Source organism: Microcebus murinus, chromosome 7 (assembly GCF_040939455.1).
Source record: "Microcebus murinus isolate Inina chromosome 7, M.murinus_Inina_mat1.0, whole genome shotgun sequence".
In the NCBI taxonomy this organism is placed as follows: Eukaryota; Metazoa; Chordata; class Mammalia; order Primates; family Cheirogaleidae; genus Microcebus; species Microcebus murinus.
In genome coordinates this window covers 4,620,231-4,748,349 of record NC_134110.1, presented here as the reverse complement: position 1 = coordinate 4,748,349, position 128,119 = coordinate 4,620,231, and the positions used below count along the sequence as shown (strand labels likewise).

The 128,119-nt window shown below is 43.0% G+C and overlaps 2 protein-coding genes across 4 annotated transcripts; both read right to left on the bottom strand.

The window, feature by feature from the left end:
• Positions 1–33,262: 33,262 nt before the first annotated feature.
• BLM (BLM RecQ like helicase) lies at positions 33,263–122,179 on the bottom strand. Of its 3 annotated transcripts, XM_076004728.1 has the most exons (24): positions 122,077–122,161; positions 115,279–115,503; positions 102,342–102,443; positions 100,861–101,296; positions 100,599–100,749; positions 98,094–98,256; positions 93,366–93,493; positions 89,977–90,109; positions 89,032–89,696; positions 87,156–87,347; positions 84,712–84,830; positions 83,697–83,810; positions 81,873–81,971; positions 81,514–81,662; positions 70,381–70,487; positions 68,923–69,083; positions 61,574–61,769; positions 58,514–58,704; positions 54,149–54,296; positions 46,086–46,285; positions 45,424–45,616; positions 41,417–41,539; positions 37,387–37,588; positions 33,263–34,018 (listed from the first exon to the last, which is right to left on the bottom strand). In XM_076004728.1, exons 2-24 carry the CDS (start codon positions 115,323–115,325, stop codon positions 33,841–33,843), a joined length of 4,197 nt encoding a protein of 1,398 aa, XP_075860843.1. In that variant the 5' UTR covers positions 115,326–115,503; positions 122,077–122,161; the 3' UTR covers positions 33,263–33,840. The 3 variants fall into 3 exon arrangements, with proteins under 3 accessions (XP_075860843.1, XP_012618730.2, XP_012618731.2); XM_012763276.3 differs by lacking the exon at positions 115,279–115,503 and having other exon boundaries at positions 100,599–101,296; positions 122,077–122,179; XM_012763277.3 differs by lacking the exon at positions 115,279–115,503 and having other exon boundaries at positions 100,599–101,296; positions 122,104–122,170.
• LOC142871895 (small ribosomal subunit protein eS4, X isoform) lies at positions 51,260–52,200 on the bottom strand. The gene has a single exon (XM_076004729.1). It carries the CDS (start codon positions 52,145–52,147, stop codon positions 51,356–51,358), a length of 792 nt encoding a protein of 263 aa, XP_075860844.1. The 5' UTR covers positions 52,148–52,200; the 3' UTR covers positions 51,260–51,355.
• Positions 122,180–128,119: the final 5,940 nt, after the last annotated feature.

Sequence of the window (128,119 nt, the reverse complement as noted above, 5' to 3'; positions counted from 1 at the left end):
CGGGGCTGGGCAGGGTATATGGGGCCTGGGGCAGAGAGTGGAAGGGGAACGTGGTGGTCACAGTCCCTGTTGGGGACCGAGGGGCCCTCTCCCTGGAGTTGTGGGCCAAAGTGCGCCAAACCTGGCCAGGTGACCCTGATTCCTCTCGCCCAATATCAAAGTGAATAAACACGCACCTGCCAACAATACCATTTGGAAGATAGTGATCTGTGTCCGTGACTGTAACAATGACACTCTGTCAGGTCCTGGCAAACAACTAAGAGTTCTGTGTGTTCCCGGCCCTGGCTGGCCACGCTGGGCTGGGGCTGGGCCGTGCTCCAGATGAAAGCGCACACTTGTGGCCCTTGTCCCCCTGCGGCCTTCCACCCTGCTCCCGCCCGCCCTGCCTCGCTTCGGCCCCCGCCTCCTCTCCTGGCACTGCCGTTTGCTCACTCCCTGTCCAGGGCCTGTCTTTACTCCTTGTTGGAGCCTGAACCTGTAGCTCCAAGTCCAGGAGTGAGACAGGGCGGTCAGGCCGGCCTGGAGCCGGAGGCCTCAGCTCAAGGTAGTTACCGAGTCCCGGAGCACGTCTGGGCTTCACCTGGTTCCCGGGCGCAGACGTGTTAATACTTCCAGTCTGAAGAGGAGGACCTGCTGGTGCCCTGTGGGAGCTGGCTGCCACCCTCCTTAACGGCCGCCCCCATGCTGGGGTTTGGCCTTCAAGCATCAGGACAGTGAGGCCCACCAGGCTGCTGGGGGCCAACTCACACCGAGGTTTATGTGATAAAGGCCGGGCGCTCTCCCACGCCCGCCACAGCCCCCTCCTGGTGAAGAGCCCCAGGGGAGGCACACACAGTCCTAAGCCAGCAGCAGGGGTGGCCCCATTCTGTCCCTGCCCCTTCCTCAGGTCCAGGCCTGAGAACAGGAGCACCTTTCCCCATCCCCACCAGGCCCCAGGCAGCCAGGCCCTGTCTGTCGAGCCTCTCACCCCACACGGCAATTTGGGTTCCATTTTCCTAGATCAATACACTTGGTTGTAAAAGCTAACAGCTCTGGCCCTTTGGTTGCAGGTGCCGAGCCAGGTACTATCTGGGCCCAGCTATGGGTTCCGCCGTGCGGTTCCCAGTACAGCCCTCACTCAGCTCACGTGATGGGACTTGGGTGTTCCCAATCTTTCTTCTGGGTTTGAGTTTCTACTAGAATTCATCCGTTTCCTATTTTAAAAATGTGGTTTCATGCATCACAAAAGACACACATACGTAAGCTCCACCGGCCCCACCCCTGTGCCTGCCTCCTCTCCTGACATAATCCATCACCCGGCTCTTCTGCCTGGCCACACTGGCCTCTCCGTGTTATTCCATCCCTCACTGCACTCCCTCCACAGGGGCCTGGCACAGCCGCATGGCCGGGACCACTCCACCATGACACCCACTTGCCTTTTGGGGACTGTTCTTTTTTTTTTTTTCTTTTTTTGAAACAGAGTCTCGCTTTGTTGCCCAGGCTAGAGTGAGTGCTGTGGCGTCAGCCTAGCTCACAGCAATCTCAAACTCCTGGGCTCAAGCAATCCTCCTGCCTCAGTCTCCCAAGTAGCTGGGACTACAGGCCTGCGCCACCATGGCTGGCTAATTTTTTTCTATATATATTAGTTGTCCAATTAATTTCTTTCTATTTTTAGTAGAGACAGGGTCTTGCTCAGGCTGGTTTTGAACTCCTGACCTCGAGCTATCTGCCCGCCTCAGCCTCCCAGAGTGCTAGGATTACAAGCATGAGCCACCGCGCCTGGCCTGGGACTGTTCTTGAATGTCACCTTTGCTGACTACGACATGTTAAAATGCAAACCACATTCCCCACCCCCTTCCTTGCTTCATTTTTCACCGCTGCACTTTTCGCCGTTGGACGTACTCCGTATTCTTGCTTGCTTGCCTTCTTTCCCCCCGGAATGTCAGGGCTGTGCAGTGGGCCGGGGTTTCTGTCTGGTTTGCTCACTGCTGTGTCTCCAATGGCTAGAAAAGTGCCTGGCGCCTAGTAGGTGCTACGTCAGTGTTTGTTGAATGAATGATTTCACTATAGAAAACTTGAATATACGTAAAAACACAAAAAGGAGATAAAAGACGCCTAGAACCTCTATCCCTTCAACTGAGCTCCCTGTCTCTGGAGGCATTCAAGCGGAAGCTGAGCGGCCACGTGGGGAGGGGTTGTAGAAAGGGCCTGTGCACCAGGCAGAGGGAGGATTATGGGGCCTCCAGTGTTCCTGCTCTCAGGGACATTCAGGATCCTGCAAAATACTTCCTTTCCTCCCCCGAGACTTTAGGAGCCCCTGACTCTTCCCAGCACCGGGCTTTTCCTCGGCCCCCAGCCCTGGTCGGAGCCCCCAGCCCAGGAGGCCTGGGAAACAGGGCGGGGTGGAATCACCTACCGGCCACACAGGACTCTCCGGGAGGAAACGCAGCAGAGACCGGCTCAGGGTTAGCAAACAGTGACAAAGGTCGGGTGAAGCCAGTCTGGACACCCACTGGCCCGGGCTGATCTGAGGAATGTCAGGCAGTCCCCATATCCTCAAATGTGTCCCATCCACCTGCCACAATGTCTGGAATGCCACCCCTACAGGGACTTCCGTTCCTGCTTTTAAGATGCAGTCTTTTTAATTTTTTTTAGAGAAAAGTTCTTGCTGTGTCACCCAGGCTGGAGAAGACGCTCTCTTCAGAGGGTCAGGTGATTCATCATTGCAGCCCCATGAACCAGGTCAGAATTTGCATGTCATCCTGGGCAACGGGGGCATTTCCAGGGCCGCTGCCGGGAACGGAGGCAGACCGAGACCGCTGCGCTCCACGACCCACCGGAGTACCCAGAACTGAAGGCCTCAGGAAGACAGTCGTGACCTCATGCATGCACCCCCGTGCAGGAGTGCGGCCAGGTATCTGGGGCAGGAAGTGGCTATGAGAAGGAAGAACCAATGCAAAAATCGTCTTATAACAGCTGCATGCTTTCTCCAAGGGCTCAGTCTTCACAGAAATGGGTTATTAGGACACGTCACCTATGGGTAGCATTTGGGGAACTCCTTGAGGGTCACTTGGGGGTTCATGGTTATGGGAAACACACAGCACACGAGCCACCACTGATTTGCCCTCGGCCCTGGCAGACATTGGTAATCCATCTTCCCACAGCGTTCCAAATAGTCACTGCTAATCTATCAGAATTTTTTTTTTTTGAGACAGAGTCTCGCTTTGCTGCCCAGGCTAGAGTGAGTGCCGGGCGTCAGCCTAACTCACAGCAACCTCAAACTCCTGGGCTCAAGCGATCCTTTTGCCTCAGCCTTCCAAGTAGCTGGGACTACAGGCATGCGCCACCGTGCCCGGCTAATTTTTTCTGTATATATTCGTTGGCCAATTAATTTATTTCTATTTATAGTAGAGATGGGGTCTTGCTCTTGCTCAGGCTGGTCTCGAACTCCTGACCTTGAGTGATCCTCCTGCCTTGGCCTCCCAGAGTGCTAGGATTGCAGGCACTAATCTATTAGAGTTCGCACATATGGTAAACCTCATGCTATTAAGAGCCATCCCTGAGGGTGGGGCAAAAGAAATGTGTCTTCACCATCCTGGCCCTTCAGGAATCACAGGGTTAGGATTTCACGGAAGAGAAGACTGACTGGCACTCAGGGAGGGAAGGAGGCCTGGCCAAGGTCACACAGGGCATTAGGGGAAAGGCAGGTATAGACCTCTGGTCATCCCACCTCTGGCCCAGAAGACAGTCTGGCAATGTCACCTGTGACTGGACAGTTGGTCCAACAGACAGAGCACACGTCTCTGCCGCCATGCCCACATGCCCACATGCCCAGTGGAAGAAGCCATTCTAGCCCCACATGTCAACAAGTATAAAGTGTTCGGTCCCAGGGTGCTTGGAATGACTTTATAAAACTTAGACTTTCTGGGCTCCACGGGTCAGCTGGGAAGCTGTGGGCAGACGTTGGGGAGGCCCCGTGCCTGGGACGTGGCTGCTGATCTGATGGGTCCATTTGAGCCTTTGCCCCTGGCCCATGTCCAGGGCAAACTCTGTGGTGCCCTGAGACAGAGGCAGCTGGGCCTGGCCCAGCAGGACAAGCCTTGCCTTAGGACGGGCCCTACTCTGGACAGGTCACCTCTACTCTCTCGGCCTCAGATGCCTGAACCCTCAATAAGGAAGTTGACGTGTGGCTTAACTTCGCAGTGGCTCGGTTTCTTCATCCATTAAATGGGGATAATGATACCTCCCCTGCTGAGGTGTCGCAAGAATGGGATGAACTAATGCTATGAAATGCTTGGCATGGTGCCCTGCACACAGCAGGTGCTCAGGGAGGACAGCTGGGATTCTGACCTGGCCTGGGGACTTTTCCAGCTCTTAGAGCCCAGCCTGTGACCCAAACCTTCCTGTGGGAACCGCCCACCCCATGTCAATTTTATTGTTTTCAAAGCTGAGATACCTTAGGGTGGGTGCAGTGGCTCACCCAGCACTTTGGGAGGCCAAGGCAGGAGGATCGCTTGAGGCCAGGAGGTCGAGAGCAGCCTGGGCAACATAGCAAGATCCTATCTCTACAAAAAATAAAAAAATTAGCTGGGCATGGAGGCACATATTTATAGTCCCAGCTACTAAGCAGGCTGAGGCAGGAGGATTGCTTGAGCCCAGGAGTCTGAGGATGCAGTGAGCTGTGATGATGCCACAACACCACACGCCAGCCTGGATGACAGAGCAAGATCCCATCTCTGAAAAGAGAAAAGGAAGGAAGGAAGAAGGGGAGGGAGGCAGTGAGGGAGGAAGATGCCTTGGGGAAGGTCAGAGGGTTAGAAATTTGGTTTCTGCTGAATTTGGAGGAGAAGGGCAAGAGAGATGAGGTGTTCTCTTTTTCTGAGAAGCAGCCCAGAAATTGCCAGACAGTTGCCCACTGGTGCCATGTTCTGCTGTGTGCATGTTACTGTGTGTGCGTGAGACAGACGGACAGACAGGGCCCCTCCCCTTCACGGAGGGGATTCCCAGTGTGGTTGGGGACCATGGTGGGTGGATCAGGAGAGGCGCGTACCTGCCCGGCTCTGCCTTCCTGGGGCGGTTCCCTGAGTCCACGGCCCCTGGCGCGCCCCACGTCACACAGGTGGCACTGGTAAGAGGACAGAGCGGGCACTGGGTAGGAGGAGGAAGAGTAGGTTTGCTTGGTTACTCGTATTTTGAAACAAGAAAACGGCCCATTATGCAGAATTAAAAGCAGCAGCTGGTTATAAAATGGTGTGATAAATGAAGTTTATACACACCCCGAAGCAAAGACCGGCTGGAAACACCCCTCGACTGAGAGCCGTGTTGTGAGGCGCTAGGCTTGGGGCTGCACGTTTATTTTCTTCTTTGTGCCTTTCAAACTCGGACAGTGAACAGGATCTGCTTTCATTGTCAGAACAGCAGCGACGACAAACACGTTTACACAGGGCAAATGAATCCCAGGGTTCGGGCAGCCATGGGTGGTGACCCTGAAGCAGGGGTGGGCCAGGCCCACCTCTCAGGAAGGGCGAGAGCCGGGTCTCTGTCCCTCAGGCTGGGGACTCCTCCTCTCTCTTGCCTGGGGGTTGGGTCCAGACCCCTCCTGTCGCCCCGGACAGAGGCCGTGAGCCGCCTCGCTGGCCCCCAGAGGAGCCCTGACCTGGGCACACGCCCACGGGGCGGCTGGCTCCCTGCTGGGAACTGGGCCAGGCAGCCGCAGGACGACTTGTCCCCACATCCTTTCACCTGCCCGCACAGCACAGCGTGCACTGCTGAGTCAGGATCCCCCTGCGCAGCCGCAGCGGGTGTGGTGTGACTCGCCGGGCAGCCCCCAAGGGCCAGGCCGGCTTCAAAGAGAGGCAGGGAGCACAGAGGAGAGCAGGGCGGCAGCAGGGACATTCTGTCCACGCCTGTGTCCCCCCTCGGAACTGTGGGTCACTCTTTGTGGTCTCCTCTCAGACCTTGCCTCGGTTCTCTGGCCCACGGATGCTCTGGTCTCGGAGCGACCCTTAGGGCACCCTTCGGGGCTCCAACGCGCCCTCCAGCCAGGCCCTGGCCTGAGCCCTCCCCCAGCTCTCTGGCAGCCCCCTGCGAGGGGGACGGGCAGGAGCGAAGGGCTGGTGCAGACCCGCGTCCCGGCCCTTCCTTACTCACAGCCTCCGTTTATAGAGGCTGGAAGAGCTTTGGGGTTTTCCACGGGGGACAGATGCCCCTGGCATTTTGGGCAGGACAATTCCTCAAGTGGCCCTACTCCACGCATTGCAGCAGCCCCTCCCACTAAATCACGTGGCAACTCAAAATGACACCACACATTTCCAAACAGCTCTCGAGCTGCGGGTCCACCCCTGGGTGAGACCCCCTGAGCTACTGCTCCATCGGGCTCAGGACAGGCTGGCCACATGGCCGCTCCTGAGAGGCAGGTGACACTGAGGGGACGTCTCTGGGGAACAGACTGAGAGAAGAGACAAGGAGGATGGGTCCTCCCCAAGTCCCTGGGCCAACACCAGCACCATACACACCTGGGCTTTTCAAGATGAGATCAACGGAGCTGCCATCTCGCCCAGGGTTGGGGTTCCACAGTCACCTGCAGCCACACGCGTCCCGGCCGTTGCAGGTGAGGAAACAGGCGCAGAGAAGTCAGGTCACTTGCCTGAGGTCCCTTCCCTGGACAGGAGTGAAGCCAGGATTCACACCCAGACTGTCTACACTCTGACCCACTCCAGGTTAAAGCACGAATTTTTCCTATGTCTACTGTCTAAAAAGGACCACAGAAATATTTCCAGTCTCACGTGTTCTTCTAGAACCTCACACTCCCCTACAGGAGACAGAGAGTCTGTTTCCCCTTTCCTTTGTGGCTGCCTCGATGAATAAAATGGGGTGGAATGACGCTGTTTGGCTTCCAAGTCCAGGTCATCGAAGGTGATGAGGTCTCTCTCTGTCCCTTGGGATGGCTGACCACGGAACCATCCAGCACGCTGGGAGGAAGGCCGGGCCACACAGCGGGGCCGCGTGCAGACGTTCCGGCCGAGGCCCAGGATCTCTGCGGCCCAGTCTGCAGCGTGCACAGCTGGCCGAGTGACCGAGGGAGCCTTCAGGATTCCAGCGGAGGCCACGCACTGGGTCCTGTCTAAATTCTTGACCCATAGAATCTGTAAACAGTTGTTTTCCTCCCTGGAATAGGAGGCTACTGAGAGTCTGGCCTTTGATCTGGGAGCTGCGGGATGCTTTTGACGAAGGGAGCTGTGTGGCCAGGCGCTGGCCTGAGACCCTTTGCAGAGCAGAGGACCAAAAGGCAGGGAGGCCAAGGAGGAGGCTCCTGCCCCAGCCCAGGCCCGGTGAGGGGGCCTTAGGGCAGCGAGCAGGGATGGGGTGGGGGGAGGGCACAGGATGGCCCAGTTGTCCTGTTATCATCTCGCCGTGGTCCCCAACTTGGCAAGCCATTTTCCTTTTGGAGCTTCACATTTTTACCCATAAAATGAGTGAGAGTGAAAAAAAAGTTTTCTTCCTGCATACATTCTCCCCAGCGGCTAAGGCCCAGCCTGGGCCCCACTTCCCCAGGTCAGCCCCTTTGGGGCAGGGGCTCTCTCTCCTCCCAAAGGCTCTGATCTTGCTCCCACCCTTTAAACAGAGCCCCTTTGCACGCATGTCCTGCTTGGTGCATCTTGTTGATAATTCACTTTTATTTTACTTGCCAGGCCGTTCCGTCATACAACCGTATCATATGTGTGTATCTCCTTGATCATGCTGCCAGTTCCTCCCTCCTGGTGCACACGTATGAGCGCTTCTGTCGCGTCTCCACCTGGGGCAGGAAGTGCCAGATCACAGGTGTGCTCACCCTTGACCTGACCAGCTGCTGCCTTGGGCCCCTTCCAGGTGTCCTTACCAACCTTCTCCAGAGCCAGTGGTTAAGGGGTCCCATTGGGGTCCACATTTGGTAATAAAAGCATTTTTTGTCTTCAGTTTTTAATAATCTGATGGATGAGACATACTGTGTCCTTGCTGTTTTAGTTTACATTTCTCTCTTTTTTTTTTTTTCTTGGAGACAGAGTCTCGCTTTGTTGCCCAGGCTAGAGTGAGTGCCGTGGCTCACGGCAACCTCAAACTCCTGGGCTCAGGCAATCCTGCTGCCTCAGTCTCCCGAGTAGCTGGGACTACAGGCACGCGCCACCATGCCCGGCTAATTTTTTCTATATATATTTGTTGGCCAATTAATTTCTTTCTATTTATAGAGACGGGTCTCCCTCTTGCTCAGGCTGGTTTGGAACTCCTGACCTTGAGCAATCCGCCTGCCTCGGCCTCCCAGAGTGCTGGGATCACAGGCGTGAGCCACCGCGCCTGGCAGTTTACATTTCTCTGATACCAGTGAGGTAGGGCCTCTTTTTCCTACGATTATTAGCCATATTGTTTTTTTTTTTTCCCATGAGATGCTTGCTCATAACTCTTGCCAAATTTTCTGTTGGTTTGGTTGTCTTTCTTCTTGGTTTGCAGAAGTCCTTTACGCATCCTGGACACTAATTTCCTGCTGGTTACATGTGTTGCAAATATTTTGTGGCATATCTTTTCATCTTACTTGCGGCATTTTCTCCCATCCAAGTACTAACCAGGCCCCACCCTGTTTAGCCTCCAAGGTCAGACGAGATGAGCGTGTTCGGGGTGGTGTGGCGTCGAGCTACATGCCGGGTGCACAGCTGGGCTCCCTTTGTGAAATTTTATCAGCCTGCACAGGTATGACTTGCATACTTTCCTTTATGCACGTTATAAACACAAAAGAAGTTTGCTTAGAAAAGAAATGGTTCCTTACCCTGAGGTCATAAAAATATTCTTCTATGTTTTCTTTTAGACGTGTTAAAATTTTGCTATTTGCATGGAAGCCCTGAGTGCACCTGGAGCCGTGAGCGGCGCTAGGTGGGGATCTAATTTTACTTCCGCCATATGGATCGCCACTTGTCTCCACGCCGTTTATAACAGCCTCCCTTCTCCCCTCCGGTTGGCGGCCGCTCTGACGGCGAAGTCTCGTCTGCGCATGCTCTGTCTCCGGGCTCCGTCCGTTTCTTTTCTTTTCAGCCTGATGCCAAAGCCATTCTGTGTTTTTGTTTGTTTGTTTGTTTGTTTTGAGACAGAGTCTCACTTTGTTGCCCAGGCTGGAGTGAGTGCCGTGGTGTCAGCCTAGCTCACAGCAACCTCCAACTCCTGGGCTCAAGCGATCCTCCTGCCTCAGCCTCCCGAGTAGCTGGGACTACAGGCATGCGCCACCATGCCCGGCTAATTTTTTCTCTATATATTAGTTGGCCAATTAATTTCTTTCTATTTATAGTAGAGATGGGGTCTCGCTCTTGCTCAGGCTGGTTTCGAACTCCTGACCTCGAGCAATCCGCCTGCCTCGGCCTCCCAGAGAGCTAGGATTACAGGCGTGAGCCACTGCGCCCGGCCATTCTGTCTTCATTTCTTAAAAAACTTTTAATGTCTCTAGGACCCACTGGAGGCCTGTAAGAGGAGGAATGGTTGGGATGGAGCTGGGACGAGGTCCCTGTGATGGGGGAGAATGGGTGGCTGAAGGGCCAGGCGTGCAGGCTGGCCGGCCGCGAGGCCAGGCGGAAAGCGAGCGCCGCCCGGGGAGGCCGGGCTGGGCTGCAGCACACGGGCCTAGCGGAGGGTCTGACGGACGTGGAGCAAACAATGGCTCCTGCCAACGTGGCTGGGGGGTGGCAGGGCCATTGCTGCGACGGGCAGGCCCGACAGGTGTGCGCCCAGTGCCGGCTGGGCCGAAGGTCTGCATGAATGAGGGGGAGTGGTGAGCCGCCCACCGCCTGCGGCCCTTACGTCCGGGTGCTCCGGGAGGATTAAGCAAGCCCCTCCTTGTTTTTGCACAGTCGGTTGTTTCAGTGGGTCTATGTCATGTCCCCCAGCGGGACTGTCATTGCTAGGGGGCATCTTCCCTGTCTGTGTGGCAGTACTGTTTCACCCCCAGCCAGGTGCATCACTGGGCCCCCAGGTCCTTTTTTTTTTTTTTTTGAGTCAGAGTCTCACTCTGTTGGCCGGGCTAGAGTGCCGTGGTGTCAGCCTCGCTCACAGCAACCTCACACTCCTGGGCTCAAGCAATCCTCCTGCCTCAGCCTCCCGAGTAGCTGGGACTACAGGCATGAGCCACCACGCCTGGCTAATTTTTTCTATATATTTTTAGTTGGCCAATTAATTTCTTTCTATTTATAGTAGGGACGGGGTCTCGCTCTTGCTCAGGCTGGTTTCGAACTCCTGACCTTGAGTAATCATCACCTTGGCCTCCCAGGGTGCTAAGATTACAGGCGTGAGCCACTGTGCTGTGGGCCCCCAGGTCCGTGGTCCCAGGCCACAGGCTCATGAAAGGCCTCCAGTCCCCCAGCGTCCAGAGAAGGTGGGGCCAGGCCCCTAGGCGGCAGGTCTGGCTCTGTCACCGTTGATGGCCTCAGTTAAGGAGGTGGCCTGGGTGAGCCGCCAGGGCCTCCCAGGGGAGAGGGAGGCCCCGCTGCGGAGACGCTCACAGCCGCAGCGGTGGGTGCTGCCGACTGGATCCGAGCCGTGTTCACAGCCCGCCTCGGCTCACTGTCTCCAGCTGTTAGGAGAACACCTTTAGTCCATAAAGCGTTCGGCTGCGTCTGCAGGCAGGCTGAGTCATTGCTCTGAGCAAGCCCTCAGCCGGCTGTTTTTGGCCAGGCCCAGGGCGGGGCTCTCTGTGGTCGGTGTTTACCCTGTGGGCAGCCCCAGGTGGCCAGGCAGGCCGCTCAGGCCTGGGGGGACGGGCTTCTTCCAGTTACTCACTGACTCAGGAACTATTTTTAAGCCCCTTCTGTGTGTGACAGCCACACCCGGCCCCCGGGATGGCTGAGGGGAAGACAGAAGGGAGGGACCGTGGGGTCTCAGACCCCCACATAACGGAAGCGGTGTGCAGAGGGGACAGGAGGGGGAAGGGGCGTGGCCTGGCGCTGCGGGGCACCCCCCTGGGAGTCCCTGGCCCTAAGCTCTCCAGCCTGCCTCACCTTGGCCAGAGGTGACCTTCGGCCGGGCCCAGCACAGCTCTAGGCTGCACGGGAAGGTGGGAGGAGGGAGGGGTGGAAGAAACCGGTTTTTTTTTTTTTTTCTTAAGTCCCCAGGTCATGCCACGCCCTCGGCTAGCCTGTTCTCTTAGGGCCTTCAGCCCGGTCCAACCGTCCTGGCCAATGCCGGCCGTGACACGTTGGGTTAGTGACATCACCTCTTAAATGTTATTCCCTCGTCTGCCTCATCTTCCTCGTCTGGCCTTACGGTGGCTGTCATGGGGGCCGAACAAAACGATGCAAACAAACACAGGCCCGTAACCAGTGGCCGCTCGTTCTCGTGGATAGCGACGCGGTTAGCGTCGAGCCCGTTCTGTTCTGGGCACTGTGCTAGATGTTTTTCTCCCAGCGTCTGAGTTTCCTCCCAGCACTTCATTTAATCCACCCGGCAACTTTGCAGTGATTTCTCTTTTTAGTCCCATTTCATAGACCAAGGAATTGTCTATACTTAAAGTACTTAACGAGCGCAGACGTTAAGTTTGCCCGGGGCCACGGGAACAGTACCGGTGGAACCAGAATTCCGATCCAGGCAATAATAATAATTTATGTATTATTAACTAAATCAGGCAGGTTGGATTAAATTGGTGTTTCTCAGTGTGAATTCCCCACACTCTCGCCTCTGGTCCATTAAAAAAAAATTGTTTCAGGCCGGGCGCTGTGGCTCACGCCTGTAATCCTAGCTCTTGGGAGGCCGAGGCGGGCGGATTGCTCAAGGTCAGGAGTTCAAAACCAGCCTGAGCAAGAGCGAGACCCCGTCTCTACTATAAATAGAAAGAAATTAATTGGCCAACTGATATATATATATAAAAAATTAGCCGGGCATGGTGGCGCATGCCTGTAGTCCCAGCTACCCGGGAGGCTGAGGCAGAAGGATCGCTCGAGCCCAGGAGTTTGAGGTTGCTGTGAGCTAGGCTGACGCCACGGCACTCACTCTAGCCTGGACAACAAAGCGAGACTCTGTCTCAAAAAAAAAAAAAAAAAAAAAAATTGTTTCATAGTCAGATAAGCACGGAAAACACTGGAACATTGCATTCTCCTTCTGGGAGAGTCCTAGGGTACTTTATTATATTAAAGACTCTCAGGAGCCCTGTGTTTAAAAGGAAAAAAAGCAAAGCCCACCTGTTTGTGTTCAACGCAGCATTTCCCAAGCTGAGCCTCAGCTCTGAGGAGCCCAAGGTGGAGCGGGAACCGCGCAGGCTCAGGAGGGCGGTGAGCCTCCGCCGCGGCCTCCCCGGTCTTTTACTGTCTGGGGGGCCCCATGCACCACCTGGGTTTTAGGACCCTGTATTGTTCCTTTGTTCATTCATTCATTCATTCATTCATTTATTCATTCATTCATTCTTTCTTTCAAACAAATGTCCCTCAATCTCTCTAAGTCACAGTGAGAGGAGGGTAAGACACAGCTTCTATTTTAAGAATCTCATAGGTCAAGCGCCATGTGTACTCACCGTCAACTTGGTATTAAGTGATCAAGACTTAAGTGCATATATAGTAATAACATTCATTGGGTGTCGGGCAGGTGGGAGGGGGAGGAGGGGATGGGCATATACACACATAATGGGTGCGGTGCACACCGTCTGGGAGATGGACACGCTTGCAGCTCTGACTCGGGTGGGGCAAGGGCAATATACCTAACCTAAACATTTGTGCCCCTGTAATATGCTGAAATAAAAAAAAAGTAGGAGATGACGATATATAGATTTACTTGTACCCCAAATTTAATTATTTGGGAGAGAAATGGGAAAAATATAGAAAAATCTTAAGATGAAAACAACAGGCCGGGCACAGTGGCTCACGGCTGTAATCCTAGCACTATGGGAGGCAGAAGCAGGCAGATTGCTCAAGGTCAGGAGTTCGAAACGTGCCTGAGCAAGAGTGAGACCCCGTCTCTACTATAAATAGAAAGAAATTAATTGGCCAATTAATATATAGAGAAAAAATTAGCCAGGCATAGTGGCAAATGCCTGTAGTCCCAGCTACTCAGGAGGCTGAGGCAGGAGGATTGCTGGCGCCCAGGAGTGTGAGGTTGCTGTGAGCTAGGCTGACGCCACAGCACTCACTCTAGCCTGGGCAACAGAGTGAGACTCTGTCTCAAAAAAAAAAAAAAAAAAATTAAAAAACAAAAAGAAAATGAAAACAACAAACAGCCATGTTTTATAAACATGAAGGCATATTTTCCCAGCCTTTTCTCTTATCATAAAAATGTGTCAAATGATATAGGAATGCATTCTCTTTTAGTAAATAAAATAAATTAGAATGGCAAAAAATAAAAAGAGGAGTCTGGCCGGGCGCGGTGGCTCACGCCTGTAATCCTAGCTCTCTGGGAGGCCGAGGCAGGCGGATTGCTCGAGGTCAGGAGTTCGAAACCAGCCTGAGCAAGAGCGAGACCCCGTCTCTACTCTAAATAGAAAGAAATTAATTGGCCAACTAATATATATAGAAAAAATTAGCCAGGCATGGTTGTGCATGCCTGTAGTCCCAGCTACTCGGGAGGCTGAGGCAGGAGGATCACTTGGGTCCAGGAGTTTGAGGTTGCTGTGAGCTAGGCTGACGCCACGGCACTCACTCTAGCCTGGGCAACAAAGCGAGACTCTGTCTCAAAAAAAAAAAAAAAAAAAAAAAAAAGGAGTCTCAGAGATCTGAGCAGGGAGACAGAACAGTGTGATCAGGAGTTCAAGGGGCCAGGGAGCCCAGTGGACGGCACCAAACCCAATCTGGGAGTCAGGGAGGCCTGCCTAGGGGAGGTGAGGGCTAAGTTGCTCAGGTGAGGGGCTTTGGCTGGTCAGGATTACAGGAAAATATTCGCATGTCTGTGGGAAACCATGCATTAGCTAGACTCTAGGACAGCCCTTGGATTTTCCGATTCCATTCTATGAAGGCTACGTCCAACTCCGTGGCTGCAGGTGACTGGCAGCCTGGTGACTGAAAGCCACTCCTGCCTGCAGACCTGTCGGTGCGAACCCCCCGTGGACGACCGCTGACCGCCCTCCCAGCCTCGCCTCCGTTCGCTCACCCATTCCCACACCCCTGACCGGTGAGTGCGTCTGCTCTTCGGGTTTCACCTGAACCAGTCGTAGCATTTACCTGTTTCTCCTAAATTGATTTAAGAGTAGAATAAAATCTTTAGCACATTCTTTTAAAAAAAATCTATGAATGACAGTCATGATTTTTAAAGAAATAAACCAAATAGAAGACAGTCATGATTTTGCCTCTGTTTTTTTTTTTTTGAGACAGAGTCTCACTCTGTTGCCCGGGCTAGAGTGCCATGGCGTCAGCCTAGCTCACAGCAACCTCAAACTCCTGGACCCAAGTGATCCTCCTGCCTCAGCCTCCCGAGTAGCTGGGACTACAGGCATGCGCCACCATGCCTGGCTAATTTTTTCTATGTATATTTTTAGTTGTCCAGCTAATTTCTATTTTTCTAATTTTCTAAATTTCTAATTTTCTATTTTTTTTTTTTTAGTAGTGACGGGGTCTCCCTCTTGCTCAGGCTGGTCTCAAACTCCTGAGCTCAAAGGATCCTCCCGCCTCGGCCTCCCAGAGCGCTAGGATTACAGGCGTGAGCCACCGCACCTGGCTGATTTTGCCTCTTTCTGAAAAGTATTTTTTAAAAGAATGGCAGTGAGAGACTCACCAGGCGGAAGGCATGCACGTTCCCAGCGTGGCCGCAGAGCGACAAGTAGCCGGACGCGGATCCCTAGGGGAGTGGACCCCTGCGAGCTGCTGAGAGGGGCGGACTCCTGAGCCCCCACCCAGGAAGCACGGAGGCAGCTGGAGGATATTGAAGAACTGCTCAGAGGCGATGGCCGGGTGTCGGCACAACTGGGGATTTCATGGCGAGGTATCACCTTCCGGCTGGTATGTTTGCAGAGGAGCTAAATGCATCTTCTGACCGTGCGATCGACGTGGTCCCTCCCCACCCGTTAGGGGGCCCGCCATGGGGCAGGGGCCACCTTTTTGATGAGTTAACCCCACTCACAGACACAGGTACAGCTCGCCAAGAACAGAATGAGCGCGGACATTCACGGCCATGTGTCCACAAGTGCTTATTAGAATTGCTAGTCCTAGGCACAAGAACACTTAAATCAATTAGCTAAAGGATTCCTGAAATGCTTAAAAAAAAAAAAAAAAAAAAAGCAACAGCAACAGGACTCTCCATCTAACAGGGACCGGTGCGGCACGGGAAGGACCTGGCTTTGGGTGCCTGCAACCCAGCTGAGGGTGGGTGGCCTGGGCCGGCCTTGAGCTCTGGCGGGATCTCACTTCTCTTCCTCTTCCTTCTTGTCCCTTTGCTGCTTGGGGCTCCAGCAGAGGACTAACGGTGAAACACCCCCCCCCCTTTTTTTTTTTTTTTGAGACACAGTCTCACTTTGTTGGCCAGGCTAGAGTGAGTTCCGTGGCGTCAGCCTAGCTCACAGCAACCTCTATCTCCTGGGCTCCAGCAATCCTGCTGCCTCAGCCTCCCAAGTAGCTGGGACTACAGGCATGCGCCACCATGCCCGGCTAATTTTTTCTCTATATATTAGTTGGCCAATTAATTTCTTTCTATTTATAGTAGAGACGGGGGTCTCACTCTTGCTCAGGCTGGTTTTGAACTCCTGACCTTGAGCAATCCGCCCGCCTCGGCCTCCCAGAGTGCTAGGATTACAGGCGTGAGCCACCTCGATGGCCGAAACCCCCTTTCTTGTCCTCTCCGGGCACAGGCCCTGCTTGGGCGTCCCTCAGCCAGGCACCACTTTGTCCCTTGAGGTGGCGGCTCCCCGAGGGTGTGGTGCCGCCAGGGGTGTTCATGGGTGCTCAGCTCTGGGCACGTGTGATGTGCCGGGCGCTGGGGTCACGGCGGTGACCCAGACGCGCTCTGTTCTCATGGAGCTCCCGGGTGGTTGGGGGAGTCAGGGCTGGAATGAGGCGCCCAAGGGGAAGCCCCAGGGGACGTCCCTGCAGCTGAGGGGCCAGAAAGGGGAAGAAGGCGGCCATCCCATGCCAGCACATGCTCCAGAGGATGCCTGGGAGGCAGGGGCAGTGTGGGCGGAGGGGCACACACGAGAACTGGACCCATTTCCCCAGGACTGGGGGTGAGCGGGCTGTTCCTGAACACCAGGCCTCCTGCGGGGCAGGGTGGGGGCTCGTACCCAGCTTCTGCCCTGGCCCGGGGCCCAGCAGGGACCCCTCTGCTCCCCCAGCTCTGCTTCCTCTTTGACTTGCACAACTACATGCCTGTAGTCCCAGCTACTCGGGAGGCTGAGGCAGGAGGATTGCCTGAGCCCAGGAGTCTGAGGTTGCTGTGAGCTAGGCTGATGCCACGGCACTCACTCTAGCCTGGGCAACAAAGTGAGACTCTGTCTCAAAAAAACCCAAAAAAAACAAGAAAGCTCACTGGCGGCTCCTGGGCAGTCTTCACGAGAGTCAGCTCCCGGGGACCTGCTGGCTCTGCTGTGAGCTTGGGTGAGTCCCAGGTGAGGAGCCCTCTTCGAAACAGCCCCTCCTGGCTTAAGGCCCGGAGTCCTGTCCGTGGAGCCTGGTCCCCAGGGAGTTTCTCCTGCACACACCCACGTGCGCGGGGATGGAGGCAGGGTGGCCACCACGGCACTGCTTGTCTTAGCAAAGGACTAGACATAACCTGAGTGTCCAACAGGAGGGGACTGGTAATTCCGCATGTCCGTTCAGTAGCATGCTGGGAGCTCTTAAAAAGAATGAGACTCGCTGGAGTGTGCTCGCATGTGGGGGGACAGCTCCTGAGCCCCACGTGGGCGCTTGGCCTATTTTGTGCCCTTAGAAGCTGCCACAGGCCTCAGAGATCAGCCGCCTGCTCTGCGCAGCCGCAGTCCTCGCCAGGTGATGGGCAGAGGAGTAAGATGGAGGATGGAAAGTTCCAGGGCCCCAGGGGTCTGCCAGTCCCAACCGTGTGGCCTTCAGTGACCCACTCTGCACTCTTTGCCTCCCCTATAAGACGGGGACAATCTACCTGCCTTGCAGGTGCGATGGGCGCCTGGCATGCAGCGCAGGTGTGCGGTGCGGGTGAGCGCCACCGAAACTCTCCCCAGTGCGGCCTGCAGGGCGGGGTCCAGGGAGACGTCCCCATCTCTCTGCAGGGAGGAGCAGGGGCTCCGTGCTCGGGCCCCGCCTGTCACCTGCTCTGTGTGTCGGGACGCTCAGCCGCCCTCGCAGCCAGCCAGCGGGGAGGGGAAGAGTTCCCGCCACTGTCTCCTGAGATGGAACATACAGGAGACACACGGGCCTTGCCCGACGCTACAGCGGCAGCCTGCTGTGCCGGGTGTTCGGAAGGTGCGGTGTGGGGTGTTCAGAGGGTGGGGTGTGGGGGAGAGTGGGGTGTTCAGAGGGTGGGGTGTGGGGGGAGTGGGGTGTTCAGAGGGTGGGGTGTGGGGGAGAGTGGGGTGTTCAGAGGGTGGGGTGTGGGGGGAGTGGGGTGTTCAGAGGGTGGGGTGTGGGGGAGAGTGGGGTGTTCAGAGGGTGGGGTGTGGGGGAGAGTGGGGTGTTCAGAGGGTGGGGTGTGGGGGGAGTGGGGTGTTCAGAGGGTGGGGTGTGGGGGAGAGTGGGGTGTTCAGAGGGTGGGGTGTGGGGGGAGTGGGGTGTTCAGAGGGTGGGGTGTGGGGGAGAGTGGGGTGTTCAGAGGGTGGGGTGTGGGGGAGAGTGGGGTGTTCAGAGGGTGGGGTGTGGGGGAGAGTGGGGTGTTCAGAGGGTGGGGTGTGGGGGGAGTGGGGTGTTCAGAGGGTGGGGTGTGGGGGAGAGTGGGGTGTTCAGAGGATGGGGTGTGGGGGAGAGTGGGGTGTTCAGAGGGTGGGGTGTGGGGGGAGTGGGGTGTTCAGAGGGTGGGGTGTGGGGGAGAGTGGGGTGTTCAGAGGATGGGGTGTGGGGGGAGTGGGGTGTTCAGAGGGTGGGGTGTGGGGGAGAGTGGGGTGTTCAGAGGGTGGGGTGTGGGGGGAGTGGGGTGTTCAGAGGGTGGGGTGTGGGGGAGAGTGGGGTGTTCAGAGGATGGGGTGTGGGGGAGAGTGGGGTGTTCAGAGGGTGGGGTGTGGGGGAGAGTGGGGTGTTCAGAGGGTGGGGTGTGGGGGAGAGTGGGGTGTTCAGAGGGTGGGGTGTGGGGGGAGTGGGGTGTTCAGAGGGTGGGGTGTGGGGGAGAGTGGGGTGTTCAGAGGATGGGGTGTGGGGGAGAGTGGGGCTGCTGGAGACGCTGTGGGTGACGTTTCCCACGGACTTGCAGGCACGTGGGGGACCGGGCTGGAAGAGATGGCGCCTGGGGAGGGCGTCCCTCTGGACCTTGAGGCTGGGGTCCAGCACTGTCCAGAATCTTCCGTGGTGTCCGGCTTGCCCTGTGGCCCCCAGACCCCCAGCTGGCTGCACAGGGGCACCATCCCAGGCGCCTCTATTTCCCTTTCTTCCCTTATGGACTTGATTTCCCCTTTTGCGTCTCTCCTCCTCCTCCAAGCCCTTTCTCGCCATTCTTCCCAACAAAGCTCACCCTAAAAATAGCTAACGTTTCACACGTCATCTGCGTGAGTCCCGTCACGGAGCTCACCGTGTCCCTGCCGTGCAGACGAGGACACGGAGTCACGCAGGGCGAGGGGCTCGGCTGAGGCCACCCAGCGTGAGCGCCCAGGAGGCCGGGCGGGCTTAGGGAGGAGTGAAGGGACAGCCAGGCGGCGGGGCCCACAGGGCGGCGGGGCCCACAGGGCGGCGGGGGCCCACAGGGCGGCGGGGGGCCTGCCGTGGGGGCAGGGATGTCGGGGAAGCTTCTGGCTCAGGGAACTTGGGGGCGAGGAAGGAGGGTGGGAAGGGGACTCTGGGGGGAGAGGAAGGCAGGTGCAGAGGCCAGGCCAGGAGGGGCGGGAAGGGCGCTTGGGCCGGTGTGGCGGGGTGAGGCTGTGGCGGGCAGGGCAGGCGTCGGCCGCTCGGGCGGTGGCTGGGTGATGAGGGTGATGAAAGCAGGTGGGCCTCAGGGAGCCCGAGTGCCAGCTAGCATGGCACCTGCCTCAGGGGTCAGGATCCCAAGACTGGGCCGGGCAGCTCTGGGACTCGGGGCTCAGGTGACAAGCTCTGTGGCTCTTCCTCCCAACAGGGGCTGAACACCCTGGGGACCAGCAGTCAGCTTCCCTTTTCCAGCCCTCCCAGCACTCGGCTGCTCAGACAGGGAATCGCGTCTCTAGCTGGGGCCTCCGGAACTCCGGGTCCTCCAGCCGTCTTCCTGAAAACCGCATGTATATGCAAGTGTCAGTGACTCACGCAGCTTAAATGCAGCTTCGCCACTCCGGCTGCTCAGGAGAATCTTCCGAGGGGTGTGTGTGTGAAGGTGATGACCATTGTTTTTTTAAGAATGATACAAAGCTCATGCTCAAACGAAACAACAAACAATATGGCAAAGTACAAAGAAGGAAGTAACAAAAAGTAACAAGATTCCTCCCATCAGGCCAGCTTCATGACTGCAGAATTTTTTTTTTTTTGGAGACACAGTCGCGCTCTGCTGCCCAGGCTGGAGTGCAGTGGTGCGATCACAGCTCACTGCAGCCTCCAACTCCTCTGATCCTCCCCCCCAGCCTCCCAAGCATCTGGGACTACAGGTGTGCACCACCACGCCTGGCTAATCTTTTAAATTTCTTTGTAGAGATGGGGCCTTGCTATGTTGCCCAGGCTAGTCTCACCTCAACATCCCAAAGTGCCAAGATTACAGACGTGGGCCACCGTGCCTGGCCTAGGGCAGGATTCTAACTGCTCTGTTCTCTGCTGTATTCCTAGCACCTAGAACTTCCTGGCACATTTAATAAAGCCCACTCTCCGGTGTTAACATTTTGCAAATGTCCTATGTACACAAAGAAGTTTGGAGAGATAAAGAGGGTTAGGTGGTGTTGGGCTCAGAAAGCCGTACCCCAGAGACTGGCGCTCAGATGTGCTGAGAGGCCTTAGAAGCTGCCTCAGAATCAGGGTCCTTTAGCTTTCTTTTTTTTGAGACAGATTCTCACTCTGTCACCTGAGCTAGTGTGCCGTGGTGTCAGCTCAGCTCACAGCAACCTCAAACTCCTGGGTTCAAGCGATCCTCCTGCCTCAGCCTCCCGAGTAGCTGGGACTATAGGCATGCGCCACCATGCCCGGCTTTTTTTTTTTTTCTATTTTCAGTTGCCAGCTAATTTCTTTCTATTTTTAGTAGAGACGGGGTCTCGCTCTTCCTCAGGCTGGTTTCGAACTCCTGACCTCAAGGGATCCTCTCACCTCGGCACTCTGGGAGGCCGAGGGACTACAGTGGGATTACAGGCATGAGCCACCCCACCCCGCCCCTTCAGCCTAGTCTTGTTCCCTCCCTGCCCCCAAGTAAAGGGAGGGACTGTCTCTGGAATTTCCTTATCTGACTAAGAAAGCTTCTTCGTGGGAAGGAAAAAAACCCCACACAATTACTTAAGATCCCCTCCCTAGGAATTCCACCAAATAACCAGGAAAGATCAACCACCCAGAAGAGAGTGGGTGTTGGCCCAGACAGACTTTCCATCTCTTCTTCTGAAGCTGCTCCAAGATTACCTGGGGGCCGTCAGCTGCTTAATAAGAGGAGCTTTGTTCCCCAGCCGTTCTGCCCCTCACCTTCCTGTCACTGGCCCAAGCTAGCCCCCACAGAGAACCCCGCTACCCACTGTGTGAGCACTGGGCCTGTCTGCCTCCTCCACCCCCGCTCCCCTCTGCCCAGTGAAGAGGGAAACAAACAGCCCCTCTGGGGGGTCATCTTTTGTATGACTCCCATGCACGAGTGCACATAATAAACCTGCCATGCTTTTCTCTTGTCAACCTGGTTTTTGTGATAGGGGCGAGGGGAGGAAAGGGATCACCCCATTTCTGCCCCTACAGTTCAGAAAAGGGAAATAGGCCCAAATAATTTTACATTGCCCAGGCTGGTCTCGAACATGTGGCTTCAAGCAATCATCCCGCCTCAACCTCTAAAAGCAGTGGGATTACTGGCCAGAGCCATCCTTCCTGGCCCCAAATAACTTTAAAAGATGGGAATGTACCATATGTGTTCTATTTCAAACTAAAAGTATTTAATTTTACTTGAGTTTAATAGAAAAAAAAGACAGAAAAATGGCTGAATCTTAGATAAATATTTATTTTCCACAGGAGATATTAGTTCATAAATGGATTTCTCTAAGCTTAAGAAAAAAGATAATGAGGCCCGGCGCGGTGGCTCACGCCTGTAATCCTAGCACTCTGGGAAGCCAAGGCGGGAGGATTGTTCCAAGTCAAGAGTTCAAAACCAGCCTGGGCAAGAGCGAGACCCCGTCTCTACTATAAATAGAAAGAAATTAATTGGCCAACTAATATATATAGAAAAAATTAGCCGGGCATGGTGGCGCATGCCTGTAGTCGCAGCTACTCGGGAGGCTGAGGCAGGAGGATCACTTGAGCCCAGGAGTTTGAGGTTGCTGTGAGCTAGGCTGACGCCACGGCACTCACTCTAGCCTGGGCAACAAAGCGAGACTCTGTTGCTTTTTGCTTCAAAAAGAAAAGAAAAGAAAGAAAAAAGATAATAAAGTTCATTAAAAGACTGGAGTCTTAGGGGAAAAAACAAATGTTTCCCTCACAGCAGGATCAATCACTTCTTGGTGTGACAGGTGATCACCTCCCCTCACCCACCCAGCTCCTGATTTGTATTTTTTTTTTTTTTTTGAGACAGTCTTACTCTGTTGCCCAGGCTAGAGTGAGTGTCGTGGTGTCAGCCTTGCTCACAGCAACCTCACACTCCTGGGATCAAGCAATCCTCCTGCCTCAGCCTCCCGAGTAGCTGGGACTACAGGCATGCGCCACCATGCCCGGCTAATTTTTTCTATATACATTAGTTGGCCAATTAATTTCTTTCTATTTATAGTAGAGATGGGGTCTCGCTCTTGCTCAGGCTAATTTTGAACTCCTGACCTGGAGCGATCCGCCCGCCTCGGCCTCCCAGAGTGCTAGCATTATAGGCGTGAGCCACCGTGCCCGGCATGATTTGGATGTTAATATTTTTACTTTGTCAAGGTTTCTAACACTTATACTCTGTTTTGCAACCGTCCTTCTCCCAGTATTTAGTCTTAGTCCTGTTTTTTAATAGATTCTGTTCTTTTTTTTTTTTTTTTCCATTCTGGTTTTTAACCACATTTTGTCCCTGAGTTTTCCGTTTTGAGTCATCTAATGATTGTATCAGAAAAATCTGGGAAACACTTTGAAATGGACCCCCCTCCAAAATGTTACCGGAGCGTCCTGTGGCACATGGAGCTGGCTCATCTGATTCTGTAGGGTGCCCGCGTCTTCCACCGTCTCTCAGCACATCTAAGCTGCAGAAAACACAGCAATGCAGACGACGCGTGTCCACAGGAAGGCTGAAGACTTGTGTCCACGGGGCGCAATTGATTTTTGCCCTGTGGTTATTGATCAGTTTTGTGAGTCTGTGTGATTCCATCTCAGCGTTCCTTGTTTGCCTATATAGTGTCTGTGTGTGTTGTTCCAATTTCCCTTTGAGTTATTGTAACATATTGCTTATTCCCTATTTAATGAGTTAAATAAAATTTTTGATGCATGTTCATTTTATATTTCTATGAGAGTAGCGATTTTGCCTTTTAAAAAAGTGTACCCTTTTAAATGCTTACCTGGATTTCACTGCCGAACAGTTTTGGCCTTTTTCCCATAAAGGGCTCATGGGTGCTATTTTCTCTGACCTCTTCCATGTTCTCTGTAAATGTGAACAGCTTCAATGGGCGTAATACTCTTGGATTTCCCTTTTCCATACAACGTTGAAGACTCAGTTGTCTTGTCTTCTGGCATTGAATGTTGCTGAGGAAAAATCTCAGGCCAGATCGATTTTTTCCTCCCCTTGTTGGTGACATGATTCTCTCTCCTCTGTGCCTGGAGGGTTTTTTTCTTTATCCTCAAAGTTCAGCAGCTTAGCCGGCATGTTCTGAGGTCCATCATGCTGAACCCGTGTCCCTGGTATGTATTTATGTCCCTTCCGTCCGCAGAGTTGGTTCTTTGTTTTTGGCTGTTGGATAACCGACTTCAGGGAATCCAGTCCAGCAGATTTAATTTATTTGTCCTTTTTCTCTGAATTCATTATGATTATTTCAAGTTTCTGTCCCACGCTGTTCACTTGCCTCTCAGGCGTGTCCTGTGTGGGAAGTGAGTTTTCAGACGTGTGACGGTGCTGATTTGGGCTTCAGCGTGCTTCCTCCCCTCTGCAAACTTGCTCTGCCTTCCTGTCATCGTGTGTCATCTCTCCTTTGTGCTCTTCACGTCCAGTTCATATTCCCTTCTCTCGAGCACGAAGCTGCTAGCTCAAGAAAGCGGCCCTTGGTCCTCGGGCCCTGCCCCCCTCCCCTGGCGCCCTCACGTGACTTCCTTCCCTTTCCTGGCCGTGGCAAGCTCCTTTCAGCTCGCTCTGTCCCTAACTCGAGCGGCTTCTCCAGACGCTCCGCCCGTTCTAGCACAGGAGCCAGCTGCCTTCCCCTCCGAGGACAGCTTTGCGGGCTGTGTCCTTTCCAGTCGGCTTTTCGCAGCCCGAGTGTACAGAGGTGGGTGGGAAGAGCCACGACAGAGGCCACCCTTGCTGGGGACCTTCTCTTTCTTTCGATCCCTTAAACGCCCTGTCACCCAGCCCGTCTGCCCGGCCAGCACTGTGCCCTTCCCCTCCACCCCAGCAGCTGAACTCGGGTGGCCCTGGCAGCCATTTCCCTGGAGGTTGCCTGGCTTCTTGGTTTGTCGGCTCATTCTTTTTATTGACAGTTTGTCATTGTTGCTAGGCATGGTGGCTCACACCTGTGATCCCAGCACTTTGGGGGATCGAGATGGGAGGATCACTTGAGGCCAGGAGTTTGAGACCAGCCTGGGCAACATAGCAAGACCCTGTCTCTAAAAAAAATTTAAAAATTAGCTGGGCCTGGTGGTGTGCACCCAGCTACACGGGAGGCTGAGGTTGGAGGATGGTGTAAGTCCAGGAATTTGAGGTTACAGTTGTAAGGCTGGTGGCAGGGGCCCCCTCCCCTCCCTAGATGGAAAAAGAAAACGCTTAGTGACCTGACCTGCCAAGGACAAACTGCCAGGCCCCACTGAGAGGAACCACACCCAGATCTCCACCTGGATTCGCTCCTGGATTCCACAATACCTCCAGCCCCTCCTATTTCTCAATGACCATCCAAGGTCACAATAGAGAATCCCAGCTCTTCCCGCCACAAGTCCCTAGCCCCGCCCAAAGGGTATAAAAGGCCTCAGCCCCTTCAAACTGCGGCGACTTCCGGGGCCCCAGAACCTCGTCCACGAGTGTATAATAAAGCCACGTGGTTTGGCCCCAACTCTCTCCCTCTCTGTCTGTCTTTTCTTCCCACCGCCGCCAAAAAACCTTACACCAGTGAGCTATGATCACACCACTGCACTCCAGCCTGGGCAACACAGCAAGACCCTATCTCTAAAAAGACAAAACAATTGTCATTACTCATTTTGTCAGGTACTAGGGTGGGGAAAGTCTGTGCTCTCCCCTTGTCCTTCCTAAAGTCTGGACTCCGCTCCTCAGCAGTCTCTGCAAAATGCAAATCCCCCCCAGCCTGCCCACCCCGGAGTGGTATTCTGTGGGCCTGGGTGGGACCGCTCCCTGCCCACCCTGTGCAGGCCTGGGGCTGAGAACTGCTGAGTCAATTTGCGTTTTAGTCAAATTAAAGGAATGCAGCTCTGCCTAATGTAAATCCACGTGCATGTGGCCTGTTGGCGTTGAACATGGAACAGCCTCCATTCTATTGGTGAGGCCTCTGAGGCCCAGAGAGGGGAAGTGACTTGCCCAAGGTCACACAGCAAGTCAGCAACAGGCAGGTCTGAAGCATTGGAAGTGCTGGCTCCAGACCCGGCATGTGGGATCAGCGTGGCCCGCGCCGTCCATGGTGTGAGGAGCCCCGTTCCCACTTCCTGGGAAGCAAAGGTTGTGGCCTTCCCCCGGGGAACTCTGGTCACGAGCTTCACTGAGGGTGGGTGGCCAGACCACGAGGCCCGCTGCCAATCCCAGCCTGCCCGGGAGCAGTGACCCTTCCCCTCATCGCGGGCCCCAAGCCAGGCACCCTCCCCCCGGCGGCAGGGCCTGCGGGAGCTGGGGCCGCGCGGCTGGAAGCAGCTTGAGGAAAGCTGGGAACCTGGGCCTGGGCCGGAAAGGGGCCTGGGCCAGTCCCAGAGCAGTTGGGGCCATGGCCGGGCTGCAGAGCCTCACCCCTGACCGGGATCCTGGGCCGACCCTCAGGGACGGCTGGGCCGAGGCGTCCTGCTCCGGGCCCCCCGGGCATGGTCAGCCCCTGGCTCTGCTCTCCTGCCCCACCGTGGCGTGGCGACGCGTGGTGAGGCATGGCGTGGCATGGCGGGGCCAGCCTGGCGACCCCGCAGCCCGAGTGGAGTCAAGGGTCCGCCCCTTCCTTCCCGGCTTCCTGGCCGGCGGTTCAGCTGCCTCTGCCGTAAAGGGGGAATGGCAGGACCCTCGCCACACGCTGTCTGTCGCGAGGACGGACTCGTATCAGAGCTGGGGACGGGCCCGGCACACTGAGCCCAAAATAGATCCGTCCCACAAGGCAACAGGCATTTTACTGGGGTTCCTGGGGAGGAGATGGGGAAAAGGACTCTCACTGTTTACCGCAAAGCTGCGCCGTAGTTTCTCTCTGCCTCGGAGCAGCGTCCCCTCAGCGTCCTGCTCTCGGGAGGCCGGCGTGTCCCCGGGAGTGGCCGCACGTCAGGGCACCTGCCGAGGCCCGCTTCCGCTGCTCCGAGGCAGGGCCTCATGAGTTTCAGGTGGGGCTGGCCCCTTTGACAGTGTGAGGAAAGTCATGGCTCCCTCCCAGAAGTCTGCAGAGACACACAGAATAGTATCGTATATGCAGTTGAGGGGTTCAGAGCCCCTCTCACGTCCATCCCTGGACCTTCCAGGGGTTCCTAGAGTCTGGCCTAAGACCTCACATGTTACGGGGTGCTGGGTGCTGTCTACCTGTTCTGCCAAACTCTAGAGCTCCAGGACCTGGGTGCTTATTACGGCTGGGTAGCTGGGTGTGGCCATGCCTGAAGGAGGCTTCTGTTTTTGAGGCAGCGATTTCATAAAAGGATTATACAGAGAATGGTTGAGCCCACTGAGTGAAAACTATGTCCAGTTTATTCATCAGTCAACTTCTGTACAAATATGAACAACAAACACATGTATACAGGGCAGGTCTATACGCTGTGCTGCAAGAACAATAGCTGATGTTCAGTGAGTGCCAGGCGCTGCGGTACGTGCTAAGCCCACATTATCTTATTCCTGCTCGGAACAGTCCATCCTACATCGTTATGCTGCTACGGTCTCTCAGAGGCACCGAGAAGTAAAGTAACTTACTCAAGGTCACACAGTAAGTGTTAAAGTTGGCCTTTGACCCCAGGCAATCTGACTCCACTGCCATTTGATAGTCTTTTCCTCCGGAATTGGTGGGTGAGGCTGGCCCCATCCTCTTCTGAGACTCCCAGCTCAGGCAGGTGGATCCTGCTGGCGCCTAGGCAAAGAGCCAGCCTCAAGCAAACACTGCAGTCGTGTTTTTCTAGAAAGCCTCTGTCACATATTGGCACCTAAGGCCCCTGTCTTGGAGTTCTCAACAAACTGTGTCACGAAGTGGCATCTGCCCGGCCCGCAGGGAGAAGCTTTGCTCTCAGGCCCATGTGGGAAGTGACATGACCTCATTCGGCCCTGCGGGCTGCAAGGCCAGGGAGAGGCCAGCTCACACTTGTCTCCACGGCGGTTAAGGAGGTATCCTTTGCCTGCAGCACCCTGCAAGGTGCCTGCTGGGAACGGCGTCCGTGCCTCTTGCTTCCTTGTCGCTGGGTCTCTCTTTGAGACGGACCTCGGTGCTGGAGAGGCTTGGAAGCCCGGCCTTCTCCTGAGCCGAGTCCCCTTCCTGGAAGCGGCTCCTTCTGGGCCAGGCCGTCCGCTGTTCCACCGGCCCAGTGCTGGATGCCCCCCCTCCCCAGTTCCCAGCCCAGCTTGTCCCGCACTGAGGGTGGAGGCAACTTGGACTCCGTGGAGCCCGACGCCCTCATTTTTGCAGGTGGAGGCTGAGGATGGAGGCGGGGAGAAGGCCTCACCCAGGCCGCGAAGCTAAAGGTCCCTGAAGCTGAGGGGTGACACCTGCTTTCTTTTCCGCTGCATGAGGCCAGTGGTTCTCAAAGTGTGTCAGCACTGCCGGGAAGCCCGGTGGAAATGCGGACCCTCGGGCCTCGCCCCAGACTTGCTGAAGCAGAAACTGTTTTAACGAGGCGTCGGGGTGGCCGAGGCTAAAGCAAGTGCGAGAGCCACTGCCCTGGGCCCTGCTTCTCCACCGAGACTGGGGCTGCACAGGCGGGACCCAAAGACAAAGTTTCAACTCCCAGCCCCTCCCTGCACCCCCACGCGAGGAAACCCCGGGCGCAGAGGGCAGGAGAGGGAGCTGGCGGCAGACACTGGTGAATGTAAAAATCTTAGCACATGATAATCGATGCAGCTCCAAATAAAAAAATGGGGCAATTGGCTATTTGAGAACAAAAAAGACACCAACTAGCCAAAAACATCAACACACACACACAAGAGATTAAGTGAGTACTGAGGCCGACTGGAGGGCAAGTGTCACGCGTGAAGCAGGCACAAGCGGTGGGGGAGGGACCTGCACCCCCCCCCCCCCAGGGCCTGGCCTGGCCAGTCAGCCCGTCCCATCCTCCCATCTCACCTCCCACGAGGGTAGTCTGGGCAGACGCCTTTGCTGCTCCCTTCACGCCCCCAGCAATTGTTATTAGGTACCTGTTGTGTGCCCAGTCCCCAGGTCTGGGGACAAAGGTGCAGATCTAAGCTGAGGGTTGTGGAGGGAGTAGTGAGACCTGTGGGGTGGGGGTCCTTGCAGGGTGACAGGGGGCTCCCCAATAGTGTCCCCTCCCTGGGCGGGAGTTCCTGTTGTGCTGCCCCCATGGTCACGCAGGCAGGTGACCAAGTCCAGGGTGCTTATCCCTTCAAGGCAAGGAGGGTGGCCGGGCTGGCAAGGGTTGCTTTCTGCCAAGAAAGGGTCCCAGACCAGTGGGCTCCACATCCCTTCTGCTCTTCCTAGAAGGTGAGGGGAGGACAGAGGAGGGCACAAGGTGGCCCCAGCAGGGATGGCCTGCCTGCGGCCTTGCTGGGTGTGGCTGGGCTGGCCCTGGGGGCACCCCCCCATCCTCCACCCCGCTCTGTGCCACTTCTCCCAGGGCGTTGCCCTCACTGCCTGTGACCTTGCCGAGGGCCAGAGCCGTGCCTGTGCTCTGGCCAACAAATGTTTGTGGAATATCTGGCCAAAAGGACGCCACAACAGCCCTGGAGGCAGGGATAGGCTGCGTGTTTATTGTGCAGATGAGACATTGGGGCCCTCTGGGCTGCAGCTTGCGAGGCCACTCAGAGCTGAGGAAGGAGCAGGGTTGTGCCCACTTGGAACTGGATTTCAGTTGGGTGCACAGGTCCCTGTCCTTGCGATGCACAGCCAGCTGTGCAGGCGTGTCTGCAGCGGGGCTCACCTCTTTCTGGTGCTATTAGCTTTGGCCGCTCACCACGGCACTGCAGATGTTGAGCTCATCTCTGAGGTTAGTGGGGTTACTGCCTCCCCTAGTCACGGCAGGCTCCAGGCCCTCAGCAGGGGAGCAGGCCCAAGGGCACTGGGTCTGACTGAGTGGCACCCTGGCCAGAGGTCTTGGTGTCTTTGATGTCCTTCCCTCCAGGCTAGGATTTCGGAGTCTGTTAATGGAGGCTCTTGAGGCCCTTCCTTTGGGTCAGGAGTTCCCAGGACGTCACCCTCACCCCCCCCCAACGGTCACTGCTCTGGGTCTGCCCCACTGAGGGGTCTTCCCTGTAGGAGGCGGAGACCGAGTGCTCTGCTCTGCCCCCAGCTGGGCAGAGGGCCAGGGCCTGACCTTCACGGGGCATCACAGCTTCTGGCAGGGACTAAGTAGATGGGGCCAGGACAGGCAGATGCCTGTGGCTTGTGCGTGTGGCAGGCCCTGTGGGTGGGACCCATGGCGACAGAGACTGCCTAGAGAGAACTCCCACATCCTGAGCAGCCGTGAGTCTAGTGGCCATCGGAGTGCTGTCCTGGCACCTTCCCAGTGGTCAGTGACTCCTCTGTGGGGTGGAGGAACCATGCAGCTGAGTTGTGATGACACAAAAACCTCATCCTTCACGCCTGGCCAGCTGCAGGGACCCAGCCTCAGGCCCTGCTCTGGGGATGCCTCTCCTGCCCAGGGGCTCTGTGGGCTCAAGTCCTGGTTGCTGTCCACCCTCTTGTCCTGTCCTCCTTCCTAGCAGTGCCCAGAGCAGGGCTCACAGCCCACTCCAACTGCTGTGGGTCGTGCTCTCTCCTTTCTGCCGCGAGGAACACAGGTCTGGCTGAGGAAAGGCTTTCTGGGGGTGGGAAGGACAAGAAAGTGAGGGCTTTTTGGAAAGCAGGAGCTTTCTGAAAGCCAAGCGTGCTTGTCTTCACAGATTTGGGGCTGCCCTACAGAAGTGGCTGCTCCAGTCCCCTGGGGATCTGCTCTAGCTGCCAGAGGCCCCTGCCACTGGGAGGACAGGACAAAAGGGTGGGCGAAGCTGGAACTTGAGTCCACAGAGCTCCTGGGAGGCAGAGGTGACAGCTGGTGCATCCCCGGCCGCTGCCGGCTCCTCCGCCCACGCACCTGCTCTGAGTCCGTGGCTCGAGGAGCCTCCCAAGGACAGGGTGGGCCTCCGGGCCCTGAGTAGCTCTGGACTGCTGCAGGACGGGGAGACGAAGCAGTTTCTCAAGAGCAAGTGGGCCTGGACCACAGCTTCCACTTCCTTTTCTGGAGAAAAACCGCAGCTCAGCTGTGCTGATTGATAATTCTGCAGCCTCTGGCCCTGGAGCCTGCAGCAGGGGCTGGCAGTTCTGAGCCGGCCATAGCAGGCGGCCCCTGAAGCTTTGGATGGAAAAATGGGGTTAGGAGAGGAGGTTGGATTGTTCAGGGGAAGAGCTCAGATTCTTGCGAGCACAGACCCGGATTCCATATAATTTGTTGTCCAAACTGGAGCACTTTTGAGAATGAAATCGAGCTGTGTTAATTATGACACCAGGACAACAGATGTAAATGGGGACTCCTCAGGGCGAACTGAGATGCCCGTTAGCCTACTTCTTACCACCTCCTGGCTGTGTGGATTTGGGCAAGTTACATAACCTCTCTGAATTCTGGTTTCTGCATAAAAAAGGCTAATATCATGTGTCTGCCTCCCTGGGCTGTCGGAGGGGTTAAGTTGCGTGAGAGTTTCTGGAACAGCCTTTGGTAAAGAGTGGGCTCTCAATGCTTGTTCTCGTCTGTAAGGTAGTGAGTTCCCTGTCCCTTGAAGTGAGCACAGAGCCACCAGTCAACTCTCTGGAGTGCAAGAGCCTAGGGAAGGTGTGCATGCAGCTGGAGAGTCCGACTCCATCCTTCCGGTTCCCCCCGGAGGGGTAATGGTGAAGGTGGGAGTCAGGCCCTCCTGTACCTAGGGCAGGTGGGCCAGGGCTAGAACTCTCCGGTGGGCTTGTTTCTTCTCCTACCCCAGGTGGTGGTGATTTCTGTGCCCACAGAGGGCCCATATCAAGGCCCAGCCAGGAGCAGCTTCACTGTTACAGTTCCTGTCTTTTGCTGCCAGAGGCCCTGGCTTTGGTTCAGGGGAAGTTTGCTGGCTTCTGCGCTCCTGGGGTTGCCCCGTGTGGATGCAGCATATGCCCTGGAGCCTGAGCTGGAGGAAGGCAGTTGCTTGCCTTTGGTGTGCCTGCTCCTGGGTCCTGAGAAACTCAGCAGAGCTTCTCCCAACCTAGAATGTTTTCAAGGGCTGGGTGTAGAGCATCAGCCCAAGGCCTGGGGGATGCAGACTCCCGCAGAATGTGCTGGCGCCAGGTTCCTGACCGCCCTCCTCCGCTGCAACAATGTTCCTGGCAGGTAGTGCATCAGGAAGCACCAGTGGCCGCCAGCCGTGTCGTTGCAAGTGAAGCAGAACATGATCCGGTGCCTGGAGGTCAAGACGGAGAACCACACTGGCTGGCCATGCCCCACCTGACTGCTGAGCAGGGCTGCACCAAAGAGCGAAGCCTTTAAGGACATCAAGGCAGCCACCATTTCCAAGCCCCCCCCACTAGATTTGTTGTAGACCAGCTCAACCATCTCAATGTCACCAAGAAACGGTCCTAACTCTGAGCTGTCACCCCTCGATTGTATAGATTAACGGGGCTGCCCTGACCTTTACCTGCTCCTGGAACTGAAAAACTAACTCCTATAAAAACATGAGCCTTTGGACTAGTCTTATTAAAACCATCTTGAGGCCGAGCATGGTGGCTCATGCCTGTAATCCTAGCACTCTGGGAGGCCGAGGCGGGCGGATTGCTCAAGGTCAGGAGTTTGAAACCAGCCTCAGCAAGAGCAAGATCCTATCTCTAAATAGAAAGAATTGGCCAACTAATATATATATATATATATATATATATATATATATATATATATATATAGAAAAAATTAGCCAGGCATAGTGGTGCACGCCTGTAGTCCCAGCTACTCGGGAAGCTGAGGCAGCAGGATTGCTTGAGCCCAGGAGTTTGAGGTTGCTGTGAGCTAGGCTGATGCCATGGCACTCACTCTAGCCCAGGCAACAGAGTGAGACCGTCTCAGAACCAAACAAACAGGGGGGAGGGGGAGAAATGGGCATTTATTGAAACCTTAAAATCTGTACCCCCATAAAATGCCGAAAAAAACCCAAAAAACAAAAACCCAACCAAACAAAAAACCATCTTGAGCATAGTGGGCTGCGTATTGAATATCTGGCCTCTAACCCCCCTAATACTTGTGTTTTTTTTGAGACAGAGTCTCACTCTGTTGCCCAGGCTAGAGTGCTGTGACATCAGCCTAGCTCACAACAACCTCAAACTCCTGGGCTCAAGCGATCCTCCTGCCTTAGCCTCCCAGAGTGCTTGGATTATACGCATGAGCCACCATGCTTGGCCTCCATAATACTTGAAAGTCTAATCACTGTCCTATTTCTTGTTTCTTTAGTCAGTCTGAGAGGAAGATAGGGATTTCAGGAGTCACAGATGATGTTAAAATGTATTTTGAACAAAAGCTGCAAGTAAGCCAGAAACTATGAAAAAGAAAAAAAGAGCTGGGTGTGGGGCCAGGCTTTGCCACTTGTGGTCATTTGAATTCGGGCAAATCACAGTTTTTCTGGCCCCAGGTTCCTGCTGGGAGGTGGGGATGAGGCGCCCTGTCCTCCTTCTCAGGGTACTTGAGGCTGTGGGTAGTGTTAGCCACCCGTGTGGCCCCATGCATGCTACCTTCATCTGCCTCCCCGCAGCCCTGGGAGCCCCTGGAGGCAGAGCAGCTCAGAAAACAGAAGAATGAGGTCAGAGCCAGGCAGTGACCTCTGCTCGGAGTCTGTCCCTCACCCCCCAGGGCCAGAGCTGCTGCTGCAGGTGGCACAGTGATGCCCTTGTGGGATCGTCACTGCTCCAAGTTGACTGTGTGCTGCAGCCATTATCTCAGGGGCCTCAACTACTGGCTGCTTTGTCCTCCATTCCCTCCCCTAACCCCCAGAGAAGGTCTGGCCAGAAAGATGTCTCTGAAAATGAAGGCATCTTGAGTAATGGTGCTCAGCCCTCAGCAAACTCTTCTGGCCAGTCCCCTCCATTGAACGTGGAGCCAGACGTTCACAGGCAGCTGAAGAGGCAGGAAGCAGGTGTGCAGCCACAAGGGGGGCTCCTCAGGGTGGGTGCAGAGCCCCTCTTGTGCTGAGTCCCTGCACAAAGGCTGCATGGCTTCCAGCCGACCCCCTGCCCCAACACCTCTGGCCCAGGCGGGGCCTCCCCAGCTTTCCTCTCCAGAGTAACAGCAAGAGGTGAGACACAAAAGAGCAAGCCAAGCCACGTGTTACCCCCTCATCACCACTTCCTAGCAGTGTGGGACACCGAACAAAGGTTACTCACGGCTAAGAAACGGGATGCCTCCAAAAACGAGGTCACTGGAGTTCCAGCGAGAGGCGCCAAAATGCCACCTGTAGACTTTGTGGCCCATCAGCCTATTCTGGAGGAGCCTGAGAAACAATCCCAATACTGAAGGACGACTACCAGTGTTCAATGTGGTCTCATCAAAACCATCCGTCCTGCCATCCTCTTGTTGACTCCAGGTATTGGGATGTTACTCAAGGTTGACGATTTGACAGGCAAAAGACTGGTATCTCATGGTTTTAATTTGTATTTTTAATTAGGGAGCTTGACCATTTTCCAAATAGTCGTAGGCCATTTATATTTCTTCTTCTGAGACTGGCCTGTTCACATCCTTTGTTCACTTGTCTACTGGGCCGACTCTTCCTTAATAATTCATAGGTACCCTGTATATTATGGATATCAATCCTTTGTAATATACTTTCTATTTTCTCTGTCATTTGTCTTTTAGTTGATGTTGTCTTATACAAAAAGTTTTACAGTTTCACAAGGTCCCACATGTGTCTTTCCTTTGGCTCCGGAGTTTCTTGTTATGCTCAGAATTTCTTTCTTTCACCAAGATGATTCAGCTGCTGCCTCAGACATTCTGAGAAACAACGGCTACGACACTTGCAGTGGCAGCAAAACATGCTTATTCAAAAGAAAATGTTTATTTTTAAAAATAAGAACTATTACCCCCAAGCATTTATTTAAATATTAATAGATACGAGTAAAAATTTCAAATGGCATTACAAGAATAACAGCTTTGTGTTCACAGATGGTCGGATGCTGACAAACAAGAAAGAAGATCTATGCACGTTGAGATTTGGTTGTTATGAGAATGCATATGAAGGCTTAAGAAACGGTCTATTTATAGGCTTTGGTGGAGCCATAATCCCCAATTTTCTACTGGTTCCTGATGTTGCTTGCGAACCATGCACGGCTGAACCGGATCCAATTATGCTGGACGATTTAGTTTTGGGAGATACTTTTCTGTATGTGGTGGATCCCCTAGAGATGTGACAAAGAAAAGAATGTTAAAATATTAAATAAAAACGAAAGTGAATGACTTTCTCTCAACTTGCATGGAAGTAAAATCCATGATCTTCCTTGGTCTCATGTGTCTTTGTGTATTTTCTACCTATATACCCCTGGGCGAGGTAAGTTTCCTTTACGACTCAAGGAATAAAAGACTGCTGCTCTTCACACAGATTTGTCCTGAATTTGTCTTTCTAAAATGTCAAGGATTATTTCTAATCCTATGACTTGTGACCAATCCACCGCTTCTCTTTCCACCCACATCTTCCAAAGCCTACAGCCAGAGCCTCTCCCTGAAGACAAGGGAACTGAGATCCACACACCCCAGTCTATTCTAACCAAATAAAGGAAGTGAAAACACTTTGCTGTAAGCCCCAAATCCCCGGCTGGCAGACACCTTGGAATTACTGGACTTGTGCAGTCTAGAGCAAGGCAGCTTTGGGAGTAAGCAGAGGTGGGGCAGAGCCCAGTCTCTTCCTGGCCAGCCCCAGGACCAGGAGGCGGCAGATGTGGCTCCCTGGGGAGGGCCCGCATTGCCTCATCCACTGGCCAGCGCACCTCTCCACCAGGCCGGCTCACCGCCCACACCCGAGCATCTGCCAGCTCTCCCCTCCCACTCACTGCCTTTTAAAGCCAGGGAAGAAGCCCCTGCCATAATATTATGAAGTCCTTCCAGCATCTCACTTTCCTTGCAGACCTGAAGATAACAGCTCCCCTCCCATCCCCAGATGAAACAAAAAACAAACAAGAAAGCCACAGGCCAGCATGTTTACAGTGATGATGCAGGCAAGTCCCCTACAGAAGCCTTTCCTGCTGCTTTATAACCAGGTCCAATATCAGTTCCATACCACCAGGGCATGCAAGTAGCCTCCTGGGGTCCAGGGTATCTTGGCTACAGCCTGTGAGTAATGACATTCTGGTGGGGCTGGGTGACAAGTGGTTTTTCAACATTTTTTAAACTGTGGCTCCAGGGCAATTTTACTGCAGAACTGGCAAAGATCTGCTAACCCGGCAGAGACTCAGCCTGAAGTTTCCCTATGATGATTTCTAGCTGAGAAATTAAGCCCCGAGCAAAAACCTGCTGTTTATGTTGATTTACAGAATGAATCTGCCAACAGCAGCCTCCTTTTCACCTGGGCCATCCATTTACTCCTACTCAGAGAGGCCAGAACACAACTGGTTCATTGTGTGTTGTTCTGAGGATAGGAGAGCAGAGAGGTGAGCTCTGGCAAAAAGCCACATTTATTCTTTCACTGCACCAGGACTCTCAACCAGAGGAACAGGCTGGGTTGTGGAAATAAGGAGGATGGCCCACACATACAAGGGGCTGCTGTGAGGGCAAAACAAAGTTACACAACGTACTGGCTTCAGCCAGTGGGAGCTAAAAAAGAATCTCATCCTAAACACACAGGCTAACTGAAAACTACCATTGAAATTGGTACTGGCTTCTGGACAAGTGTCAATCTTACTATTTCCTATTAGATTAGGTTCTAGGTGATACAGCAAAGTGCTTTACTCTTATAAAACTAAAGCGTGAAAATTAAATAAGGGAGCCAACAGCAGTGAACATTAAAATACAGTTTACTTTGTTTTAAGAAGTAAAAATGAGAGGCGATCATGCACATTCTTGAGCAATCTCCACAGACGACGTGTGGAAATGAAAATGCTCTGGGTAGGTGTGGGCAGGCCAGTGTCCAGTTCCACCTCTGAAACTAAGACCAGGCTGGGACAGCCTCAGACAAGCCCTATGCAGGCCAGGCCTCAGCTTCCTCCCTCCTCACAAACCGGAGAAGTTGGACCAGATGCCTTTTAAGGTCTCCTGCTCTGTGTGAATTATTGAGGAAATGAGTAGTTCCCAAAGCAGAGGAATAAATGAAGAAAATAAGAAAATGTCCTCACTGAAGAACATCTACCCATCACTTACGCACTAAAAAAACCCACAAAATTAAACTAACATTTACTAATGCCTTTAATTTCTGTACTCTGGCAGAAGGATTAGCACATACAAGATGTTTGTTTATAGACCTAACAAGAAAATGACAATTTGGTAATGTTTGTCTTCCTTTCTCTTCCCCCACTCATTTTTTTTTTTTTTTTTTTTATTACCCAGAAGGAAAAGAGGTAGAAAACCTGCAAAAAACACAACAGCTTGCAAAAGTTGACTATGGACTTGTTTCCTTTTTCCATTAGCAATCCTGGTACAATATGCAATTACTTTGGGCCATATTTTCAAGATTGATGGGATGGTCACCTTCCTGCCAGGCCTTACATACCAGGAAGAAGGCAGAGGGTGCCATGGCAGGAGACAAAAAAAGGAGGGGGGATGCCACTGTCAAAAACAATGCAATTATGAAGAAATAAGAACACTGCCAAGATTATTGCACAGATAAGATGATGCTATCTTTGTTCTTCCCTTGGCATGCAGAGCCCACCCCAGACAGACATGCCCCAGCCCAGAGGGCCCAGCAAATGTGGGAAAGGGAAGACAGAAGCCATTTATGCAGTTCCTAAAGAGGCCTGGCTTGACCGACCTTTTGGTTTTTCTGTTGTGATTTCTCTGTTTCCCTTGCAAAGGCTGGGAGGCTGATTCTCCCAGGCATTACTTAAGCAGGGAGTGTGCATGTGCCTCAAGGTGGAGGCTCACAGAATTCTGCAGCTATAAAAGCAGTGTAGCAAGTACTGACAGAATCACAAAAGCCACGAGGACATGAAACCCTATGTTATTTATTGCACTAGTGTATGATTTACAGTATTTTAGGTGGAAAAGTCTCTTAAGAAGAGCAATTATCCAAAACAAACAAGTTTCTAAGGTAAGGTAAAAATTGCAGGAGTTTTTGCAAACCAGAAAACTTTATTCATAATCAACTTAGTGAAAAGTAGATATTTTCTTTTTTTAGAGACAGTGTCTCGATCTGTTTCCCAAAATGGAGTGGAAGTGGCATGATCATAGCTTATTGCAGCCTTGAACTCCTGGGCTCAAGGAATCCTCCTGTCTCAGCCTCCTGAGTAGCAGAGCCAACAGGCATGCACCACCATACCTGGCTGATGTTTTTAACAGAGTTTTTGTAGAGATGGGGGTCTTTCTATGTTGCCCAGGCTGGTCTTGAACTCCTGGCCTTAAGTAATCCTCCCACCTCAGCCTCCCAAAGGAGTAGATATTTTAAAAATCTGATGCAAACGTTTTTGTTTTGGATCAAACCTTAATCATCACTCCATTAACTGGAGAGGCAATATTTAATAATGGTTTATTTTAATAAGTGCTTCAAAGCAAACCAGAGCTGTTATACTTTTGTCCTTTTCTCCTTTGTACCCTACATTGCAAAAGATGTTACAGAACATACCCCTTCATCTTGGAACCACTATATGCAGTTTTTCTCCTCTTAGGTCTGTGGGAGGCTGGCATACTTTTCCTCTTTCTTCCATTTCTGGTCTTATTTGCAAAGTAGTGAGAAGATATGGGTGTTTCCTCATCGAGCTCTTCCTGGGTATTTCTTCTGGTGCCTCTGTTGCTGGACACGCTCATCCCTGGGGAACTGTCCTCAGCTACAAATGGAAAATGCAGATGTTTGCTGGCGATACCAAGCTGGGCCAAGTGTTTTCAGCCTATACGAAGATACACACCACAGGGGCCTAGGTCAGCAGATACCTGGCTGCTTTCCTGGTGCCTTCCTGCCATATGGATTGAACAATTCAGCCAGGACCAAACATTTCTTTTTTATTTCACAAAGCCCCAAAGTGCTCAATGGCAATTCATGTTCAACAAAAAGGAATCAAAATTCACTTAAAAAATTTGTGATAGTCTGCTGGGAAGGGTAGCAGAGAGGGTGGCAGAAAGTGGGGCTGGTTAATGGGTGTAAAAACACAGAATGAACAATATTTGATAGCACAACAAAGTGACTATATTCAACAATAAGTTAGGGTATGCTTTGAGATAACTAAAAGAGTGGAATTGGAATGTTCCCAACACAGAGAAATGATAAATGCCTGAGGTGTTGGGTACCCCAATTATCCTGAACTGATAAATGAAAACATCACATGCACCATGTAAAGATATACAACTACAATGTATACATAATTTAAAACATTTGTGCTAGTCTTTAACTTATCTAGAGACATCAGGTTTAGCTCATACCCTGTTGCACATGGCCAGTGTCCCTGCTATTGATTGAGCAGTAAATCCCAGCAACCAATTTAAAAAGCATAAAGTGCTACATAGGTGTTAGGTAATTTTACTTATCATTTTATTTTATTTTATATTTATTTTATTTTTTGAGACAAAGTCTCACTCTGTTGCCCAGGCTAGAGTGCTGTGGTGTCAGCTTAGCTCACAGCAACCTCAAACCCCTGGGCTCAAGCAATCCTTCTGTCTCAGTCTCCTGAGTACAGGGAGTCCCATAACTGGGACTACAGGCATGTGCCACCATACCTGGCTAATTTTTTTTTTTTTTTTTTTGAGACAGAGTCTCGCTTGTTGCCCAGGCTAGAGTGAGTGCCGTGGCGTCAGCCTAGCTCACAGCAACCTCAAACTCCTGGGCTCAAGCAATCCTTCTGCCTCAGCCTCCCGAGTAGCTGGGACTACAGGCATGCGCCACCATGCCCGGCTAATTTTATATATATATATATATACATTAGTTGGCCAATTAATTTCTTTCTATTTATAGTAGAGACGGGGTCTTGCTCTTGCTCAGGCTGGTTTCAAACTCCTGACCTCGAGCAATCCACCCGCCTCAGCCTCCCAGAGTTTACAGGCATGAGCCACTGTACCAGGCTTAATTTTTTTTTTTTTTTTAGACAGAGTCTGATGCTGTTGCTCGGGCTAGAGTGCCATGGCTAATTTTTTCTATGTATTTTTAGTTGGCCAGTTAATTTCTTTCTATTTTTAGTAGAGATGGGGTCTCGTTCTTGCTCAGGCTGGTCTTGAACTCCTGAGCTCAAACGATTTGCCCGCCTCAACCTCCCAAGGTGCTAGGATTATAGGCGTGAGCCACCTCGCCCCACCTACTTATCATTTTAAATATGTTGAAAAAATAAGTTCCGGCCAGGCACGGTGGCTCACACCTGTAATCCTAGCACTCTGGGAGGCCCAGGCAGGCAGACTGCTCAAGGTCAGGAGTTCGAAACCAGCCTGAACAAGAGCGAGACCCCGTCTCTACTATAAATAGAAAGAAATTAATTGGTCAACTAATATATATAGAAAAAATTAGCCAGGCATGGTGGTCCATGCCTGTAGTCCCAGCTACTGGGGAGGCTGAAGCAGCAGGATTGCTTGAGCCCAGGAGTTTGAGGTTGTTGTGAGCTAGGCTGACACCACAGCACTCACTCTAGCCTGAGCAACATGACACCACGGCACTAACTCTAGCCTGAGCAACAAAGTGAGACTCTGTCTCAAAAAAAATAAGTCCAATATAAGGGAAATAAACTATGTTCTGTACCTTATCTTTGAATAATAGTTTTTTAGTAAATGAGCATAAGAAAATTCTAGACCATATTTTACTCTTCATAGGGAAAAAAACCAAATCTTTGCATAATTGCTGTGAACATCTGACAAGCTAAGCAGGAAGTGGGTTTGTAGGAAAGCACACATTTGCAAAGAAGATGCTAATCTCCACAGGTATTTGCATCCCAAGGCACCCACAAAGCACAAAGCCTCCCTGTTGGTGGTATCTGTTTCCTGGCTGGTCTGGTTAGCCCTACAAGCCACCCTGATGCCTGGCAGGAGTGGCATGGATGGCACAGGACTGCACCCTGGCTGGCCCAACCCCAGCTCATATGGGCAGGGAGTGCAGCTCAGGGGTGAAGAGCCCCACTATCCAGCTGTGTGACTTGGGGGAAATGAACAGATCTCACTCTCTTCACCTGCAAAATGGGTGCTGTGCGGACTGCATGATATGAAACAGGCCAAGCTCCTGGCAGTGTCTGCGCACCAAACCCTCCGGAAATGGGAGTGATGGCTACCACACGGTTGGGCTGTTTCTGTAGAGCGGACTTATCTCATGTCAGCAGCAAAATCCCCTTCCAAACAAGTTACTAAACAAAATATTAAGTTCCTACCCAGAAACTGTTAAATGGGCCGGGTGTGGTGGCTCACACCTGTAATCCTAGCACTCTGGGAGGCCCAGGCTAGGAGGCTGAGGAGGGTGGATTGCTTGAGGTCAGGAGGTCGACACCAGCCTGAGCAAGAGCGAGACCCCCGTCTCTACTATAAATAGAAAGAAATTAATTGGTCAACTAATATATAGAGAAAAAATCAGCCAGGCATGGTGACGCATGCCTGTAGTCTCAGCTACTTGGGAGGCTGAGGCAGAAGGATTCTTAAGCTCAGGAGTTTGAGGTTGCTGTGAGCTAGGCTGACGCCACGGTACTCACTCTAGCCTGGGCAACAAAGTGAGACTCTGTCTCAAAAAAAAAAAAACCACCTGTTAAATGTATTCATAGCAAGACTTTTAACGGAATCATTACCATATAGAAGAATTTATAAAACCCCACTTTCAGGCATTTTGTTAATGGGGGAAAAACAGCTGTGAGAGAAAGAACTTGAAATACACGTTCACTTATTTCTTACCCTGCTCACCACTTCCATTCGCTTTGAGAAGAAACCCCTACCCCGTCCTGTTATAGAGACAGGAAGAACATTGAACTTCGCTAGTCTATTGTGTTTTACTGCACGGTACTATTGTTAGCAGAGGGCAGAAGACTTCTGCACTCTGAGTATCTCCTACAACAAAATATTTCTTTGTTCTCAATTTTCCCTCAGCCCATGACTTCCGCACCGTTAGTAACAATGAGGCTCGTTATTAGAGGTACCGCAAGACAGGCCTAATGTGGCCTCTGGAAATGTCTGATAATGATGCACCCACTTGGGCAGGTTCTTTCAATGACTAATAACAATAGCATTCCAGTTACATGTTCTTTTCAAAACATTTAAACCTCTACTCTTAAATTTTATCTTTAAACATGCTTGTCAGATAACACGTTCCTTCCTCAGCTAAGAAAACTGAAGTACAAAGAGATTATTGGTGGCCTGCCAAGGCTCACACAGACTGAGATGGCGGCAGATCTGGGATTGGCACCCGGGCTCTGATTCCTCAGGAACTTGCATTATTAGAGCCAGCAAACCCTTGGCCCAAAGGTCCCCCTTCGGATCCTATCAGTAGGCTCAATAACTGGCATGCCCCAGGGCTCCAAGCACTAGTGTTCTCTCTGAGGTGCCTGGCACACCACAGGAGGCTGTTCTGAGGACTTGGACTTCAGTGTGACAAGGTATCAGAAGCATTAACACAACCTGGAAAGCACACCATTCTAATCCAGTGAGATGCATTGCTTAACATTAACACAGGCTCTTAGAGAACACACATGTGTCTGTATACTGACCTCGCACTGTCCACTCAGAGTATTTCTGTAATACTGCAATCACTTCTGCACCATATTTTTCCAGTTTGTCTTCAGTAACACCATCAATTTGAAGCAAAACCTCAGGATCGGAAGATAAAGACTCTGTGCGTAGGCATAAAATTAGGAATTTAAATTACCACCCATAGAAAACCCACTAAATTCATACTCATTCAGCACATGTCTGTTAAGTGCCAACTGCAGAGCACTGGGCACATGGGCCAATTTTCTAAAAGGCAAAGTTAGCACCTCAGAAGTGGCAGATGGGCCCAGAGGGCAGGGGCTCATCACTCAATTCTAGCAGCAAAGGCACACAAGCCAGGGCAGAGAGCGGGAGACAACCACGGCCTGGGGGAAGCCAGAGGCCAGGACCTTTGCAAAGTGCTCAGAGTGTAAGCGGGTCCCACTCTTGCCCACTGTTCCCACTAGCAAGACTTGCCTAGCTGTAAGACTGATGTGCCCGCTTTGCTGAGAACACGGGCATTTCTATTTCCAGTGCCGACCGTTTCCTTGCACTCCAGACTTGTACACCCCACCCAAGAAAGCATAACCAAATTGTTACTTCCTCCAGCCCCAACTTTTTTTCCTCCAGTCTTTCCCCATGTGGGATGAACAAGCAGGTAGCTCAGAGTCCTCTGCATAGAGATGGTACATTTTGTAGCTAGACAAGCCTGTCATTTAAAGATCCCTCTGGCCACTCTATGAAAAATGGATCGTATGGGAAAGAGTGGAAACTGGGAGCCTTGTGGAAGCCATTGCAGGAGCATGAGAGGATAGAGTGAACTAGAATGTAGGAGTAGGGAAGACAGATTTGGGTAGGTTTTGGATAATGGGTCTATAGGACTTACGGATGCACTGGCTATAGGGAGTGAGGGAATAATCATGCCTATGCACTTGACTTGAGCAAAGGGTGGATTTCAAATCCTTTCCAATCTGTGATTTTCACAGCCTTCCCATGTTTAGAGGAAAAGCAACAGACTGTGGGACAGAACAGAAGGTTTATGAAAGGGATTAGTAGAAGATAAAGTGGGAGAGGCAAGAAGAAATCTAGACCCTTGATAGAATTTGTGGTTTGTCTCAACGCTTTGTGTGGAAACTTGAAAAACAAAAAACAAACAAAAAAAAAACTTGTACTTTATCTGAGAGCTATTGTAGTTTTAGTAGTTTTTGAAACACTAAAGTGTACATCAGGCTGGATGCTGAGGCACTCGCCTGTAATCCCAGCACCTTGGGAGGCCAAGGTGGGAAGACAGTTTGAAGCCAGGAGTTTGAAACCAGCCTGAGCAACATAGCAAGACACTGTCTCTAAAAAAGAAAGCAAGCTGGATGTGGGCATGCTGGTGCACTCCTGTAGTCCTGGCTACTCAGGAGGCTGAGATGGGATGATTGCTTGAGACAGGAGTTCGAGGTTACAGTGACCTATGATTATGCCACTGTACTTGAGCCTAGGTGACAGAGCAAGAGACTACCCTGTCTCTAACAAAAAAAAAAAAAATAAGGTTAGGTGCCATGGCTTATGCCCATAAATCCCAGCACCATGGGAGACCAAGATGGGAGGGTCATTTGATACCAGGAATTCGAGACCAGCCTGGGCAACACAGTGAGGTGACACTATCTCTATAAAAAAAAAGTACATCATGATCACAACTGGAGGTAAGGAGACCAGTTAGGAAACTATACTAATAGCCTAGAAATAAAATACTGTATTTCATTGATTCTAAGACATACACATTTTCACATTTTACCATTCTTGACATTAAGATCTATCTTATAATTGCTTGTCGCCAAAGGCAGCTGCCCTGTGGTTGTTACTGCCTGTGCACGTGAGAACTTAGTCACAGCTATCGGTACTGTTAGCATGTCAACAAAATCACTGTAGGCCAGGCACAGTGGCTCACCCCTGTAATCCTACCACTCTGGGAGGCTGAGGCGGGAGGATCGCTCAAGGTCAGGAGTTCGAAACCAGTCTGAGCAAGAGTAAGACCCTGTCTCTACTAAAAATAGAAAGAAATTAATTGGCCAACTAAAAGTATATAGAAAAAAATTGGCAGGGCATGGTGGCGCATGCCTGTAGTCCCAGCTACTCTGGAGGCTGAGGCAGTAGGATTGCTTAAGCCCAGGAGTTTGAGGTGGCTGTGAGCTAGGCTGATACCATGGCACTCTAGCCTGGGCAACAGAGTGAGACTCTGTCTCAAAATAAATAAATAAAATAAAATAAAACAAAGTCATTGTCTTCAAAAGGACTATACTGTGATTAGCATGAAAAAAGTGACTGTGAATGCAGAAAAGCTCTGAAACAGAGTAATGGGAAATAGATTTGGCATTAAGAAAGGACGATCTGTCTTTGAGGGAATGACCACAATTCCATAGTTTCTTGCAAACAACAACCAAGTCCTTTACATGGCCTAGAAAAGAAGATGACCAAAGCAGATGAAGCAGTACATTTGTGTTACCGAGAGACGTGCAACCTCCTATTGACACTTTCTGGTATCATCAAGAAAGCACCCTCACCAAATCAGAACTGATGACAGGGGTTTCAATTAATATCCTGGGAAAAATAGTGGAACACTCTAAAAATGCTGTATGACTAATGAAAATATTACTGATAACATCAGGAAATACAAAGACAACTGAGTCAAAAAATGATTCAGAAGTCAGGCTTTGAATGTGAACTTTTACAAGTATCTAAATTTACTTTTATTATATGTATTTTTCATATATGCAGAGTTCTATATGATAGAGCAAGACTGTCTCAAAAAAATATATATGATATAAATCTGTGTTTAAATAAGTCAAAAACAATTCTTTCAATAAAAGCACTGTGTCATAGTTAACAGAATGTCTTCTTTTTTAATAGTCTGTAAAATGTCAACATCTTAAAATAGATGGCATCTTAGAGTCAATGAAATATTATAATGACCTATCGTGGCAGGAGTGAGAATTGGAAAGAGAGAAGGTGATGATTATGAGATTTTATGAGGCCGGGTGTGATGGCTCATGCCTGTAATCCTAGCTCTCTGGGAGGCCAAGGCGGGTGGATTACTCAAGGTCAGGAGTTCAAAACCAGCCTGATTCGACAGTACGATCAAAGTCGAAGAAAAAAAAAAAACCAAAAAAAAAAAAACCAGCCTGAGCAAGAACGGGATCCCGTCTCTACTAAAAAAATAGAAAGAAATTAATTGGCCAACTAAAAATATACAGAAAAAATTAGCCGGGCATGGTGGTGCATGCCTTTAGCCCCAGCTACTCGGGAGGCTGAGGCAGAAGGATTGCTTGAGCCCAGGAGTCTGAGGTTGCTGTGAGCTAGGCTGATGCCACAGCACTCTAGCCTGAGCAACGGAGCAAGACTCAGTCTCAAAAAAAAAAAAAAAAAAAAAAAAAAAAAGATAAATTAAAAAAAAAAAAAGATTTTATGAAAGAAGAACAGGGAACGTAATGTACACAAGTCAGTCAACTATGTGGTTAACTTATTTTCCAGGGACTCTAGTAATGAAATTCTGGGTTGAGTTATCTGTCCATGGAAATAACTCAAGATCAGCAAGTATTTATTAACTAAAGACATAGCAGTACGCTGGATCTGGATTCAAAGAAGCATGAAAAAACTCTTTTAATAAGAAACTGAGCTCTTCATTGCAAAGACATCTGTACATAACATAGCTAAATACTATAAGGCAGGCAAATAATCAGCAAAAACAATTAAGTGACATCTGGTTTTAGAGATTATGATTAGCCATATTCTAATATCCAGCTTTAGAGAAAAGTATAAAATTAAAATTATACCATAAATCTGAATAACAAAGTATTATATATCTTAAAGAATTATATTTTATCTCAAGAATGAGTTTAAATTGTTTCTCTGAGCTTTTAATCCAGAGATCAAATAAAAATAACAAAATGACTGAGATATATTTATCACTTAAAAGTTCCTGAGCAAGATGAACTTTTGGCCTATTAATTTGGGCCATGTCACAAGATGCACACCTACTTACCTGCAAGCTTCTTGAGAGTGACAGTATTGAAAATATTGAAGTAATGGACACCAAAAACTTTCCCCAGAGACTTGCAGACTTCTGTAAGTTCTCCAAGACATTTCTTAACCATCTCTTCCCTCTGAGATACTTTTGCTACTAAAGCTTTTTGTTTCTTCACATTGCTAGAATTTTCTGTTTCCATAAAGTCTACCTTTGTGAGAGAGAAATAAATCATAGAGTGGGTATATGCACACTTGTACCCACGTAGGAGTTTATTCAATGCTTAATTTTGGTTTCCTTTTTTTTTTAAATTTTGGTTTCTTTTTGGTATTTCTGTTCTGCTAAGTAGATAGTGAACCCCTTGGGAACAGGGGCTGTGCACTCTCTACCTTTATATATCCAGTGTCTAGCACAGACAAGCCTCTTGATAAATGTTTTTTTAATGAATATATGAAGATTTAGCAACCTGATAAGCCATTAAATTCATTTTGACAGGTATCATATTAATTGGGCTGAATTTTAAGATGTCTTTCCAAATTAAGAAGAAAAGAATATGTTCACATAAGACAGTATATATAAATTCAGTATCTGTACGCTTTGGAAAAGACACTATACTTTGCAGTAATATGTTTTGATCCACTCATTGTAAGATAATAAAATAAACATTTAAAATACCATACCTTTAAATGCCCATTTAGTACAGTTTGGGCTTTATCTCCAAGCATTACATAAGCAATTGCTTGGTCATTGGCATTGATATATAAGTCTTCATCCAAAATCTTGTCAAGTATCAGCTTTTTAAAAAGTCTTTCCGCATTGTGTCGTGAATAAGCAGATCCCTTTCCAAATATACCCGACTGAATTTTTGCACTCTTGCTCCCTGATAAGAAGGTACAAGAAGATGAGTAAATGTAGGTGTAATATCACACTCAAATAGAAGAGGTTAAAGTCATTTATGGACATGTCTGGACAGATGGAATAGATCACCTACCGGACAGGAAAATGTATGCCATAAACAGATACTCATTTCTGTAACAAGATAATATCTGAGTAAAATTCTAAAATTTTTTATGATTGTATGTTCTTTTCTTCATCCTTTTATAACATATGCTGACCAAAAACAGCAACAAAATTATCTTTTTTTTTTTTTTGAGACACTCCTGTAATCAAGTGATCCTCCTGCCTCAGCCTCCTGAGTAGCTGGGACCACAGATGCATGCCACCACGCCTGGCTAATTTTGTTATTTTTAGTAGAGAGGATGTGTTGCTTTCGCTCAGGCTGGTCTCGAACTCCTGACCTCAAGTGATTCTCCCACTTCAGCCTCCAAGAGTGCTAGGATTACAGGCCTGAGCCACCATGCCTGGCCAGTTTATAATTTTAAAATGTTGCATTTATATCTTATAAAATTACATTAGAGCAAAGAAATCAAAGAAAGTTTACATAAACTATAATAACTTCATACTACTGTGCTATGTATTAGGATAACTGTACATTATATATCTAGTCACAAAACCTTTTTGACAATCAGTTTTATAAATACTATCTCTGGTCCTGATTATCAAAATTGCTACACTAGTTTATAATCTAGGTATTTAGTCTATACTCTTTGTTATCCTCACTAATCAAGCTTATACAAATTCCAAAACAAAAGCACAATACCCTACAAGATGCTCAAGGACAGGTGAAGACAGGAATATGTACGTACATTTTCTTCTTTCTCCTGCTAGCTGAGAGAGCCACAGTAGGCTGGATCCCGTTTCATATCCAAGCTGTTGCAATTACTAATGTCTTCATCATAAACACAATTTTATTATAACAATTTACTTCAGAAGCCTTGTGACATTTATGATAATCACAACTAGTGGTTATTATGTAAAGCTTTAGCTCTACTTTAGAGTTCCAAATAAATACATTATTATAAATTACAAATGGCTTCTGGCCATATATGCTAAATTATTCAAATTTTTCTTTAAGTGATTTGCATCCCTGAAAGGCCACACTGCAGAATCAGGACACTGCTCTCCTAGTGGTGGGCTCGGTGGTGTGGATGAATCCTACTGCTGAGAACAACTAAGAAAGCAGGATGATACATAAGCAATCTTTGAAAAAACATATAACAGCTAATGAGAAAGTGAAGAATGTGTCAGAAAACTGTTTGATCTAATAATCTTTCTAGGGATCTACATGAAAAGTAGAATCAAAGATGTGGTCAAAGGTTCATTTAAAAATCTATTATTGGGCGGTGGCTCACGCCTGTAATCCCAGCACTCTAAGAGGCCGAGGTGGGTGGATTGTTTGAGCTAAGGAGTTGGAGATCAGCCCGAGCAAGAGCCAGATCCCTCTCTACTGAAAAAATAGAAAGAAATTAACTGGACAACTAAAAGTATATATATTAAAAAAATTAGCTGAGTATGGTGGCACATGCCTGTAGTCCCAGCTACTCAGGAGGCTGAAGCAGGAGGATCACTTGAGCCAGGAGTTTGAGGTTGCTGTGACGTAGGCTGACGACACGGCACTCTAGCCTGGGTAACAGTGAGACTGTCTCAAAAAAAAAGAAAAAAAAAAAAAAAAAAAGGCTATTATTTGTCACAGCAGTATTTATAATAGAAAAATATGTCCTAAAACTATTTAAATACATTTATTTCATCAATCTGATAAAGCATATATTAAAAATTATGCTAAAAAGAATTAAAAATTAAGAATATGCTTGTATCTTGCTATATAAAAATATATATACAATATGATAAACATGTGATTGTGAGGAAACACATTAAAATATTAGTAGTCTTTCCTGGAGTTATCTGTATTTTTCAGTTTTCTTTTTTCTATCTACCTACCTACCTCTCTATCTGAGATAGGGCCTCACTGTCACCCAGGCTGGAGTGCAGTGGGGTGATCATAGCTCACTGCAGCCTCCAACTGCTAGGATCACATGATCCTCCTGCCTCAGCCTTCTGAGTTGCTGGGACTACAGGTGTGCACCACCACACCTGGCTAATTTTTTCCTATTTTTAGTTGTCCAACTATTTTTTTTTTCTATTTTTAGTAGAGATGGGGTCTCTTGCTCAGGCCAGTCTTGAATTCCTGAGCTCCAGTGATCTTCCTGCCTCAAATTACTTTACATATTTTTTTGTTTTGTTTTTTTCTTATTTTATTTTTTAACTTCATTTTTAATTTGTAATACATATTTTTAATTAGAATAATATATGTACATGGGGAAAAAGAAAATATAGCATAGAAAGGCTTATAATTAAAAACAACATTCTGGCCGGGCGAGGTGGCTCACGCCTGTAATCCTAGCATTCTGGGAGGCTGAGGCGGCGGATTGCTCAAGGCCAGGAGGTGGAAACCAGCCTGAGCAAGAGTGAGACCCTGTCTCTACTATAAATAGAAAGAAATTAATTGGCCAACTAATATATATAGAAATAATTAGCCAGACATGGTGGCTCATGCCTGTAGTCCCAGCTACTCAAGAGGCTGAGGCAGCAGGATTGCTTGAGCCCAGGAGTTTGAGGTTGCTGTGAGCTAGCAACTCACTCTAGCCTGGGCAACAAAGGGAGACTCTGTCTCAAAAAAACAAACAAACAAACAAACAAAAAAAACATTCCTTTGCCCCACTCTTTGTCTCTGGAGTCTCACTCTCTTCCCCAGTGCAATCACTTTTTAAATAGTTTTTGTTTCTGGCTCTTGTGGTGGTTACCTTCACATAGAACTTGGAATCTCGTAGTCCTTCCACTAGCCTGACATTTACCTATTGCCCACCCACTATGAAAGATGAGGCTTTCTCTCATTTATACCACCCCTTTACTTTACCCTCCCTCATATTTTGCTAGTTATATGATACTATTGGTTCATCTATCAATTATGTTTCTAACTCTAGATAAAAATTTGAACACTATCTCTCCTTATGAGGTTATTAGTACCCCAGCCTTCCCTGTACACCCCTTCTTTTATTTTTATTTACTGTACTTTTACATCAAGATTAATGTTTACATCTTATCCTGTTTTATAACCAAGCTTAAGGCTACATGTTGATCTGAATTGTTTATGTTAACCCAGAGAATGTTTACCGCATGCATGTCAAAGGGATTATTTTGTTTTGTACATTTGATCAATTACTCAAAGTCATGTTATATTGTAACTTCCTTTGTTTTATGTTTGACCTTGGTTCTCTTGTATAATCTTTACCCTGGAGTTTGTAAGTGCCTCTCTCCTTTTTTTTGTTGAGAAGTAATGTTTGCATTCTTCATTGAGATCAGTAAAACATCATTTCTTAATCCTTCTATATGTTGTTTGGGACCTATTCTTCTTAACTTTCTGCTACAATTTGCACTGCTTGCTTACTGGCCTTGCTGCGTAGCTGTGATTATGGGATTTTTTCTCACTGGACCCAGCAGTCAGTTCCACTGTTTGTTGTATCATTATGCGCAACTCACTTTCTTTGCCTTCTAGTCTCCAGGACTGCTGATATTAATCTGATGTCAGTCTGGTTTTGGTTCCTGTTTTTTCTTTTCAAAGCTTTCAACACTGTCTCTGAAGGGGTCCAGAATATGCCACTGTGGCATAAAAATTTTGAACAGAAGGCATTCGAGTTCCTTTAATCTTTTATCTGCCAAAAAGCAGAGCCTCCCAAAAGAACTCAGTTGTTACAAATTCCCTCCCAGGGGAAAAACTAGGGAAGGTTGACTTTTATAAGCAGAGATAAGTCTCCACAGCACACTTAAACAGACATTGTCATAAAAACTTTGTGTCTCCCATGGAGTCTCCTAAGGGCCCATTTATCTTTCCTAAAAGTCATTTGTTTTCCTATAAGTGCCCCTTTGCCCCTTCCTTTCCCCTATTAAGATGGTAAATAAAGCCCTAATTCTAACTGCTCCTTTGATTCACTTTTTGTGTGAACTCTTATCCATGACTAAATCTGCCTTTTCTCTTATTAATCTGTCTTTTGTCAGTTTAATTTGCAGGCCCCATCACAGAACCTAAAGGGATAGAAGAAAAGTTTTTCCTTTCTGACAAGACTTGACACTTAGTATTCTCAGATCTCATAGAACTATGTCTCTCTCTCTTTACAGGCATTTTATTTGGCATTCAGTGGACATTTTAAATCTAAAAGCTTTTATCTCTTCCACTCTGATAAATTTTCTTAGATCATTGGTTTGATAATTCCCTTTATTTGTTTATTTATTTATTTTTGAGACAGAGTCTCGCTTTGTTGCCCAGGCTAGAGTGAGGGCCATGGTGTCAGCCTAGCTCACAGCAACCTTAATCTCCTGGGCTCAAGCGATCCTCCCGCCTCAGTCTCCTGAGTAGCTGGGACTACAGGCATGTGCCACCATGCCCAGCTAATTTTATATATATATATATGTTGACCAATTACTTTCTTTCTATTTATAGTAGAGATGGGGTCTTGCTCTTGCTCAGGCTGGTTTCGAACTCCTGACCTCGAGCAATCCTCCCGCCTTGTCCTCCCAGAGTGCTAGGATTACAGGAGTGAGCCACCGCGCCCGGCTGATAATTCCCTTTATTTTCTAACATTTGTTAGATTTTATATCTCCTAAGGACTAATTCTCTATGTTCTCTCATATTTTCCATATATCTCTTTGTTCAGTCTTAGAAGATTTTACTGACTCTATCTTCCAACCTTTCCACTACTTTACTTTGTCCATCATGCTAAATTTAACAGCTCTTTCTCATTCTTTCTTTTCTATAACATTCAATTATTATTTGAATCTTTACTTTAAAAGATCTTCATGAAGATACTAATTAGGAGTTTTCCCTCTTCTCTCCCCCAAACTGCTGCTTATTTTCCTAATCATTTCTATTGCTCAGGGTCAAATATTCCACTTATTGGGTCTCTCTCTCCTTTTTTTTTTTTTTTTTCACACTGTAATATCTTTAATTAAGTACAAATAACTTTTTAACATGTTATTATGTTACATGGAGACCATTTCACCCACTGCTCTGTTTGGCTGCCAGTCTCTTATCCCTCTCTTCAGCAATGGTGAGGCGGATACCTTTTCCTCGAGGAAGAGAAATCCATGGTTTGTTGCCTTTGCCAATAACGAAAATGTTGGAGAGGCGAGTGGCAAAGCTGTTGCCATTGGCATCTTTCACATGAACCACATCAAAAGACCCGGGATGTCTTTCTCTGTTGGTGATCACACCAATTCTTCCCAAGTTAGCGCCTCCAGTCACCATACACAGGTTACCAGTGTCAAACTTGATGAAATCAGTAATCTTGCCAGTCTCCAAATCAATCTGAATGGTGTCATTCACTTTGATGAGTGGATCAGGATAGCGGATGGTACGAGCATCATGAGTCACCAGATGAGGGATTCCTTTTGTGCCCACAAAGATTTTTCTCACTTTGCACAACTTGTACTTGGCCTCCTCAGGTGTGATACGATGAACAGCAAAGCGACCCTTGGTGTCATAAATCAGACGGAAATTCTCTCCAGTCTTGTCAATGCTGATGACATCCATAAATCCAGCAGGGTAGGTTATATCAGTTCGGACCTTGCCATCGATTTTAATGAAGCGCTGCATGCAGATCTTCTTCACTTCATCTCCTGTCAGGGCATACTTAAGCCTGTTTCTTAGGAAAATGATGAGTGGGAGACACTCTCTCAGCTTGTGGGGACCGGTGGATGGACGAGGAGCAAACACACCAGTCAGCTTATCCAGCATCCAATGCTTTGGAGCTGCTACACGCTTCAGATGCTTCTTGGGACCGCGGGCCATGGCTGCGCTAAGCACGGAAAGAGCTCTCCCTTTTTTTTTGAGACAGAATCTCACTGTGTTGTCCGGGCTAGAGTGTCGTGGTGTCAGTCTAGCTCACAGCACCCTCAAACTCCTGGGCTCCAGCAATCTTCCTGCCTCAGACTCCCTAGTAGCTGGGACTATAGGCATGCACCAACACATCTGGCTAATTTTTTTTTTTTTGAGACTGAGTCTCGCTTTGTTGTCCAGGCTACAGTGAGTGCCACGGCGTCAGCCTAGCTCATAGCAACCTCAAACTCCTGGGCTCAAGCAATCCTTCTGCCTCAGCCTCCCAAGTAGCTGGGACTACAGGCATGCGCCACCATGCCCGGCTGAATTTTTCTATGTATATTAGTTGGCCAATTAATTTCTTTCTATTTATAGTAGAGGCGGCGTCTCGCTCTTACTCAGGCTGGTCTTGAACTCCTGACCTCGAGCAATCCGCCTGCCTTGGCCTCCCAGAGTGCTAGGATTACAGGTGTGAGCCACTGCGCCCGGCCCACCTGGCTAATTTTTTCTATTTTTAGTAGACACGGGGTCTCACTCTTGCTCAGGCTGGTCTTGAACTCTTGATTTCAAGGGATCCTCCTGTCTTGACCTCTCATCTCCCTTTTTTAAAAAATAAAACTAGGCAAGTGAAGTAGTGAGAAGGGTGGAAAAAGTAGAACAAGGAGTTCAATCTGAAACTGTGAACAATTAATTGAGATAACTCACTACCTTCAGACCAGCTTGGTCTCTTCTCTTGACTATCCATTTCTATGTAACTTTCAGGAATTAGGTTAAAATTTAAGGTGGGTTTCCTCTGTTATTTTTTAATCCAGATCTACTTCCTCTCAAATTCCTCCCTGAATGAAATATCCAATAATCAGGTTTGCTGTAAAGTAAGTGGGTGGGACCAGAATTTAGGTAGGCTGGGTGGTTACCAAATGTCACTTAGGGGGCTCTGTCCCTTAATTTAGCAGCCTTTCTACTCTTCAGGCAATTACTTCATTCATATTTGTTCCAGAATCAATTCCAGACCAGCACTCTCTACAGTTCTTTTGTGGGCAGACTTTCTTTTAACTGTCCCCTTCCTCTTTTTGGCTCTTTTGGTTTCAATTCTGTCCTCTCTCCTTCTAGACTTCAAGACTGGTGCCTATTGATGGGGCTCTGCCTGGCTGAAAGTCCATTGTCTGTTATAACTCTTCCCTACATTTTTTAAGGGGAAACCGAGTCTTGCTAGAGTGCAGTAGTGTCATCATACTTACCTTCTCAAACTCCTGGGCTCAAGCGATCCTACTGCCTCACAGCCTCCTGAGCTGGGACTATAGTTATACATCACCATGCCCAGCTAAGTTTTCTATTTCTATTTTTGTTTTTTTCTGGTAGAGATGATGGTGTTGTTCTTGCTTAGGTTATTCTCTAACTCCTGACCTCAAGCAATCCTCCTGCCTTGGCCTCTCAGAGTTCTAGGATTATAAGTGTGAGCCATTGCGCCTGGCCTCTTCCCTACATTTATTTAATATTTTGGGTAGCAGTTTTATTGTATTTTGTTCTACTTGTCAACGTGCTTCCATCTATTTCCTAAAAGATTTTTAAAACCTTTAATCTATTGAAGGTCTCTCTCCTGTTCTCTATGCTGTTATGGATTTAATCCCTATTTTATTTCCTTACTATCATTTTAATAAAGCCTCAAGCAAAAAAGATGGTACTTATACTCAGGCTGCCGTTTTGACCTGGCAGTTCTCTAAGCAAGTTACATTCTGCTCTCTCAGATGAACTTGCAAAAACTTTATTATTTTCTATTTTTGTATGTGAAACCACCTCATGTTAATGACTTATATAAATTAAACTGATTTTCTTTTATTACTCAAAAGGTTTTATTCAGAAACTCTCAAGTTTTGTAACAAAAAAGACAAAAATTATTTTTTTCAACAGACTTATAATGAATTGTTTAGATGTTCAATTTCAACTGACGTAACTCAAATAAAACAGATGACTCACCCAAGAAAATGTCGACCAGCATATTCATAGTCAATCTTCCAGAAGGACCAATATGTTTTATATTTCTCATTCCTTGTGATGAGCTATGTTCTTGAACAAATCTTATAATATTTTTTACATCATCAGTCACATCTCTTGTTTTATAATCCTATGGACAAAAAGAGATTACCTTCTACTATCAGTACAATAATGATACTTAGATTACTAGGGCTTAATATTAACTGTGGCAGATTCATGATAAACCATTTCTAGAACAAAACCAAGACTAAAAACTAAGGAAGTTTCAAATGTTCGTTCTTGTCTAAGTTCTAGAACAATTAGCACTCTGCTATACCTATGTTATTACTGTCTCAGTCATACCTCTCATTTTTCAACTATCTAATAGCACTCTGTGGATAGGAGTGTACGTGCATGTATTTTTAACAAAATCCTTTATATCTCCTAGAACAGTGTTCTGTGCTCTGTCACTTACTGGATGGCAATCATGACCTTTGGATGAAAAATACTGTCCTGCTATGCAAATTCACGAGTCCTAACCTTCTTTGGTGCCATAGTCAATTCTTTTTTGTTATTTCCTGTCAGTTCCCTTTCTTGTGGCCCTCAGTGTCCCCAAACGGTGCCCACTTTATTTTGTTTTTGAGACAGAGTCTCACTTTGTTGCCCAGGCTAGAGAGAGTGCCGTGGTGTCAGCCTAGCTCACAGCAACTTCAAACTCCTGGGCTCAAGCGATCCTCCTGCCTCAGCCTCCCGAGTAGCTGGGACTACAGGCATGTGCCACCATGCCTGGCTAATTTTTTCTATATATATTAGTTGGCCAATTAATTTCTTTCTATTTATAGTAGAGATGGGGTCTCGCTCTTGTTCAGGCTGGTTTCTAACTCCTGACCTTGAGCAATCCTCCCGCCTCGGCCTCTCAGAGTGCTAGGATTATAGGCGTGAGCCACCTCGCCCGCCTCACATGTCTCTTTGCCTTGGGAGCTGAGTGGTGCACAGGCAACTTACTCTGCTATACTGAAGCATATATGTTACGTGATGGGTGGCTCCCCGGGCAGAACCCTGCAGTTAGTTGGTTTGTGAAAATTACTTATTGATGTTCTTATTGTTATAATTAACACTGCCAATTTAATTACATATAACTCATGCACAGAAAACAATAAAAAATAAATTTTTCATTAAATTAGAAGGGATCATTTGTTTTTGAAGTTTTTATTCTATGTTCGTAATAAAATATCATGGCCCCAAGGAAAAATTTTTTTCTAGTGTGGCAGTCAATGTGTTAAATTACACAGCCAATGGCTATAATCACTATCTCTCATGAACTCTCACTTCCTTGTCTTTTAGGTCACTTTATCACATTACTTGGCAAAACACAGTAGATCTGATTCTCTACCCACTCCATCCCTGTACCTGTGTGGCTGAATTTGGCTGGAGAAACACATGAAACCATGTTGACTATTTTCATTTTCAATACATGGCCATAAACCTCAAGTGGACTGTTATGCTGCAGGTAATCATCATATACCCCCAGTCTACTGTTCCAGCAAAACCATGGCCCATGAGCTAGATGCCTGTTGTATAAATAAAGTTTTACTGGAACACAGCTATGGAACAGGATTGGACAACTGGTGTATTAATTGTTTATGTCTGCTTTTAGGTCACAATGGCAGAGTTGAGTAGTTGTGACAGAGACCATATGGCTGCAAAGTCTAAAATATTTACTGTCTGGCCCTTTAAGAGAAAGTTTGCTGACCCCTGTTCTAGATGACTATTTCATACTTTCTGCTTTCTCTTCAATCCTCTCTCGTATCCCGACTGGCAACCGATGATCTTTGTTCCCACTTAATTGAGAAAACTGCAGCTGTCACAAAGAAGAGAGCTTTCACAAACTCCCATCCCTACATCTACTCACTTGCCAGCATCTGCTCCACACTTTCTTACCTTCCTACCTGTTACTATAGATCAACTCTCCAAGCTCCTATTGAAAGCCAAGTTCTCTACTTTTACACAGATCTCAATCCCCTCTGTCCCTTTAAGGACAGTGCTTCAGCAATTCTCTCTTTCCTCACACATCAACTTTTCATCCTCTATAGCAGTGGTCCCCAACCTTTTTGGCACCAGGGATCAATTTCATGGAAGACAAATTTTTCATGGACTGGGGGCGGGATGGGAGGTGGGGTGTCATGGGTGGGTTGTGATACGTGCCCCATTTCCTAACAGGCTATGGACCAGTACCAGGCCATTGCCTGGGACTTGGGGACCACAGGTGTATAGGTTCATTCCAATCAGCATAAAAAACATATTACTTCTCTGGTCCTTTCTTGACTCTACTTCCCCTGCTAGCTACTGCCCAGTTTCTTTGTTCATCTTTGCAGAAAAACTGAGTAGTCAATATTCACTGCCTCTAATTTTATCCCCCTCTACTGAAAATGGTCAAGTCAAGGTCACCACGATTTCTGCAGTGCTAAATCCAATAGTGAATTCTCAGTTCTTAATTATACTTCATTTAGCAGCAGCATTTGACATACCTAGCACTCCCTTCTCCTGGAAACACTTTCTGTACTTAGTTTCCTTGGTTTTTCCTCTTACTAGTTTTCTTTCTTGGTCTTCTTTCCTAGTTCTTCTCCCCTTTCAACTCTTTATGTCCCAGGGTTAAGTCTCTGGTTTTCTTCTCTTCGGTCTAAAATTACGCCCCTGAAGATTTCATCTGATCTCATGGCTTTAAATATCAGCTACATACCAATCACTCTCAAATTTGTATGTACCAACAGCCTCTTTTCAGAATTCTTGAGATTCTGAATAGATCTACGTAACTCAATATGCCCCAAATCGAGCTTCTGATCTTTCCTGCCAAATAGCCTTCTACATCTTGGCTAAGGATAACTCCATTCTTCCAGTCACTTGGGCCTCTAGTTACTCTAGGACTCTAGCTCTCCATTCCCCCCAACCCCCCCCAGCTCTTAACCCTACTCAGCCACATGGGCTTCCTTCCTGTTCCTTAAACACACCAGGCACGCCCCCACCATAGGGCCTTTTTTTTTTTTTTTGGCAAATGCTTCTGCCAAGAATGCTCATATCCACAGAGCTGCTCAGCCAATCCCGTCAAGTGTTTGCTCAGATCTCATCTTCTCAGTAAGACTTCTATGGGCCACCTTACCTAATACTGCATCCTGCACCCCACCCATTATTCCTGTCTCCTTACTCTGCTGTGTTTTTCACTACAGTCTGTATCCCTTAACATATACTTATTGTGTGTACTGTTTGTAATCAGCCTCCCTCTGCTAGAATGTAAACTCTACAAGGGCAGGGATTTTTATTTATTTTGTTCAATGATGCATTCCAAATTTCTAGGATAGAGCCTGTTAAAGAGCTCAACAAATATCTGTTGAATGAGTGAACTGATTAGCAACGTTTACAGGGTGGGGTGGGGTGGGATGGGAGGAGATGGTCACTAATCTGCAAACTTTACGCCTGTGCTCTGGCTGGTGCAGCATAACTTTGGAACTATACGTATTAGGCAGTATTCAACTTATAATAGATGACTGCACATATGTGTGCCCCACCTCTGGTCCATACCTTGTTTGCTTGTCAATCTCTAGCACCTTGCAAAGATATTTTAAATAATATACCAAATGTGAAAATGCTTAGTAAACAGTAAAGTACAGTAGACATTAAAACGTAGAATTATACACACCTCCTGGAATCTCAAAAAAAAATAAAATAAAATAAAACGTAGAATTATCATAATTAAATTCAATAACCTCCCAAGGTTATATGAGGATGATAGTGAATTCATCCAGAAGCAATTGCCATTATTCTTCTTTTTGTTGTTTTTTTCTTTCTTTCTTTTTTTTCTTAACAAGACATCTACATATAGCCATTATTCTTTATAGTTTAAAAAGCTAACAAAAAAACTAATGGAGTAATTTAATTGATTTGAATTCAAACACACAGTACACTAGTCATTATTACTCTTTTGAGAATAAGATATTTAAATATAGGTTACAGCTGAATTTAAAATATTCTACTTGCTCATGTTAGATCTTTTTGGATGTATACATATTAATGATATTTCTAAAATATCCTATAATTACCAGTATATATAATACCCTCAATATTTTGGACATGTGGATGTCCAGTACATATGTGTTTTTGCTTCTAATTATAAAGAGAAGATATTCCATAAAATTCCTTTTCAAAATGTTTCTATTCCAAATTACTATAAGGAGGAAGTCATCTTTCCCTGGTTTAGTCCCTTGGGGACAACCACCTATTGTAATCCAATTTGTATCTATATTTCTAAATTAAAAGAAAAAATATCTTGGCAATTCCCTTAATTATAAAGAATTTTAAAATTTCTTATTTTACCTTTGTTTTACAGCAATTATCACAAGAAACATCTGGGTATTTCTTACAAAAATTAGAATTAAATCCATTTTCACCAAAGTAAGCCAAAAGCTGTATTCTCCGGCATTCTGTTATATTTTCACAGTAATGTACCATGCTATACAAATTATTGAAGTGAGTCTCTTTTGTGTGATGATTTCCATCTTTTTCCACTAAAAGAGAAAGAATATAGTAAAACATACTTATGTCTGAGAAAAATAGGGAATATCAGAATATCAGAGAAATATTTAGAATAGATCCATACAACTTTAAACATTAAATAAGAAAATTACTATCAACAGCATTATGTCAATATGATATCATCCATATTATAGTTAACTGGGAATTTATATTTATCACTCAAGATTTTAGTTTTATAGGAATAAATGTTAGATTTTTTTTTTTCAAATTGAAAAAATATTTTTCAAATCTTCATTCTCCCCAGCGATGAAGGTTTGACTTACATTTATTATATTTAGCAGATAATCATGTACTGAACTGAACATCCAAAGTAAGCAGAGCAGGGGACGATGGAGTGGGCTGCACACTGCCCTGAGTATCTGAGGTCAAAGTAGTTATGCCAGTGGTTCCAACACTGTGCCAATAACCCCTGGGATGTTGTAGTGAACTCACAGGGGTGGGACATTTTAAATTTAAGGGAAACACAGCAATACTTGACATCTGTTAACATCACACAAACCTCTAGTCTGAGGTAGTTCATGGTCTTACCATCAGATTGTACTACATTCCTTTCAAGAGTATCATTATCTTTGCAAAGCTGGAATTTTGGCAGTGGCTATGATAAAAACAAGTATATCAAGAAAATCAATGTGAAACAGGAAATGAGGGTGGCAGTATCCAATTTGATTCCAAAGTTTGAGAGCAGCAGGTGCATACTTCCCCTTAGTAAGCAATTATGGTTACTTAAGAATAAAACAAAACTATTATTTTTCTGCCAGTTTATGAGTATTATTTTTTCCAAATGGTTGCTAAGTTATTAGGACTTAAATACTTATTAACTTATTTGCACCTAATATAATGTAGGTTTTGTAAATGGGCAAATAAAGTATAAAAATTTCATTTTTTCCACTGAGAATCATCTTGGAGTCAGATAAACTAGGGTTCCATCAGGACTCTGCCACTTACTAGTTCTGTATCTCATTTTCTTCCTCTGTATGGAGGAAAGTAATAGTCCTATCTTTCAGGGTTGTTGTGCAGATGAAATAAGTTGATGTATGTAAAGCATTTAGAACAGCATATACTAAGTGCTAAAGAAAAACTATCTATAATAATTACTATTACAGTGTTACTACTACTACTATTCCTACCGCTCCTGTTGCTGTTATAACAGTGATCTTGGGGACAAGTTACAAAACCTTTATGAAGCTCACTTTCCTAATGGTAGTAGTTCTACTTCAAAAGCTAGTAGTTCTGAGCAAATGAGGTAATAAGGTGATACATGCAGTGTTTGCCACAGTGCTTGCTAAGTGCCAGTCCTCATGCTCAGTATCTCTGCCAGACTTAATTCAAAAGTGGTCTCAAAATAAATAAATGGGCCGGGCGCTGTGGCTCACGCCTGTAATCCTAGCTCTTGGGAGGCCGAGGCGGGCGGATTGCTCAAGGTCAGGAGTTCAAAACCAGCCTGAGCAAGAGCGAGACCCCGTCTCTACTATAAATAGAAAGAATTTAATTGGCCAACTGATATATATATAAAAAATTAGCCGGGCATGGTGGCGCATGCCTGTAGTCCCAGCTACTCGGGAGGCTGAGGCAGAAGGATCACTCAAGCCCAGGAGTTTGAGGTTGCTGTGAGCTAGGCTGACGCCACGGCACTCACTCTAGCCTGGACAACAAAGTGAGACTCTGTCTCAAAAAAAAAAAAAAAAAAAAAAAAAAATAAATAAATAAATAAATAAATGCATTTAGGAAATATATTTAACTATCAAAACCTTGTAGAAAAATGGGCAAAGGATATAATAAAATTCTAAAATATGTATTCACTTTTACTCAGCAAGTTTGTCTAGAAATATACCCTATATAAATAATTGTACAAATGCCCAAAGATACCTATCCAAAGATGTTCAATATAGCATTTTTTTGCTAATATATATATATATATATATATATATATATATATATATTTTAAATTTCAGGATATTATGAGGGTACAAACACTTAGGTTACATTTTACGTTTTTGCCTCACCCAAGCGAGGATTAGAGGCATGCCCTTCCCCTCTACAATGCTCACCGCACCCATTAGTTGTGAGTTTACCCCCCAATACAGCATCGTTGACAACAGTGAAAGATAATAAACAATCTAAAGATCTATTAAGAGGAGATTAGTTTAATAAACATGGAATGATCATACTATGGAATTCTATATAGTCAAACTATGCATATTAAATGAAGTGATAATTACACCCTAGGGCTGACTAAAAAAATCAGGTCACTATATATATATAAATAAATACTATATATATATAAACAGTATGTGTAACATAATCCTAGTTACATTTTAAAACATAACCATTTGGAAAAGGTAAACACCAAGTATCATAAGATATTGCCTGCTTCTAATGGGGGAGAACAGGGATGAGACAGTACAGGCATATACAGAGTTTCAGCTCTCTTGGTTGTTTTATTTCTTAACCTGGAAGGTAGTACATGAGAGTTGATTATTTTCTCCTTTTTATCGTTATGCATGTTTGAAGTATGTGTGATGTGCAAGAATACATGTAGAAATTGGGTCTGAAAGGATACAGAGGAAACCAGTAAGTGGAGTTATTTCTTAGGGTAAAACTACAAGGAATGGTTTGTAAATTTTCTGCCTTGTACATGTCTGTACCATTTGAGTTTTACATAACAAGCACGTACCACTTTTATAATAAAAAAGAACTAAAATAAAATTTCCAATCTATGTAAATATCTCTACTATTCTATGACTATTTAAGGAAAACTGTACCAAAAGTACCACAATAGCAGTAGATTACTATCATGAGACTGAAGATAATAGGATGTCTCTACAGTGGAGCTTGGCTTACTCATTATAAGTCTTTTTAGTCTGGTCACATCATGATAGGTATAGAAAAGCAGGCAGTGAGAAGTTTCCCCATCTCTTCCAGCTCTACCAGATTCTTGGTAGTAACCCTCCATGGACTTAGGGAGAGAGGCGTGAATCACAAATCGCACGTCAGGTTTGTCAATCCCCATTCCAAATGCAACTGTTGCACAGATAACCTGATGTAAAAGCAAAAGCCTATTAGACTCATAATGCACTTACGGGAACATTTTAATAATAAATGCTTTTAAAAGCTCTATTCCTTATTTTGTTTTAAAATGTACTTTATACAACAACCCAATATCTTAACCTGGTCCCATCATTTGGCATAACTAATATGAGATTTTCATGTTGACAACTTGCAGCTCTATTAAGAAGGTAAAGAGGGGCTGGGCACGGTGGCTCACATCTGTAATCCTAGCACTCTGGGAGGCCAAGGCGGGAGGATGACTTGAGCTCAGGAGTTCAAGACCAGCCTGAGCAGGAGTGAGACCCCCGTCTCTACTAAAAATAGAAAAAATTAGCTGGGCATGGTGTTGAGTGCCTATGGTCCCAGGTAGTTGGGAGGCTGAGGCAGGAGGATCACTTGAGCAAAGGAGTTTGAGGTTGCTGTGAGTTACACTAATGCCACAGCACTCTAGTCTAGGGAACAGACCGAGACTCTGTCTCAAAAAAAAAAAAAAAAGAAGGTAAAGAGAAGCTGGGGGTGGCAGACACTTTCTTGTACAATTAGGTATTATCACTTATCACATAAGGGAGCCAGAATCAATTGCAGCCAGCCTATGATGTGTTGCCACTGTTCTGTATTTCTGAAGACAGAATCTTACTCTGTCACCCCAGCTAGAGTGCAGTGGCATCATCATAGCTCACTGCAACCTCAAACTCCTAGGCTCAAGCGATCCTTCTGCCTCAGCCTCCCTAGTAGCTAGGACGCCAGACATGTGCCACCACACCTGGTTAATTTTTCTATTTTTAGTAGAGATGGGGCCTCGCTCTTGCTCAGGCTGGTCTTAACTCCTGAGCTCAAGCAATCCTTATGTCTTGGCCTCCCAAATCCCAGAGTGCTAGGGTTACAGGCATGAGCCACCATATCCTGCCTCTCTTATTTTCTTTGATATTGATGTGTAGGGGGGTTTTGCTCACATAGCCATGATATCCAGGTCAGCGATCATAAGCAACGAGTTGCTCAGGAGCTCTGGGGTGTTCCCTAGGCTCGAGCTCTCAGAGATAATTGCTATTAGCTCCTGCGATGATTCAGGAACAATGGTATTCTTACCTGCCCCACTGCTTACCATCACTTTTCCCAGTGGAACCAGCTGATCACACACCAACTCCTTTTATTTATCAGCTGATTCAAAGTCAAAGCTTGTGAAATTTTAATTGAAACACATGTGGGTAAAAGTCTGAGAGCTGCATACACTTTAAAAAGAGAAAAAGGACTGTAGATTTTGGCCCATACAAATTAAGGGGAGCAAGGTGACATAATAGTTAACTTTCAGGAGCCTGATAAATCAGTTTTCTTTTCTTTTCTTTTCTTTTTTTTTTTTTTTTTTTGAGACAGAGTCTCAATTTATTGCCCAGGTTAGAGTCAGTGCCGTGGCATCAGCCTAGCTCACAGCAACCTCAAACTCCTGGGCTCAAGCGATCCTCCTGCCTCAGCCTCCTGAGTAGCTGGGACTACAGGCATGTGCCACCATGCCCGGCTAATTTTTTTCTATATATATATTAGTTGGCCAATTAATTTCTTTCTATTTATAGTAGAGGCGGGGGGGGGGGGGTCTCACTCTTGCTCAAGCTGGTTTTGAACTCCTGACCTTGAGCAATCCACCTGTTTCAGCCTCCCAGAGTGTAGGATTACAGGCGTGAGCCACCTCGCCTGGCCAATCAGTTTTCAAGAATATCCATTTCAGTTGCAAATTTAGGACCTATTTAACCCAGACCAAAATGTTATATCTCCAGGCAAAATTACATTATACAAATAAAGCTGCAAGTCTTTTTGCAGCACTTAAAAAATGAATTGCTACTGCAAGAACTGTATTTCAAAAGCAACCAAAATATCTGGCAGCCAGACCGAGGCTAATGATATGATTTCGGTAACTGTATCAAAGAAAGGAACTGCAAGCTACAGAGTATGTGGACAGCAAAGGAGGAGTACGTTTATCAACACTGGGATTGGCAGCGACCACACTCTAGGTTAGTCATCCATCTCATTTTATGACACTTTGATCATAAGCAAGTCTCCTCAGAAGAAGGAAATCTACTGTAGCCTCTGGTGATGGGGAGCAGAAAGGCTGTGAGGTGAGATGTGCCAGCCTCCAGTCCCAAAGCAAGGCCTGCAGGGTTTCATGGACCCACGTGACTCTCCCAGCAGCAGGGTGGGCGCGTGCCTGCGAGGCACAGTCTGCAAGCACAGTCTGAGGCCACGAGGATGCCAACTCCTTCTGGAAGCTCTTATTTTGTATAACTGGGAAAACTGGCTTTGTTTAATTGTAACTTCCTTCTTTACGTCTGTGTTGTTTTTAAAACTTAGGGTACAATCATTCTTTGTGAAGAAAAACAACCAAGTTTTATTCTGTCTCACGAATCTAAGATCAAGGCTGTCCAGCTGGTGTAGCATAACCTACCGCTTGACTGCAAGGATTAGCAAGTCTGAGAGCAGAAACAATTAGATTAAAAAACACTCAGTTTTTAACCATATTTAGTCAAATTATTATATATATGTCTACATATATCTTCATTGTAGATTATGCTACATATAAAGATTTAAAGAACTTGGAAAATAATCTCTTAATTAAATGATTAGAAATAATCACTCTTAAATTCTAGACTACTTCCTTCCAGGCTTTCTTCTTTTGTTATTGTTTTTTGTAATCAATTTTCTTTTTATACGGTTAAAATTATATACTTTTTTTTTAAGACAAGGTCTTGCTCTGTCGCCTGGGCTAGAGTGCAGTGGCATCATCATAGCTCATGCAATCTCAAGCTCCTGGCCTCAAGTGATCTTCCTTCCTCAGCCTCCTGAGTAGCTGGGACTATAGGCACCCACCATCATGCCCAGGTAATTTTCCTATTTTGTTGTAGAGACAGGGCCTCACTCTTCCTCACACTGGTCTCGCACTCCTGAGCTGAAGCGATCCTTCCATTTCGGTCTCCCAAAGTGTTGGGATTAGAGGTATGAGCCACCTCACCCAGCTGAGATTATGTACTTTTGAAGCCCATTTTCTCCTATCTTTCTCCAACATTAGCATTTGAACATCTTCATACATTTCTGTTGCCTGGACTAGAGTACAGTGGCATCACCATAGCTCACTGCAACCTCAAACTCCTGGCCTCAAGCAATCCTTCCGCTTCAGCCTCCCAAAGTGCTAGGATCACAGGCGTGAGGCACCACACCTGGCATCATAAACCAGTTTTACTAGAGGAATGTACCATCATGTACCCCATCTTTCTCTCAAGACATGTAAACTATTTATGTTAGGTTATTTAGTACTAAATATTAGGCTATTTATTATTATAAAAAACACTGATGTAAATTCCATGCCCACTTTTCAGATCTGGGGCTCTTGACATAGCCAGCCATACTGTTTACCAGAAAGGCTCTGATGAGTACTGCATAAAAGTGCCTCTTAAAGCACTGTTACTAAAGATTAAATAAAAATTTGCTAATTAAAGGTGAAAAATGGTCTCTTATTGTTTTAAAATTTGAATTGCTATGGTTAGGAAAGTTGAGCTTTTTTTTTTTTTTTTTGGAGACAGAGTCTCGCTTTGTTGCCCAGGCTAGAGTGAGTGCCGTGGCGTCAGCCTAGCTCACAGCAACCTCAAACTCCTAGCTCAAGCAATCCTCCTGCCTCAGCCTCCCAAGTAGCTGGGACTACAGGCATTCGCCACCATGCCCGGCTAATTTTTTGTATATATATTAGTTGGCCAATTAATTTCTTTCTATTTATAGTAGAGACGGGTCTCGCTCTTGCTCAGGCTGGTTTCGAACTCCAGACCTCCAGCGATCCGCCCGCCTCGGCCTCCCAGAGTTAGGATTACAGGCGTGAGCCACCGCGCCCGGTGAAAGTTGAGCTTTTAAAAAACACTTGTATTTCCTCCTTTCCAATAGTCTATTTATTAGGTTAGGCTCATTTACTATTGAGACTCATGTTTTTCTTACCAAATTTTTCAAGCTTATGATTTATTTGTTGAAAATATATTTCCTATTTTGTTGCCTGCCTTTTAATTTTGTTTGTCAATGTAGAAGTGTTTCGTTTTTAAATAATTTCTAGGAATTATTTCCTTTTAGGCTATTTTCAAGCTTAGATTCTCCTCCACTCAGAGTTCATACATTATAAAATATCAATGCTTTTATTTATCATTCATTCACTCATTTATTTAGAGACAGTCTCACTCTCTTGCCCGGCTAGAGTGCCATGGCATCAGCCTAGCTTACAGCAACGTCAAACTCCTGGGCTCAAGTGATCCTCCTGCCTCAGCCTCCCGGGAGCTGGGACTACAGACATGCGCCACCATGCCCGGCTATTTTCTTTTTCTATTTTTAGTTGTTTGGCTAATTTCTTTCTATTTTTAGTAGAGACGGGATCTTGCTCTTGCTCAGGCTGGTTTTGAACTCCTGACCTTGAGTGATCCGCCTGCCTCGGCCTCCCAGAGTGCTAGGATTACAGGCATGAGTCACCGCGCCCCGCATATTTATCTATAATTTATTTTGATGTGAGACTCTAAAATTCCCCTCATCCGTTTAGTAACATTAGTTGAATAATCTTCCCTTCCTCCCTAATTTTTGTTTGTTTGTTTGTTTGTTTAGAGACAGGGTCTCCATTCTTTTGCTCAGGCTGGAGTGCAGTAGCACCATCATAGCTCACTGTAACCTCAAACTCCTGGGCTCAAGCGATCTTCTTGCCTCAACTTCCCATGCAGCTAGGGCTATAGGCATGTGTTATCATGTCCAGTTCCCTTTTCATTAATATTTTTAAACATTATTTTATTTTAGCGTATTATGGGGGTGTAAGTGTAAAGGTTATGTATATTGCCCATGCCCCCTCCCCCCTTCATTAATTTTTAATGCCTCCCTTATCATATATTTCTTTTATATGCTTTCTAGTGTATTTCTGGAGCTCTGTTTCACTATTCCATAACATACTGCAAACTAGGGTTCATGTATTATGTTTTTGCCCAATTCTTCATTTTTCACTTGACTTTTCTTCCAGGAAACTTCAGAAAAAGTTTATCAAAAACAAAAAACACAAGTTTGATTAGCTTAAATACATAAACTAATATGGGAAGACTAAAATTTGTAATTATTTCAGTGAATATAAATCAGTGACATATTTTGTGAACTTTTTGTATATCTGAAAATGCCTTTCTATTGTTTTCAATATAAATGACAATGAGCTGAGTATGAAATTCTTCCATCTCAGTCTTCCCTCTTCTGATTCCGATGATAGCCGTCTCCTATTTTATATATATATGTTACATATTTATTTATAATACATTTGACTACTATTACCTGTTTCAACTATCCTGTGTTCTTCCTTGAGTATAGGTACTACTCTTAGGCTGAATCTTTACCTCCTGTTGCCAACAAATATCATTTCCCTTTTCCCCCCCTCCCATTCTCAGATTATTCACTATTGCACTGATTTGACTGTCTGTACTGAGTCATCCTATTTGTGTCTTGATACATAATTCTGCTATTAGTTTTGTTTTTCTTATTTGGATAAACTGCATTTTTATTTCTCCCTTCATCTCAGCCTGTCATCTTCTTATGGAAAATTATTTCTAGTTCCTATAAATCAAGTCTTTTTCCATCTTTGTGAGGACAATAGGCTGATAACCTCTAAACTTTTCTTCTATTTTCCCAGTAGAAAATAATTTTGAGAAATATTTTTCCTCTGAATCTTCAGGGTAAATGGGTTTTTTTTTTATTGAGCTGAAAACTTTCAGAGGCTCCAAATAATTATTGGTTGTTTGCTCAAATTCATCCTTGCATTATTTATCTATCCAAGGCTGGGATCTGCTACAATATGAGATGCCTAGAGTGTTCTCAGATTCTCTCTTCTTTTTCTTTCCTCTTTTTATTATATATGTATATATATATATATATATATTTTTTTTTTTTTGAGACAGAGTCTCGCTTTGTTGCTTAGGCTAGAGTGAGTGCCGTGGCGTCAGCCTAGCTCACAGCAACCTCAAACTCCTGGGCTCAAGTGATCCTTCTGTCTCAGCCTCCCAAGTAGCTGGGACTACAGGCATGAGCCACCATGCCCGGCTAATTTTTTCTATATATATTAGTTGGCCAATTAGTTTCTTTCTATTTATAGTAGAGACGGGGTCTCGCTCTTGCTCAGGCTGGTTTCGAACTCCCGACCTTGAGCAATCCGCCCGCCTTGGCCTCCCAGAGAGCTAGGATTACAGGCGTGAGCCACTGCGCCCGGCCTATTTTTTTTTTTTTTTTTAAAACAAACTCAGGCTCAAGTACAATCTCAGCTTCCCTCTTGACCCACCAGGGTGGGGCAAATTAGCCATCTAGAAAAGAGACACCCAACATCATTAGTTATTAGGGAAATGCAAATTAAAATCACAAAGATGTAACACTCTTCACCCACTAGGTGGGTGGTATATTTAAAAAGATGGAAAATAACAAGTATTGGTGAGGAAGTGGAGACAGTGAAACCTCATATGTTGCTGCTAGTGAAAATGTAAAACTATGTAGCCACTTTGGAAAACAGTTTGGCAGTTCCTCAAAAAGTTAAACAGAGAATTATCATCTGACCCAGCAATTCCATTCCTAGGTATCTACCTAAGAGAACTGAAAACATATGTCCACACAAAAACTTATGCACAAATGTTCACAGAACCATTATTCGTAGTAGCCAAAAAGTAGAAAAAAACCCAGATGTCTAACCAGCTCATGAGTGGATAAATAAACTATAGTATATCCATATAATGTAATATTATTTGACCATAAAAAGGTATGAAATACTGATATAAACCTTGAAAAATTATGCTAAGTAAAAGAAAATAGTCACAAAAGCATATATCTATATGATTTCATATAGAAATGAAATTTTATATGAAACATATACAATAGAAAAATCTATAGAGACAGATTAATAGTGGTTAGTAGATTAGTGGTTGCCAGGGACTGGGATTTGAGGGAAGTGACTGGGTGTGAGGTTTCTTTTTGAGGTACTAAAATGTTCTGGAATTAGTAGTGGTAATGGTTGTATAATCTTGCAAATACACTAAAAACCACTAACTTGTATACTTCGTTTGCTTATATACTATAGAAGACTGTTTCTATTATTTGTTTATTTTAAAAAATGCTACCTGACAGCCATCCTGATTAATCCACTTGTGCTGCACCTCATCTCGGTCAGAGTCACTGAGGCCAGCATGGTAAGCCAGAGCAGCGAGACCATCTTTCTGTAATGTGCCAGCCATTGTGTCACATTCTCGCCTAGAGAGGCAGTAAATTATCCCTGAGTCATCTGTCAAGAAACCAAAACAATATTGAGAAATGAGGACTTTCAACATAAATAACAACACAATTTACATTACGTTCTTAGAAACGTTTGACGCATAAATAGATCTCCATAGTGTTCTTATGGTGTTAAAAGATCACACAGCCAGAATAATTCAAGCAAGGAATTCATATGCACTGGAAATGAGACATGGCTTTAATCCTGTTCCTGCTAATAATGACTCATGAGGGAGACCTGGACAAACCCTGGGCTCTACGTCATGCTGGCTAGAAAGCAGGCAGGCACTCCTTTTCTGCCTTACAAGAACTTAAGTGAAAAGTTTTGTTTCTAAATTTAAAAATTAGAAAGATTTTAATGGGCAACATTAGGGAAATAATTAAGAAAGGAAATTGTGAAATAAAATATACTATAACTATCCAAAGTGTTTTCTAACTTTTTAAAAGACATGGAAAAATACTCAAGATGTAAAGCAGGTTAAGGGTAGAATCACCATATATATGGTAAGCTAATGGAAAGAAAAATGCATACAAAAATACTAGAAGTTAAAAAGCCAAAATGACAACAGTAACTTAGCTCATTGAGTGAAGTTTGTTCTTTGTTTCTTTTTTTGCTTTCTAAATTTTCTACAATGAGCATGTATTATATTTATTTTTTGGTGTATGTTATATTTAAAATAGAAAATAAAGGACACTAAAGAAAAAGTCACCTTTCTATGACAGAGCCAAAAGTATAGAAATATACATTAAGTTATTTATATTAGTCACCTGAGGGAGGTGGGCTGAGAAGGGAGATCACTGGCCTTTTCTTGGTATATGTCTGTATTGTTTGATTTGTTCACACAAACGTGTATACTAATTTTTAAAAAATAAAATATTAATAGAAGAGTTTACTGAAAAAAATCTGCATGGAAAAGTAGAAAGTGGAAAACCACTATGAATTTCAGAATCTCATTTTAGTTAACATAACTCAAAGGTAGACACACTTGGGAGAAGGCACTAAAACAAAAAGCTGTATAATTCATACACTTATAAAAGCCAGAGGAAAGACATTGAATTCAAGTATTATAAGTGTGTAGGAGGGAGTACTTAATATATTTTTTGTTAGGGTTTATTTTTATCAAACCAAATGAGATTTTATAATTTCCAGAAGTGAGAGAGTCTCAATATTCTCTACAAATAGCAAGTTAGTGCTATCATAATGCAAAAAGACATGTTTAATATGCAATTTTACATATCCCATTGTGGTACTAAAAAGACATTTATCTATTACTTCTAGGCATAATTCATTACATGGCTGTACTCACGTGGGTGATGCTTTCTGATCCATTCTAAGCAATCAAATGCCACCTTTTTAGGCTTTTTCGGTAATACATAGTATTTCAGATTATGTCTGTTAAAGCTCATGCTAAACCTAAGAGAGGTCCCAAACATAAAATTTAGTCATTATGAGAAAATACAGCTTTAGCCATTGTTATGGACAAAATGTATCCCCCTAAAATCCTAACCCCCTGTGTGATAGTATAATATTAGGAGTTGGGTCCTGTGGGAGGTAATTAGGTCATGAGGATGGAGTCATGTATGAGACTGGTACTCTTATAAGTAGAGAGCTCGCTGGATTCCTCTTCCCCCATATGTGAGGATACAAAATCAATACTGCCATCTACAAACCAGGAAGAGGGATCTCACTAGACAAGAGATCTATCAGCATCTTTAATCTTAGACTTTCCAGCCTCCAGAACCATGAGAAATAAATTTTAAGCATCCCGTCTATGGCATTCTGTTACAGCAGCCCAAACTGACTGAGACATCCATCTTTGAAAATTAAGCACTGATTTTCCACAATGCAAACCTAATTATCAAATTGACTTAAGTTGAACATTGTCATTGGCAGCTTATACTGAAATGGAAGTTAGGGTTAAAAAAAAGAATGGTGATAAAGACGGAACGTCTGTGAGACTAGATGACAAAAAATTAGGACTGTAGAAGAGAAATGTAGGAAAGACAAGGTAAGCCTCCAAGATGAGGCTGATTAAAAGCAGAGATGCCTAGAACATTATTTAAAAGATTAAGAATATCACAGAGGAAACATATGCATATTTTTAGGCCAAGAACATTCCCAAATTTTGACTGTGTACATAAAGAGCTGATTGCAGGGCAGCAGAAGGAGCGAAAGCCCTACAGATCACAGATTACTTTATTTTTGCTCTGTTCCCTAAAGGGAATGTGGCTGACTCTGAGACAGATGTGCTCCTCCTTCTCCTCTGGTCTAGTGCTCTTGGCATCCCATTTCCGCCCTCCCATTTCCTCAGGGAGCACGTTCTCTCCAATATCTCCTCTCTCATATTTTCAGCTTCTTCTGTGAATTCTTTCCTTCTGTCTCTGAATATGTTCTAGGACCACTTATTCCAAAAACAACAAAAGCTTCACTCGACCGTATCTTCTATTCCACTTCTCTCTTTCCCTCCAATGGCAAGTTTCTCAAAAGATATTATACTTATGTCCTTAACCAACTAAACACATATCCAATTTCAATTCTTATCACTTCTGTTCTGACTTTTGCTACTATCATTTTACCAAAATTATTTTTTCCGAAGCTTTTAAAACTAAAGAAAGGTCAGGAAATGTTTACAGGGTCTCTGCCTTCCACTGCTCCAAGTTTCAACTATATCCAATCCGCAGGAGAGGTAACACTGTGGAACAAGTTAAGGTAGAGCACAAAGACATTTCCATATTTGGGGTGACAGATAAAAACAAAGACCATAAATTGCAATAACCTATGGTAGGGTGGGTGCCTGTATACAGGGGTGCAGATCAGAGGGAGAAAATCAGAGGCTTTCTGTTTTTGTATCTAAATCCAAGCTAGATGGGTCCATGCAATAGGCAGCAGTAATCTTCTCCCTGCATTTGGTCTGCGCAATGGCTGGTCTCTCAGACCTCATTCTCTCTGACCTCTCCATACTCCATGTTGCTGGTTATCCTTACCAAAAACCTCTATCAGCTCTTGCAACTTTATATTCCTCTGGGTTCTTCTCCACTTATGTCTCTGATTTCTCCATCTCCTTCTCTACTTTCTTTGTTTACTCCTTGAGAATTACCACCCCCACCCCAATACCTGGCTCTCTTCTCTTCTCTCTTGTATTATTAATATCTCCTTCAGCACTCTTATTACTTTGAATAGCACCCATATTTCATTCCCATAATTCTCAAATTTTGCCCTCAGGTTAGAACTCTTTTCAGAGTTCCAAACCACATTTCAGCATCTTTTTAGACCAGTGGTCTAAAATTAGGGTGTGCATACCCCTAGGGGTTCACAAAGATGTTCTAAGGGTATACGAGCAAAGATAATTTTAAAGGAATCCAGATCCTCAATTTTTTTTTTTTTTTTTTAGGCTGGTCAAGTGGTAGATCCTCAATTTTTACATGCATAGTTGTCCCATGGTATCCATAGGGGATCTGCTCCAAGACCCCCTTGGATACCTAAATCCAAGGATGCTCAAGTCCCTGATGTAAAATGGTGTAGTGTCCGCATATAACCCATGCACACCCCATGTGCTTTAAATCATCTCTGGTAGCATTATTCAGAGCAGTCAAAAAATGGAAACTACAATATACATCAACTGGTGAAAAGATAAAGAAAATGGGGTATACCTAACAATGGAGTATTATCCACCAATAAACCTTGAAAACATGCTGAGTAAAAGCAGTCAGTCACAAAAGACGACATATGGGGTGATTCTATTACTATGAGATATCCAGAGTAGGCAAATCTATATATAGAAATTAGACTAGTGGTTGCCTAGGGCTGGTAGGAGGGATGTGAGGGAAAATGAGATTGGACTGCTAATGGACATGTGTGTTTTTGGAGAGTAATGAAATGTTCTAAACTGTGATGATGGTTGTACAACTCCAAATAAACTAAAAACATTGAATTGTACAATGTGAATTGTATGGTATGTGGATTATATCCCAACAAAGCTGTTATTAAAAACATCTGGCACATAATTTAAAATTTTTGATTTGTGACATAATTGAAAAAACTTAGAATTGTTCACTGGCTAATTTAGCCAAACAAATTACTTTTACTAAAAATAATAAAATGACGAGATTAGAACATAAAGTTGTAGATCACAAATCCAATTAAAACCAAGACAAATATCTCTACCAAAAAAGGACTGTGGGTAACTACCTAAAAGCAATATTCATACAATTTGTTATAATGAAAAAGTTAATAGGCCGGGCGCTGTGGCTCACGCCTGTAATCCTAGCTCTTGGGAGGCCGAGGCGGGCGGATTGCTCAAGGTCAGGAGTTCAAAACCAGCCTGAGCAAGAGCGAGACCCCGTCTCTACTATAAAATAGAAAGAAATTAATTGGCCAATTGATATATATATAAAAAATTAGCCGGGCATGGTGGCGCATGCCTGTAGTCCCAGCTACTCGGGAGGCTGAGGCAGAAGGATCGCTCGAGCCCAGGAGTTTGAGGTTGCTGTGAGCTAGGCTGACGCCATGGCACTCACTCTAGCCTGGACAACAAAGGGAGACTCTGTCTCAAAAAAAAAAAAAAAAAAAAAAAAAAAAAGTTAATAGACCCTTAGATTTTCTTATTACATGTAACAAATCTTACTCTGTCTGTAGGAAAATAGAATATTTAGAATTACCAAATATCTAGTTAGGGACAATTCCCATCAATTGATGAATGGATAAATAAGAGGTAGAGTATTATTCAGCCATAAAAATGAATGAAGTACACAGATCAATGCTACAACACAGATGACCCTTGAAAACATTATGCTCAGTGAAAGAAGCCATGCACAAACAAGAAGGGGAGTATGGGGAGTAATTGCTAATGGGTCGGGTTTTTTATTGGGGTGAAGAAAACTGTAAATTCTAACGTTAGATATTGAGGATGGTTGAACAATTCTGTGAAAATACAAAAAGCCCTATTGAATTGTATCCTGTAAACAGGTGGATTTTATGATGTGGGAATTATATCTCAATAAATATGAAAAAAACACAACATTGGATTCCATTGTTCTTGACTAAGAATGTACTGAATGTTAAATATTGTATTGGATGGTAAGTATTATCAGGTCCTGGGTGTCAAACTCATGTCACTTGAAAGTGATGTGTGAGGAAACACGAGACAACTTGAGCTCAGCTCTTGTTGCTTTCACAATTGAGATAGTTGTCATGGGGATGTATACTAAAGTGTTAATGTGAATTGAAAAATGAAGTCAGTGGGGTTCAGTGGTATGTGTCTGTAGTTTTAGCTACTTGGAGCTAAGGTGGGATCACTTAAGCCCAGGAGTTCGAGACCAGCCTGGGTAACATGTGAGACCCCATCACTATAAAAAATTTACAAATTACCCAGGTGTAGTGGTACACACCTGTAGTCTCAGCTACTCAGGAGACTGAGGTGGGAGTATTGTTCGAGCACAGGAGTTGGAGGCTGTGGCGAACTATGATTGCGCCACTGTAATCCAGCCTGAGCGACAGAGTGAGACCTTGCCTTTATTAAAAAAGAAAGAAAAGAAAAGAAAAGAAAAGAAAAGAAAAGAAAAGAAAAGAAAAGAAAAGAAAAGAAAAAAGAAATCTAATTTGGCTGATTGATTTGGCAAAAAAGACTGGCTTTGTCAATTAGATTATATAGCAGTCATTTCCCATTATTGGAAAGAGCTAGTCTGCAGCCACAAAGTTTTGACAAAACTATATTTAAAAGCACATCACAAAATAAAAACATTTTCTCAAAAATACCATATTAGGGCTAGGCCCAGTGGCTCACGCCTGTAGCCTAGCACTCTGGGAGGCCAAAGCGGGTGGATCGTTTGAGCTCAGGAGTTTGAGACCAGCCTGAGTAAGAGCGTGACCTTGTCTCTACCAAATACAGAAATAAGTTAATTGGACAGCTAAAAATATATAGAAAAAATTAGCTGGGCATGGTGGTGCATGCCTATATTTCCAGCTACTGGGGACGCTGAGGCAGAAGGACTGCTTGAGCCCAGGAGTTTGATGTTGCTGTGACCTAAGCTGACACCATGGCACTCTAGCCCAGGCAACAAAGTGAGACTCTGTCTCAAAAAAAAAAAAAAAAAAAAAAAGAGAAAAAATACCGTATTAGGAAAGGTGTACTGAAACTAACAATATTTTGATTTCCCCAGACTCTACCAAATATAGTGGATACATAATACAGGGTTCTTGTTGAAAGAATAATAAGAATACTTAATAGTCATTAGATAAGTCTTGCAAAGCTTAGGGTATATTTTCCAAAAAATAAAGTGAATAACCATTGATCTTGCTTATTTTGCCAGCCAGGTCGTTTACAATTATTTGTTTGCCACAAAATTTGAAGGACCTAATTGAGCTGTCAGCTAACAGATCATTAAAAGTAATTTCTGATGACAGATCATTATGTCATTTTGGCATATATGTCAGAAGAAATTCAAATAATTGAGTGTTACTACTATATAAAATGCTTTCCGTTTCCATCTACTTGTTTATGTGAGCAACATTCTTAGTGCTTACAACTATACAAATAAGAAATACGAGCTGACTCAATTTGTCTGCAGATATGTGATCTAACTTAAAAACAAAAAGTTCTGCAGTGGCTTACGCCTGTAATGCTGGCATGCTGGGAAGCTGAGGCAGGTGGATCCTTTGAGCTCAGGAGTTTGAGACCAGCCCTAGCAAGAGCGAGAACCTGCTCTACTAAAAAAAATAGAAAGAAATTAGCCAGACAACTAAAAAAAATAATAAATTAGCCATGCATGGTGGCACATGCCTGTAGTCCCAGCTACTTGGGAGGCTGAGGCAGGAGGATTGCATGAGCCCAAGAGTTTGAGGTTGCTGTGAGCAAGGCTGACGCCACAGCACTCTAGCCCGGGCAACAAAGAAAAAAAACAAAAAACCTCCAATAAGTTCTATCTCATTAAAAGATATATTCTCAATCAAAATTTATGTTTAAGAATTATTTTCAAAACATTAAGCTGTTCAAATCAATTATATACTATTAATACTAATGAGTGCAATAATTCAATATAGACAATGGTCCACATTTGACTTAATGATTTTTTGTTTCTAGAATGGTGCATATAGCAGAAATAGTACTTAGAGTACCCCACACAACCATTCTGTTTTTTCACTTTCACAGTACTGTATTCAATAAATTACATAAGCTATTAATACTTTGTTATAAAATAGACTTTGCGTTAGATGATTTTGCCCAACTGTAGGCTAATGTCAATTTTCTGAGTACATTTAAGGTGGGCTAGGCTAAGCTATGATGTTCGTTAGGTTAGGTGTATTAAATGAATTTTGACATGATACTTTCAATTTATGAGGAGTTTATTGCAACATAACCCCATAGTAAGTCAAGGAGATCTATATAGAGAATTTTGGTATAGAAAATTAAAAAACAAGCCGGGCGTGGTGGCTCACGCCTGTAATCCTAGCACTCTGGGAGGCCGAGGTGGGTGGATTGCTCGAGGTCAGGAGTTCAAAACCAGCCTGAGCGAGACCCCGTCTCTACTAAAAATAGAAAGAAATTAATCGACCAACTAAAAATATACATACAAAAAATTAGCCGGGCATGATGGCACATGCCTGTAGTCCCAGCTACTCAGGAGTCTGAGGCAGTAGGATCGCTTCAGCCCAGGAGATTGAGGTTGCTCTGAGCTAGGCTGATGCCACGGCACTCACTCTAGCCTGGGCAACAAAGCGAGACTCTGTCTCTAAAAAAGAAAAAAAAAGAAAATTAAAAAATAAATTTTCATGTATACACATATTTTTCTTACAGGTAAGTATGACAGAGTAAGCAATAAGATTTAATGCATAAAAAAATTACCTTAAGATACAATTCTGTGGGAGGAAATAAAAGGAAAATATGAGTTCAAAGAAAAAACAGAAAAGGTAAACTAACTATTAAAGAGTTTTAAGTTTTTTAAAGTATCTTGTAAATGAATGATAGCACAAAATTGCTATTGCTTTTATATTCCAGTGGATACTTTTTTTTTTTTTTTTTCTGAGACAGAGTCTCACTTTGTTGCCTAGGCTAGAGCTGTGGCGTCAGCCTCGCTCACAGCAACCTCAAACTCCTGGGCTCAAGCGATCCTCCTGCCTCAGCCTCCCAAGTAGCTGGGACTACAGGCGTGCGCCACCATGCCCGGCTAATTTTTTTTTCTATATATATTAGTTGGCCAATTAATTTCTTTCTATTTTATAGTAGGGATGAGGTCTCGCTCTTGCTCAGGCTGGTTTCGAACTCCTGACCTTGAGCAATCCACCCGCCTCAGCCTCCCAGAGTGCTAGGATTACAGGCGTGAGCGTGCTGGGCCCCAGTGGATACATTTTAACAAGTAAGGTAACAACTTTGTTTTAAAATGTTGATACTTACAAGGGACCACATTCTCTTTATTTAAACTGATACTGAAAAATTTTAGATGTCAAGTTAAAAATATACAAGTGGTACATAGTTTTCCAAGCTTCTTTTAGGAGGTACATGTGACCAAAGAAAGTATATAGATCACTGTCTTGGTCATCTACACTCATCCCTTAAACATCCCAACGCCACACATCTAAAATCAAATTCATTACCCATTCTCCCTCCCAACCTTCTCTCCTCCTCCATTTCCAGTTATGGTCAATGGTGTTAGTCCCCTGCCCCAGAAACTAGTATAAACCTCAGCTGCATCCACCTTTCTCATCCCAATCAGCTGCAAGTCCTTTTGATTCAACAATGCCCTTTCTCTTGACTCTTTCCCTTCCTTCTGTCACCACCACCATCTTCTCTTTCCTAGATGATGGCCAATAGGTTTCTAAAGGGCTGCCCTGCCTCTAATCTCTTGTTTTCTCACTTCATCTTCTATTCTCTTGCCAGAGTTATCAGTCAACCATACAGTTCAGATCAAGCCACTTCCTAGGTCCAAGTGCCTATGGAATAAAGTCCAAACACTTCACCATCATTATATGCAAGACCCTCCAGGATCTGGCCTCAAGCCATCTAGCCAGGGTCATTCCTTCTCTATGTTTTTCCACTTACCCAGTGGATTAGTCACCATTCCTGGGGTCTGACCTGTACATTCATGCCAGAAACTTCAACCCTGAATTCTTACTCTTTGTCTGGCAGTATATAAATTATATCTCAATACCGCTAAACTTTTTTGAAAAACCACTCATGCTACAATGCCCAGTTCCTTTATAAAACTCTATGTCATTACTTCCAGTTAATCTTGCCTTCCTGAGTTCCTGTTGTCATAATTACATCTCTAATCACTACTTTCTTCATGTTATTTGATGTAGTATTTAAAGGATTCTGAAACCAGATATCTGGAGTTTAAGTCCTTATTCCAACCCTTGTTAGGTGTATGTCCTTGTTCAAGTTACTTAATCTCTTTGTGCCGCAGATCCCTTATCCATAGAATAGGGAAAATAGGAGCACCTACTTCATAAGACTTTTGTGTGGTTAAGTTAATACATTTAAAATCCCAATAGTGCCTGGCACATCGTATAGGCTAACCATGTAAGTTTAGGTTATTATTATCATTGAATTATAGTTAACTGTATATGTCTGTCTCTTTGCTATCTCCCAGTTCATACTTTAGGGCCCCAAGGGAAGGAATAAAGCCATGTTTTATTATCCATCCCTGTATTTCCCAAAGAACATTGTCACAGACTGGCAGGAGGAGAGGAGAACAGGGGTCATGGCTCTAATTCTAGAGATACCTGACTTTACCAGGGCCACGACACACCAGTAGTCAGGCAAATTTAAACCAAACAGGAGCTTGTTGGTAGAAAAGATCCCAAAATAGTGTACCAGAAAGCATTCTTTAAAATCTTCTACTTCCACTAAGTGATTTATACCCTTCCAAATGCAGAGAAGTACAAAATATATTAAGGAGTCAATAGACTTGCCCAAATTTTCACATTTTACCCCACATTTACGAAAATTCCTCCATGTGTTTCATTTATTCATTCTTACTAAATGCCAATTATGCACAAGGCACCATGTGCTAGAGTCTAGAAATCTACAATATTGCTTTCCCACACAGATCTTCTCCCTACAGAACTGAGGCCAAGGCGGGAGGATTGCTCAAGGTCAGGAGTTCAAAACCAGCCTGAGCAAGAGTGAGACCCCGTCTCTACTAAAAAATAAAAAGAAATTAATTGGTCAGCTAAAAATATATAGAAAAAATTAGCTGGGCATGGTGGCGCATGCCTGTAGTCCCAGCTACTTGGGAGTCTGAGGCAGCGCTTGAGCCCAGGAGTTTGAAGTTGCTGTGAGCTAGGCTGACGCCACGGCACTGTAGCCCGGGCAATAGAGTGAGACTCTGTCTCAAAAAAAAAAAAGAGAAAAAGAACTAGAAAGAGATTCAAGGTGTTGGCCTCTAAATAAGTAACTATGTGCACTGTTCACTCATCTATAGATCACAAATTCTATATACTTTCATAAAAATGTTATTCTAAAAGTTAAGAAAATGTATATCATTTAACTATGTGCATTTGTCAAATAATATAACTTGATCTAAAAGAACCGTAGACTGAATCTGGCACAAGCTAAAGGAACAAAGCTAAAAACAGTGCCTATTAGAAAAAAAAATTTGTACACCAATGTAGTATTTGTATAAGCAAATTTCTGCATAAAGGTTATTTCTTAGAACCTAAAGTATAATATGGCATCTTAAATACAGTGTAATAATGCATCTCAATTATGAAAGCCAAATATCTTTCCCCCCCAAATTTTACACAAACATTCCTCTGTGAGATTAAATTAAAATATTCCACACCAAATTTTGTGATTACACACACAAAATTCTGAGGGCTTTAAATATTCTTGCACTTGAGTGTGATCACTAGTGCCACATAAAAGTGCTATTAAGCAACAAAATATTTTAGGCTTGAACCAAACAATTTAATGCCAATTAAATTCTGGAATAAACCCAAAGTACTTAAATTCCTTGTTTTAGATCAAATAATTTAGAAGCTGCCAGCTTAATCTATAAAGGTCTCTGTAGCTATCTTAATACCATGTCTCCTTCATATCTTTCATATGGAACTTTCAGTTCTTCTCATAACCCTGAGAGATACTGTTACTGTTTTCACTGCTTACAATATTTACACAGCCAGTTTGTCTTTACTTTCAAATGAACAAAGCTGTGTTTTAAAAACTCACCCCAATATCCTGTCCAGTCATTACTCCTTCAGGCATTCTACATTAATGGTTTGTATAAATGTATGTATGTATGTACTTTTGAGACAGAGTCTCAAAAATATAGATATAGTGAGACTCTGTCTCCTAGGCTGGTCTGGAACTCAGGGGCTCAAACAATCTTCCTGCTTCAGCCTCCCCAGTAGTTCCGACTATAGGAGTGTGATGCTGCACTTCACTGAAATTAATGTTTATACCTCAAACTTAAAACACATACTAATAAATCAGAAGGAACAAATATTTTTTTCAGCTGGATGTGGTGGCTCACGCCTGTAATCCTAGCACTCCGGAGGCTGAGGTGGGAGGATTGCTGGAGGTCAAGAGTTTAAGATCAGCCTGAGCAAGAACGACACCCTGTCTCTACTAAAAATAGAAAAAATTAGCCAAGTGTGGTAGCATGCATCTATAGTCCTAACTACTCGGGAGGCTGAGGCAGGAGGATTGCTTGAGCCCAGGAGTTTGAAGTTGCTGTGACCTAGGCTGACATCAAGGCACTCTAGCCGAGGTGACAAGGCAAGACCTTATCACGAGCACACACACACAATTTTAACTGTAGCACACAACAGACTTTAAATAAATATTTGCTGAGTGAATGGACCTAACAAAAAATGCATCTGTGTCTATAAACTCAGGTAGATGTACGAAATAATCCAGCAAAACTGTATTTGTGGGGATATTTTTTATGGTAGTTTTTGTGACTGTATAATTATGGATTTGGTGGCAACAAGAAGTATTTTGTTGTTGAGATGAAAACAAAGTAAAAAAGCTGTTGTACATAGTTTCTGGACTGTTCTCAACATCCTGGATATAATTGGGACTTTATAGGAAAATGACAAAGCAGGGTAATCTGTTCATTTCATGAAGTATAGTATACTCTGGGATATATGGAAGCCAAAATGAGATAAATAGAAGTTAATTTATTACCACAACTATATCAGGGTGGACAAGAACAGCATGCAATTTATTCCCTACTTCCAAAGTAGGTGCTGAGGTAGAGTTTTAATTTCAGTAAGTAAAGAAAAATCTTAGGGCCCCAGTTTCTAACCTTTGCTATACATTGGAACAACTCAGGCATTAAAAAAAACATACTGGCTCCCAGCCCCAAACATTCTGATTTAGCTGGCACTGGGCACCACTTGGGCATTGGGATTTTTAAAGCTCCACAGGCAATTCTAACGTGCAGCAACTCTGGGGACCACTGTCCTAGGTTTCTTAATTACATGCCTTTCAGCAACTTACACCTGAGGTCTGGGGATCTTCAGCTGAGTGAGGATGTCTTTCTGCACCCTGGGATTTGCTGTGGCAGTAAGAGCCATCACCGGGACAGAAGGAAACTTCTGACGAAGCATATTCATTCTTTTGTAGTCTTGACGAAAATCATGTCCCCACTAGTTGGGAAAAAAAAATAGCTTTTCAGACTATTTGGATCTTCCTTCTATAAAAAGCCAATGCTGGTTAATATATTAACAACTATCTTACTCTTTAGTAAAATAGCAGACTAGTTCACTGAATGTGGGCTTTTCTTCACTTCTGAAAATACATATACTGTTGGTAGTACATATTTACTGATATTTCAAGACATAAAAAACAGTATTTACCTGACTGACACAATGTGCTTCGTCAATAACAAAACGTGCCAAAAGCTTCCTCTCATATAGATTCTCCAGAGTAGAAATCAGTCTGTTACTTGCACAGACCTAGATCAGAAATACGTTAGACATTTAAAATCATTTAAACACATCACCTTATTGATTTTGTTGTCTTTAAGTTCCGTTACAACTTAAGCTATATTAAAACTTCTATGTAAAAAAAAAAAAATTATGTAAAATCAGTTATTTCAATTTAGAAGTAATAGAACATCACAAATCAGATATTTTAGAATGTTCATCCACATTCAGCAAGCAGCTTATTTATTAGGTCAGTGGTTCTAAAACTTCTTTCTGCCTTAGTACATCTGAGGGGCCACCACACATTTTCACTGGTAACAGGGTTGCAGATCTGTTACGTGCATGAATATTTGAGGGAAAATAACATATATACATATTGCATAGCTCTGTTCAGGGCCTAGAAGTAATGACATTCCAGTACCATCAAGCACATCTAGCACCCACATCTTGACGGACACATCAAAAGGACACAGAAGCCAGCTTTATGGAGGAGCTCTCCCGTTGGCCAAATAAAGGACAATGAGAATATCAAAATACATAATGACAACAGATTGTAACGCACTGAATAAATTAGGAATCCAAGAAATCATACTAATATCAATAAATATGTAGGATAAAAGGGAAAGCTATTCCTATGTTAAAAAATGTCAACTGATTGACCCTCATACATGCTACAAAAAGAAAAAAAAAAAAAGAAAAAAAAAATGTCAACTGAATTTTAAAAAAGCATAATTTGGCATCCATTACAGTAATAACTGATTTGGGGAAGAATCATCACTGGATGCTAAAACTTGTGGGTAAAGGTCTGATGACTTACAGTGTATTTACACAGTTTCAAAGTATCCCACAACAGGATATCTACTAATTACAAAGCTCCCCACCCTCCAAGAAAAACACGAACTTTACAGTGGAGAAGTCTAGCAGACACTACCTTAATAAAGTGATCAATTAACTAACATCATCAGTAATGGGAACAATTGACATCAAGTGCCTCCTGATAGGAAGCATGACACCATACTGCCACTTCTGTGATATTCCTGCGAAAATGAATGACAGGAGTCTAATCAGGAGGAAACATAAGATAAATTCAAACTGAGGGACAGTTCTCAAAACAACTGGCCTTCACTCTTTTTTATTGAGACAAAGTCTCACTCTGTTGCCCCGTGGCATCATAGCTCACTACAACCTCCAACCCCTAGGCTCAGGAGATCCTCCTGCCTCAGCCTCCCGAGTAGCTGAGACTACAGGTGACACCAGGACACCCAGCTAATTTTTTCTATTTTTAGTAGAGACAGGGTTTTGCTCTCTTGCTCAGGCTAGTCTTGAATTCCTGAGCTCAGGCAATCCTCCTGCCTCTGCCTCCCAGAGTGCTAAGATTACAAGTGTGAGCCATCACGCCAGGCCAGAATTCCTTGTTTCTAGGAAATGTACAGTAGAATACTTAGGGTTAAAAGATATCTGTCCACAACATATTCTCAATCAAATGCTTCAGGAAAAAACAGAGAGAGAGAGAATGATAAAGCAATTACAAAAAAATGTTACCATTTAGGGTTATTGGTTGAAAGTTGTATAGGAATTCTTTGTACTATACTGTACATTAAAAATTATGAAAAAAAGTTTTAAAATATACATATTCCAGTGGCCTTTAATATCATATCTTTTTTTTTTTTTTTTGACACAGAGTCTCACTTTGTTGCTCAGGCTAGAGTGAGTGCCGTTAATATCATATCTTAAGATAATGATTTAAATACAAACCTTCTCTGGAGTAACATATAGAAGTTTTATAATTGGGTCTTTCTTTGATAGTTGGAGGTAAATACTTGTAGCTTCTGAGTCAGTCTTATCACCTGTCAGATATGTAGCTGGAATCTAAGCATAAAAGTAGCAAATAATTTAAATTTTATACATTAATCTGACTTAAGATTATATCTATCCTTAGGTTTCATAAATATTTTAAGTCACATATCAACCCTATCAAAGGAAATATATTTCTCAATATAATAATCAGTACATATTTTTCTCAAAACCCTCATTAATCATAACTCAAAATAGTCTTCCCACTGTTTACTTTCTTTTCTTTATTTGCTTTACTGTTCATATTTCTAAATATGACAAATGTGAATTTAGCATCCAAGAGATTCCAGTCCTAATGTATGGCTACATTTTTTAGGTGAATGGATCTTCAGGGTTTTAATGCATAACAACAAAGAAAGAGCCATAACATCATGAACAGCTGAACGACTACCATCACTGCACTAGGACATTCTTTGGAAAAGAAAAGCAAACTAGTGGTCTTGTTGAGGGGTGGTGACTCATAATCCTGAAAACAGTTCTGTTTTCATCTCAAAGTGAAGAATTCTGTAGAATGCATTCATCTACTTCCTTAAACTCAGCCATGTGGAAAATAACACATGTATAGGCCCATGAAATGTGTATGCATTTTACAACATAAGGGCAAGAATGTGTATGCTGATCTGGCAGTAGTAAAAGAAGAAATCCTTTTCTATTAGTAAAAAAATTTTATATCAGCAAAACATAACATAGGCTACAAGTTCTTACTAAAATACATTCTTGTAGAATAAAATCAGATTGAACTACAGGAGGTTATTTATATTAGAATTTTCAATGACTTCTATTTAAATGTATTAATTGAACCCCTATGCTTTATTTTTATAATTCATGAACTATTTAATAAAAAAGTTATCTAGAGCACCGAAATATAATTATTTCTAAGGCATATTTTTATTGGTATTTTTATGTTATAACTTACATCCAAAGAAGTCAGTTTTTGGACTTGATCTACAATTAGTGATCTCAAGGGAGAAATGACAATAGTGACCCCAGGAGAAAGACAGGCGGGTAGCTGGTAACACAAACTTTTACCACCTCCTGAAAGACAAATGGTGAAAAAAATATGTCAGGTTCTATATTGAGAGCATGAAGGTAAAAGTTACAAAAGAAATTACAGGCCGGGCGCAGTGGCTCATGCCTGTAATCCCAGCACTCTGGGAGGCCGAGGCGGGCAGATTGCTTGAGATCAGGAGTTCAAGACCAGCCTGAGCAAGAGCGAGACCCCGTCTCTACTATAAATAGAAAGAAATTAATTGGCCAACTAATATATATAGAAAAAATTAGCCGGACATGGTGGCACATGCCTGTAGTCCCAACTACTCAAGAGGCTGAGGCAGAAGGATTGCTTGAGCCCAGGAGTTTCAGGTTGCTGTGAGCTAGGCTGACGCCACGGCACTCATTCTAGCCTGGGCAACAAAGCGAGATTCTGTCTCAAAAATATATATATATAAAAAAATATTACATATAATACTTAAAATGATTAAAAATAGAATACCAAGGGATACTGCCCATGGTGCTAACAATTTGCCATATTCGAGTCACCCAAATTATTAATTCAATTGAAATAATGTGTAAAATTGATCTTTTAGGATACCCTTTTTTTTCTTTTTGAGACAAGGTCTCACTCTGTTGCCCAGGCTAGAATGCAGTGGCATTATCATAGCTCACTGCAACTTCAAACTCCTGGGCTCAAGCAATTTTGTTTTTTTAAACTATATATCACATTCCTTCTTTTTCACATGTGTAGTAAGTAAATTTCATGTTGTATATATTTGGTAATGTTAAGAAAAGAGCAGGACACTAAGAACAAAGAGACCCGAGTTCTACTTTCTGCTCTACCACTTAATTAGCTATATTAACTTAGAAATATCATTTAATCTTATTATGCCTCCATTTTATCACTTGCAAAATTTTACTAGTATCAGTGGTTTAAAAATTTTTGTCTAACAGAAACCTTATCTGGAATCTCTCTCTCTCTTTTCTCTCTCTGTCTATATATAAATCAAGAAGTTGATATTGGGGTGTAAGGGACCTTAAAAATGCCCCTAGCAACTCTAAAGGACCAGGGAAAGCCCTGAAAATAACTGGATTAGATCACTGCCATAGTTCTTTCCAGTGTTAGAGTTTTGGAGTATCAAATTAGGGTCCAAAGGAAGATACAGAATGATTAACAAATTAATAAAACTTAAAATGTTGATTATTAAGCCAACATTTTCTAAATTTTAAAATCAGTTTAAAAAAATCAGATGCCCAGACAACACTGTCTAATGACAGCACGAACTTGCTAAAGGTCACAAGTCAAGTAAAAGGCAGAAGAAAGACTACACATAGGTATTGAAATTGCAAATTCTCCATGCTTCCTATTCTGTTTATTTAATATTCTTACATAATGACTATAAATCATTGAATAGCTAGCATAAGATTTAATAGCATAATGAAAAGTCCTAGAATCTTTAAAATTGGGGCTAAGAAGGAACTATGCTAAATGTTTTTCTTTTCTTTTTTTTTTTTGAGACACAGTCTCGCTTTGTTGCCCAAGCTAGAGTGAGTGCTGTGGCATCAGCCTAGCTCACAGCAACCTCAAACTCCTGGGCTCAAGCAATCCTTCTGCCTCAGCCTCCTGAGTAGCTGGGACTACAGGCATGTGCCACCATGCCTGGCTAATTTTTTCTACATATATTCGTTGGCCAATTAATTTCTTTCTATTTATGGTAGAGACGGGGTCTTGCTCTTGCTCAGGCTGGTTTCAAACTTATGACCTCCAACAATCCGCCCGCCTTGGCCTCCCAGAGTGCTAGGATTACAGGCATGAGCCACCTTGCCTGGCCAATGTTTTTCATTTAATCCACATGCAAACTCTGTGAGGCAGGTGGTTATTATCACCATTGCACACATGAGAACACAGGCCCAGAGAATGAAGCGCCTTGCCCATGGCCACACTATTTGTGTGTAGCTGAGCTGGCGCTTTAAACTAAGGACGTTGGGCTATAGCTGATGATTTTTACTACCATGCAACACTACGCTGTATCAAGCAAACTGCCAGAAATGGTCACAGTCCTCAACAATGATTTTTTTGTTTACTTTCCAGACTTATTTAGACTAGAAAAAAGAATAATTCCCGAAAAAAAATTCTAGATCAGTTTAACTTTGGGTTGAAAATCTTACAGGGCTATAAACTTTATCATGTCAACAACTAGAACAGAGGATATGAAGTAATATACTTTTTTTTACTATAGTATAGGAGGTTTAAGAGGTCCCTAAATGACAGAAATACTGTGTAGTGGTCTTTTTATTTCTATTAGAAGGGCTTTCGTTTAACATCTGCCAATGGATTCCTGCCAATTTATATCTAAAAATACATACCAGTTGGCATAAGGATAAAACAGTCTTCACCAAGCAGTGCAGCATTGATCGCCTCTAGCTGATTAGTTCTAAAATTATGCAGGCCAAATTTTTTATGAAAAATGTTCATCATTTCTTTTGTATGAGGAAAACTAAGACCTTGGAAATGCTCATGTTTCAGATTTCTGGATGCTAGATTTTGCTCCAACTTGTCTAAGAGAAAATAATCAACATTAAGAAAAATCAGTGCATGAATGTACTCAAAGTACAGCTTTAGCATTTCCCCTCACCGTGAAGAATCACTGGCATGTTTTCCTAGAGCACACCTCTTTAACCATTTACCATGTTTTCTGCCCAAGTCTCAAAGCCACCAGACTTCTCAAGGACCCAAAACAAGTCTTTCTTTGACTTTTTTGTAGCACCCACCACTACTATTTATTTCCTCCTTCCTCTCCTCCCTTGACCTCCAAGACAAGACAATCACTATAAATCCTTGCTCCAGTTTTTTCACCTGCCCCTTAAATTGAGAATCTTTTAGATATTTGGGACTGGGCTCTTTACACATTCTTTTTTGGAATTTTCCTAGTCCTATCATTTTAAACATCACCCATGTGCAGAGAATGCCTTGACTCTTAAGACCTGTCTGACACTCTGTTAAGTTCCAGTCCTGCACATACCTCCGCTGTCTATAAGACATTTCTACCTGAATGGCTTACCAACACTTTAAGTAACAAGTCTTAAAATAGCCCTCCTCAGCTTTTCTCCAAATATGAATCTGCCTTCTGACTTCCCTATTTCTATTAATGGTGTCACAATTTTCCAAGTCACCACGTCTGGGAGCTTTCTCAGATTCTTCTTTTATAACGTCTCTCGCATTCGCTCCCTGCTCTGCAGCCTGGCTGTTGCAACTCTGGTTCAGCACAGAGAACAAGAGGTACTCATGCCAGCTCTGGCAGTTACTCTAACCCCAACACTCAACTGTCTCAAGATAATTGCAAACATCAAGTATGACACATTCTAACATGATACAAAAATAAATCCATTAATGGTTATTTTAAAGGTCAACAGTGAACTGTAAAGAACAACCTCTGTGGTATTAAGTCATCAATGGCAAAAATAGGGAGGGCTGTACCTTATAAAACCTTGTACATAGAAACTTATTTCAGTTAAAAAATACTTTTGATAACTTTATAGGGTTGATGTAAGGTTTTAAAATTACTTTTGGCTTTTCTCTGTAGCCTTTACAGGGGCTAATTTCACTCTTCCAAAAACTTCTCTCTCGCCAAACTATGAGCTCCAAGAGGGCAGAAACTGCATGTTATTCATCTTTAAGTTACCAGAACACAGCACAGTACATGGCACATGGTGAGCAGTAGGCCGAAAGAACGAATGTGACTGATTTAAGAAATTTCTCATTTTATATCCTTCTTAGACTGCCCTATTATTTTAATATTTTGAGACATAAAACATGTTTTTCTTCTTTATAAATTAATTTTCTTCAATCCAGAATTCTACAAATACACACATTTTTAGCATACAAATTCATCTTTGCTTTTGCCCATCCCCAAATCCTTTAAAAACTTGGCTCTCATAAGCTTTATTGTTTTAGGGACTAAAACATGTTAATTTAAAGGCAAAGCAGATTTGTAATGACTTTAGAGCCTTACTACAATAGGTTATAATTACACATTTTATAAAACTACAGCTGCTACAGAGACAAAAGAGCAACTTGCTTTTGAAATTGTGATTTGTAATTCATATCATCAGTAGAAATTTGCATAGAAACAATGTGGTTTTCAAGCAATGATGACTTGCTATGGTTCTTCTCATACAATTCCTATTTTGGACAGTTTTGTTTTCATATAATATATAAGCATTCAATTTATTTTAAACTTACCAGGGTAATTCTGAATTGACTCTGAGAAGTTTATATTTTGAGAAGTAGATGCCACTGGAAGACAGTTTGTCTTGGCTGAAGAAATTCCTTCTGATACTGATTTAATTGGCCGACCTTCTTTGATAGGTTGATAGGCAGCTGTGGAAGATTTGCTGGCTGCTAAATTTTGCATTATATTTTCCCAGTCATCATCACCACCATCATCAAAGTCATCTATGTCAAAATTATCAATATCATAGGAAGGCTGCATTTCTCTTTCTACGTCAATTACTGAAGCAGTGTGTTTATTCTGATCTTTCACAGCAGTACTTGTGAGAACATTTCCTGGGAAATAAGAGCTTTCATTTCTTTTCTCTAGCTTTGGGGTTTCAGCCCAGTTGCTACTTACAAAGGACTTCTGTAAATGGGAATTGAATAACGGCCTTTCAAACTGATTCTTTGTGGTGGCTGAGAATCCTGTCTTTCCTGGGGTGGTGGTCAGTAAACATTCCCCAGGGAAAACTGAATTTGAAGGAAGGTGTGGAAAATTTAACTTCTTCATAAAATTCTCCCCAGAAGAATCACCCTCCACAGAACTATTAAGAGAATCCGGCCTGCACCTCCACACTGAGCCAAGAAGACTGGCATCACTTCTCTTAAAATCTGCTTCAGCTAGGAGTTTCCTTCTGAAGAGAGAAAAGAGAACAATAGATTAAATCTAAGTAGTTTACTCTGGTGGGCCATGAAAGGCTATCTTCAGTTTTTATCCCAAACAGAAATTGTAGCAAAATATGTCCTTTTTCCCAAAGATTTGAATACAAATACTAAAGGAATCATTTGAAAAGTAAATCAACTTAAAACACAGTGACATAACAATCAAGCCTGGATATTTTGCCCTGTTCATTTTTGACTCAGAGTGGTAGAAATGCAAGCAGATATGTCCCAGAAGAAGAAAAATCAAGATACCTTATGTTCCGCTGCTCAAGTAGTTCGTTCCCACAATCCAAAGCTTTCAGTTTTTCAGCAGGAATAGTATCGATTAATTTACAAATGTGGTCCATCACATGAATAAGCTGCTGCTGTAAATTTAGCTGTCTAGCTATAAGGTAATTATGTTGTTAATACGTTTCTTTGAAAACAAAAAAGACAAGATTTTCAAAGTCACGCATGTAAAAAACGTGAAGCAGTATAAAAACAAGATCATAAACAACCTTACATTGTCATGTTATCTATCTGTGATAACAGGAAACTTGAAATCAGGTTGTATGAGAGCTCATAACTGTTTTCATTTAATTTCATGATAATTAATAATATTTCCCTTGCAGTAAGCAAGGTAAATCTCCCCTTACCAACACAAATGGTACCGTAAAGGTCAAACAGGTAACAGCCCCACCTGTTGTTACAGACTGCCTGGAATCCAGGCTTCCCTTTAATGGTAACAGCATAGCACCTAGATTGTCTTTTTGGAGACCTCCCCTCCCCAATCCCTCAGTGGGCATCTGATATAAGGCAGTCCAGTGAGAATTTCCCAGCTTTTAGACTGACTGGGAATGAGTACCTCTCTTCCCAAGCTTGACATGCTGCTGGTGGCCATCTCTGCCACCACACAAAGGAAGACAGCTCGTGAACAAGACCAACACAGGGGGAAGCAGAAAACAGATGAAAGAAATGAGGGTTTGAGATGGAGAGATGGACAGAGGAGAGGAGAGAGAAGGCAAGTGTGAGAGAAATTCCTGATGACAATGTTGGGACATCTTGAGTCCTGCCAGCCTGCTCCTATTTTTTCTATGAAGCCCTACAACTAATAAATAGAACCTCAAAGGAGTTTAGGTTTTAGATGAAGGAAAGAAACGAAATGGTTTAGGGTGGCAACGGGAAGCAAGGTGCCTGTTCCACCTCTAAGGCCTTAAGCATGTGGAAGGAAAAGCCAGTTTAGGTGGGCTGCAGGGGAAATAGCATTCTTAGGAGACAATGAGAGAAACACAGGGAGAAAACGTTCAGACACAAGAATAAGGCTACAGGGATGTTGCTGACTGACAACGGTCAGTTGAAGGGTTTAAAAGGCAGGAAGGGGAGGAAGAGAGGACAGAACAGAGGATGTACAGAGCAGTGTGGGGATAAGCATCCGCATGGGAATGACTGGGGAAATCTGGACCTCTAATGGTGACCAAAGGAAATAGGGAAATGAGGTATGAGATAGTAAAAGTGGAACTGCTGAATTCTATTCTACTTCTGTTACTCTGTAAAGACAACAGGCATGAGATTGTAAGGAGAACCCACAATGGTCTGAAGGAAATGAAAGCCAAGACAGGCTTAGAGAGAGATACAAGAGTACCTAGCTACTGGAAACAAACCCAAGTCTTCATGTCTAGACAGATTACAACTTAAAATACAAAGGAAACCTAGAAACAAGATCTTAGAGCCTCTGTCGCTGACACGTGAGGCACCTAGTAAACAAGAGAGTTGATAAAAAGTGAAGACAAATACTGTTCTAATTTTCAAAAAGATTTGAAAGTGGTTGCCAAAAGCTACAGGCTGTTGATCTTGATGCCAATTCAAGGCAAAATTCTAGAACACGTTATCAAATGTCTTCTTTGTGGGCTCTAAGGAGAGGAAATAATTATAGAGTTAGCAAGAGTTCATACAAACAAGCCAGTCATCTTAATGCATTTCCTTCTTTGAAAGGATTACTAGACTGGCAGATAACAATAGCTACCATTTATTAAAGGCCTACAGTGTACTAAGTACTATATCTTGAATCCTGACAACTATCTAGCAAGGTAGATATTATTTTCCTTATTTTATAAAAGAAAAAACTGAGGTCCAGAGAAGTTTGCCATGGTCATACAGCCAGGAGTGGGAAGAGGCAGCTCTCTATCATAGGTCTGCATCACTCTAGAGGCAATGTCCCATCCATTCCCTCTCGATGCAATAGACCTTGAACTTTCTGGAGTCATGTGACTGAGCCTTTTGCATCCCCATGGTTAAGGAAGACAAACATGGCCTGTAGATTTGTAACTAGTTGAATAAGAAGTGATGAATGGACTGATGTCAGTTGAGAGGGAGGCCTCTAATAACATTCTGTAGGACTCTGTCCTTGCCCCTGTGCTAGCTAACTATGTTATCAGTGAAACTTAATGAAACAGAGACAGTATAGTACAGTTGTTATCAATATAAACTCAAGCACCTCAAGACTGCTGGGTTCAAATCCTAGCTCTGCTGCTGTCTAACTCTATGATCACGAGTAATTACTTAATACTCCTGTACCTTAGTTTCCTTATTTGTAAAATGGAGATAATAAAAACTACCTTAAAGGTCTGCTGTGAGGATTAAGTTGGTTAATACTGTAAGACACAAGAATATCTAGCACATCAGATATTCTTAAGAACATCTCTAACACTATTTCAGAGTCCAAAATAAACAAACAGAAAAAATTTAGAGGAAACAAAACAACACACAAAGAACATTACATACATGCAGACATATGCACACAGATACCATAAAAAGTACAGCTTCTACCAAATAAGAATAGAATGAATTACAGAAATATTCAGAAAACAAAAAAGAGCTCTTAGAAATTGATTTGATAAAAATAAAAAATTCCACAGAAGAGTTAAAGATAAAATTGGCAAAATATCCTAAAAAACAGAAAAGAAATAGAAAATTGACAAGATAATTAATGGAGGTCTAACATCCAAATAATAGAAGTTCTAGAAAGAATGAAAGAGAGGGAAAAAATACCAGAAAGATTTCCAGAAAGAACACAATTTCTAGACTAAAGTGACTGAAAGTAGAAATCAAGGCTGGGAAAGGGGACTGCTGTTTTTCAAAGTCTTCCAGTGCTATCAGATTATTTATACTACATATTTAGTAGAAAATTAAAAAATGAATTAGAAACAAATAAGCAAAAAAGTATTAAACTTTAAATGGACATTAAGACCCAGGCCCAGAATATATACAAGGGAGAACCAGGAGGATAAAAGGCCTAGAAAGCAATTTCTACAAAGAAGAGTTCAAAGACCTAGTAATATATAGCCTGGTAGAAAAATAAACTCCTAGGAGCTTTATGTTTACCTCAAGTGTTAAAGTTACAGGGAGGTAAATTTTGGCTCACTGAGAAATAATTTTGTAACAAGCAGTGTTTTCAAGATAGAGAATGAACTACCTTGTGAGACCATGAGTTGTTTAAGCGAATACTGGCTAACCAATGGACAAGGATGATTCTATGATATCAGAAGAAAAGGGACTATAAATTTGCCATTTATAATATAGAGCCATAGGTAGAATACATAATCTTATTTTGTTTTCAAAAGTAAGTTTTTGAAACATGTGATATGTCTAAAATACTTTAGTACCGTCACAATCTGTGCTGGTTTCTAGATTAGGCTCCTGTGCAGTAATTTTCTCAGGTTTTGACAAAATATTTTTTGTTGTGCTAAGAACATCCTTCTCTTTGTCAGAGGTGTCAAGGTCCTTTAACATACTGCAAATAAAAAAATGTTAAAACAACTATACTATAAACTAGATCAAATAAATGTACAATTTCCCCCCTAATACTTTTCTACAACTGGTCAGACAATACATAACAGAAAGGATAAACATGTTTTCATATCGCCTCTATTACAAAACCTCTTTTTTTGTTTTGTATTGTTTTTTTGAGACAGAGTCTCACTTTGTTGCCCAGGCTAGAGTGCCGTGGCGTCAGCCTAGCTCGCAGCAACCTCAAACTCCTGGGCTCAAGTGATCCTACTACCTCAGCCTCCTGAGTAGCTGGGACTACAGGCATGTGCCACCATGCCCGGCTAATTTTTTGTATATATTTTTAGTTGGTCAATTAGTTTCTTTCTATTTTTAGTAGACACGAGGTCTGGCGAGGTCTCGCTCAGGCTGGTTTCGAACTCCTGACCTTGAGCGATCCACCTGCCTCGGCCTCCCAGCCACCACGCCTGGCCACAAAACCTCTTAAGTGACCCTCAAAGTCTTCCATATTCTGGTCCCAGAAGACCTTTTCAACTTTATATCCAATTATGCTTTCAGTAACACCAGGCTCCAATCATACCACATCACCCTCATCCTTCATATGAGCCCTGCATTGTCTATTTTAGGGATTTTGCCTCTGATCTCCTCTCAATCGGAAAACCTGCCAATCTCTTTTTACTGGAAATCACACTTATTCTTCTAAGGCCAGCCCAAGTATTAGTTCTCCAGCCAACTGACTATTAAGATCTTTCTTCTGAGATTCCAAAGCACTTTATATCTGGATTTCCCTTATTATGCCTAAATGTATATCTGTATATACAATTACAGATTGTATATACAGATTACACAAATCATACAGATTACACAAAAATATATTAACATATAAACATGATCAGTCTGACTGGATAGAAAAAATACTTAATATTAGGCCTGGCGCGGTGGCTCACGCCTGTAATCCTAGCACTCTGGGAGGCCAAGGCCGGTGGATAGCTCAAGGTCAGGAGTTCAAAACCAACCTGAGCACGAGTGAGACCCCATCTCTACTACAAATAGAAAGAAATTAATTGGCTAACTAATATATATAGAAAAAATTAGCCAGGCATGGTGGTGCATGCCTGTAGTCCCAGCTACTCGGGAGACTGAGGCAGGAGGATCGCTTGAGCCCAGGAGTTTGAGGTTGCTGTGAGCTAGGCTGACGCCAGGGCACTCACTCTAGCCTGGGCAACAAAGTGAGACTCTGTCTCAAACAATAACAACAACAAAAGTAACAAAATTAGTACTAAATGTGTGTTATAGAGAGGGTACTGTGGAAATCCAAAAAAGATAACACTTTCTGGAACTTAAGACCGCTAAACCAAGGAGGTGGGATCTGAGCAAACCTTGAATGATAGGTATGGGGAAAGTGACAAGACTATGAAAGAAAGATTTAAGACAAGACTATTCAATTTGCTTGATATTCAAGAATCAACCATATTTTCCTGAAGTAGGAGTCTGGAATGTAATTTTCTAACTAACTCAAAACAGTGATGAGTAACTATTTTTATATTATCTTTTAAATAGCATGTTATAATTAAAGAAAATGGTCATATTTTTAATAATGCTTTTGAGATTGTTGGTTTGACTCATTAGGCTCATTGGAGCTTAGGGTTATTGCAAGGGCAAAATTGAAGAAAAAGCTAAAAAACGTAACTTGGGTCTGAAGATAAAGAATCTTGAGGGGGCCAGGTGTGGTGGCTCACACATGTAATCCTAGCACTCTGGGAGGCCGAGGCGGGAGGATTGCTCAAGGTCAGGAGTTCAAAACCAGCCTGAGTAAGAGCAAGACCCCGTCTCTACTAAAAATAGAAAGAAATTAATTGGCCAACTAAAAATATATAGAAAAAATTAGCCGGGCATGGTGGTGCATGCCTGTAGTCCCAGCTAACTGAGGAGGCTGAGGCAGGAGGATGCCACGGCACTCACTCTAGCCTGGGCAAGAGAGTAAGACTCTGTCTAAAAAAAAAAAAGAAAAAAAAAAAAAAGAATTTTGAGGGACAGCTAAGGTTTTGGAAGAGAGGTAATACAAAACCATGTCTTTCTTTCCTGTTATGCAGTATCTGACCATTTGACCTCTGAAATTCAGAGGTACAACCAGAATTTAATAAAAAATGAAATAAAATGTGGCATGAAATTTGTGTGTACCACACATAAGGTATTTGTGAATATTCTATTTTAGTTTTATAACACATACAAATAAGTATACCAAGTTGCAATGGAAAATATATGGAGAGAGTCAACCTTGGAAGTAACCTTGTAAGTAACTATCTTACAATTTGTAAAAATCTGGGTAAAGTTATTTATGGTGTGACAACCCAGTAAATTATGTAGCCTTTAAAGGGAACAAAAATAGGTAGCAATTAGAAAACATTTTAGTAACAATGTTAAAAGAAGCAGAATATAAAATCATAGTTACATGTTGATTACAACAATGCAAAAATCAAACACACATATAGAGAAGGATTAAAACCAAAGATGAATAAAGAAAATGTTGGAATTGTGGGACTACTAGTATTTCTTCTCTTTTTTTATTTTTATTTTTTTTAGAGATGGAGTCTTACTATGTTGCCCAGGAAGTAGTACAGTGGCTATTCATAGATGCAATCATAGTGCACTGTCTCAAACTTCTGACCTCAAGTAATCCTCGTGGCTCAGCCTCTTGGGTAGCTGGGACTATAGGCATATGCCACCACACCCAGCAGCATACCTTCTCTCCTATTTAGAATCCTTGTTAAAATGACTACAGTGTTATTTGTGCAATGAACATTTTTAATAAGCAAAGAAAAAAAAAAACAAACCCAGGTTTATTGTTATTATTTTGAGACAGAGTCTCACCTTGTTGCCCTGGGTATAGTGCAGTGGTGTGTTCATAGCTCACAGCAACCTCAAACTCTTGGGCTCAAGTAATATGCCTGCTTCAGCCTCCCAAGTATCTGGGACTACAGGCTACACCAGGAGGCCCGGCTAATTTTTCTACTTTTAGTAGAGACGGGGGTCTTGCTCTTGCTCAGCCTGGTTTCAAACTCCTGAGCTCAAGCAATTCTCCTGCCTCAGCCTCCCAGAGTGCCAGGATTACAGGCATGAACCACTGCACCTGGCCCAAACCCAGGTATTTAATAAGGAATCACTGTGACATAAGAGAAAGTATTACACTGGATCTTAGTCCATTTGCCAATAATTACATCATCCTTGGCAATTTCCTGCTCCTTCCTGGGCCTCAGTTGTCTCATCTGTTAAATGAGAATAATGACTTAGAATCTAGACTCTATGGAAACTTTACTCAGTTTTATACTTTCTACAGTTCTGGCTAAATTTCTATCAGAAAGAAAAAAAAAAGAAGCTCTTATATTTCTTTAATTTCATTAAGAAATAGTAATCACACTTAAACCTTTCCCACCTCTTCAAATATCCCAACACATCATTAAAACACAAACCAAAAGAAACTAAACTAGTTATGCCTATAAACACTTTCACTCCCCTTTTCCCGCCCTCTTTTCCTCCCTAATTAAGGTGATATACTGCAGGGATGTTTCTCATCAAGATACTGATTAAATTGCATAGTATATACTCTAGCACCCTACTGGATTGAGATTTAGACTGGGGTGAGGACAGACGTAACAACAACAATTAGCAATTTAAACTATTGAGGCTAGGCACAGTGGCTCAATGCCTGAGGCCGAGGTGGGAGGATTGCTTGAGCTCAGGAGTTCAAGACCAGCCTGAGCAAGAGCGAGATCCCATCTCTACTATAAATAGAAAGAAATTAATTGGCTAACTAAAAAAAAAAAATATATATATATATATATATATAAATATATAAAATTAGCCGGTCTTGCTCAAGAAATCGGTCTGTTGCTAAAATAAAAAAGGAATTAATATTTTAAATATTAATATAAAAAAAATTAGCTGGGCGTGGTGGCACATGCCTGTAGTGCCAGCTACTCGGGAGGCTGAGGCAGAAGGATCGCTTGAGCCCAGAAGTTTGAGGTTGCTGTGAGCTAAGTTGACACCCGGGCAAGAGAAGTGAGACTCTGTCTCAAAACAAACAAACAAACAAATAAGCAAACAAACAAACAAACAAACAAACAATTGATGAGCCATGTGAAATATCTATTTTTCTCATAATACTACCAATTAACAATAAGCATGTCAATAATTAGCTAAAATTGAGTGAATGACAAATACAATGGCCAATTCTATCCTGTAGGATTATAAAAAAAAGAGGACGTATTATGCACTAATTCAGTTCCCAAATAATGGGGTTTTTGTGTCAGTTCAGGTCCAGGAATTTAGAAATATACTATTTTTAGAGATATATTCCTTCTGTTAAAATCAACTACATAAAATTGTTTGGAGTTTCCATGTAATTAATCATAATGGGATTTTGCATCTTTAGAATACTACCAATTAAATCAAATGTATAAATAGGGATTTTCTTGAGGCTTTCATTTGGATATAAAATAAACTGTGCAGAAGCACAAAATACATTTATATAGAAATGATACTATATAACTAAATAAATTTAACATATCCCAGAGAAATGTTTACTAATTAATTAGCTATTTTACCTAAAGCATTTTAAAGAGGAAGAAGCAGCAGAAATAATTTCTTCTTCTGGAGAAGGTGGAACAAAATCTATATCGTAATCATCATGTTCAAATTCAATACATGGAACATTCTCAGTTGAATGTAATTCAGCTTCTTCCAAATTTTTCTTCTTTTCACTATTATCTAAAGTAAAACAGGTGATAGACATAGGTTATTTTAATAATCAATGAGACAGCACAGGGCAAAGAGCACTTAAGGGAGAGTGTTTCTGGCAAGTCATAAACAATCACAAGACTTTGTATACCAGTTCTCTCGATTTGCTTAGGGATTTTTATGCCTAGCTCCAGTAAATTTGAAACCCATACTTGACATTAACATTGTCATTTCAAAATATTTCACTCATATTTAAATAAGGGTAAAGAGCAACAAAGTTTGATAACAGCACAAACATTGCTGCTTATACAGAAAAACCATCTCTACCACAAAGGCTTCCTAGATGTTTAAGTCTCTACACAATGCCAAATTGTTGCTCTCTAGTTTATCTTTTAACAAAATTTCTCTTCAGAAACAGCAAAACCATAGATTAAACTATGGTTTTGCTTATTAACAATCACTTTTCAGTCCTCTCTCACCCTATAGGAACCTTGATAAGATTCAGATGTTTAAAAAATTTAGTTTCATGTTTACAACTATTTCATAAATGTTCATTAAACATATGGATTACTTCCACAAGCGGCTAATCTCAGTTATTAAGTTTTAGATGTTTAACAACTACAAGATCTATCCAGGAAAAATTCTGAATGTAATTTATAATACTTTAATAGCACAATTAGGTCACATTATACATCAATATTAGATGGCAACAAGCCATAAAGGAATTATAGTAGAAAAACTTAGTTCCACTTTGCAGTTCTACCACTAACAGCCATTTTAACCTGAATGGCTCTTATGGCAGTCCTCCTTAGCCAAGGAGAATACACTCCAACACCCCTAGTCAATATCTGAAACCACAGATAGTGTTGAATATTTTTTCCTATATACACATACCTATGATAAAGTTTAACTTATAAATTAGGCACAGTAAGAGATTAATAATAAAACAGAACAAATTATAATAATACACTGTAATGAAAGTTATGTGAATGTGATATCTCTCTTACTCAAAATATCTTATTGTACTGTACTCACCCTTCTTCTGGTAAAGATGTGAGATGATAAACTTTCTACATGATGAAATGAAGTAAAGTGAGTGACATAAGCATTGTGACGTAAACGGAAAATTCCAGAAATAAATAATTCCTAAGTTTTAAATTTCACATTGTTTTGGATAGTATGATAAATATCTCACATCAGGCTGGGCACAGTGGCTCATGCCTGTAATCCTAGCAATCTGGGAGGCCGAGGCGGGCAGATTGCTCCAGGTCAGGAGTTCGAAACCAGCCTGAGCAAGAGTGAGACCCCGTCTCTACTATAAATAGAAAGAAATTAATTGGCCAACTAATATATATAGAAAAAATTAGCCAGGCATTGTGGTGCACGCCTGTAGTCCTAGCTACTTGCGAGGCTGAGGCAGTAGGATTGCTTGAGCCCAGGAGTTTGAGGTTGCTGTGAGCTAGGGTGAAGCCACGGCACTCATTCTAGCCTGGGCAACAAAGCGAAACTCTGTCTCAAAAAACAAAACAAAACAAAACAAAACAAAAACCTCACACCAACTGGCTGTCCACCAGATTTGCTGTTAGTCACTTAGTAGTGGTCTCAGTTATCCAATCGACTGTCTTGGTACTGAAGTGTTTGTGCTCAAGTAACCCTTGTTTTGCTTAATAATGGTCCCAAAGCACAATAGTAGTGATGTAATATTTTTAGACCTCAGTTAGCTGTGGGTAACTGAAACCTCAGAACTTGAAACCGTGGATAAGGGGGGAACTACTGTATTTTCTTCAGGTATAAAATCACAGAGCTATTCTTGAAATTAAAATAATTAGGAAACCTTCCATTTCATCAATATGCCCCGTGTTAAAAATGTGGCCATCAGATTAGTCAAAAAGTCCTGCTATAGATTCTAAGATCGGCCCTCCCTTTTTTTTTGGAGACAGAGGCTCACTCTGTTGCCCTGGGTAGAGTGCCATGGCGTCAGACTAGCTCACAGCAACCTCAAACTCCTGGGTTCAAGCAATCCTTCTGCGTCAGCCTCCTGAGTAGCTGGGACTACAGGCACCCGCCACCATGACCAGCTAATTTTTTCTATATATATATTTTTAGTTGGCCAACTCATTTCTTTCTATATATTTTTTAGTAGAGACGGGGTCTTGATCTTGCTCAGGCTGATTTCAAACTCCTGACCTTGAGTGATCTGCCCGCCTCAGCCTCCCAGAGTGCTAGGATTATAGGCGTGAGCCACCATGCCAAGCCAGATTCTGAGATCCTTAAGGACAAAAGCTGTATCATATTCACTATTATTCCCAATGCTTAGCTTTGCATAAAGCAATACAGTCAACATACTGAAATGAAGATAAAATAATGTTTACCTCTTTCATTTCCCACATGTGTTTTTAAAGAGTGACTTTCCTGAGTATCTTGATTTATAGGTACTTCAGAAATGGGGTCATCACTGATGTAAATCACATCGCTATTTAACCATTCTGAGTCATCCTTCTGATCCTTAGTCAAATCTACTTGCTTGCTTTCAGAGAAGGAAGGAGTCAAATCAGCCTTTATTGTATTTGTTTTATAAAACTGTTCTTTCAAAAAGTTTCTCTTAGCTTTTTTTGATTTCTGAGCAGTGCTTACTCTTATGAAGTGATTTTTCCGTGGTGTAACAAATGCTTTTGAAGTTCCAGAAGTATCAAAGTCATCCATATCATCCCAATCATTGATGGTACTAAAAGAATCTGATGAAGAACTAAATTCTAACTTCTTGAAAGCAGCATCACGAGGTTTCTTTATAACTGGCGTGTTTGGGGTAGTGCATAAAACTTTCTTCGGAATCTGTGACAAATCTGGTAATAATGGTTTTGAACCAACTCTCTGGGTCTGTTGTCCTGCTGGAGCATTTTTAAAGTCATTGATCCTTGTCTGTTGACTTGTGGTGTGGGATAGAGGTTCACTGAAGGAAAAGGCCTCAGTAACATTAACATCTTTAGTACTTAACACAGATGTTTTGGCTACCTCGCCAGTTACAGATACATTGTTATCTGAAGATGTTTTCTTTTTAAAAGTGAAACCTCTGAAAAATAATGAACAAATTCAATTAGATAAATTCATTTTAATAAACCCACCAACTACAAAACAAAATCCTAATTTTTTTTTTTAGTAATTCATACAAGTTACATTAATTGTATCACACATGAGCAAAGAATTCGTCTACCTCTCTGAGTTTAAAATTTATCAGGTAACTTAAACTGTATTTTATATCCTCTGATCCTTCCCATTCAGAGGCTAATTACTTGGTTTTGATAGACCATTCACACTACTTTATTTCTCAGGCTGGTCGACCTTAATTAATAGCACCTCCAGAGGGAGGTGACAGGATAGAGACTCAAATGTGGCTACTTTTTGCTACTCTGATAAAAATTTTAAGGGTGAAAAAGTTAAAAACTGCTAGCTATGCTAAAATATGAAGGACAAGTAAAGAAGGCATGAGCCCTGGCTATCTGCTGAATTTAACGACATGAAAGTCAGTGGGACACACCTAATGGGTGCAATAAGCACCATCTGGGGGATCGACATGCTTGAAGCTCTGACTCAGGTGGGTCAAAGGCAATATATGTAACCTACATATTTATACCCCCTTAATATGCTGAAATAACATAAAATATCATGAAAAAAAGTCAGTGGTAACTTCAAAGTCAAACACCCATAACCATGTCTGCAATCTAGTAATGGTACCATGCATAATATAAATTATTATTAGATATCATTAGGAGTCTGAAAGGTAGCTTAGAGGAGTAGGCAGAAATGGAGAGCTGTAAAACTGTCTTTGGAAAGGATACAAAATTATATCAATATGCTAAAAATATTTATTTGCCCAAGTTTATAAGCAAACTCATCATTCAATTTATTCAACAAATCTTCATTGAGCAAATATTATGTGTCACGAATCATGCAAAGGTGCCCCTAAAACATGTTCAACCATTAATTTTGCAAAGTGGGAAAAGCATTGAATCTCTCAGCTTAATTTCCTCATTTGTACAACGGAAGAGTTGAAAGATAGCGCATTTGTACAACACAGTAAGTGCCTATAAGGACAGCAAACCAACCAAAATACTTACGAAGATTTTGGTTTTGAAAGACTTAATTGGTTATTAAGTTTTCTGGCTGAGTGACGCTCTAGTTGCTCCTGTAGATTATTTTGAGGAACAGCAGCCATAATCCTAAAAGGTGAGGGGGGAAAAAATAGTGGAGTCAGATACTCTGAATTAATCTCAATATATATTGAGGACGGAAGGACTTGATTCACACAGGCATTGTTCCAACTGTGCCCAGAGTAATGAGACTCTTTTTTTTTTGGTCAATAGATTGTTTTGACATTTACAACTGGTGACATTTGAAATGTAATCTTTAACTAACTGAAGGCTCACTCGAATAACAAAATGACCTGATTTCCCCTCTCTTCTTCCACATATGCTCAAATAAGTACAAAAGAAGACATTAGGAGAGGGATTACTGGGAAAGGATTTGTAGAAAAATGGGACCTGACCTAGGCTTGAAGGACAAATGAAAGCTGGACAGGGAGTGATGTGTGAGGAAATGATCAAAGCATACCGAAAACCCAAAGAACAAATGAATAACTGAAATCTCTGCCCAAGGGCAAAACCAGGGAAAGAAGGAACAGCATCACCAATGAGAACAAAGATACCATGCTTCATAATCACCTCGTTTCAACCTAAAAGAATACTTTTACCAAACATACTTATAATATCCCTGTATAACAAACTGTGGTATTGTTGAGCTATTGTTCAGAATAACATATAGCTTAAGTCGCCTTAAAATTACAGAGGCTAGGCCGGGCGCTGTGGCTCACGCCTGTAATCCTAGCTCTTGGGAGGCCGAGGCGGGCGGATTGCTCAAGGTCAGGAGTTCAAAACCAGCCTGAGCAAGAGCGAGACCCCGTCTCTACTATAAATAGAAAGAAATTAATTGGCCAACTGATATATATATAAAAAATTAGCCGGGCATGGTGGCGCATGCCTGTAGTCCCAGCTACTCGGGAGGCTGAGGCAGAAGGATCACTCAAGCCCAGGAGTTTGAGGTTGCTGTGAGCTAGGCTGACGCCACGGCACTCACTCTAGCCTGGACAACAAAGCGAGACTCTGTCTCAAAAAAAAAAAAAAAAAAAAAAAAATTACAGAGGCTAAAGGAAGACAGGATAGCTGTAATTTATGCCTAGCAAAAAAACAAACAAAAACCCCCCACAACTCCCCCCCTCATTTTGGCTGATAATTATAACCTCCTTTCCTAATCTATCAGGCATCTACTTTTATTTTATACCATATATCTTAGGAGAGTTAACAACACTAGATGATATTTGTGGAAATACTAAGTTTTACATAAATTGTGTTCCACTCATTAATTACTAAAATAACTTATTTTATTTTGGTCAACTATATATTTTAGTCAACAAAATAGTCAATTATTTTACTTCAGATAATACTGAAAAGAAGAAAAATTTGGAAACTGAATTATATTCAATAGATAAATTTTTATAAATTCATAAGAATGATGATGATGATGATATAGATTTTATCCCATCTTCTCCAGAAAAAGGAATTATTTCTGCTGCTTCTTCCTCTTTAAAATGCTTTAGGTAATATAGCTAGTTATTTAATAAACATTGAATAATTCACATTGGTATGTGAATTATATCTTAATAAAGTCATTACAAAAAAAAGTAGGCAGAAGGAATGAATCCCTACATACCTGTCACCCAGAGTCAACAATTACCAATTCATCCAGTATTGGATTAGGTGTGCACACGCTGAGGTCCTTACCCCACCCACCACTCTGGAAGTTGACCTCCCAAAATGGTGCTACTTAAATTCTGTCATTCCTCCTTTCATTCACTAGATGGAATGCTTTTTATCAGTTTCAAAACAATGATGTTCATTCTCTAAACACTTCTAAATACTAACTTTTTTTCACTCATGACGACGAACTCATGAATTAAACATATTAGGTATGTTTCAATACAACACAGTTATCATCCTTTTTGATTCTCAAATTGATTCATGTTTGGTCATGGGAAAAGTTTCAGGAGGGCCCTTCAGTCCTTATGACATAAACTTAGTAGTCTCCGAGAGTTTCCTTACCATGTGGTATGAAAAGATGTTACAGGCTTATCTGTGCATTTCTGCTGCACATGTGAAATCAGCCATTTCCCCAAGCAGCCCTGATTCTTTTTAACAGAGAATATTTTAAGGCCACAATCCCTGCAATGTCCTAAGGTATCTTCTTCATGTATGAATCCAGTTTTACAGTAATGGCCTCTGGCCAGGCATGGTGGCTCATGCCTGTAATCCTAGCACTCTGGGAGGCTTAGGAGGAAGTATAGCTTGAGGTCACGAGTTCAAGACAAGCCTGAGCAAGAGTGAGATCCCGTCTCTACTAATAATAGAAAGAAATTAGCTGGACAACTAAAAACATATATAGTAAAAATTAGCCAGGCATGGTGGCGCATGCCTGAAGTCCCTGTTACTTGGGAGACTGAGGCAGGAGGATCGCTTTGGCCCAGGAGTTTGAGGTTGCTGTGAGCTAGGCTGCTGACGCCACAGCATTCTAACCCAGGCAACAGAGTAAGACTCTGTCTCAAACAAAAACAAAAACAAAACAACCAGTAATGGCCTTTTACTGAAGTGTGCTCTCTCCAAGGTACTCTCCAAAGTGGAAGTCTTTCCCAGTAAAAATGATAAATAGCTAAGTCGGACTATTTTTTTTTTGAGACAGAGTCTCTCTCTGTTGCCCGGTCTAGAGTGCCGTGGCATCAGCCTAGCTCACAGCAACCTCAAACTCCTGGGCTCAGGTGATCCTCCTGCCTCAGCCTCCTGAGTAGCTGGGACTACAAGCATGTGCCACCATGCCCGGCTAAGTTTTTCTATATATTTTTAGTTGGCCGGTTAATTTCTATTTCTAGTAGAGATGGGGTCTCACTCTTGCTCAGGCTCATTTTGAACTCTTGACCTCCAGTGATCTGCCTGCCTCAGCCTCCCAGAGTGTTAGGATTACAGGCGTGAGCCACCACACCCGGCCTAAGTCAGAATATTGCCTTCTCAGAATTTCAACCTCACCCATGTGGGCTGCTGACAAGGAGGCAGAGGTACACAGATCTTCAGTTTTAAGACACTAATAAAATGGCCCATGGCATCTTTACTTATCTTTTTCCCATATTACCTCCATATCTCATTTATTTTGGGATCAAAACCAGCTATGGTATTCTAATAACAAAGACTTCCTACATTATCCACAACATGATTTTATATGTATATTTACCCATCCCAGTAGTGCAACTGTTTGATTATTTCATAACTGTGGTGATATACTACAGATTCATAGGTAGCACGTAGTCAACTTTAACCTTGAAGTTGACTTTCTCATACTCTTTGGTTATTCCTCTCAGGGTAGCACCCTCCAGCCAGAGTCATATTCTGAAGCATGGTAGCGAGCAAGTAAGTACACTAATTTCCTACTCAAAACCCTTCACTAAGAAATTGGTGAGTATCGAGAAGCAAATGGGTGTCTCCTTTGTATGTATTACATGTTGTTGTGTGCTATCATCATGCCTGTGAATAACCACTGCACAACATCATGGGCAACATGTTATAAAAAAAAACTGTTCACCAAAATAACAAAGATCAGTAATTAAATTAAAGGAGAAAAATTAACTGAAAATAAATTGAGACTAGTGAAAAGTTCCGCAACACAGAAAAAAAGAAACAAAGTGATGAGAGCCTAGAAACTAAAAAACCAAACCTCTGAATTAGAATCACCACAAAAATCACAAGTTCAATTTGGAAAACAATTAAAATTTTCTCTTACATATATGAAAGAAGTTATTATGGTATTATAAAAGAATATAAATAAGCAAAAAGCTGATTCAACACTGTAATATAATGAGTAATACAAAATAAACTAGAAAGCCATATCTATATATAAAAATACATAAATCAGTGAAAAGATGGTATGAAAGAATGATAATCTAGAGCTGGAATACAAAGAATATATCCAGCAAAATAGACATCTTGAAATAGTAAAAGAAACCAATGGCAAAGAATGAATGATTAAAGGAGTCCTACCTGAATAGTGCCTTGAACTAATAAAAAGAAATGAGACCAGAAATTGAGAGTATCTATATTTAACAACCAGATTATGATACCAAGTAGTCTTATGAAATTAAACTAAAAGAAAAATTAAAATTCTGCAAGTAACTGAGCAAGAAAAATACCACATTTACAGTAACAAACAAGAATTACTTCTGACTACTTCTGAGAGAAGCAGAGAACGTTTGTAAGATTTTCAGAATAAAAGATGCAGGCAACTTTCATTCACATATGACAAAAAGAGAAGTATCTTTATGGAGTTTAAAGTCACAGAAAATGTAAGCTTCAAACTGGGCAAAGTGTCTCACACCTGTAATTCTAGCACCCTGGGAGGCCAAGGCAAGAGGATGGCTTGAGCTGAGGAGCTCAAGACCAGCCTGAGCAAGAGCGAGACCCTGTCTCTACAAAAATAGAAAAAATTAGCTGGCCAACTAAATATAGAAAAAAAATTAGCCAGGCATAGTGGTGCATGCCTATAGTCTCCGCTACTCAGGGGGCTGAGGCAGAGGGATCGCCTAAGCCCAGGAGTTTGAAGTTGCTGTGAGCTAGGCTGACGCCAGGCATTCTAGCCTGGATGCTGGATGACAGAATGAGACTTTGTCTCAAAAAAAAAAAAAAAAAAGCCCAGGCTATTAAGAACTGTTCAAATAGTAATACGGATTTTAAAGGGGAAAGGACTATTGCCGGAAAATGCCTAATTATTAATCTAAAAAAACCTTAAGAAAAGAGAGATGGGATGAAGAAAACAAAGTTTGAAAAAGGCAGAATACCTTTTTTTCCCACAAATAAATGAGACTAAAGTTACTGATTGGGGATCTATCAAAATTAGAACTACCTTCCCTCTCTAGGTCAAACCTTCCTTTTTTTCTTTTTGTTGTCAGAATATGGCTAGTTCAGTATATCATGAAACAGACTACCAAAATGACTACTCTAAGACATTCAATGCCCAGTAGCAATTAGATGTTTTTGTTTCCAGGCTGGGCATGGTGGCTCATGCCTATAACACTAGCACTTTGGGAGGCTGAGGCAGGAGGACTGCTTAAGCCCAGGAGTTCAAGACTAGTCTGAACAAGAGTAAGACCCCATCTCTACAAAAAATAGAAAATATAGTCCAGCTACTCAGGAGGCTGAGGAGGATCACTTGAGTCGAGGAGCTTGAGGTTGCAGTCAGCTATGATGATGCTACTGTACTCTAGCCTAGGCAACAGAGAGAGATCCTGTCTTAGAAAAAAAAAAATATATATATATATATATATATATATATATATTTTTTTTTTCCTGGTTTTGGTCTTCCAAGGTTTTAAGGGGTAGCTCCTGAAAAACACAGCCAAGCTCTATAAGCCTCCCCCTAGGTAACTGTTCAAAGGGGAGGAGTTACCACCTTCCCTGGGGCTAAAGGGGTGAGCCTGACCTAAAACAACTACAACCTTATGAACCTCAACTGGGGCACTGGGGGGGAAGCAACTTGCTGTTTTCTGATCAAATTAAACATCAAACAAACACAATTTCTACACAAAGAGATTTTTGACAGGAATTTCATAAATGTCATATTCTCTTCTTTCATTGTTTTCTATATATGTATAATTCATCTTCTGGGAAGAAGCAAATAACTCTGTGACTTAAAAATAGAGCTGTCAAAATGTGTAATCCCATTATTTCCCAAAAGAAAGAGAACTGTATTAATTAATGAGTATCAGTAACAGCTGAGTAGTTACAATATTAAGTGAAACGACTAATATATCTCAATAGTTTAATTAATAAAAACTAATATGATCAGATCAATAGATTAAAAACACGTTTCCATTGAGGCATAAAATACATGCAGTAAAGTACACTAATAAATCAAGGTACAGAACATTCACGCCACCACAGCATACTTCTTTGTGCCCCTTTCCAGTAAGATTAATAATTTTGCTATTCTCGAACTTCTTAATTCATGTATATAGACTCATACAGTATGTATTATCAATGCATTTTTGAAAAGGCATCTGATAAAATTCAAACCGCTTCTAACAAACAAATTAAAACACAAAATCAGAAGTTTTTAAAATCAAGAACCAATACATTTTACACCACGGGTGAATCCATTAAGAACAATGACAAGACTGTTCTCTCATTTTCACTCTCATATTGGACATTCTTGCCAATGCAAAAATATTCAAAACAGAAAATGCTAGATGAGATTATCATTATATGCAGACAACTTGATTATATACCAACACAATCCAAAGAAAATCAGTCATAATAATAGATAATTAAAACTTCAGAAAAGTGGTTAAAAGATAAATATAGCGTACAAGTAGGGTAAAATCTCAGAGCCATCATAGTTTCTGACTTAATAGATACATACACAGAGATATAAAGAAAACAGATGGAAAATATGAGAAGTTAAGAGACATGGAAGACAGAGTATGAAAGTCTAATATAAATGTAGCCAGAATTCCAGAAAGAAGAGAAAATAGGGCAGAATTTGAAAAGATGACAGCTGGGGCTTTTCCAGAAGTAATTAAGGACACTAATCCTCAGATTCAAGAAAGCCAACAAATTCCATGCAGAGAGATAAAAAGAAATCCACACAAAAATATATCACTGTGTAACATTTGGACAAAAAATTGATTTCTCTTCAGCAAAAATGGAAATCAGAAGACAGTGGAATATCTTCAATGTGTTGATGAAAATAACCTAGAATTCTTTTCCCAGCAAAAATACCCTTCAAAAACCAAGGATACTGAATTGTACACTAAATTTTAAAAGATAAATATCATGGTATATGAATTATATCTCCATAAAGCTGTTATTTTTTTAAGTGGTTATCATAAAAGCAACAGATAATAAGTGCTGGCAAGGATGTGGGGAAAATTAGAACCCTCATACACTGCTGGTGGGATTGGAAAATGGTATAGCCACTTTGGAAAACAGTTGGGCAGTATCATGTAACCTAACAATTTCACTTCTAGTTATATACTCAAAACAATGGAAAACAGGTATTCAAAACAAGTACTTGTACACAAATGTTCACAGGAGTATTCACGATAGCCAAAATGTAGAAAGAACCTAAACGTCCATGAACTAATTAATGGATAAATAAAATATGTATATCCATTCCATTGAATATTATTAAGCCATACAATGGAATGTAGTACTTGATAAACGTTACAATAATGATGAATCTTAAAAATGTTATTTTCAGTGAAAGTAGCCAGTCACAAAGAATCATATATTATACAATTCTATTTATATGAAATGTATAATAGGCAAACCTATAGAGACAGAGAGTAGATAAGTGATTGCCTAGGGTTGGGAGGGACAAGAGGATTTGGGGATGATGGCAAGCAAGGAGTCAGGGGTCTCCTTTTAGGCTGATGAAAATGCTCTAATATTGGTTGTGATGACATTTGCATAATCCTGTGAATATATTAAAAGCCATTGAATTATACTGTTTAAATGGGTAAATTTAAAATATGTGAAGGCCGAGTGCAGTGGCTCACGCCTGTAATCCTACCACTCTGGAAGGCTGAGGCGGGCAGATTGTTTGAGCTCGGGAGTTTGAGACCAGCCTGAGCAAGAGCAAGACCCCATCTCTACTAAAAAAAAAAAATAGAAAGAAATTAGCTGGACAACTAAAAATATATAGAAAAAATTAGCTGGGCATGGTGCCACATACTTGTAGTCCCAGCTACTTGGGAGGCTGAGGCAGGAGGATCACTTGAGCCCAGGAGTTTGAGGTTGCTGTGAGCTAGGCTGATGCCACGGCACTCTAGCCTGGGCAAGAGTGAGACATTGTTTAAAAAAATAAAATAAAATAAAAATAAAATATGTGAAATATACCTCAATAAGCTGTTATTTAAAAAGCAATGAGAAATACTTTTTCAGATTATCAGAAAACCAATAGTTTGTCATCAGCACACACTCATTAAATGAACTACTAAAGCATGTACTTTAAGGTAGAGAAGTGAGCCTAAGGTAGAGAGGGCACGGAAGATCTCAGATCAACTAAAGCAAAAAGTAAGTGGTAAATATGTGGTTAAATCTGTGCAAGTCTTGGCCGGGCGCTGTGGCTCACGCCTGTAATCCTAGCTCTTGGGAGGCCGAGGCGGGCGGATTGCTCAAGGTCAGGAGTTCAAAACCAGCCTGAGCAAGAGCGAGACCCCGTCTCTACTATAAATAGAAAGAAATTAATTGGCCAACTGATATATATATAAAAAAATTAGCCGGGCATGGTGGTGCATGCCTGTAGTCCCAGCTACCCGGGAGGCTGAGGCAGAAGGATCACTCGAGCCCAGGAGTTTGAGGTTGCTGTGAGCTAAGCTGACGCCACGGCACTCACTCTAGCCTAGGCAAGAAAGCGAGACTCTGTCTCAAAAAAAAAAAAAAAAAAAAAAAAAATCTGTGCAAGTCTTGACTGCATTAAAAATAAAAAGTCTTGTGGGGTTAAAAAAAAAGATTAAAATACCCAACAATAGTAACCTAAAAGTGAGGAGAGAGGTAAAGCGAGTTCATGTGTTCCAAGGCCTTTGTACTGCGTGGGAGGAGTGTAAAGGTACTGATCAACTTTTAGACTTTGAAAAAAACAAACAATTCATGTTGCACTTTCCAGGACAACTACTAAAGAATAAAAACAGTATGTAACTTAAAATCTAGTTAGAAGGGGAAAACAAAATGATTAAAAAAAAAAAAAACCCCTCACCTAAAAGAAAACTATATAAAAGAAGGGAAGAAAAAGAAAAATAGAATACAATGCACAAAATAAGGTAGTAGATTTAAATCCAAATATTTATGAGTTACAATAAATGTAAATCAACTAATTGCCTTAGTTAAAAAATGTTATCAATCTGAGTGGAAAAAATGACACCTAACTTTTATATTTGCTGTTTACTTTTTTTTTATTTATTTATTTTTTTTGAGACAGAGTCTCACTTTGTTGCCCAGGCTAGAGTGAGTGCCATGGCGTCAGCCTGGCTCACAGCAACCTCAATCTCCGGGACTCAGCGATCCTACTGCCTCAGCCTCCCGAGTAGCTGGGACTACAGGCATGCGCCACCATGCCCGGCTAATTTTTTTTTTTTGTATATATATTTTTAGTTGGTCAATTAATTTATTTCTATTTTTGGTAGAGACGGGGTCTCGCTCAGGCTGGTTTCGAACTCCTGACCTTGAGCAATCCACCCGTCTCAGCCTCCCAAAGTGCTAGGATTACAGGCGTGAGCCACCACGCCCGGCTATTTTTAATTATTATTATTTTTTTTTGAGACAGAATCTCACTTTGTTGCCCAGGCTAGAGTGAGTGCCATGGTGTCAGCCTAGCTCACAGCAACTTCAAACTTCTGGGCTCAGTGATCCTACTGTCTCAGCCTCCCAAGTGACTGCAGGCATGTACCACCATGCTCAGCTAACTTTTTTCTATATATTTTTAGTTGGCCAATTAATTTCTTTCTAGTTATAGTAGAGATGGGGTCTCGCTCTGGCTCAGGCTGGTTTCAAACTCCTGACCTTGAGAGATCCACCCGCCTCGGCTTCCCAGAGTGCTAGGATTATAGGCCTGAGCAACCGTGCCTGGCTATATTTGCTGTTTATTAAAGACACATCACATCTAAAACACTAGGTATATAGAAAGGTTAAAAGAAGATGGGGAAAAATATGCAAAAATTCACCAAAGAAAAGCCACAATAGCTATGTTAATATCACACAAAATGGATTTTAAGACAGAAATCCTAGCCTTACTAAAGAGGGTCACTGTATAATGACAGATTTCAATTTACCAGGAAGTTATAACAACTTTAAATTGTATGGTCCATAAAATAGCTGCAAAATACATGAAGCAAAACTGATAGAATTACAAGAGAAAAAAACTGTAATTTAGATTTTAAAATACTTCTCTTAATTTACAGAGAAAGTAACTAAAAAAATAGATTTGAATAACACAAACTTGATCTAATGGATATATTGATATATAGAACTCTGCACAAACAACTGAAAAAAATGTACATATTCTTTTCAAAAACAGGTATTTACCAAAGCTGGCCAGGTAAGGGACCATGAAAGCAAGTCTCAACAAACTTCAAAGGACTGAAATCTCAATACTACCCTCTCTAACCAAATATAATTATATTAATAAACATAACTAGAAAACAAATAGTTTTTAGTATCCACTGATGATTCATGCCTGAATAAATAAGAGTTTGAGTATAAATTATTTTTCTAACCCCACCATCCTTTCTCATTTAGTACATGGCATTCTACTGTAAATAACTTTTCTTTTTTACTTGTTTTTGTTGTTGTTTTTATCAGTGAGGATGCTTAACTGATTCAGTGAGTTGTAAACCATTGCCATCCTTTATTTTGATGTTCAAATTATTTCATGTTTGGCCAGTGGGAAGGAAGTTTCCTCAAGTTGGCTCCTGTTTTCTTATTTATTTATAAGTATGGTAAAATACACATAACATATAATTTGCCACCATGATCATTTTTAAGTCTTCACTTCAGCAGGGTTAAGTATATTGACATTCTTGCACAACCTATCTCCACAACTTTTTCATTTTGCAACACTGAAACCCATTAAGCAACAGTTTCTCATTTCCCCTTCCCTGCAGTCCCCAGCAACCATCATTCTTTCTGCATTTAACTTCTCTGGATACCACATATAAGTGGAATCATACAGTAGTTGTCTTTTTGTGACTAGCTTATTTCACTTAGCACAATGTCCTCAAGGTTTATTCATACGGCAGCATGTGTCAGAATTCCCTTCCTTTTTAATGATGACTAATATTTCATTGTATGTATATACCACATTTTGTTCATCTATTCATCCATCCAAGGACATTTGGGTTGCTTCCACCTTTTAGCTATTGTGAACAAAGCTGTTATGAACATATATGTACAAATATCTGAGACTCTGCTTTCAATTCTAGGCATATATCCAGAAGTAGAATTGCTGAATCATATGGTAATTCTATCTTTAATTTTTTTGAGAAAATACCATATTGTTTTCCACAGTAGCTGCACCATCTTACATTGCTACTAATAGTGCACAAGGCTCCTGATTTTTTCACATCCTCAGCAACATTTGTTATTTTCCGGTTATTCTTTTGTTTTGTTTTATAACAGCCATTCTAAAAGGTGTGAGGTTCTATCTCCTGGTTTTGATTTGCAATTCTATAATGATTAGTGATAATAAGCATCTTTTCATGTGTTTATTGGTCATTTGTATGTCTTCTTTGGTAAAATGTCTATTCAAGTCCTTTCCCCATTTTCTAATCTGGTTATTTGTTTCTTTATTTGTTGAGCTGTAGGAGTTCTTTATATATTCTGGGTATTAACTCCTTATCAGATATGTGATTTGTTGGAAGAGTTTGAGAACTGGGGTTAATTCTTCTTTAATTGTTTGTAAGAAATCACCAGTGAAGCCATCTGGTTATGAGCTTTTCTTTGTTGGGAGGCTCCTAATTACTGACCCAATCTCCTTACTAGTTACAGGTCTGTTCAGATTTTCTATTTCTTCATGATTCAGTCTTGGTGGTTATGTGTTTCTAGGAATTTATCCATTTCATCTATGTTATCAAATTTGTTGGCATACACTTGCTTCTAATTTTCTCTTACAAATATTTTTATTTCTATAAAATCAGTTCTACTATCCCTCTTTCACTTCTGATTTTAGTTATTTGAATCTTCTGTATTTTTTTCTTAGTCTATCTAACTAAAGGTTTGTTATTTTTTTTGATCTTTTAAAAAAAAACAACTCTTGGTTTCATTTATTTTCTCTATTGTTTTTGTATTCTCCATTTTATTTATGTCTGCTTGAATCATTATTTCCTTCCTTCTACTAGCTTTGGGTTTGGTTGGTTCTTCTCTTTCTAGTTCCTATAAGTATAAAGTAAGGTTGTTTTGAGATTTTTCTTCTTTTCTAATGTAAGCATTTATAGCTATACTTTTCCTTTCTAGCACCACTTTTCCTCTATACCATAAGTTTTGGCATGCTGTGTTTTCATTTTCATTTGTCTCAAGATATTTTCTAATTTCCCTGTAATACCTTCTTTGACCCATTGGTTCCTCCGTCCTTTGACATGTTCCCATTATTTACTGGTCACTTTCTTTTTTTCTGGGACAAGATGTTCATGTCTTTGTGTACTTTCACTGCCTCAGCCATAGAATCAAGTATTTCCCCAAAGGGCCTTGGTTTCTTTCCATGAGGAAAGGTATTTAAACTCTTTAAGATCTGACCATGAGGTATGGTCATTGCTGCTTATGACCTAGGCCCTTTCAGTGGAAAGATCTAGGAAACATAAACACATCTATTTATTTCTACATCTACATCTATTCATCCATTGATCTATCCATCTATCTTAAAACTCATGGGAAAAACTACCATATATTTACTCATTTGCTCAATCCCAAACTACAGGAAGTTGTTTTGGAGTTGCTACATTCTTATGACTGTAAAAAACAAACCCACTAAGAAGATTTCAAAATTCAATTGCATTCTTTCTTTAGATTAAGGGTGTATAGTCAAAGTATTGTACTCAACAGTTACTTGATTAGTCCCTTCCACCTTACCTTCGGTGTGATTAATCATTTGAAATAGATTTATTAATTCATGTTTGTACCATTCTTGTGGACTTAATTTGATTTTTTTGATATGTAAAATATTTATATAGTTCTAAAAATCAAAACTATCTAAATAGATGCCCCACCAGAGAAGTGTTCTTCCCACTCCATCCCTTACCATGTACCTTCCGTAGGTTATCAATTTCATTAATTTCTGATTGATCCTTCCTGCATTTCTTTTTACAAAACTGAGCAGACAGAGTCTCTTATTTCCCTTTCATTCTTATGTAAAAGGTAGCATACTGCATATACTTTTTCTATTTATAACATATATTGGAAATCATTCTATACTCACTTATAAAGATTTTCCTTACTCTTCTTCGCAGCTGTACAGTACTCCATCGTGTAGATGTTTAGTCAACAAATTTCCTGTTTGGACACTGAAGTATGCATGTGTAGCAAATCCATATGTAGTCTGTTAGATATTGCCAAATTCCCCCTGAAAAGGGGTTTTACAAGTTTGCATTCTGCACAGCCTCATCAAGAGAGCTTCTTGGGAAGCTTTCTAATTACTGCCAATCTAATGGGTAAGAAATGGCATTTCAGTGCAGTTTTTCATTTACATTTCCTATTTAAATAAAATTGAACATTTTTTCATATATTTAAGGACAATTTTAAAATCTTTTTTAAAAGTTATATCTACTCATGTATTCTGCCCCTTTTCTATCAAATTTTGCTATTTTTTCTCTCCATTTAGATTAAGGATAGTATGTCTTTAAGATGTATGTCCCAAATATTTTCTCCTAGTTTCTCATCTATCTTTTAAATTTGTTAATGCTATCTTTCGTTTCTGTAATAAAAATTTTTTTAATGTAGCCAAAATTTTTCTTTTATTCACTTTGTCTACATCCAGATTATAGAAAATTCATCTATGTATTGTTCTAGTAGTCAATTTAAAAAAAAATTTAGATCTCTCATTCATTTGGAGTTTATTCCTGTGTGTGACATGAGGTATAGATATAATTATTTTTTCAAATGGATACCGACTTGTCCCAACATCATTTTTTTTTGAGACAGAGTCTCACCCAGGCTAGAGTGAGTGCTGTGGTGTCAGCATAGCTCACAGCAACCTCAAACTCCTGGGCTCAAGCAATCCTGCTGTCTCAGCCTCCCGAGTAGCTGAGACTACAGGCATGTGCCACTATGCCCGGCTAATTTTTTCTATATATATTAGTTGGCCAATTAATTTCTTTCTATTTATAGTAGAGATGGGGTCTCGCTCTTGCTCAGGCTGGTCTTGAACTCCTGACCTCGAGCAATCCGTCCGCCTCGGCCTCCCAGAGTGCTGGGATTACAGGCATGAGCCACCACGGCCGGCCAGAATTACTTTTTATTTTCCAGATCTTGTGCCTCTTCATTGATTTCTCTTATCTAATTGCATTGGCTAAGCATCCAATACAATGTTAAACATGAGTGGGAAAAAAACAAGTGGAGTTGATGAGTATCTTTGCCTTTTTCTTGATCTTAGTGAAAATACCCCTAGTGTGTTTTTCTATTAAATAAAATGCTGGCTTTAGGACTAAGTTCTCTCTATGTGTGAGACAGAGTGGGAGAGATATCATAGTTAAGAAGTATTGATTATAACTTAATTTCTTTAGTGTTTTTACTTGAATTGATGTTGAATCTTGCCAAAGGCTTTTTCAGCATATATAAAGGTAAATATGTGTTCTTCTTAGATTTATTAATATGGTGAATGATATTAGATACTAATATTGAACCATCCTTACATTCCTAGAATAAATATTGGTCAGGAGCTAATATTTTTGTCACATTGTACAGCATTCTGTTTGGTAGTATTTCATTTAAAACTTTTGCGTAGATATTTACAAATAGTATTCATTCTGTAATTTCCTTTCTTTGTGCTACCTTTATCTAATTTATGCATCAAATATTTGTTATATATACTCCATAAAAACTGATCTAAAAATAATGTGACATAAAAGAAATGAGATAAAAAAAGAATACATACTCCATTATTTCACTAATTAAAAATTCCAGAATATGCTAATTAATCTATAGCTACAGAAACCAGATAAATGGTTGACTGGGGTAAAGGCAGCAAGAAGACAAAATTACAAAGGGACACGAAGAAACTTTCGGGAGTGATGGATATATTCATTAACTTGATGCGGTTTTGATGTGTGTATGTGTGTGTATGTCAAACTGATCAAACTGTATACTTTAAATACATGCAGTTTATTGTAGGTCAATTAAATCAATAAAACTGCTTTTCAAAATAGCATTTAAGGCTGGGCGTAGTGGTTCATGCCTGTAATCCTAGCACTCCGGTAGGCCGAGGCCGGTGGATCATCTGAGCTCAGGAGTTCGAGACCAGCCTGAGCAAGAGCGAGACACCGTCTCTACCAAAAATAGAAAGAAGTTAATTGGCCAGCTAAAAATATACAGAAAAAATTAGCTGGGCCTGGTGGCACATACCTGTAGTCCCAGTTACTTGGGCTGAGGCAGAAGGATTGCTTGAGCCCAGGAGTTTGAGGTTACTGTAAGCTAGGCTGACGCCACAGCACTCTAGCCTGGGCAATAAAGTGAGACTCTGTCTAAAAAATAAATAAATAAATAATAAATTATTTTAAATAGTAAAAAACAAAAAATTTAAAATTATGAAAATTGAAAACCCTGTATCTATGATATGGATGAATCTCACAAAAAAAATGTTGAGCCAAACAATAAAGACACAGAATACATATAGCATCACCTATTTATAGAGTTTGAAACCAGGCAAAACTGAACTGAATATTAACTATAGAAGTATAGATGAGGTAAATTATGAAGACAAAATTACTATCACAAAAATCAGAGAATAGTTCTCTCTAGTGTGGGGAGAAGGTATGATGAGGGAGGTACACTTCCAGGGTATTGGTAATGTTCTATTATATTTCTTAATCTTGATGATGGTTATGTGTAATGATAATTTTATAATTAATCTTTACATTTATAATTTATAAAATATAATTTTAATGTACAATTAAACTTTATAATTTCTTTATAACTATCTTTAAATTATATATAAAATGTACTTTTACACTTAAAAAATACATCTTGTTTCTCACAATAAAAAATTTTTAAAGAAAAATTAGCATATAACATATAAAACACATATTAGCAAATAACATATAAAAGATTAACATTATTAATAAAAACATACAAAGAACATCCAAGTTCCCATGAACAAACATTCAGTGAGTGTTAACAAATAGTTCAACAGAATATACACTAAATAAACTTATGGAAAAATTATCCAATTTGTGACCAGCCTGGGCAAGAGTGAGACCCCTGTCTCTACTCAAAATAGAAAAATTAGCTGGGGCTTGTGATGCACACCTGTAGTTCCAGCTACTTGGGAGGCTGAGGCAGGAGGATTGCTGGCATCCAGGAGTATGAGGTTGCAGTGAACTATGATAACGACACTGCACTCTACCTGGGGTGACAAAGCGAGACTCTGTCTCAGTTTTTTAAAAAAAATTGTCCAACTTTGCTAATAATTAACAGCACAGAACACCATTTCATACCTATTAAACTAAGGAGAGAGGAATATTGTAAAAACTTACAAGATAAATGACAACCATGAAGACTGAATAGCTACAAGGAATAATTTAATAATGAATAAAGCAAAATACTAAGTTATGAATACATTATGGTTATAGCTACCTATGAAATCCATACAGCTAAATCTGTATTGCTAATTTTGTAGCCAAAATTTGGAAAGGACTCATGAAAAATAAAAATAGCTAAAGTAACTGAAAGATAGGATCATGACTGCAATATTTTCTTGACATTGAGAATATGTTTCAATAAGATACAGGAATTTTTTTTTTTTTCTGAGAGCCAAGGTCCCACTATGTTGCCTGAGCTCAAGCGATCCTCCTGTCTCAGCTTCCCAAATAGCTGGGACTACAGGTGCCCAGCAATGTAGGAATTTTTTTTTTTTTTGAGGCGGAGTCTTGCTCTGTCACCTGGGCCGGAGTGCCTTGGTGTCAGCCTAGCTAACAGCAACCTCAAGCCACTCCCCTGCTTCAGCCTCCTGAGTAGCTGGGATTACAGGCCAGCAGCACCACACCAGGTAGTTTTTCTGTTTTTAGTAAAGATGGGTCTTGTTCTTGCTCAGGCTTGTCTTGAACTCCTGACCTCAAGCAATCCTCCTGCCTCAGCCTCCCAGAATGTTAGGATTACAGGCGTGAGCCACCATGCCCGGCCCAAGGTAGGAAGTAGGAATTTTTAAACAAAGTAAACTCAATAGTTCCTTGTCATTCTAGAGAACAAAGTCCATGTGTCACAACTCCAAGAACTTCTGCTCTCTGACTTCAATGTGTATTTTTCATTCAGCTAATATTTACCCAGTGATTACTCTGTGCCAGGCTTATGGTAGGCAAAGAAGTGCAGAGGTGAGCAAGGCATAATTACCACCTTCAAGGAGCTTCTAGACTAGTGGGAAATGGACATGTCAACAAATAATTACAATGCAATGAGATAAGTCTGACAATAAAGTCTTTTCTTAAAAGCCTATGGCTTTCCAGATGAAGAGAAAAAAGGAAAATCATAGAGAAGCTTTTCAAAGAACACTGAATTGGATCTTGAAGAATAAGTGGAACCTTTCAGATGTGACTGAGGCTGTAAGAAAGAGTGGTATATGCACTATTTGTACAAAAGTTGAGGTAGAATAGTATGTAGTTAGAGAAACAGACTGCTCAAAAGTCTCAGGTATCTTGCTAAGGAATTTAGATTTTATCCTACAGGTAATTGAGACCCTCGAGAGCTTTCAGCACTAAATTCCCAGGATTATTTTGCAATTACCTTGTACCTCTTTGTTCTATCCTTTCTTCCTTTAAAAGAAACACATATAAACATAAATTATATATGTATATCTTTTAATTTAAAATATTTCATGGCCGGGTGCGGTGGCTCACGCCTGTAATCCTAGCACTCTGGGAGGCCGAGGCGGGCGGATTGCTCGAGGTTGGGAGTTCGAAACCATCCTGAGCGAGACCCCATCTCTACTAAAAATAGAAAGAAATTAATTGACCAACTAAAAATATATATACAAAAAACTAGCCGGGCATGGTGGCACATGCCTGTAGTCCCAGCTACTTGGGAGGCTGAGGCAGGAGGATCGTTTGAGCCCAGGAGTTTGAGGTTGCTGTGAGCTAGGCTGACGCCATGGCACTCACTCTAGCCTGGGCAACAAAAGTGAGACTCTGTCTCAAAAAAAAAAAATAAATAAAAAAAAATAAAATAAAATATTTCAAACATAGAAAGATACAGAAAACAGAATGATACCCATGTACCTACCAACCAAGTTTATGAAGTTGAATTTGTTCCTATTTTGCTCTCTTTTAAATGCACAAAACATTTTATATTTATTTATTTGAGATAGGGTCTTGCTCTATTGTCCAGACTAGAGTGCAGTGATGTCATCTAGCTCACAGCAATCTCAAACTCCTGGGCTTGAGTGAACCGCCTGCCTCAGCCTCCTAAATATCTGGGACTACAGGTGCATAACACCACATCTGGCTAATTTTTCTATTTTTGTAGAGCCAGCTATGTTGCCCAGGCTAGTCTTGAACTCCTGGAGTCAAGCAATCCGCCCACCTAGACCTTCCAAAGTGTTAGGATTACAGATATGAGCCACTGTGCCTAGCCACATTTTAGATATATTTAAAATGCCACTCATCTCCCTTATCTCTTTCCCTTCTCTCCCCACTCATAGGTAATACCAACTATCCTAAAGTGGAAGTGTAGAATTTCCCTGCATATTATTCTTTTACTACAAAAACTGGTCTTTGTCTAATTTTTTAAATCTTGGTTTCCTCATCAGTAGAATAAAGGCAACAGCAACCTCTCCAGGTTATTGCTAGGATTGTAAATTATATGTATAGGGTGTCTATCATGGTAACTGGCATGGAAAGTGACATAAGACCCCGAAATTTCATTTCTTCCTAATAAACTATAGGCTACTTTCTGACAGTATAACAGTCCAGCTAACAGAATGTTGATGCAATTTAAATCTATCTACTATTCCTCAAACAGAATACTTCTGCATCCCCCCATTCTCCACCTTCTGATGTCTCACCTAGTCTCTCCCACCCCTGTCCCTTAATCTTGACAGTGGCACGCACAGGCTATTTATTTACATTGGTGGCACCAGGAGCTGTCAGGTGCCTGTTCCACCTAACACCACTAAGTGTCTAAAGTTCTGTGTGACCTAAGGGCACGTGAGGGGTGCGGGAGAAAGCCTGATGCGGGAGATGCTTTGGAGTCAGGAAGTTCTTAGTTCTAATCCTCTCTCTAGTACTTAATCACCAAATGCCCTTTCTACCTGTTTTGTGCTTCAGATTCTCCATGTCTAAAATGGGAACGATTTTACTCACTTTTCTGGGTAATGGTAACAAAACCTTTAGTATGTTCCAGGTACTCTTTGAAGCATTTATTGCGTATATTAAACCGTTTAATCCTAACAAAAACTCCAGGGAATAGAAGGCATCATTTCTCCCATAGGAACAGGCGAAAACCAAAACACTGAAGTGTTTAAGTAACGTGTGGACAGTCACAGAGCTGATACTCGAAACAGCCAGGACTCGAACCCAGGCAATCCGAGGTAGTCTGTGTTCTTATCCACTTCACCTTGCAGGAATATTGGGAAGCTGTAACTGTAAGATCCCGGGCGCCAGTCACACGGCACACACAACACCCTGCCTCAGGACCACGGAAGGCCGGTGGAAAAGCACAAAATGTTTTGGTTTCCCCTCAGGAAGAAAATGGAGGTGGTGCCAGAGGTCCGGGCTGTACATCACCCAGTGTCTACTCTGTGCCAGGCATCGTGTCAGGCACTGGACTACACAAGCAAGAAGCATGAGGGGCCCGCGGCCCCGCTCGGCCACTGACGCCCGGGGCGACCCCGCCCCCGGGCTGTTTCCCCGGTGGGGACCTATTTGTGTCCCTGCTCTCCTCCCGGAATGCTCGCCAGACCAGAGGGCTCGGCGGGCCTAGGCGGACCCCAGCGGGCAACGGAGGAACGCGCCAGGCCTCCGGCTCCCGACCAGGGTGGGTCGACCGTTAGTTCCACGCGCGCAGCACTCACCTCCCGCGCACTCCTAGCCGGCCCTACCTGGATCCAAAGTCCCCGCGCCACAGCCACGTCTCCCGCGCTGAGCGGTAGCTCCCTTCCCGCCGGAATCCAGAAGATTCCGATTGGCTGCGTCCTGAAGTCCCCGCCCCCTCGCGCTGCTGGGGCGGGGTCGCCGTATGGCGTGGGGCGGGGCACGTATCCCGCTCTCGCCTCCCCCCACCCCCAGGCCAGAGTGGATGGAGAGTCAGGTGACTACGGTAAAACCTGCGGCTTCCTGGTCTTGTTGGTTCTTTGTTTTCCGTGTTTCTTAGTGTTGATACAGGCTTTAACCCTTTGCGCTCGCTTGCTTTTTTTCTCGATTCCTTTATTCTACTCGGGATTTAATATTTTAAATACTCCAGATTTTACAAAGTGGGACAGTAGGATAAAAAACTGGAGTTTCTTTTCATACAAACTTATTTATTTGGATTTGTTTATAGTTCAAATTATTGATACATTCAAAGAGTAATTTTAATCTCTATAATTTTTCATGGTGTGATATTTTTTGAAACATTCACCCACAAGAAGACCTGGTTTACATTCACATGTTTCGCAAATATAAATCGTCTCTCTTCTTCCTCCTTTGATTTTTCTGTTAGAGCAAACAACACAATCTTTGTGTTTTTTGTTAGGGTGAGGTGTGATTATATGGAGCTTTCCATCTAAATGTTGCTCTAAGTTAGTGGATAATAATCTACCCCTGGAAGTTAGTGTACCATCTCTGAATTCTCCAACAAGATCATGTACTAGTTTGCTAATAAATTTCACATGCGTTATCGGTTTTTCATTTATTCTTTTTTGGCATTCTTTGTACAATTGTAAAATTCATCATCACTGCTTTCTATGTCTTTGGAAAACTTATCCATCCTGAGGAGGGGAAATTCACTCAGAACGTGCAACTGCTAGGGTGCAAACCGATTCATCCAACTAAACCTACTGTGTCTTGACAACATCTGTGATATGCTAATAGAAACCTAAACAAACTTAGGAGATGAAAAGATAAGGAAGGTTCTTTACCTAGATGATGCAAGCTCAAAAAAGACTCATGCCTTGGACCCTCCTACTCAAGATTGCTGCCTATGCAAAAGATAAGCTTAGGCGGTGGCATCAGTTGAGATGGCATTTACGTGTCCTTTCATGCTAATGAAAACAAGAAAAGATACTGGAAAAATATACAAAAATTCTCCCTTCCCCCCACGGTGAAACGACGTGTTGAGTGTGGCTCGACATATGAGCTGCTACCGATGCTAACCATGTCGAGTCACACTCTACATCTGAGTGCAAAAGGTTAAATTAAACGGGCACTGGTATCCGGACTGTGGCGGGATTAAAAAGCCGGGGAGTTTGCGAGGAGCTGAGATTTGCAGTTCTCACAGGCCAGGCCTCTGAGCCCTTGTCTCTTGGCTCGGACTGTCTGTCTCCATGAGGCTTTGGCGGTCTCCTCTCCACCTTCTTTAATAACGTTAGCCTCTGTCCCACCCATACTTCTCTACATGAGCCACTGCAGATTGTCCTCAACAGGGGCAAGGGGACATGTGCAGTACCTGTGGGAGAAGCCATACTGCGGTTCCAGCCCATGTTTGCCACTCAGGAATGTGGGCCTTGTGATGCCAGATCTTTCTTATCATTCTTTCCTTCCCTCTCTTTCCCTCCCTTTCTTCCTTTTTTCCTCTCTTTTAGGAAAAACTGAACATCTGTTTCTGTTCTGTTTGGAGATCTTGTTGTATGTGAAATCTATTGATTTCTAAATGTTGCAAAAACCAAATGCTGCAGCCAAACAAAACACATCGTTATTAAAATGCTCTCCAGGCTACCCTTCTTTACAGGAAAAAGCAAAAGCAAAGTAAATTAAGTATATATATATATATAAATGTATGTATATATATATTTTTTATTTTATTTTATTTTATTTTTTGAGACAGAGTCTCACTTTGTTGCCCAGGCTAGAGTGAGTGCCATGGTGTCAGTCTAGCTCACAGCAACCTCAAACTCCTGGGCTCAAGCACTCCTCTTGCCTCAGCTTCCCAAGTAGCTGGGACTACAGGCATGCACCACCATGCCCGGCTAATTTTTTCTATATGTTTTTAGTTGACCAACTAATTTGTTTCTATCTATAGTAGAGACGGGGTCTCGCTCTTGCTCAGGCTGATTTCGAACTCCTGACCTGGAGCAATTCACCTGCCTCGGCTTCCCAGAGTGCTAGGATTACAGGCATGAGCCACCACGCCCGGCCGAAAATTAAGCATATTTTTAATAGGAAAATGGCCAAGCAAGAGGTGGGATAGAGAAAACGAGAAGATATGAACAATCTGCCAAAAGAATAACGCATGGCTAACCATTGGGCTTGAATGATGCCAACCAAAGTGCTAAGTGGGATACTCATAACTCAGTAAGGGTGACATTCAGCTGAAATTGCCTTAATTCTTAATTCTCACACTGCCTTAATTCTTCTATTGCTTTTGTTTCACCATTCTTCAATTCTGTGAGGAACTCTAGTGCCAGCCATTGTGCTAGGCCCTGAGAGTTCCCTTTTGGAGGGCATATTCTGTGGAATAGAAAGACATGTGTGCTAATAGTTTCAGTAAGAATCTGATGTCATAGAAGCATCTGGGAGAGATATGTATGAAGATTTGGAGGATCAGGTAAGGCTTTCCAGAAAATGTATCTTGAGACCTGAGAGATGAATAGAAGGTATAATTTGGATGCAAAGGCCATGAAACTGGAAGGGACCTTTGAGGAAATGTCTGGAAAATGAGGATTAGGGAGAGATGACACATGAGAGGAAACAGGGACTAGATCAGAGTTTGGACTTCACCCTGAAGGTAAATGGCAACAGTTGGAAGGATTTTGTGGGTGTGAAGATGGGGTGATGAGACGTGTGTGTACTAATCTTAAATGTATGCCTCAATGATTTCATACACACAAACACACACATGTATAATTTCCAGCACCCCAAAAGATTCCCTTGCTGAGCTTCTCAGTCTATCTCAGCCTCCATGGAGAACCTGGTATCATACAGTATATACTCTTGTCTGCCTTTTTTGCTTAGCATGGTATCTGTGAGCTTCATCTCTATTGTGTATACCAGTAGTTCATTCCTTATTACTGTGTAATACAGTGAAAAATTGTGAAAAACTTCGAAATGGCCTAAAAAAGATTATGTGTACTTGAGAGGCTGAGGTGGGAGGATTGCTTGACCCCAGGAGTTTGAGGTTGCAGTGAGCTTTGATTGGGCTACTGCCCTGCAGCCTGACAGAGGGTAACAGAGCAAGACCCTGTCTCTGGAAAAAAAAAATGTGTCTAGCATACCCTCCTATATCCTTCTCGCATATATGATTCTATGAGGGTCCAAGAGGGCTTTGCACCTTTCTTTGTTTTTGAGCTATGGAACAGCTCTAAATTTTTATAAAATTGATTCTTGTAAAAACAAACATAAATTTGTTTTTGTTCTTGAAATACAAATTGTGTTATTGTGTTCAGTGGATTGTAATTGGTTATTGCATTGTGGATTTGGTCAGTTCTGCTAATTTTGCATCTGTTTGAAAAGTTATTTCATTCTTCATTTGACCATGTATGTGTGGTACTTTGAATTTTCCTTTGAATCAGTTGTAATCTTTCTGGATCTCATTAATTAATGAGTTAAATAAAATGTTTGACATGTGTTTATATTATATCTGTTATATCTGTATAGAAGTCATGATTATCTTTGATATTAAAAATTATTCTTTAACGGTAGTATACAGTTGTGTGAATAGACCACAACTTATTTATCCATTCATCTATTGGACATTTGAGTTTCTCTTTGGCTATTATGAATAAAGCTGCTATAATAAGTCTTTTTTGTGAAAAAGTGCATTCATTTTTCTTGGATAAATATCTAGGAATGGGATTTCTGGGTCATAGGGTAAGTGTATATTTAACAGTGTAGCAACTGTTGTGTTTCCAAAGTGGTTGTATCATTTTACACTCCCAATACTGATTCATTTCTGCCTTCTTGCCAACACTTGGAATTGTCAGCCTTTTCCATTTTAGCTAATTTGTAGGGTGTCTAATGGAATCTTATTTTGGTTTTAACTTACCATAGGGTTTCAGGGTGGGGAGTATTAATAACTTGAACAGATTTATGTTTTAGAAAGCTCTTTCTGGCTGTTATATGAATATTTATACACCAAAGTTTGTATCGGCATTATTCACAATAGCCAAAAGGTAGAAACAACCAAATGTCCATTGATATGGATAAATGGATAAACAAAATAGGGTATATATGTACAGTTGAATATTATTCAGCCTTAAAATGAAACAAATTCTGACACATGCTCCAACCAACGTGGATGAACCTTGAAGACATGGTAAATGAAATAAGCCAGTAACAAAAGGACAAATATTGTATGATTCCATTATAGGAGAGACCTAGAATTCACAGAAAGTAGAATAGTGGTTACCAGGGATTGGGGGTAAGTGGGTAAAGGGGAGTTATTGTTTAATAGGTAGAGTTTCAATTTGGGATGATGGAAAATTTCTGGGGATGGACAGTGGTGATGGTTTCGCAACAGTGTAAATTCACTTAATGCCACTGAACTGTACACTTAAAATGGTAAATTTTATGTTAGATACACTTTGCCACCAAAAACAAAATAGGTCTGGTGTTCGAGGACTGAGAACTCAGTGGCACAGCTACTGTTTCAGTTGCATGTGGGGAATTTTAATTTGTGGAGGTGACTGATGACATGGAGAGATGAATACGATTGAAAGAATTTATTACCTGTGTTTCCCGAGAGGAGGGGGCCCACCATACTACGGCAGGGCCACGTGGAGAAGCACTAGGTTTGGTCAGGAGGCAGAAGGAGCAAGGGGGACGCCCAAGCCAGAGACTTTATTGGGGTTTCAGCGGGAAAGGCAAGACAGGGCAGGGAAAGAGTTTAGGATTGGCTAGTTTGAATAATTCTGACGGGCTTTGGGGCTAAGGTCTGTCTCTAGTTGTCTGGTACCTGGCCCTGGGTTGATTTTGGGCAGGGGAAATAGTAGCTTGGTGTGTGAGTTAGAAAAAGGAGGTGGTTGGGGGTATGAACTCAGGATTGGTTGGGGGATTTGTAATAATGATTTTCAGGTGTTCTCAAACGTGGGCTTGCAGGGGCGATGTAAACAACTTTCGCCGTTTGGCTCTGGGATTAGTGGGTGCCAAATAGGCAAATAATAAAGAATCTAAGAAAACACAGAAAAGCCCCTCTCCACCCTGGGGTATCTTCCAAGCAGCCATTTCCAGGGGCCATGTGTGGCTTCACCCACACGTGTTTGGCATAAAATAGCAGCTTCCAGACATGAAAGAGCCAAAAAAAATGAAGACAACAAAACACCACCTTTTGCAGTAGATAGCTGTCATTTCTGCCTGTGTGCGATCCTCTGCTCACAGCACCTTGGCATCCCTTTGGAGAGCTACCCTCCCTACTCTCAGCCCATGAACCTCATGCCGGTGTGGGACTGACTGCTCAAGCCTAGGAGCCCAGAGGTGGTCATGTGACTTGAGCATGGCCACTCAGCATATCCCACCTGCGTGGCCTCCGCCATTGATTGGTTCAGGGTTGAGCCTTTGACTCCAGCCGGTCTGATGACAGCCCTCCCCAGGACTTTTGCTAGAATTTACTGAGAATGTGCTATAATAATAGATGTGCCCTTTCTGGTGGGGTTGGCAAACTGTTAGGGATGTCATCCTGGGGCTGGGACTGGGAGGGGAGGCTGCCTGAGAATAAAGCTGCTGTAGAGGAGGGTGCAGGCCAGAGGCGGAAAGGAACTGGGTTCTGATACGACTGTCTGAGGCCCTGGATCCTGCATGCTGTCAGCCATGCCTGGGACTTTTTAGTTTCATGAGCCAATTAATTCCCTTTCATATTAAAAAAGAAAGCAACATGCAAAACAGTACACACAGTATGCTACTGTTTGTGTAGAAAAGAAGGGGAAAAATAATGCTGATATGTATCAGTTTGCATATGCATTTACACTTTTCCGATAAATAAACTAC

Excerpts from the sequence above, each read along its gene's own strand:
- LOC142871895 (XM_076004729.1), bottom strand. The coding sequence starts at position 52,147 with ATGGCCCGCGGTCCCAAGAAGCATCTGAAGCGTGTAGCAGCTCCAAAG.
- BLM (XM_012763276.3), bottom strand. The coding sequence starts at position 102,439 with ATGGCTGCTGTTCCTCAAAATAATCTACAGGAGCAACTAGAGCGTCAC. Across the intron at positions 90,110-93,365 it reads AACCAGCACAGATTGTGACG|CTAGACAGCTAAATTTACAG; the intron begins GTACTAAAGTAT and ends ATTACCTTATAG. Across the intron at positions 34,019-37,386 it reads AGTGGTTCCAAGATGAAGGG|GGGATCCACCACATACAGAA; the intron begins GTATGTTCTGTA and ends TCACATCTCTAG.